This window comes from Erpetoichthys calabaricus, chromosome 6 (genome assembly GCF_900747795.2).
Source record: "Erpetoichthys calabaricus chromosome 6, fErpCal1.3, whole genome shotgun sequence".
NCBI classification, from domain to species: domain Eukaryota; kingdom Metazoa; phylum Chordata; class Cladistia; order Polypteriformes; family Polypteridae; genus Erpetoichthys; species Erpetoichthys calabaricus.
In genome coordinates, this window is record NC_041399.2 from 193,625,937 (window position 1) to 193,727,208 (window position 101,272).

General features: G+C 39.7%; 1 protein-coding gene and 1 long non-coding RNA gene across 2 annotated transcripts; both read right to left on the reverse strand.

The window, feature by feature from the left end:
• Positions 1–3,408: 3,408 nt before the first annotated feature.
• On the reverse strand, positions 3,409–9,093 carry LOC127528423 (uncharacterized). Its single transcript, XR_007935320.1, has 2 exons — positions 8,837–9,093; positions 3,409–4,000 (listed from the first exon to the last, which is right to left on the reverse strand). It is a non-coding gene; the product is annotated as an uncharacterized LOC127528423 (long non-coding RNA).
• Positions 9,094–32,369: 23,276 nt separating this feature from the next.
• On the reverse strand, positions 32,370–93,797 carry LOC114653742 (uncharacterized). Its single transcript, XM_051928798.1, has 9 exons — positions 93,710–93,797; positions 89,509–89,835; positions 77,424–77,732; positions 65,366–65,434; positions 65,181–65,217; positions 58,920–59,026; positions 46,921–46,967; positions 35,860–36,075; positions 32,370–32,429 (listed from the first exon to the last, which is right to left on the reverse strand). The coding sequence occupies exons 1-9, from the start codon at positions 93,759–93,761 to the stop codon at positions 32,370–32,372; spliced, it is 1,224 nt and encodes a 407-aa protein (XP_051784758.1). The 5' UTR covers positions 93,762–93,797.
• Between the last annotated feature and the right edge of the window lie 7,475 nt (positions 93,798–101,272).

Sequence of the window (101,272 nt, forward strand, 5' to 3'; positions counted from 1 at the left end):
AACAACTCTCACTTAATATACAAGTATTGATTTTTCTAATTACTAAATACAGGACTAGTACCCATAAAAACACATTCAGAACAAGATAGAAACTGAACAAACATGAATGGAAATCAATAATATCTGTCCAATTATTAGTTGTAGAACAACGGCCATTTGACAACAATGGAGATTAAAATCACACAAGAGAAGGTCAAAAACAAAGTCAGAGTCCTGGAGACTTTGGCCAAATGGCCACCTACCCACTCCTGGGTTTTCGATAGTGGAGTCTGCGCTGACCGTCCAATCTGATGAGAGAATCTTTCCATCCAAAGACTCCAATGCTCCTTACCCATACACAGAAGAGCAGCCTTGCAGTCGAGGTGCCACATCCAGATACCTGTTTCCTTAAGAGGCATTAGCTCTCTGGAAATGTGTTCTTTTCAATTGCGGCATTTTAATTAACTTGAATTTAAATAATTATAAATAAAAAAAAGGTATTATCCCCCCCCAGCATGCAATATGACGGTTACAAGATTACACAAGAAGTATAAAGGATAATTTAGCTCTTTATGATGGGTTCACGCGGTATTACAGACAGGAAGCTTATGACAGACTCTATCAAGCAATGTGGGGGTCTTGACCTACTCAGTCTGCCATCTTTCGTCGCCACGCTGAATGGATTTTCACCGGACGGAAGACATAATCTTCCACCCGGCAACTTCAAAGTGTGTTGGCCGTAGGTCCATCCTTATATTCTGGTTGCTCCATGTGCAGGCTCTTGCTCTGACTCCAAACAAGGACAGGAAAGGACTCAAATCCCACCTTCAAAAATACAGGAATAGCACAATGCCTACATACAGTTCTCATTCTCCCAACAAGGAAAGAGGATGGTGTGCTGACAGAAGACAGAAATATACTAGTCTGTCTTTAGGCTGACTATTCAATTCTCCAGTTGTCTTTGGCTCTCTCTAGCCCTGTGCTTGGCTCGGCAATTCTAAATGCTGATGCTGTGCCCCTGCGTACCATACTTGGTCTGCCTGTATGAATGAGTCCATAACAGTGGGCACAGAGAACAGTGACATTAAACTTAATAACAAAACATATTATAACAATACCAAGAAGAGAAATAGAGTAAAGGAGTTAGTAGCGGCTTATAAATATCGTATTACTTATATATTTGCACAAATGTCTCTTGGAGAGACAGAGAGAGAGCCATGCTTATCTTATTAAGGATAATAACCTGATGTCTTGAAGCCTTTTAAAAAGTGATAGTAAATTATTGATTGATTGTTTTCAACCTCCATAATTACACTGCTGTTTTTGTGGACTGTTTAATGACTTATTTATTACTTTCTGCACTGCACTTTATTATTTTCCTTTTGTTTTAATACATTTGCACTGTGCACTTTGACTTTTCAGAACTGTCTGTTGTCTCTCACTTGGCACTGTGTCCATCTCTGTTACGATCTACTAGGAGGTCATGTGGGCTGATTTATGATGGGTAAAGCACCTGAACATTGACCCCTTAGATGTGTGCAGACATTTTTAACAAATGTGAACTTACCTAATCAATAATATCTGTCTGTTTTTGCTACTAAGTAGTGAAACACCCAAGTTCACACACCTTTTATGCTCATTCAAACAATGGAATGCTGGGGACTGGCCTGTCTCAGCTGGCTCATTGGATACCCTTTGTTATCATCATCATCATTTGACAAAATACAGCCATACACATTTAAGCATAAATAAAAAAATCACAGCCTCTCAAACACCTGCTGCTCATCGAAATCTGTCAGCTACGGGCTACTGAAATTGAAATGGCAACTGAACAACTCTGAGGTGAAAAAGGACAAGCCACAAAAATGAAGAAAGAATACACAGACAACACACACAGCAGGACTAGAACAGCACGCTACACATTTCGTTGTAGCACTAACTTCCATGTTGTCAGGCGTTTGCTGGTCAGTGTGAGGCCAGAAAACAACTGAAAAAATGATTTTCTACATCCATACTTGTTCTTTGCATATTGGGGTTCTACACCTCTTTGAAACAGGAGCATTATATCGCTAGCTTCTTTTCCACAAATTCATTGAAGCAGCACATGTAGAGATCCTTTGTACCTTTTTTAGCCCAGTCCTCTACAGTGGTGGGAGAATATCAACATGCAGTGTAAAGTCTTGAGAGCAATTCATTCCTGATATTGCTGTTCTTTTATTTTCAAGTTACTGCGACTATCTTTAAATGAACAAATGGTCCTGGAATTTTTCTGCCTCCTCACTGGCGTGTACAGAATTTCTCTGACTTGGAAAAGCTTGAACCAGAATCCCAATAAATAAAAATAGCAACAACAACAAGCAGATGATTTTGCAGATGATGTTGTCCTGTTTGCTTCATCAGGCCGTGATCTTCAGCTCTCTCTGGATCGGTTCGCAGCTGAGTGTGAAGCGGCTGGGATGGGAATCAGCACCTCCAAATCCGAGACCATGGTCCTCAGCCGGAAAAGGGTAGAGTGCCCTCTCAGGGTTGGGAGCGAGATCCTGCCTCAAGTGGAGGAGTTCAAGTATCTTGGGGTCTTGTTCACGAGTGAGGGAAGAATGGAGCGTGAGATCAACAGGCGGATCGGTGCAGCGTCCACAGTGATGCGGGCTCTACATCGGTCTGTCGTGGTGAAAAAGGAGCTGAGCCATAAGGCAAAGCTCTCAATTTACCAATCGATCTATGTTCCTACCCTCACCTATGGTCATGAGCTATGGGTATTGACTGAAAGAACGAGATCGCGAATACAAGCGGCTGAAATGAGTTTCCTCCGCAGGGTGTCTGGGCGCTCCCTTAAAGATAGGATGAGAAGCTCAGTCATCCAGGAGGGGCTCAGAGTAGAGCCGCTACTCCTCAGCATCGAGAGGAGTCAGATGAGGTGGCTCGGGCATCTGATCAGGATGCCTCCTGGACGCCTCCCTGGTGAGGTGTTCCAGGCACGTCCAACTGGGAGGAGGCCCCGGGGAAGACCCAGGACACGCTGGAGGGACTATGTCTCCCGGCTGGCCTGGGAACGCCTCGGGATTCTCCCGGAAGAGCTAGAAGAAGTGGCCGGGGAGAGGGAAGTCTGGGCATCTCTACTCAAGCTGCTGCCCCCGCGACCCGACCTCGGATAAGCGGAAGAGGATGGATGGATGGACAACAACAAGCAATCCTCATTTTTACACAGGCAATGACTTTCAAACCCTAGTCCTAAACTAGAAGGTTCATGGTACACATCTCCGCACACATCCAGGGGTATAGAGAACACTGCAGTGCCAATTGGCACAGCTCCTTATCTGAAAATGACTTTAAGCAACCAGATGATCTCACATAATACAAGAAGCAGTACTTTTCTAATTATATTGAGCATATGATAGGAAATTGAAAAAGTGCTTAAGAAGACAAAGCTGAAGATTGTTATAAACATTTTAATAATACATTAAATTACAGAGGGAAGCATATTGCTCAGGAACTGTCCCCACTGGTCCTTAATGCAGAAATGCTACTCATCACATCAATAAAAGATGGCAGTGTGGTTCAGTACACATCCTAGCATTGGGATACTGTAAATTGAAAAAGTCTCCAAATTGCTCACACTTGATATTGTTTTTTGATTATTGGTCCTGACCCATCTATCTTTCATTTCAGGTATAAGCAATATATTTATGAAAGAAAAAAACATAAAACAAAATATGAGAAATTTCAATATGCTTTTGAATGCCTACAGCACTACTTTGAAATTTTGAAGAGGCTTCTCTTCTATTGTTCGCAAATGGTGTTTCCTTTACATCCATCATAATGATCTTTTAAGTTCTGGTATTTGTAAGGGATGTTTTTTCGGGTAAGGTGATCCATGTGTTGGAATATCCTTTGAAAAACTGTCAGATGGAGGTGGTGCAGAACTTTTAGCACATTTAGGTGGTGACGTTCAAAGTGTTCAAACGTACAACGCCATTGTCAGGAGTTTAAAGATATCATCCCTTGATCTTGATTTCTTTGTCTGAAACAAAGAAGTAAAAACATTTAGACAAATGTAGGAATCATGCACGTCAAGTGCAAATTTAATTATCCGATCTACTGAAAAACACGCATCTGTCTATTGTAATGGAACATATTATTCCCTGTGATGCACGCTAAATTATCTCAAAGTTGTTCTTGCAGTATTCATGCTTTATTGAACTTGCTTAATTCAGTTCAAGGTCTTGAAAGCCACAACCTATCTTGCAGTAACCAAACATGGACATGGTGCCAGTCTGCTCTGTGTCCATACATCCAGTTAAACAAGGTCAATTCAAAATGACCAATTAGACTAACACAGATTTAAATGCCAGGATTCATCGGGCTCAAATTGTGAAAGAGTGGTTCAGGGAACATGAGACATCATTTTCACACATGGATTGGCCACCACAGAGTCCAGACCTTAACCCCATTGAGAATCTTTGGGATGTGCTGGAGATGGCTTTGCACAGCGGTCAGACTCTACCATCATTAATGCATGATCTTGGTGAAAACTTAATACAATACTGGATGGAACTAAATCTTGTGACATTGCAGAAGCTTATCGAAACAATGCCACAGCGAATGCGTGCCGTAATCAAAGCTAAAGGCGGTCCAATGAAATATTAGAGTGTGTGACCTTTGTTTTTGGTGGTGACTTTTTTTTTTGGCCAGGCAGTGTAGCATGTGGGATAAAGACCATAATACCCAAAGAAAAAACTCACACAGACATGGTGAGAATGTGTAGTATCACACATGTACAATTGGGAAACAGGTTACAGGCTCGAATAAGGGCATTTGTCTGCCGGACCACGCTTTTGCACTGTCACTTCATACTTTCTCTCATTCCTCCTCTGCAGACCATCAAATGGAAGTCCTGTCTGATGACATCACTTCTGGTCCTGGCTCTCATAACCTCACTTCCTGTGCCAATCATATATAAACAGCATCATTACTAATCCTATTTAGTTGTGTATTGAGCGCCATCCGAAAAGACATAATTTTGCTTGCTCCAAAAGTTTAATTTTTAAGTATACGGGATGGCTACCTCAAACCTTTTTCTGTGTATTTGTGTTTTCTTGACAGCAGACAGTGACCAGGGCAAGATTCAAATGCTGGTCTTCAAATCTATGACGGAACAATACTATCAACTGCACCACCATGCCACCCCAGTGTACAAACAATCAAAGAAAATTTTCAAAATGGAGTTAATCCAGCACTGGACTACAATCAACCATCACAGAAAAGAACAGAGAGAAGGCTACAATAATGTAATCATAGGAGAGATTACTGGCCAAGAGAGTGAGCCCTCAGGATTCACCTTTTCCAGAGAAACTCTGTGAGATGCTGATTCCTTTCCATAACTCACTCCTCTTTCTACCTGTAATGTACATACAGTAAACACTCCACAGAAAAAGCTTGTGATTCCTCAAACACTTTAAAAACAAGCAGTAGTGTTTTCTTTTTCCTGGCTCCGCCCCTTTTTTCCTGCTAAAGGCCACAAATCGACCTCTCCATCAGTTCTTAACAGAAACACTCTGAGTGTTTCAACGTTTTACACATGAAACAATTAAATGTGCTAAATGCAGTAATGTGATAGACTGTAAATATTTCCAACATATAATTATGGCATTATTTGTAATTATATAACTAATATAATTATATAATGTATAATTAGAATTAGAATTATATAATTATTTATTTAGTGGACACCTTTATCTCCAACTTACAAAAACATTACGTTAGTCCAGCTTTTGCTGCCATTTTCCTGCAACCCAGTCCTTATGTTTTCATGCATAGGTGGGTTGTTTGGCTTTATTTCCACCTTGAAGGACTAGCAGTTTGGTTGCTACTCTTCCATGATGAACACTTCTGATAAGATTTATCTGGACTATAGACAAGTATATCAGGTTCCCAGTGATTTCTGCCAGTTTCATACTGAAAGTGATGCTGGTATCTTCAGATTTTAAAGAGAAGTAAGTGTGATGTATTTCTTGTTTGCTGTTTTCTATGTCCAAAGACATCATTTTCAGTCCTCAAACGTGCTTGTTTGTGCTTCTGCATCTGGAAACAACTGTCTGCTGCAAAATATCTGCTTGGGAGTGACCTCAATGATGCAGGATGACAATCTTGTGTCTTGTTGCTATGCTCACTAGCGCCGTGGTCTAAGATTTACAGGATAAACTGCCACTTCTACCACAACCTCACCTATTGAGTATAGTTGTTCCTTCCTAGTTTTTATTTCCTCTAATCAGCTGTTTCTTTTTCAGTCAATCAACCTACACATGATGTCACCGATCCTTACATTCTGTATGCTAGATTGGCTTAATCAAGCACCTGATATCATGTCAACAAAGACCTCACGATTTGTAACTTAAAAGGGGAGAATTACTTTGTTGGTTACAAATACCTTATTTTATTACTTCAGTTTTTCCCAAAGGAATGTTTAGAACTCTAAAATCTGCTCTTTTCTATTGAAATAAAAGAAATAAAATACAGTAATCATCTATACTTATATTTATATATATATTGTGGCGGATGGCTGGGGATACTACCCAGCCAGGACGCCTAGAAGAACCAGGAGAGGGCCAATACCTTCCCTGGGCCATGAGAGGGCAGCCACCCTAGTCTGCATGGGGAACACGGGATCAGAGCTTGTAAGCTCATCCCTGTTGGGGCCTGTGGCCACCGCCAGGGGGCGCCCAGATGTTTATGGAACCCTGGATGGCAGCATTTCCAATCACACCAGGAAGTGCTGCCGGAAGATCATCACAGAGCACCAGGAGCACATCCGGGTTGTTATAAAAGAGGCCGCCTCCCTGCAGTCGACAAGCCGGAGTTGGGAGGAAGAAGAAGACAGAGCTTGGGAGAAGAGGAGTAAAGGCGGCAGAAGTATTGAGAGATTGAAGAGACTGGTTGATTTAGGCCTTGTGGTGCTGTTTACTATATAAAATAATAAATGTGTGTGTTTTGGGACATTCAGTGTCTGTCTGTCTGTGCCCGTGGGCTGTCTTTCCACTATATATATATATATATATGTATGAAATAGTTTACTGTCAAATAAATGCAAAGAGTACACGACACGTGTTTCGCCCTCATTCTGGGCTCATCAGGTGTACACACTCCACTGCACTCCCTCTCGGGAATCGAACCTCGGACGTCAGCGGCGATGCCCCTAACGTTGCGCCACGGCGTGTGGTTCGTTTATTTGACAGCATGTAGATCGGGGTAACTACATTCACGGCAAACTGAGGGCACCGTGGCGGATGTTAGCAGATTGCTGGCCAACCACAAGCGTTACCTGGTAGGTAACCACCCATACAATCAGATTGTGACACAGACTACGAATGCCGTGAATATATATGTATATATATATACATATACAGCCTGTATATGTATATACTGCATAGCTGTGCTCCCTGTCTAAGATGGGTTCAGATCTAAGCAATCAGTGTAGACCTGATGTTTTGTATTTGATACATGGGTTGTCCATTTGGTCTGATATAATAATAGTGGCCTTTTCGCAGCTTCCTCTTGGCGTTGCTCGCTGAACTGACCATGTTACAGTCAAAGTGCTTTGCTGGAAAAAAGCGCCAATGGTCGCTACCACATTGGCCTGGTTTGGCAGCGCTGTTCTAGTCCTGTCAGGGCTTTAGTTTCTGAACTTGCACAACAATTTATTGTTATTTTGACTCATTCATTGCCCACCACACAAAGTCATCATTCATTAGCATTACAGCTATAAATTTCATTCACATGGCCCAATCGGGTGTGAGTCACTACCACGCTGCTGTTGTTGACATTTAATGTAGGACAAAGAATAGGCCATTAAAACCAATTTTCTTAGTTTTAGACCCTTATTTGGTATTTTTATTATTTTTTTTAATTTTTTTTACCCTCTTTCTAAACATCTGCAGTGCCACTGTGCTGCAAAAGAAATGATTAACAAGATGGCTTTTGATGCAAGTAATTTTATTTAGGAAAAATGAAAATTCAATGACAGTAAGTAGACAACTGTTCACCCTCAAAAGTCTAATGAAGTTGAGTTCAGATTTCTATGATGCTTTCTTTTCTGTTCTTTTTGTTAAACCTGTATGCTTTTTTCATAAAGTAATGGAAAATTCTTAATTGTATCTAGTGATAGTATTATTGTTGCCTTTATTTTTAAAGTGGCAACTATAATAACATATTGCAATATTCATTTTGGTCATATTGTTTAGCACTTTTCTAATGTCTCATACTTTATTAGGAAAAACAGAAAAATCACATTATGTGTCCCAAATAAATAGTCATTTTTACAGTTAGCACAGTAATACACCAAAAATGAAGAATATCACAAAGCTATGAGATACACTATAAAGATATTTAAATATGCAGAAGGAAAAAGTCTCAATGAAATATGTGTGGTAAAAGCTGCCATATGTATACTAAAGGAAAGATGAATTCCTATTACAGTATACCAGAAACTGTTCCTTGTTTAATTATTTTTAACGTTATGCTTTGTGTAGCAGTGAAAAAAACTACCATAAAGGATGCAGGCTGTAACATAAGAGCACACTGCAAATATGGTGCTCATTTTTTGCACCTTGAGTAGTCCTAATGTAGTTCAGCAATTTTCCTCAAAGTGTTCCTACAGAAACCCTACATTTCAGCATTAACCTGAGTTTCAGCACTCTCGTAAGATTTGGTATATATAATAAATAAAATGAAACAATAAATATTAAATAAGTTCAAAAAGCAGGCAGGATCTAATAAACTATCCCCAGTCCATATCTACAGCTCAGCAAAGTGGTTATTTCCTAATTATTTGTGCAGCTTATCAAGCAAGAACTGTACTTACTTTTGAAATGAAGCTTAAGAAGTGTTGTTGCTGTTCTCAGATTTCTTTGAATGCTGAAAGAGAATTTTAACTTATTTTAAAATTATAGAAGCAAGGCAAAAATTGGTCAAATTCTAAACAAAATGGCTAAGAATACATGCAAGATGATACTCCATACTTTGTGCTTAACAATAATCAAACCACAGGAGCCATGCCTTCTTCATTCTAAGGTAATAAAGAATATCTTTGTACACAAAGAGTGCTTCACTAATACCAAATTTGCCAATTGATTGGTTCAGGAATTGCAACTGCCATCTCACAGCTCCAGGAATCTAGAGTCAAATGCCAGTGTAGCCATGATTTTCTTAGGGTATTCGGATTTCTTCCCATTTCCCAAAGGCATATGTATTAGGTTACTTGAAAAACTGATCTGGAATAATGGAGTGTTACTGAGTTCATGAGAGGGCTTCACAATGGACTGATGTACGGTTCCAGGATAGGCTCCATTCCTTGCAATGCTAATCTTCAATTAAGCCCAATTAGAAAAGGAATGGATAAAATTTAGAAATTGGGTCTACAGATGAGTGTATACAGATGGATTCATGAAAAGGACTGCCCATGTTATTTGTGCAACAGTCAGCACCCCGGAATAACAAAGAGAAAAATGTGATTTTAGGAATTATTGTAAATTTATTATAAATAGAAAACTGAAATATCACATTAACACAAATACTGATAAACCTGAGTATCATCTATGAGTTGTCACTAAGTTTTGATAAAAAAATTTCCAAGATAGTAAAGTCCAGTTTTTACCAACTGAGGCAAATCTCAAAACTAAAATCTTTTCTCTCACGGAAGGACTTGGAAACTGTCATTCATGCTTTTATCACATCTTGGCTAGACTATTGTAACTAATTATATGTGGGATTGTCCAAATTTGCACCTTCAGCTGGTTCAAAAAACAGTAGATAGATTTTTAACAAGTACTAGAAAAAAAGGATCATATCTCTCCTATACTGGCCTCTCTCCACTGGCTACTAGTGAGATTTCATATTGATTTTAAAATTTTCTTGTTTGTTTTTAAAGCCTTGCATGGTCTCGCTCCAAAATACATCTGCAATCTCCTTCATCCATACTCGGCACCGAGGACATTGAGGACATCTTGACAACTACTCCTTGTAGATCCAAGATTTTCAATAAAGTCTAGGGGAAAAAGAGCTCAACACCCACTGTTTTAAATGTGCTTTTATCAATAAATCAGAGTTGACATGACATTGTGACTGTTCACTCAGTACTTAGTTAAAACCCCTTTGGCAGTGATATCAGCCAGCAGTCTTTTTAGGGCTGTAATCTTCACACATCTGGGGCCTCATGAATAAACGATGCATATGCACAAGAATGTTGCGTACGCCTGTTTCTACACTCAAATCGTAATATATAAAAACTAAACTTGCCATAAAGCCACACACATTCTTACGACAGCCCAATCTACTGCTTAAACTAGTTTTCGGCTCGGTTTTGCAAACTGAATCATAGCACTACAGCAGCTGGTCGGAAAGAGGATTATTGAGATACAGCATCTAGCAGACACTGCCTCAGCCATGCGCACAGTCTGTGTGAACTTCTTCCATACAGTATGGCAAATGCTTCAAAGCCTTTCCTGTAGGGACCTTGCGGTTTAGAAACAGTATCATCATCATGAGTTCTAAACACACTCAATCATTCCATCAAGTGCTCCTGGTAGAACTCTTTGTACTTACAAGCACAATTAGCTCGCTGTAAAATTGCACTACAGTTGTAATATTTCACAACCTGAACCACTTTATGAACCATTTGCACTATATGTACATGTATAGTGTACTTATGCTTTCATATTGTATATGTTACATTGTTTTTTAATCGTATTATTATTCTTATTATTATTACTGTTATTTTATCATTTTATAGGAAAATAAGTTTATGGAGGATTTGCATATTGAATCTCATTGTACCATACAATAACAATAAAGGAATTCAATTTAATTCAATAGAAGAAAGCACGTACTTACATATGATGACGACTGGCTTCTAATTCGATTTACATTTCCAAGTGCTATCTTCTTGGAGCTCTTGATATCATTTTTAAGATGAAATGCAGTAAAGTGTATATTACATTATACATATAAGTTTTAACTTAATTTAAATAATGTATGCTGTTAATAATTAAAAGTGTGGGCATGGTGACATAGCGGTAGCGATGAGTGGGCGCCCGGTTCAGGGATTGTTCCTGCCTCACGCTGTATGCTTGCTGGGACTGGCGATACCCTGGTTAAAGAGCATGTTGTGATTCACACACATAAGAGTACATAGAACAACTCATAAAATACAAAGCATTTAACATGTTACTTTAGTTACGATGTTATCTGAGAAACTAGTAAATTAAACAATGTTAAGATGAAGTTTATGATGTTCTACTTTAATGACAAAATAATCTACTTGATTAAAGTGGAAATTCCAAGATTAAAGTTGATATTTCAACCTTTTTTTCCCACTGTGTCCCTATTTTTTTTTTCTTTTCTCTGTACTCCAATATGCTTCCATATGAAACTCAGATGGTGGGCTATGACTCGCCTTTTCATGGCGACTTTGATATTTGACCAGTTCTTTTTTATTTCAGGCAGTGTGCAACTTTCTGAACTTGAACTTTTCAGTTTCTCCACCAGTCTATGTCACTCAATCAACTTCCTTTTGTTGTTTATACCACTTCTTAAACCAACAAATACTACCTTTTTCCTTGCCACCACTTGGTATTCGCTGAAATTCTTCTTTTATCCCTGAGCTTTTGCCATTGTCTTTTCACAGAATGCTATTTATATTGATTTGCATATTCAAAGAGGTGTAATTTTGGTCGGAGTCAGGGTGGGGCGGCAGGCCCATGTTGACCGTGATTTATGTAGAGGAAGAATGTGAAAGTGGGCATATGCACAGATTTATGCATCTGTATTTTTTTGTGTGTAGGCACATTTCTATGTTTTAGTCTGAATTCTATGCACGGTGTTATACATGAGGACCCTGGATTTGTGGATTTTTTACCATTCTTCTCTGCATATCCTGTCAAGCTCTGCCAGGCTGGATGGAGATTGTTTGTAGGCAGTTATTTTCAGGTCTCTCCAGAGCTGGTTATTTGGAGTCTGTTCGCTGACTGGGCCACACATGAACTTTGCCAGAGTAGACCCTAAGCCTCTGCTGGATTGTCTTTGCCTTGTGCTAAGGGTCATTGCCCTGTTGGAATAGGAACCTTAGGGCCATTCTGAGTCCCTTAGTGCTCTGGAGCAAGGGTATCTCTATATTTTGTTTTGTTCAGCTTCCTACCAACTCTGACCAGTCACCCAGTCTCTGCTGCTGAAAAACAACTCTATAGCATGATGCTGTCACCACCTTGCTTCACTGTTGGAATGGTATTGTGCAGGTGACAAGCGGTGCCTGGTTTCCTCCAGATGTGATGTTTAGAACTGAGGTTAAACAGTTCAATCTTGGTTAAATCAGATCAGAGTTTCCTGTTTCTCATAGTCTGAGAGTCGGTTAGGTGCCATTTTTGCAAAATCCAAGTGGGCTTTTATGTGTTGTCTGGTCACTCTACCATAAAGCCCAGATTAGCAGAGTGTTGAAGTGGTGGGTTGTCCTTCTGTAAGTTTCTCCCATCTCCACAGAGGTTCTCTGGAGCTCAGCCAGAATGACCCATAAAAATCTTGGTCATCCATTTCACTAAGGGCTTTCTCTCCTGATTACTCCAAGTTGGCAGCTCCAGGAGGAGTCATGGTTGTTCCAAACTTATTTAATTTAAGAATTACGGTGACCACTGTGCTATTGGGAACCTTGAATGCTGCAGAATTTTTTATTAGCCTTCACCAGATCTGTGCTTCGACATCAGCTTCTACCTCATGGTTTTATCTTTTTTTTTTCATTCTGATACACATTGTCAGCTGTGGGACTTTATGTAGACAGGTGTGATCCTTTCCTAATCAGGTGCAATGAATGGACTCCAAATAAGATGTAGAAACATCTCCATGATGATTAATAGAACGGGATGCACCTGGCCCAAATTTCAACTGCCATAAGAAAGGGGCTGAATGCTTGTGTCAATGTGACATTCTGAACTTTTTATTTTGAAAAAATCTGTAAAACTCCTAAAGTACTATTTTTGTTTTGTCATTCTGTGGTACTGAGTGTTGATTGAAAAGTTCAAAAATAATTTGAATGATTTCGGCACAAGACTGCAAGATAGCAAAATCTGAAAAAGTTTCTGAAGACACCGTATAAAATAAAGATTAAGTGAGGCTGACCTGTAGAGCACCCTCACTAAACAGGCACTACATGAAGGTACAATACACTCAGAGGACGTCATTAAATGATTCATGTTTAACTTAACTAAATAGGCACTTTGAACAATAAAGTATAACTGTGGTTTACAAAAGAGCATCTTCAATTAATGGACACTAAATAAAGATTGACTAAAACTAATTGAAGTTCACCTCTACTAATGTCACACGCGTGCACATAGGGGACAGCTGAAGGGCTTAAGTGACTGTAATTCTACTGCCGCTACAGGGCTTGCTGCTGTGTCCTAATGTATGTCCTTCCTCCTTCTGTAGACCGGATGATTGATGGCTATAACTCCATCCACCTGGACTCACCTCTTCGTACTGAAAGGACTGAAAACCGAAAGCTCCATCATCTTTGTCAGTTCTTTTGTGAGCTTGCATCTGAAACGGTGTCTCTGCCATTATTGTGTGTGTTTTTCTTTATTCTGCAAATCAATTGTATGGGGTGACCATGCTACTACTGTTGTCATCTCCTTTCTCTTACACTGATTAGGCACCTTCAGTAAACGGGCATGTAGGACTAACGGAGAAGCACCTTCTCTAAGGTGAAGCTAAATTAATTAAAGTGACTAAAATTCATCATCATTAAGTGGGTGCTAAAAGAAATAAAGATTGTGTAAGCCTAACTTAGATCAGGACAGCTCTCAAGTGTCTATTGTGAAGAAAGGCTGTACTGTACCCGTGTTTTCTTTGTGAACTCCATGGTCACATATTCAGAATCATCCTGAAGGTTTTTGGAGGCCTGCAAAGAGAAAGAGTTTTAATAAGAATTTCATATTGAGATGACTTATAGTTTTTGTGAATATAGAACTGCCAGGCTATTTTTTAACCGTTTTGTGATATTGTTTTTACATCAGAATGAATGCAGAATGTAGAAGTGCAGAATAAGCCCGAAATGTCACTTATAGCCATAGACATAATTGCACAATTCACATCTACTGTATAATTTCCTTTACGTTTACAAATACAAATGGCATGAATTATCAAAAGAAAAATAAAACCTACCAAACCATCCACATGTCAGTTTTACAAAACTAGGTTCGAAACTAATCCACCCCTAAAGTAAAACTTTACTGAGACTGATTAAGGTTCACCTTAACAGAAGAGGCACTACATAAAATAATGGGATTGACTGATTACATTCTTTCTAAAGGGGATTATATACAATAAAGGTCTACCAAAGTGCATCTTTGCCAAATGGGCAATGTATAAAACTGACTAAGAATTCACACAAGAATACTGTACCCTTTTTTTTCTCTTCTCTGAATGTTTCTTCTTGAATATCATGGTCACGTATTCAGACTCATCCCAAAGGTCCTTCGAGGTCTGTAAAGAGAAAGAGAAATTTGCCTCATAATTAGAATCTGATACAGAGGTGCCTCTGGGTTTAATGTAAAAAAGGATTTAAGAAATTGCTGGCTATTTTTTCAGTTTGTAAAATTGCTTTTTTTTATTATTAGACCATGTCACATTAAGCGACTTTTCCAGCGATTTTCAGGCTTAGCCTTCATGTTACATAAACTTAGTGAGTCAGAGGCAGTCGGTGACTCTCTCCCGTGACAGTGGTCGCGTAATGTGTCATACCCTGTGGCCCACTTTAACTGTGACTCGCTCTGCTAATATTAAACAGGTTTAATTTTGTCTTCAGTCATAGGGGTGGGCTCTGTGTGCATGAGAGCTGACAGGCAATGAACACTCATCCAGAAGTAGAGTACATATAATGTAGCAATGAGGAGTAAGGAACACGGGTGTTTGGACCTCACAAACAGAAGAGAGGCTTGTCTGTCTGATGTCTCGTGTTTTATGTACCCTAACACACTTTTGAACCATGCAAATGAGAAGTGCTTCAGTCAGCTATGATATCTTTCTGTCTGTTTTGAGTAATGCATCACTATATGGCATAACAACAGCAAACAAACAGAGTGTAGATAAGCATTGTGGTGTATGTACAGTATACGAGGGGGGACCCAAAAATAACCGGAAATATTTTTAAAACGTGTTTAATTTAATTTTCTGTACAAACTACAATTAGTCTCCTTCAAAGTACTCTCCATTGGCGGAAATACACTTATCTAACTGTTTGTTCCATTGTTCGAAACATTTTTTAAATTCGTCTGAAGTAATGCCCATTAATGCTCTGGTCGTTTCTTGTTTTACCTCTTCGACGTCAGCAAAACACCTTCCTTTCAAGTCTTTTTTCATCCGAGGGAACAAAAAGAAATCACACGGAGCTAAATCCGGTGAGTAGGGTGGGTGGTTCAGGGTTGTCATACCATTTCTTGCCAAAAATTGGCGAATGCTGAGAGCAGTGTGAGATGGAGCGTTGTCATGATAAAAGAAACAATCGCCCGACTCCCACAAATCAGGGCGTTTCCTTCTCACACTGTTGCGCAACCTACTTTTACAAAAAAATTCACTGAACACAAGCACAACCTTCCAGACTGATGGCACTTGGCAGACTGACTTGTGAGGAGTGTAACTAGATCGCCCTAGCGGTCCAACCACGTACTACAAGTACCAACCTAAAAACAACAAAATTCTGGTTATTTTTGGGTCCCCCCTCGTATATTATATATTAAAACCCTTTTCCAATTAGACAGCAGTTTTAGCTCACATTAATTTTTTTTTAAATGTGCTGTCAGAAGGTGAACATAGAGCAGCTGCGTTCATGGTTCTAACATTGTCTTTAGACAAATGTACTGACTGAGTACTGAAATTTGCAGCTCCTGTGTTCTCGTAACTGCAGGACTTTTTACCTTCTTTTGACGAGGTGTGACACACTGTTTGCTTAGAATGCATATTTTGCAATTTATATTTTCTTGAACATAGCTGCCAAATCTTTCAACCTCACATTGACTCCTACACTACTGTCATAACATAACAGAGAGCAGACATAGACGTTGGCTTTGACTGCTAGCCTATTGATGCCAATGTAGAATCTGATTTAACAGAAAGGGTTTTCCCTGGCAACAGGATGTATTTATTTTTAGCATGTGCAATGTTCTCTCTGTACATGCAACACACTTTTATATTTTAATTTTTTTTAGAGACCTTTCAACTGTAAAAAGTTCATTATAGTGAAAAGCTTGCTTTCTGTTAGATCGGGTTGACAACTGCAGCGTCACTTTTTCCCTTTAGAAGTTCCAGCTTTCCTCCATGTGGCACAGGATTGGTTTAGAAATGTGACACTCAGTGTGCTGTCCAATTCTCCCCACTCAATTTTAAGTAAAATTCACTCTAGGTTGTCTCTAGACATATACATTATGTGTCTGGCTCAGCGGGACTCATGGTTTTAGTTACCTTTGGAGCCATTGGCACATATACAGGTTCTTCCTTCAAGTTGGAGTAAATCTTTAACAAAAAGAGAGAAGAAGAGAGAGAGAAAAGAAATTAAACAAAATGCACAAAACATGTTTTGAGAAATTGCTAGATATATTTCTTGTGACAGTAAAAGTTCCTTCAAGGGTCAACAAAGTTTCATTAATGTCTTGGAGTAGCCATAATAGCATATGTCAAAGGTTTTCTGGTGAAGAGGTTCCAACTTCTCCTTGTGGGAAATGACACTTCCTGGTCAGTAGGTGTCAACACTCTTGGCTCATTATCATACTGTAAGCAGTTTCTTATCAGTAGTGACTTCACATCTGGATTGTCCCACCCCCCCTCCCAGCTTCCATGCTGAATTGCTTCTTGCACTGCCCATCTCAGTTAGTGGCTTGGCTTACAGATACTGAAAGTGGTGGGGGAAGAAGATAGGAGAATAAAAATCCATTTTTACTTTTATTCTCCACTCTTGTATTTTGCTTCTAGCAGTGCAAAAGTCTTTACTGAATTTTCCTATTCACCTTCAGATGTAAGTATGTGCCTTCTTGATTTGTGTCTATTTTGCCTCAGGTTTGGTATACTGTCCTGTTCATTGCCTATTTTTTTCAATGAAGACTGTTCATCATGACTCTTCAATCCTCTCCAACCTGGCTGTCTGAACCTTCATCTTGGCTTCTGATTCTGATGAGCTGTTGTTTTTCTCTACATCCTTATTTTGAAATTCACTGTTGGGAGAGCTCTGGGAGACCAGAAACCTTCCATGGAAAGAATGGCAAAACCTCACTTGATCTTAATTTTCAGTAAGCATACAAGCCATAAAAGAGGGCCCTTACGATACTTCTGAGTTTTTTTGATAACTGGCTTGTGGTATTCATAGTGATATTCCCTTTTGATCCTTTGAGGTCTGCTCTTCTGATCATCAAGAAGCAGACATTAACAAGCATTGGATTGTCAGTCAGTCAGTCATTCTCCAACCCGCTATATCCTAGCACAAGGTCATGGGGGTCTGCTGGAGCCAATCCCAGTCAGCACAAGGCACAAAGCAAGAAGCAATCCCAGGCAGGGCGCCAACCCACTGCAGGCATTGGATTGTTCACCCACTAGTAGGGGATGTGTGCTGGGGTCAGAACATTATGACACAAGTTAGTTTTACTCTGCTGATGACGTATTATCACAATAGCAATTCTTCTGTGTACAAGAAGGGCCACATGTTCAGACTTTTGGTGTATGTGCTTTGCTGAGGAGCCAGAGGTGCAAGGTTACCATTTGCGAAACTATGACTGAAGTCAGAATCGTTCCTAAACATAAGAAAAACCTAGCACTGTGGAACATTGATGGGCCAGGGATGGCCAGAGTCACAGAGAGCCGTTTGTGGTGGGGATTGGACTGGCCTGAATGAGCAACCATTCCCTCTTCCTCTTCTGTATCGCAAGTCTGTGGGAAACCCGGTGCTAAATTATGGAGAATCCACTGCATCCACTAAACAGTGTCATCTCCAGACAGAAGAGCAGCTTCAGCAACAGACTGCTGTCACTGTCCTGCTCCACTGATAGACTGAGAAGATCATTCCTCCCCCAAACTATGCGACTCTTCAATTCCACCCGGTGGGGGGGGAGGGGGGGGGTAAACGTTAACATTAAACAAAGTGATTGTCTGTTTTTACCTGCATTATTATCAATCTTTAATTTAATATTGTTTTTTGTATCAGTATGCTGCTGCTGGAGAATGTGAATTTCCCCTTGGGATTAATAAAGTATCTATCTATCTATCTATCTATCTATCTATCTATCTATCTATCTATCTATCTATCTATCTATCTATCTATCTATCTATCTATCTATCTATCTATCTATCTATCTATCTATCTATCTATCTATCTATTATATAGTGCCTTTCATATCTATCTATCAATCTATCTATCTATCTAAATCATCTTCAGATGACCTGATACTGAGCTTATGATTGTCTCTGAATTTGTGGTCAGGTAGTGCATAATTCAGCATCTAACCCTAGAAATGCACTTCCACATGTCTACAAACATCTCCTCACTATGAAGCCACTACCGAGACCCCAGCTACTGTAGGTAATTAAGTTGATATACTTTCCTAATAACCCAACCAAATACAAGTTTTCCATTAATTCTAGAAGGGTCTTCAAAACCCCTTCTCGGAGGTTCATCTGAATAAATGTAATAATACTTCTACAAAAATATAGATTCATTCATTTTTATTCTCTTTTTATTCAATTTATGGTATTACGGCAGGCCAAAGCCAGTTATGGTCCATCACCGAGCACATTCACGCAGACACAGGGCTAGATTAGAGCTGCCATTCAGTCTAACCTGCAAGTCTTTGACATGTGGGTCATGTATCCACAGACAAACCCACACAGCCACGTGCAATATGTGAAAAGTCCACAAAAATGATGACCTGGCTGGGATTTGAGCCCACTTCTCTGGCACTGTGAAGTAGCAAATCTAATCACTGTGCAGCAATGGTACCCCAAAAATGCATTCTTTTTAAACAAAGCATTAATTACAAACTTTTATTTCATTATTAGTTGTGGAAATTCACCTGTTGTGTTTTCTTCTCTGGTATTGACTTGGAACCCTAAAAATACAAAAAAGTAAAAGTTGAATTAAAAAGTATGGCATAACATAACATTCTGAGACCCATACAATCCAGTTCATGTTTTTGGAAGTTCATTGCCAGTTATGGCAGGGCCCAGTGAGACACTGTGGCTTAACCAGTTTTGAGACACCGCCTATCGCGCATGTCCTCAGGTGCTGATGTAAAACTGGAATGGTCAGAAGAAAGACCCATACAAGTACAGGAAGAATGAACAGACCCCATTCACACAGAAAACAGGTATGGGATTCCAATCCAGGACAAAGGCAGCAATGCTAACCACTGCAACACCATGTAATGTATCTACAGCAGAATTACATTAAAAAAATTAAAATACAAAAAAACATGCCTTCAAGGCAGCAATGAGCAGTAATGGCTAATGATGTCTCACAATTTCAAAGTCCTAGAACTTGTTTGCGTATTCTCTCTGTGTCTGTGTGAGTTTTCCTCTCACAACTCCAAAGCTGCATGGTTAGGTTAATAATTGGTAATGCTAACTAAACTGGTCCCAGTGTGCCTGTGTATGCCCTGTGATAACAGGCACCCCATTCAGGACCTGTTCCTGCCTTGCTGCTCAGACAGGCTCCAGCCCTCACAGAATGATGAAGGGGATTTGAGAACATAAGGTAAGCTACTCACTTTTACATTGAGGATTATAATTCAGCAAATATGGGAAACACTTTTGAGGCTAAAGTTTTGTTTCACCCATTCTATTGGCTGAATTTATTTTAAGAAAAAAGGTATTGATATTCCGGGTTCGCTTCCCGGGTCCTCCCTGCGTGGAGTTTGCATGTTCTCCCTGTATTTGTGTGGATTTCTTCCGGGTGCTCCGGTTTCCTCCCACAGTCCAAAGACATGCAGGTTAGGTGCATTGGCGATTCTAAATTGTCCCTAGTGTGTGCTTGGTGTGTGTGTGTGCCCTGCGGTGGGCTGGCGCCCTGCCCAGGGTTTGTTTCCTGCCTTGCGCCCTGTGTTGGCTGGGATTGGCTCCAGCAGACCCCCGTGACCCTGTAGTTAGAATATAGTGGGATGGATAATGGATGGATGGATGGTATTGAAATTCTTATTGTTACAATAACGTATGAGTACTCTCTATATTGATCAGCGTGAAGCGTATATACAGTTCAAATGAACCAGTCATTTGCATTGGTAAGTTTCACTGTTTTGCAATATGTATAACGTTGCTCATCCACCTGAAGCTAAGCATGTTTGGGTCCGGCTGGCACTTTAACTCTTTCAGGGCTGATGTTGACTTTTGTCAAAAGGAGGAGTTGACGATGGTAATCAACTGTAAACTATGACAAAACCCACCGTTACATTTTAGTTGGACTCTTTGTTACTAGAAAGAAAGTTAGATTCATTTGTTTGACCGAGATTCTCTGCACTCTCGTGAGTAGCAAGGCGCACACGACGGCAAAAACGGCACTGACATCTGGCAAGAGATCAAAGCGAATGTGTAAAGCAAAACACTTAGTGGACGACTTTATTGCCTATTATCTCTGAACTGGACTATGACTTGTCGGACTCGAGTTTTTGATACAAGCGATCGAAGATGAATGTGAGGTTCCAGCTTCAGCTGATTGGTTCCCAGCTAGCTGTGGCACTGACAATGTTCGCCAGGGAGGACTGCCAATTAACAATGATTAGAGGTTGAAACCAGATTGCAACGCACTGCGGCCGTGTCCCAGCCACACAAAGACAGCCTGGCAGCAAGCAAGCCGCACATTCTTGGCAAACTGACAGCCACAGCATGCAGCAACAGACGTTTTATGTTGACTTCTGAGTTAAATCATTGCTTTTTGGAAAAAATATTCAGCCCTCAAATAGTTAATGGAAGTCAATCTAGGAATAGCATGGATTTCGTCTGGAAGAGGGGTTGGTGAGGCCAGCAGGGGTCACTTACCCTGTGGTCTGAAAGTGGATCCCAATGCCCCAGTGCAGAGACACTGTGCTATAAAAATGGTGCCATCCTTCAGATGAGATATAAAACCGAGGCCCTGACTCTCTGTTGTCATAAAAGATCCGTGGGCATCCTTCGTAAAGAGCAGGGTGTATGCTGATGTCAAGGCTAAATTGCGTTCCACAGCATATTCATTCTGATCCCCTTTCTCTAATTGTTTCTCTTTCTCTCACCTCTTCACCATCGCTAATGTGTGGTGAACGTACTGGCACAAAAGAGGCCGCTACCACATCATCCAGGTGGGTACTGCACATTAGTGGTGGCTGAAGAGGCTCCACAATCTCTATGAAAAGCACTTTGAGTTTTGAGGAAAGCGCTAAATTAAAATAAATTATTATTATTATTATTTATGCCTGTTGCTACAGACTGCACTGTTTGGCTTGAGCTTCTTGTTCTCATAAATGACTCGACAATGAGGAAAAACAAATGTTTTGATAGCTCACATGAAGAATACATTTTTTTTGTTTATTCTATTAGTGCCACTACCATTGCTTTCATATTCCATGGGACCTTCCACGTAGCTCCACTCTCTCTCTTAGTTGCCTTATCCCTTGCTTGCACATGAATGCTACATCACACTACTCACAAGGAGGAAGAAGCAATACCTTCTGCCTCACATTCCCCAACTCTAACAGCCAAACCATTACAGGATTGTTAAGCAGATTTGCTATAGGCCACACATTCAGGGCAATGGATTTTATCACAGGAGAAGCACCTGCTCTGTGTTGCAATCTGATAATTTGGGTGGCTACCTAACAGGCAACGCTTGTGGTTGGTCGGTCAGTCGGCAAACATCTGCCACACCCTCTCAGTTGAAAGAAGCAGATCATAGATATGTTATACAGTATCTACCAAATTGGATGCAAAAGTGTGTATACCTGACGAGACCCAAAAAGGGGGATACACGTGTTGTGTACTCTTTGTATTATTTGGCACATACTGTAAATTATAGAAAATGTTAAGCATTGTGACAGTTTGTCACGCAATTACTCATGAATCAATAGGGCTACAAACCTCATCTTGGTCTTAATCGAAAGATTAAGATAAGACTGAGACTGGGGAAACACAACATTTGGCTGATGTCAGTCTCTATGAAGTTATTAAGGTTTGAGTCTTTCTTATGGCATACTGATGGAGAATGTGACATGGCAGAAAGAGAACATCTGCTAACCATGGGGCAAATTGCAGAAGGTACTTATATGATAAGAAGGAAATGAAGGCCATGCACTGAGCATAAAGCAAATCGTAGATGAGCAAGGACAGCCACGGCTGCTGTTACACTTGTCATGTGGCTGCTAACAAGCCCCACAAAGTTATCAGGGTTGGTGTTTTTCTTATAGAAAACTGCATAGACAGACTGATCAAGAAGGTGACACAGGTGCTGAGAAAAATAAGAGCAGTAACATCTGCTGAATGTGAAGCAAACTGCTGAAGCCAATTACATGATAGAAAGATAAAGAATGACAGTTCCGACATTCACGAAGCATCACGAATATATGGAGCGGCAATCTGCTGGTACGCATGACCTACCTTGATCTTGGGAGGATCGGCGATTCATGTGTTGCTAGTGTTAAACATTTTTAGAATTCTCCTGTGATTCAATTTTAATTTTCCTTGGGAAATGCTATTTTTAGGAATTTTTGTTGACAGTTCCTATGCCATTGTTCAAGAGAATGTTCAGCAGCAATCATGCAGTGCATGGCATCATTAGAAAGGTCGTCATCATAACTGACCTTGTTGTCCGAGATTGCACATACAATTTGAAATGACTTGTCATTGTGATTTTCCTGTACAGTAATCCCTCCTCCATCGCGGGGGTTGCGTTCCAGAGCCACCCGCAAAATAAGAAAATCCGCGAAGTAGAAACCATATGTTTATATGGTTATTTTTATATTGTCATGCTTGGGTCACAGATTTGCGCAGAAACACAGGAGGTTGTAGAGAGACAGGAACGTTATTCAAACACTGCAAACAAACATTTGCCTTTTTTTCAAAAGTTTAAACTGTGCTCCATGGCAAGACAGAGATGACAGTTCTGTCTCACAATTAAAAGAATGCAAACATATCTTCCTCTTCAAAGGAAACAGAGAGTAAAGCAAACAAATCAATAGGGCTGTTTGGCTCTTAAGTATGCGAAGCACCGCTGGTACAAAGCTGTTGAAGGCGGCAGCTCACACCCCCTCCGTCAGGAGCAGGGAGAGAGAGAGAGCAACAAAGTCAAAAATCAATACGTGCCCTTTGAGCTTTTAAGTATGCGAAGTACCGTGCAGCATACTTAAAAGCTGCACACAGAAGGTAATCTTTCAGCATTTTTAGACGAGCGTCCGTATCGTCTAGGTGTGCGAACAGCCCCCCTGCTCAATCCCCATACGTCAGGATCACAGATAGTCAGCGCAAGAGAGAGAGAAAGAAAAGTAAGTTGGGTAGCTTCTCATCCATCTGCCAATAGCGTCCCTTGTATGAAATCAACTGGGCAAACCAACTGAGGAAGCATGTACCAGAAATTAAAAGACCCATTGTCCGCAGAAATCCGCGAACCAGCAAAAAATCTGCGATATATATTTAAATATGCTTACATATAAAATCCGCGATAGAGTCAAGCCGCGAAAGGCGAAGCGCGATATAGCGAGGGATCACTGTATTTGTTTTTCTGTTTAATGTTTCTCTGCATGAAGACTTTTGGTTTAGTATTTGGGTTTAGACATTATGGTTTATTAATTTTTTCTGTTATTGAAATTAGCCGGGCTTTTGACTGTGTTTCATGTCTCAATCTCTCATTCAAAAAACCAAAATATCTGTCTTTACCTTTGCGTGTCATAACACAGAATGTAAGTTATAAGACCATCTAATACGGCCTTGGCTCTTTTACTTGTAATGTCTGAGTGTTACTTATCCTCTGTTACATCAGCAAACTGAAAACATTTGAGAAATGACCAGCAGAACAGAGTTAACAGAAAAAGGGTCAAAACAGGGAAATCAAAAACATGGAACAATGATAATAAACTGACCGGAACAGCACCTGTTTGTGAAACACATTCAAAATATTAAAGAAAGGAGAAATGATAACAAAATAAACTTCTTGGAAGTAAATGTAAAAGATGGATCTCATTGAGAGCATGATTTTCTTACCTTTTGGGGCATTGTCACATACGCAGGTTCATGCAATGTAACCTGTAAAATTGAAAAGAGAAATCAGAAACACTGGTGAGAGAACTTGTTTTATTATTATCTATAATAGACAGGGCACTCTGGGGTCCTCAAGGGTTGAAAGTGAACCCTTGAACAGAGCACAACAGCTTCTGAACTCGATGCAGAAGAATTGTTACAGAGACCTTTCAAGCCTGGCCACTAGAGGGCAGACACATAATACTACATACCCGAACTTCACATATCACCATGTAATACTACAAACTTCACATAAAATAATATCTCATAAAATAATTCTGTAACCTGCCCAGTACAGTTCAGGGTTTCTCTAGAAATAACCAGCCCTGTTGCGAGCAAACAATCCTCTGAAGGGCCCACTCACACACATTCACATGGGGCTAATTAAGAATTGGCAATTAAATTATAAAGTACGTCTTAGGGATAACAGAAGAAGAAAATTGGAGTAGCTGAAAACAAAATTCTACCAGGATTTGGTCGGGATTCACTTTATGTGCGTTACAGCTTAACTGAGGGTTTCCTGGTTTGTCTAATTATTTGTAGCCTCACTAACTTTCCTGGGTTTTTCAGTTAAACTAATCATCATGACCAAATTAGTGAGGCTAGTGAACAATAAGGAGGTAATGACCATTTTTAGGTTCTCAGAGTGCTCAGACATGTCCCTGCAGTTTGCAATACCACCAGTTAGCTGAAGTCTTGTTAGTTTAGAACCAGTTCTGATTCACTTTGTTAAACTGGGTGCTAAAGGTCCAGCACTATTTGTCAAAATGGAGGTGGAAAGCAAGTGATTTCCAGGATGGATTACATTTTTAATAGTATGTCATTCTAAATGTCTCCTGAACAGAAGGCAGACTGAACTTCAGTAATGCTCTTAAACTTCATCACCCTCTGTAGGGCTCTGCAGTTCTGAACTGAGCAGATGCCATAACAAGATGTTAAGCACTCAGCTCCATTCTTTCTCTGTTCTTTCTTTCTGTTCTTCAAGCCCCTCTCTCATATCAGCTTTCCCTTATACAGTTGTGCTTGAAAGTTTGTGAACCCTTTAGAATTTTCTATATTTCTGCATAAATATGACCTAAAACATCATCAGATTTTCACTCAAGTCCTAAAAGTAGATAAAGAGAAATCAGTTAAACAAATGAGACAAAAATATTATACTTGGTCATTTATTTATTCAAAAAAATGATCGAATATTACATATTTGTGAGTGGCAAAAGTATGTGAACCTCTAGGATTAGCAGTTAGTTTGAAGGTAAAATTCGAGTCAGGTGTTTTCAATCAATGGGATGACAAGCAGGTGTGACTGGGCACCCTGTGTTATTTAAAGAACAGGGATCTATCAAAGTCTGCTCTTCACAACACGTTTGTGGAAGTGTATCATGGCACGAACAAAGGAGATTTCTGAGGACCTCAGAAAAAGAGTTGTTGATGCTCATCAGGCTGGAAAAGGTTACAAAACCATCTCTAAAGAGTTTTGACTCCACCAATCGACAGTCAGACAGATTGTGTATAAATGGAGGAAATTCCAAGACCATTGTTACCCTCCCCAGGAGTGGTCGACCAACAAAGATCACTCCAAGAACAAGGCATGTAATAGTCGGCGAGGTCACAAAAGACCCCAGGGTAACTTCTAAGCAACTGAAGGACTCTCTCACATTGGCTAATGTTCATGTTCATGAGTCCACCATCAGGAGAACACTGAACAACAATGGTGTGCATGGCAGGGTCGCAAGGAGAAAGCCACTGCTCTCCAATAAAAACATCACTGCTCATCTGCAGTTTGCTAAAGATCACGTGGACAAACCAGAAGGCTATTGGAAGAATGTTTTGTGGACGGATGAGACCAAAATAGAACTTTTTTGTTTAAATGAAAAGCGTTATGTTTGGAGAAAGGAAAACACTGCATTCCAGCATAAGAACCTTATCCCATCTGTGAAACGTGGTGGTGGTAGTATCATGGTCTGGGCCTGTTTTGCTATATCTGGTCAGGACAGCATGCCTTCATTGATGGAACAAGGAATTCTGAATTATATCAGAGAATTCTAAAGGAAAATGTCAGGACATCTGTCCATGAACTGAATCTCAAGAGAAGGTGGGTCATGCAGCAAGACAACGACCCTAAGCACACAAGTCGTTCTACCAAAAAATGCTTAAGGAGAATAAAGTTAATGTTTTGGAATGGCCAAGTCAATGTCCTGACCTTAATTCAATTGAAATGTTGTGGAAGGACCTGAAGCGAGCAGTTAATGTGAGGAAACCCACCAACATCCCAGAGTTGAAGCTGTTCTGTACGGAGGAATGGGCTAAAATTCCTCCAAGCCGGTGTGCAGGACTGATCAACAGTTACCGGAAACGTTTAGTTGCAGTTACTGCTGCAAAGGGGGGTCACAACAGATACTGAAAGCAAAGGTTCACATACTTTTGCCACTCACAAATATGTAATATTCGATCATTTTTTTCAATAAATAAATGACCAGGTATAATATTTTTGTCTCATTTATTTAACTGGTTTCTCTTTATCTACTTTTAGGACTTGAGTGAAAATCTGATGATGTTTTAGGTCATATTTATGCAGAAATATTGAAAATTCTAAAGGGTTCACAAACTTTCAAGCACAACTGTATGCCTCCATGAGCATAGCGCATAAGTTGCAAACCGTGAAAAGCCAGTGGAGCAATCAAGACAGATCACACCCTCAAGTGCTGGTGCGCTCCGTCTCAATCACCCCACCAGCTCCAGCAACTGCGTGAGCACACACACCCGTGGAGAAGAAGCCGGCTGTTTAATTATTTATTTATTTTAAAACAGTCCCCTTGCTGCTTAGTCACGGACCCACTATTCCACATAATGGTGTGTATTGGTAAGGGGGATGAGACAGAATACAGACATCAGTTGGAAAAGTTTATTTTTTGGTGCAAAGAGAATTGTCTGCAACTTAACATCAGCAAACTGATTAGCATCTGGGAACTGGTTACTAACTTTCGCATATCTATCTATCTATCTATCTATCTATCTATCTATCTATCTATCTATCTATCTATCTATCTATCTATCTATCTATCTATCTATCTATCTATCTATCTATCTATCTATCTATCTATCTATCTATCTATCTATCTATCTATCTATCTATCTATCTATCGTAAGACGCTAGAGGTCGCTGCTGCCTCTTTCAACCCAACAGACAGACACACTGAACATAGGGTAAAATCACCAAGAAGTTGTTTAATGCCTTTTCTTCTTGTAATAGTGCCCAAAAGCACCTCCGCCACCATACACAGGAAAAGCAATAATAACAATACCACCAATCCACACAAATCTCTCCTCCACTCCTTCCAGCAAGCTCTGTCCGACTACCTCCCAACTCCAGCTCGCTTGCAGGGTCTCCAACAGTCCCTTATATAGTCCTTGACCCGGAAGCACTTCTCCTTCCACTCAGGTGACTTGCTAGCACTTCCGGATCAGACTACGAATTGGATTTTCTTCAGCCCGGAAGTACTTCAGGTCTCGTGGTCTCGTGACCTGGGAGTACTTCCGGGCTACAAATACGACATGAGTCCTTCTGTTCCTTTACAGCTCTCCCTGGAGGGACCCATGGCACCCAACAGGGCTGCGCAATCGAACTCCAAGTTCCGGGATGCCCTGCGGGAATCCAGGGCACCGCCAGATCCCAGGGAAGCTGCCATCTAGAGTGTTGGGGGAAGCAGTGTCATGAAAAAGCTGAGCTGCCTTCCCCCATCCTTCCATTTCAGGGGTGTCCCAGCTGGTATACGCTGCTGGTCGTCCGCCATACTATCTATCTATCTATCTATCTATCTATCTATCTATCTATCTATCTATCTATCTATCTATCTATCTATCTATCTATCTATCTATCTATCTATCTATCTATCTATCTATCTATCTATCTATCTATCTATCTATCTATCTAGTGACAGACGAATTGGTGTCCCAACCAGTATGGACACCACTCCCCTACCTGGCCAGGGTATCTTGATAACAGAAGACCAGAAAGGGAGCAATAATATCTCCTTTCCATGCCAGGAACCACAGGTGGAAGGGTGTTACAACGGCTACATTGCGAATGGCGTCTTAACAACCACCGAGTGGCTTCCGGGATGGATTTAGGAAATGGGAAGGTCAGCACAATGGCTGGCTGCCTGCTTTGGGCTGAGTGTCCACAAGTACATTGGATGGCAGCATCTCATCTGGCAAGCCCCAGTATGGATGCCTGTAGTTGTGATCCCTTGTGCCTGCCCTGTTGGGTTCTGTGGGGGTCACCAGGGGGAGCTTGTGGATAGTAATGATATAAAGCCTGATCTGGAAGAGTTTCCCAGTGGTAACAGATTAAGTACCAGAAGTACTCCTGAGTCTGAAGTTAAAATAGTGCTCTCCTCTTGACTCTGGGAGAGTTGGGTCGGATGAGAAGGAAACAGTGCAGGTGGTATGACTATGAGAGAAAACAAATAAAAAAAAGAAAAACAGTTCTGCTGCATTTTCAACAGAAGAAGCCTGTATGAAAGTAATAAAAGCACTTTAGTTGAACTGGAACTGTTGTGGTACATATCTGATTAATTTACTGTTTCAATTTTTCTTTGAGAAGGGTTTTTTCAATTTGTATATTTTCCTTATTAATATGTCAAATAAGCTCCAGAGGGCAAAACAGAGCCCCAGTAGAAGCTTCTGAAGTTATACTGGGCCACTTCAAGTTACTAATTAACCTAACATATACATTTGTGGGATGTGGGATGCAAACCAAAGACACATAGACATTTGGGAGACTGTGCAATGTCCACGCAGACCCTGACCAGACAGAGGATTCAAACTTAGAACTTTTAAATTATGTGGGAACAAAGCAATAAAAAAGGTATAATAGCAACTTGTTAAAAATAAAAACATTGTTACTTTAAAATACTTAAATAAAATTAAACTTAAATGCTGTCACAAATAGTTTGAGAAACACACCTGTTGTGAAGTTTTGCCAGCTGGGGATGTTAAAGCCTAAAACAATAAAATAAGACATTTATACCAATCTCCCATAAGGACTGTATATAAAAGAACTTTTCTTATCACACTATTTAACATTTATAAATAAAACAACATAGTATGCATGTGTAACATATTTTATAACATGAATTGAAACAAAATAATTTTAATAAAAGTGACAAAATCTAATCCAAAAATTCAATATTGATTCAAAAATAATATGAAAAATTTATCTTCTAATTGTTGTAAAAGCAATAAACAGTCCCGCTGGTGGGTAGCTCAATAGCCAGTGGTCTGTGACCGAGTGAGCTTGTTTTCTTTGCTGGCCCTTTTTCTCTAATATATTGTTCTAAGTCTGGAGGTGGATGGCTGCCCTCTCAGCTGCTCAGAATTGGTATATAACGTTACACTTATCAGCTCCTTCACAGAGGGCAGTGTCATCGGTTATAGCATTTATTTTAACCTCTTTTTGTAAATTGACCACAATGTGTCATATCTGCTTTCTCCATGTCAAACTGATGCTGGCGGTATACTTTGTATTCTGAGTCCTGTGAATACATTACTATCCAATTTCAATTGAGTTTAAGTACTCTTTTTTTAAACAACTGAAATAACTGGAGCACAGATAGTGTATGATCTTTTTATTACATGTTCTGAAAAAACATGAGTCATTATTTATGATATTTTTATTGTGGTTATTATAAAGTTGTCAGGTGGACAGAGACAGTAATTTTTGAGCAGCATACAATATGTGTAAGCATGAATATGATTCAGTATATGCACCAGCATTTCAGTAAAGCTGTACTCGAATGCTTTTCCTAAAAAAGCATCTTATTCATGGCCAAATACCATGTTACATCATTCTTTCCATTTTCATAAAGAAAGCCCACTGTTTATTCTCTCATTTGCTTAAATTGTTTGGTCTGCTGTGTCTGTGAAAATTATATATATACTGTATACTGCTATATCCGAACACAGAGTCACGGGGGTCTGCCGGAGCCAATCCCAGGGCGCTAGGCAGGAACAAATCCCCAGGCAGGGCTCCAGCCCACCACAGAGCACACACACACACACACACACACACACACACACACACACACACACACACACACACACCAGGGACAAATTAGGATCGCCAATGCACCTAACCTGCATGTCTTTGGACTGTGGGAGGAAACTGGAGCATCTGGAGGAAACCCAAACAGACACGGGGAGAACATGCAAACTCCACATAGGGAGGACCCGGGAAGTGAACCCAGGTCTCCTTACTGCGAGGTAGCAGTGCTACCACTGTGCCACCGTGTTGCCCTATATTCATAGATAGATAGATAGATAGATAGATAGATAGATAGATAGATAGATAGATAGATAGATAGATAGATAGATAGATAGATAGATAGATAGATAGATAGATAGATAGATAGATAGATAGGAAAGGTAATGTGTTAATGATGGATAGGCCCAAAAGGCACTATAAAAAGATAAATATGGAGACTGCTATGCAATGGAAAGATAGATAGCCACAAAAGGTACACATAGGCATGAAAAGGCACTATATAACAGGCAGATATGAAAGACACTAGATAGATAGATAGATAGATAGATAGATAGATAGATAGATAGATAGATAGATAGATAGATAGATAGATAGATAGATAGATAGATAGATAGATAGATAGATAGATTTGAAAGGCACTATATAACAGATAGATAGATAGATAGATAGATAGATAGATAGATAGATAGATAGATAGATAGATAGATAGATAGATAGATAGATAGATAGATAGATAGATAGATAGATAGATAGAAACAAAAGACCTGTGTTTACGTGTTTATGGAGCAGTCTGCTCTGCTCACATTCAACCACAGCCAATAGGTGGTGCATGCATGCCCTTTTAAATTTTTTCGGTGCTTGCTGCGAAAGACCTGTGTGCAATAAACGCCGCCGCACAACAACAATGTCGTGCTAATGACATACTGTAGATCAGGGGTGTCGAACTCCAGTCCAATCCTGGAGGGCCTCAGTGGCTGCAGGTTTTCATTCTAACCATATTCTTAATTAGTGACCCATTTTTGCTGCTAATTACTTCTTTTAATTAACTTGACTCAGGCCCTTTAGTTGTTTCTTTTTCCTTAATTAGCAGCCAAACAATAACGAGACACAAAAACAAGCCGGTACATGACCAACTCACCTGTGCCCATTACACAATATCTGAAAATAAAGAAAGGTGATGGCCTCAGTAAGGTTGATCTCCCAACTCACCAAAACATTTTGAATGATATTCTTAGAAAAAACAGAAAAATCAACAGTTTTGGAAATGTCTGCTATGGCAGAACAAGAGCAGCAACAGGCCATGAAATTAAATAACGGGTTTAATTAACAGCAAGCATTAACTTCTCATTAAAAAACTGGTTGGAGTTTGAAGCCCCAGTTTAAGCTGTTCATCTGTTGGCTCGTTTTACATCTCATTTCTGTTTGGCTGCCATTTAATGAGGAAATGAATTAATTCAGAGGACTGAATCCTAAAAAACAGGGCTATGAAAATGAAGGGAAAAAAGTGAATTAGCAGTGAAAACTGGTCACTGATTAGGAAAAGGGTTAGAATGAAAACCTGTAGTCACTGTGGCCACCCAGGCCTGGAGTTCAACACCCGTGACATAGATGAACAGACACTACATCGAAACAAAGCAATCGCCGTGGCTCAACAATGTGCAAGTGAAACACCTCAGTACTGGAAGGCAAAACTTGAAGTATTTTCTCGAGACAAAGATTAATAGGACTCATATGCCAGTGATACGGCTAAGGTATGGTATCTGATGAAAGCCAGTGGGGCAGCAAGCACAGGTGGGTCAATGTTCTCTGCACTAGGCCATTCTTAAGAGTTAGCTGAAGTCTCTCCAAGTTCACAAATACAGTATAATAAAACTGCTAGGGAGTCCTTGTGTTGTTCTTTGTCCTGAAAAAGAGAAACTTAGTAGATCATGTATTGTACACACAAACCATGACGGGACACGGGACTTACAAATCATGTGAAGAGTAAAATAATGTGACTTAGAAACATGTTAAGAATAAAAAATACTGTTACTTTAAAATACTGTAATGCAGCTAAACGTAAATGCCACCATTTCCATTATGAGTAGTTTGGGAAATTCACCTGTTGTGAAGTTTTTTCTGCTCTGGAATTAAGAACCTAAAAGAATAAAATAAGACATTATTACCAGTATCTCATAAGTAGTAATGTATATAAAAAACTTTGCTCATTGCACTATTTAGCATTTACACTATAAATCAGACAACACAAGCATGCATGTGTAACATATCATATATGATAATATGAAACAAAATAATTTTATTGACAGTAACTAAATCAAACTGAAATTGAATATTAAATAAATAATAATATGAAAAGGATATATTGTTATGTTTCTAAAATTAATAAACAGACATTGCTCAGCTGGTGGATAGCTAAATGGCCAGTGCTCTGTAACTTAGAGAGTTTGTTATCTTTGCTGATTCTTTCTCTCTAACATTCTACTTTAAGGTTGGAGGTGGACAGATGATCAGAATCTGGACATAATGTCATATTTATTAGCTGCTTCACAGGTTGAGGTGTCATCAGTGGAGTGTTTCTTATCATATTTGTTCAATTAAACCTATTTTTATGAATTATTTGTTCTGGATAAATGAGCTAATTCTTGATTTTTCGAAGTTATGACAAATGCTTCATGTTTCATGATTGACTAACATTGGTTTCTGTTAACGAAGAATGAAAAAATACATGATGGGGTCACTGGAGCCAAAAGGAGTGTGGATCATAGAATAACACTTTCAATCTCTCTTATCCAACTCTGGGTCACTGTGGAGCTAGAGCATATTCCAGCTACATTAGGCACAAGGCAGAGGACAACTCATGGAATATGTGCAAAGTTACTAAATTACATTGTGCTTATTCTATCACCTGCTAAAATATGTTTTATTAAAGGTTTGTGCTGCATTTCTTTTGGATTCACACCAACACTGCATTTGGCTCATTTGTGGTGTAGAAAAATCAACACTGTTTTACTGTACCTACAGAGCAAAAGACGCAATCCTGCAGTCCTGAAGTCTGGACATAACAGTTTGCTGACTGGAAGTCACATTGCCATGCTGTTCAATAAAACTAATCAGTTTAATAATCCTGTTACACCCTCTATTCTCATATTCCCAATCTGTTGACTAGAGCAGGCATGTCAAACACGCGGCCCCCAGGACGCATACGGCCCACAACAGAAATCTGTGCGGCCCGCATGACAGATCCTAGTTAGCACTAAACTTGTACAAAATAATCACATCGTTTGTGATTGAATCATTCTGCATCTTCGGTGTTACTTATTGACTTTTCTTACTTCTGCCTTCTGACAAAAGCGCGTTTTCCCATGGCATTATGGTACCGGAAACGTCATCTGCTAGTATAGCAACGAGCCTTGTCCAAAGTTAATGAGCCGCGACATCGCAACTAAAGTACTAGGCTGCAGCAGCCTGGCAGCAGGGGCGGCCTTAGGCATGTGCAAACTGTGCACCTGCACAGGGCCGCCACGCCAATATATATTGAATATAAAACAGAAAGAGAAAATAACGACACAGCTGACGGCAATATGGCCGAAAAACATTGTGTTTCTTCTTAATTAGTACGCTGTATTTACTAATATCACTTGAGTCAGAGCAGTAAGTTATATGTAGTATTATAACGTTCTGCCGTAATGAGAATATCATGGGCCGCCACTTGGTTTTCAAGTTATGGACACACGCATATAGAAGTGTGTCATGAGCATAAGGCGGCTATGCAGTGTCCGCAACGGACGGGCGAAGGTACACCGATTCTTTCTCTTCCCAGGGCCGCCACGAGCCTAGAGCCGCTACTGGCTGGGCTGCTGAGACTGGCCACTGGGCAGAACTGATCATCACAAGTAGTAATAGCTCGCATATTTTCACGTTTTTTTTTGCTCTAGTTTTATGTAATTTTGTGCTAGTATTGTAACGAACAGTTAGTGCAGACTACAGCTGAAGATCTGAAGTGGACGCGAGAAGTTGGTGAGTTGTTTATTAACAAATTTTTGTGATTTTGAGTTTGTAAAATTAGTGTAGGTCAGGGGGCTTTTTGCATATCAGCTTATTTTACAATATAAACTTTGAAATAAACTTAGTAAAGTAAAATTAGATTTTTGGAGGATTTGTTTTGGCACGGTGGCGCAGTGGCAGCGCTGCTGCCTCGCAGTTAGGAGACCCGGGTTCGCTTCCCGGGTCCTCCCTGTGTGGAGTTTGCATGTTCTCCCCGTGTCTGCGTGGGTTTCCTCCGGGCGCTCCGGTTTCCTCCCACAGTCCAAAGACATGCAGGTTAGGTGAATTGGCAATTCTAAATTGGCCCTAGTGTGTGCTTGGTGTGTGGGTGTGTTTGTGTGTGTCCTGTGGTGGGTTGGCACCCTGCCCGGGATTGGTTCCTGCCTTGTGCCCTGTGTTGGCTGGGATTGGCTCCAGCAGACCCCCGTGACCCTGTGTTCGGATTCAGCGGGTTGGAAAATGGATGGATGGATGTTTTCCAACTTGAATTACTGAGCAATGAATTCAGTGAGCGTTTTCATGATTTCAGTTCATACGAACAGGACTTTCCGCTGTTTACGTCACCGTACTCTTACAACGTTGAGAATGCGCCTGAGAATATCCAAATGGAATTGACTGAACTGCAGTCAGATTCTATTCTGAAGACAAAATACAACGAAGTTTGTGTGCCAGGCTTGTATGCTTACCTGCCATCCTCGTATGTGTAGATCCTTAAGTTGGTATTGAGAATATTGCCTATGTGTGGAAGCACTTACCTTTATGAGCAATTGTTTTCGTTAATGAAAGCTACCAAAACCCCACATCGCTCAAGACTTACCGTCGAGCACCTTTCATCCCTCATAAATGTTGCAGCTGCACAAGGTTTCAAGCCTGATATTGACGAACTGGTTACTAACAAGAGATGCCAAGTGTCGGGACAAAAGAAATAGATCTCACACTGTAAGGCTCCTATATAAGCAGTCTCCTAGCTAAGAGACTAAGACTCTTAATTGTACGCTGTTGTACGGAGATTGTATGGAAATAAATTGCTTTTCTTTAAACTTTTCAGTATTGGAAAGAAAGCTACAGTAACTTTGTATAATAATATTTGTTGCAGTGCGGCCCGCTGACGCACGTATGGCAGTCGAAGCAGCCCACCAATGGTAGTGAGTTTGACATATCTGTATATATATATATATATATATATATATATATATATATATATATATATATATACTGTATATATATAGTGATATTGGCGCTTGGTTGGCACCGACCCGACACAGACCGACAATGGAGGCACGTGTAAAATAAACAAAAGAACTTTTAGTTTCTTCTTCACCTGTGGGACATGTTTTCCCCATGAACCCCACAGGCGCAACACAGTCCCAAAATACAAAGGAAAATCAACCCAAATCACACTCTTCTTTCCACTCCTCCCAGGGCAGCTTTGTCCACCTCCTCCTGACTCTGGCGCCCTGAGTAGTGGCTGCAGGCTCCTCTTATAGCCCACCCAGAAGTGCTGCAGGTGCTCATTGACCTACTTCTGGCTGCACTTTCAGGTGTGGCTGTGCTCCTGCCCAGACGGGCTCGTTAAGCCGTACAGCTCTATACAGCTCCCCCTGGAGGAGGCCACGGAGACCAACCAAGATGAGCTCCAGTGTTCCACGAAAGTGGTCCCGATGCAATCCAACAACCTCGATGCTGCCAACAAAGGTTCCGAGGGATGTAGTGTGGCTCCCATGGCTGCTACCCCGGATCTACTGACAAAGGGGTGTGTATAGGAGGCAGCGGAAGGGCTTGGAGAATAATGGTAACACATCTGCCCAGGGGGTGTCGGGGTGCACTAACGCTCTTTCTAAGTTCCCTGCAGACCTTTCCCGGGAAATGCCACCAAGAGCCACTGCCTCGACTCGGGACATACCACTTCCGGTCCCGGCCCCGAGGATGACATCACTTCCCCCAAACTTCCTATAAAGCCTCACTCCCTTTCTCTGGAATTCAGTTCTGTTTTGGACTCTGTCTTGTAAACATTACTCGCTACCAAACCTTTTACTTTTGCAGCCAGGAACACATTATACGGGGTGGCTGCCCCAAACATTTACAATGTCTCGGGTCTCTTCTTGTCACAATATATATAAATGATTTGGAAAGGAATATAAGTAACAAGCTAGTTAAGTTTGCAGATGATACCAAGAAAGGTGGATTGGCAGATAATGTGGAATTCATTAAGTCAGAAGGACTTGGAAACCATACAGGTTTGGGCAGATTTGTGGCAGATGAAATTTAATGTCAGTAAATGTAAAGTATTACACATAGGAAGTAAAAATGTTAGGTTTGAATACACAATGGGAGGTCTGAAACTCGAAAGCACACCTTATGAGAAGGATTTAGGACTTGTAGTGGACTCTATGCTATCGACTTCCAGACCGTGTTCAGAAGCCATTAAGAAGGCGAACAGAATGTTAGGTTATATAGCCTGATATGCAGAGTACAAGCCCAAGGAGCTAATGCTCAAGCTTTATAATGCACTGGTGAGGCTTCATCTGGAGTCCTGTGTGCAGTTTTGTCTCCAGGCTACAAAAAAGGACATAGCAGCACTAGAAAGAAGATTAAGAGATGACATGATTTAAGTGTTTAAAGTTATGAAGAGAATTAGTACAGTGGATCATTAAAATGAGTTCATCAAGAACACGGGGACACAGTTGGAAGTTTTTTAAGGGCAAATTTCACACAAACATTAGGAAGTTTTTCTTTACACAGAGAACCATAGACACTTGGAATAAACTACCAAGTAGTGTGTTACACAGTAAGACTTTAGGGACTTTCAAAACTTGACTTGATGTTTTTTTAGAATAATTAAATGGATAAGATTGGTGAGCTTTGTTGGGCTGAATAGCCTGTTCTCATCTAGACTGTTCTAATATTTTAACGTTCTAATGTAGGGCAGGAGATATCAAATTACTATAATTATTCTATTACTGGTAACATGTTTAAAGTCAGGATCAGATGATAATGAACCCTGGCTATGGCACCAGCCCAGCCCAGTACAGGGCACTCACTCACACTCAGCTGGACCACCAGGAACTTAATCTGAAGGTCTTTGATGCATGAGAAGAAAACTGGTTTTAATTCAAACTGAATGATAAAAGTTGAGGGGAAAAAAACCTAGCTTGCTCTAGCATGTTATAATGGAGCCAATGGGTGCCATGGTCCGAATATTAAAAAAAAGCCTTAAAAGTTACCAAATAGGTCCACTTTGAAGTAGCAAAGGGTTTGATTTAAGAACACCTTAGTGAAATGGCTAAATTTCACAGCAAAGTCTTTGCTTTTTCTCCATTTTAAAACAACATTGATCCACTATTTTGCAATATTTGTGTAATTTTAAGACATGGATCAACAAATAATAAAATGTTTGGCTTGAAAAAGACAATAATTATATAAGTTTTAATGCTTTTTTTCATGTTGGGACTACAGGACCCATTGGTTCCATTATACAATGCAACAGCTGGCTAGTTTTTTTTTTTTTAAATTTATGAAACACTAATCACAGTACCTGTTGCAGACAGGTAGCAGAATAATTAAAAACTGTGTGCTAGCTTTTGCCCTATGTGCCAACGTGCACCTTCAGTGCCTTTCTTCTCTCAAGCTTGTTCCTGTAGAGTCTCCTTCTTAGACTCTTTCATTATTTGCAAGGCGCCTTTCTCACCTCCTGTTTTAATACTTGCCATCTCCTCTACATGTCTCACACTTGCACTTCCTGTTTCATCACATCACCAAAGCCAAACTGACCAATCAGATTGCTCCAAGAGACTGGACTCACAGACCTTAGTAGATTCTTTACTTTACAACACAATTTCATGTGGAAAACTAATATCTATCACGATTGTGAAGAAATACCTTTGACATGAAAAATACTAAACTTATCCTTTAATTTTTATTCTATATTAGTGTTGTAGCATCTAAAAAATCCACTTGTAACATCATCTACTATTCTAGATATTAATCAGGTGGCTATGCAACATTGTCTTCTCCTGCAGGCACATATTTGCAGTATGCATGTCTATGCCTTACAATTAAAGCTGAAAAGCATTAAATGATAGATTATGTGTCTCGTGGTGTCTTTAGAGATGTAGTTGTGGGAAATAATAAAGGCACAAATCATGAGAACTGTCAGTCACAGCATGTTTTTCACAAGTCTAAAAATATAGTATGTTTACTTCCTTTATACGTTGTGATATTTCAGAGATATCAGATTAAAGATCTTATGTACATTAAATCTTGTATGAAAAAATCTTTTGACTGTCTATTAAGCAAAACAGGTGTGGAGTCTTTCCAGGACTAAAGGATGACACATAAAAAAGAATCCTTTGTAAAATAACAGTAAATTAGTAAAAAATGCACTTTTGCAGTCATAAATTAAAGCATTACTACGAAAACATTCAGAGACTGGCAGTTCTGTGGGAAAAAATACTTTGTTAATGAGTGAGGTCAGAGGATAATGGTCAGACTCATTCAAGCTAAGAGAAAAGCAACAAACGTTCAAATAACGGCTCTTTACAACAATGGTGTCCAAAAGGATATCTCTGAATGCACATTGTTTTGGACCTTAACAATAATAATAATAACATTTACACAGTGCTTTTCTACTTTTCTACCTACTCAAAGTGCTTTACATAGACAGTGGGGAGCCACCAATGTGCAGCATCCATCTGGACAATGTGACGGCAGCCATTTTTGCACCAGTACACTCTCCACACATTAGCTATTAGGTGCTGATGGAGTAAGACAGGTCTTTAGAAAATATGGGACTGGGGATGATTAGGGGGGGCAGAATGATATTTAGCCAGGATATCAACACTCTACCCATTTAGAAAGATGCCTAAGGACCTTAGATAGATAGATAGTGTCACAAGAATGAGTCAGAGACATCATAAAGAGTTGGGGCAGCCACCCGTATAATATGCTCGGCTGCAAAATTGCTTTTTTTTTTTGTACATGATGTGTATAGATCAGAGTCCAGAACAGAACTGCCTATACTGAGGCAAGATGGCAGTTTTAAATGCCTGGAAAGGAAATAATGTCAACATTGCAGGAACTGGGAGTGGTGTCCTCATGCCCGGAAGAGACGTCATCCTTGGGGCCGGCAAGAGGCGGGATTTCCCGGGAAAGGTCTGCAAGGGACTGAGAGAGATGGTCAGTACACTCCACCACCCCCTGGCCTGGCGTAGAATTACTAGTGTTTAGGCCCTTCAGCTGTTTCCCATGCGCACATGTGTGACATTAGATAGATAGATAGATAGATAGATAGATAGATAGATAGATAGATAGATAGATAGATAGATAGATAGATAGATAGATAGATAGATAGATAGATAGATAGATGTGAAAGTTAGTAACTAGATCCCTGATGCTGATCAGTTTGCTGATTAAGTTGCAGACAATTCTCTTTGTACCAAAAAATAAACTTTTCCAACTGATGTCCGTATTCTGTCTCATCCCCCCTTATCAATACACACCATTCTGTGGAATAGTGGGTCCGCGACTAAGCAGCAAGGGGACTGTTTTTAAATAAATAAATAATTAAACAGTTGGCATCTTCTCCACGGGTGTGTGTGCTCACGCAGTTGCTGGAGGCTGATGGGGTGATTGAGATGGAGCGCAACAGCACGTGAGGGTGTGATCTGTCTTGATTGCTCTACTGGCTTTTCATGGTTTGCGACATAGGCACTACACTCATAGAGGTATATAAAGGAAAGGTGATATGAGAGAGAGGTTTGAAGAACAGAAAGAAAGAACAGAGAAAGAATGGAGACAAGGTTAAAAGGTGGGAGAGAAGCTGGAAGGAATGTGGGAGTGAGTGACAGAGAGAAGGCAGGAAGACAGGAATAGAGCTCTTGGGAGAGCATGCGGCCGATGGTCTGGACTGAAGAGAGTCACTCCCACTGAGTGTTTTGAGATGACTGAACGATCTCTGATGATTCAGCATTGATGAACGTTTCCACCTGACTCCTCTCCTTTGTCTTATCCCCCTTATCAATATGCCCAATAAGTTCAGAATAATCTGACAATTTGTGCAAGTGACAAGACCTGGTGTTATATTTATAGTCTGAGATGTACAGAGTGAAGAGAACATTAGACAGGGCTGTTCCTTGTGGTGCTCTATTGTTGCTCACATCTTTTATACCCAAAGAGTCAGGACCATGGTTTTACCTCTCATCCAAAACAGGACCACAGCATATTTCTAGCAAGTTTATTAAATTCATACCTGAAAGAAGTCAGGCTGATTTGGAGATAACTAGATACATAAGTTTACAAGAATATAAACATTTTGTATGGTTTAACCAGAGAAGCTAAGCAGAACAGCACTTGGCACCTCACCAAAAAAACCAAATGCTTTTGATAAGGTAATCTCTGCCAACACGGCTGCACTGTCTGTTAGCTTAGTCCTGAGGCTCTACATTTTAAGCAGGACTGAAGCTTCTACAAAACCTCCACTCTGTTTAAAAACCATGGATGAAAACATGGTGGCAGAAATTACTTGATCACTGGGCTCTCACATTAAATAAAACATTTAAGAGGCTCACAAATGTATTGTGATTTGCTCCTTTTGCTTATACTCATGATGCAGTCTCTCTTTGCCAGATTTCTGTTTTTCAGGACACTGAAAGCCAGCTGCCAAGAATCCCTGCATGTTGTCATCTGATGACAATGATGTCATTGGGATTTACTGAGCCCTGGCTGCCTGAGTGAAAATGTTACTATCAAGTTTGCTATTTGGAGTGAAAGTGTATTTGGCATTTGTCAACCCTGTGCTAAACTTAAATTAAAACTTGAGATTGTAAGTGTTTAAAGGGTTTTGACTAATGACCCACAGTGGAAGGATATTTCTATAGATATATAGCCAGGCAGCCATCTCTAGGAAGAGTTGTAGTTGTTCTAAACTTTTTTCATTTAAGAATTATGGTGGCCACTGAGAACCGTGCTGTAGAAATGTTTCTGTAGATGTCCTAAGATGTGTGCCTCAACATAATCCTGTCTCTAAGCTCTGCAGGCAATTCATTTGACTTCTTGGCTTGGATTTTGCTCAGCTGTGGGACCTTCTATAGACAGGTGTGTGCTTTTCCTAATCAGCTCCAATCAATTGAATTGATGACATATGGTCTCCAAACAAGGTGTAGAAACATCTCAGCAATGATCAATGGAATGCCATGCACCTGATCCAAACAGCAAATGTCATACCAAAAGGTCTGAATACTTGTTTCAATGTGATATTGCAGTTGTTTATTTTTAATTAATTTATACAGATTTCTAAAATTTCATTTACACTTTGTCATTCTGGTGTTTTGAATGCTGGAGGGCCGCAGTGGCTACAGGTTTTCATTCTAGCCCTTTTCCTAATCACTGACCAGTTTTCACAGCTAATTAACTTGTTTTCCCTTCATTTTCATAGCCCTGTTTTTAAGGATTCAGTCCTCTGAATTGATTTGTTTCTTCGTTAAATGGCAGCCAAACAGAAATGAGATGTGAAACGAGTCAACAGATGACCAGCTAAACTGGGATTTCAAACTCCAATCAATTTCACTCCAAACAGTCTCTTAATGAGAAGCTGATTCTTGCTTTTAATTAAGCCCGTTATTTAGTTCAATGGCTTGTTGCTGCTCTCATTTCAAAATTTGTTGATTTTTCTGTTTTTTCTAAGAACACCGTCAAAATGTTTTGGTGACCTGAGAGATCTACCTTACTGAGACCTTCACCATTCTTTATTTTCAGATATTGTGTGATGGGCACAGGTGAGCTGGTTATATGGTGGCTTGTTTGATGTCTCATTATTGTTAGGCTACTAATTAAGGAAAAAAAGACAATTAAGGGGTCTGAGTCAAGTTAATTAAAACTAAAGCAAAAGAAGTTAATTAGCAGTAAAAACAGCTCACTAATGAAGAAGATGGTTAGAATGAAAACACACAGCCACCGTGGCCCTTGAGGACCGGAGTCTGACACCTGTGATTTAAGCATAAAGCTGCAACATAACAAAATGTTAAAAAGGTGAAACAGTCTAAATACTTTTTGAATCCTTTCCCCTGCGGTGGGTTGGCACCCTGCCCTGGATTGTTTCCTGCCTTGTGCCCTGTGTTGGCTGGGATTGGCTCCAGCAGACCCCCCGTGACCCTGTGTTTGGATTCAGCGGGTTGGAAAATGGATGGATGGATGGAATCCTTTCCCTCTGTCTCTCTCTCTCTATTATATATTATATATATATATATATATTATATATATAATATATATATATATATATATATATATATATATATATATATAATATATATTATATATAAAATCAGATTGTGATTCAGACTACGAATGCCATGAATGTAATTACCCGATCTACATGCTGTCAAATGAACAAACCACATGCCGTGGTGCAACATTAGGGGCTTCGCCTCTAGCACTGATGTTCGAGGTTCGATTCCGCAGAGGGGGTGCAGTGAGTGTGTATGACTGATGAGCCCAGAATTAGGGCGAAACACGTCTCGCATACTCTTTGCATTATTTGACAGTAAAACTATTTTCAACCATTCTATGATCTGCTTCTCGCAACTGAAAGAGGGCACCATGGTGGATGTTAGCCGACTTGCTGGCCAACCACAAGCGTTACCTGGTAGGTAACCACCCATACAATCAGATTGTGATTCAGACTACGAATGCCATGAATATATATACAGTATATATATATATATATATATATATATATATATATATATTGTGGCACGCGGCTGGGCTTGTGCCTTCTCCAGACCATGAGGGGGTGACCGCCCTGGTTGTGTTGGGGACCACGGGTACAGCGCTGGGAAGCTCAACCCTGTTGGGGCCTGTGTTCACCACCAGGGGGCGCCCCGATGCCTTGGGAGCCCTGGACCTCAGCACTTCCGCCACACCCGGAAGTGCTGGGGGGAAGAGGATCGGGGACTCCCGGAGTAAGTCTGGGTACACAGCCGGCACTTCCACCACACAGGGGAGTGTTGGCGGAGGATGTCGGGAAGCACCTGGAGTCCATCTGGGTGTGAATAAAAGGGGCCGCCTCCCTCCATTCGGGAGCAAGAGTCGGGTGGAAGTGGACAGAGCTCAGGAGGAGAAGAAAGAGGCGGCCCAGAAGAAAGGAAAGGCATTGTGTTGGCCAGGACTTGTGCTGCAGCACTGGGTTGTGCTCACTGTTGTTCTGTATATAGTGTAAAATAAACGTGTGTGTGGTGAAACCATCATATCTACCTGTCTGTGTCTGGGCTGTACCCCACAATATATATAAATTAGGGGGCGGCACGGTGGCGCAGTGGTAACGCTGCTGCCTCGCAGTTAGGAGACCTGGTTTCACTTCCTGGGTCATCCCCATGTTTGCGTGGGTTTCCTCCGGGTACTCTGGTTTCCTCCCACAGTCCAAAGACATGCAGGTTTGGTGCATTGGCGGTCCTAAATTGTCCCTAGTGTGTGCTTGGTGTGTGGGTGTGTGTGTGGGTGTCCTGCAGTGGCCTGGCACCCTGCTCGGGATTTGTGCCCTGCCTTGCACCCTGTGTTGGCTGGGATCGGCTCCAGCAGACCCCCGTGACCCTGTAGTTAGGATATAGCGGGTTGGATAATGGATGGATGGATATATATAAATTATGACTGTGTTAAAATAATTAAAAAAACAAAACATTAGAATAAACACAAATAAACATTGTAACAATTGAAACTGTAAAGAATGCCTTGTATTTTACGTTAAAAGCAATTCACTTTGGTATGGTGCTGTGTTCAAGTTGCTAGTCCTGTGGTAAATTCTTCCATTCTACTTGAAGGTTTTTCTACAACTCCTCTTTGACTTAAACAGTTTTTTGCTTTTTTCCCTGTCCTATTGGCTTCACACAGCTTCAGTTCTGTTGAAGCTGGGACTCTGAGGTGGCCAATTGACATTTAGGGTACTTTAAGATTAAATTTTTGGTAATAATTAATTTTGCCAAAAGCGATACATTAAAATTTGTTTGTATTTCTTAGCAATCATCATTCCATCAGTTCTGGCCATATCCCCTACACCAGTGGTCCCCAACCTTTTTGACAGCAAGGACCACTTTATTAGATGCAAATTCTTCCACGGACTGGTCTTAGAGTGGGGGGGGGGCAGTTTTATACACAATTTACATAACATTTCTATTATTATTAAAGTTATTAAGCAGTTCGCATATGTTTGCAACCTGAGATTTTTCTTCTTTTTTTGCATATAACAAAGACATATGCTTTGCATTTGCCATTCCAACAGATTGCACATCACAAACATTAACACTGCTATTTTTTTTTCGTGTCTGCCGTTTCTATAGGAGGGTGACAATGAGTTAAATTCCAATGGATGTTTTTCAAATGTTGACAAGCAATAAGCAAAAGGAATCACTGAAAACCACAGAAAACAAAAACAGCAAAAAAAAAAAAAAACAGTACGAGGAAAGTTCGAAGAAAGAATTTTTTTTACAATGTTTCTGTTTGGGGATCGTTGTGCAAACGTGCACATCTGAGCTGCGACCACAGATCTAACTGCTCTGTGGATGATTCATTCAGGCATTTCAAGGTCACTTCATTGTAATGAAAGCATCTGCTGAATGTACTTTGTAGTAACGCGATTTCTATAGACTCGTGTCATATGGGGAAACTGTCGGAACTGTAACAATACTTTGTTGTAATAGTCTCTCACCTCGGTCTTTCTCCTCTCTGCAAAGCTCCGCCCGCCAAGCGTTCTGAAAAGTCTTGAGTGAGTCTCCGTTGCCGGCAGTTCTCTCGCGGCCCGGCTGTCAGACGGCTGCGGCCCGGTAGTGGGTCGCGAACCGGTGGTTGGGGACTCCTGCCCTACACCACTGGCTGAAATGCATCACCAAACCAGAGAGACCTGTGACCACACTTTAGAGAAGGCTGCAGACAGGCATCAATGAACTTCTCACTCATTCACTCACTCTTCCTCTGACAAGGTAAAGTCTTAGTGCTCAACAAAATTTTAAACTTTGGAGACATCATTCAATAAGGTTTCCTGCCATTGGTTATTGCTCCTGCTTTATGGTTTGTTGCGTACTGTGGTTGCTTCTGCTTGTTGCCTTTCTGGTTTCTTTGCCTTTCTATACTTATTAAAGACTTATTTTACAGTTGAACTGTCTACTTTGGTTCTAGATGACTGTTTGATGCTGAACAAGGAAGTCGAGGAAGTTTTTGTCTGTCCCTTACAGAAGTGAGTTTTAATTTCTGATCATTGGGTACTAAACACCTTTTGAGGCATTTTCTCTCTTCAACTTGACCATGTTTTTCATATTTCTTTATGACACCTTGAATACCACATCTTAAAGACCAGTTTGGAGTGCTACTGCTCACTGATTATAGTTTTGTTCATACAACATTATGATTTTATGTCTGTCAAAGTATGTTAGCATAGTCATAGTATATATGTATTGTGGGATTTGGCCGGCCTATCACCACAGCCAACACCCCCAGGCCGCCAGGTGGTGCTGTCCCTGCGGCATGGAAGTGCCCCGAGTACCAGCAGGGAATCATGGACGATGGAGTTTTCCTTTACAGCCCTGCTGGATACCACAGGGGCCAACAGATGACGCTGCAGGGAGGCCCAGAGAGTTGTTTGTGCCCTATAACCCGGAAGTACATCATAGGCCAGGCAACAAAGGAAATGATGTGCTTCCGGGTTGAAGAAAAGGACTTTTTATCTGACCCGGAAGTGATAAGGAATCACATGGACTGTAGGGTGGAACCACTTCCGGGTCAGGGAATATAAAAGGACAATGGGAAATCCCAGACGTTGAGCTGAGCTGGGTGGAAGGGTGGCAACGCGTCTGGGAGTGAGGAGGATTATTGATTATTGTGGTTTGTTTATTGATTTATGAGTATTGTGGAGAGGAGGGTGCTTTGTGCACATTATTATTATGATAAATTCAATTATTGGACTTTTACCTGGTGTCTGACGTGTAGTCTGAGGGTTCAAGGGGTCACGGAGACCTTAATCTGTCACAGTATGCAGTGGCATGCAAAAGTATTCAATCCCCTTGGAAGTCATCACAATTTTGTACATGACAAAAGATTTGTACACATATTTATGCATTCAGTATTTTTAAAGTGAAATATTATGCTTTAACAATACATTTCCAAAGTCAAAATAAACCATTTTACGTAGAATTTAACAGAAGCAGAAAAACTCAAACATTAGTGTTTGCATAAGTATTTAACCTCTGAGCTTTGGAAGCTCCAGGTTTACACAATGCGCTTAATAATACATACATTGTCTCTCCTTGAGCTCCACTATTGCTGCCCCAACTTCCCTATGCAGGTTCCCTTTTAAACTGTATCTGGGCACGGGTGCTGCAATCGCCTACTCCAAGGTGAGAATGAAGCTCTTGACCAACCCTCTCATGTATTCATATGATTGTATGATCAGCCAAGCACTCCAATCAACCTTGGAGTGGTACTTACACGTTCCCATGTGTTCCTGCGCACATCTGAAGCCTACATGATCCAAATTATTTAATAAAACCCATCTAATGCCACAAAAACTCTCTATCTCTTATAAAAATTAAACAAATTTGTCTCACCTTAAGACTGTTGGTTATCTTATCGTCATCGATGGAAGATGAATTCACTGAATGAAATCAGATAAGAGACAGGTTAAGGACACAATTCTGACATTGTCACTTTCAGAGATTGCTTTTTTTAAATCCATCTATCCCAGCAGCAGGAGTAAGACAGGAGCCATCACTAGGATGCCAGCCCATTGCAGGGCACATTTATATAAACACACTCAAACATTCAGATCATCCTGAATTATCCAGAATTATACAGATCCTTCTACATAAAAAACTGCACAGCTGTCTGGTTAAATACCACACATTTATTATAAACTGAATACACAAAATATTTAAAAAGAACTTACAAAAAAAGATAAACAAGGTTTAAAATGACAGAGCTAAAGTACAAGCCTACCCTGTATCTTGTTACTTGAGTAACTGTTCTGCTTGACCAGCTGACACACATGCTGATTACAGTGGTGCCTTGGTTTGAGAGCGTAATTCGTTCTGGAAACATGCTTGTAATCCAAAGCACTCGTATTTTAAAGCAAATTTCCCCATAAGAAATAATGGAAACTCAAATAATTAATTCCACAACCCAAAAATATTAATATAAAAATGATTAATACAAAAAATATAGTAAAAATACATAAAACAAATTAACCTGCACTTTACCTTTGAAAAGAATTGTGACTGGTGTGAAGGAGACGAGAGAGAGGAGGGTTATTGTGTAGGACGACTTTCACTCTAACTAACAGAATCACTGCTATCTGTTGGCTCACTGGAATCTTCTTCTTTATTTGCGACTTTAACAAGGAACCTATCCAATGGCGGTTGCTTTTGCTGAAAGAGTCACTACACTTGGACACAAAATAAAAAAAAATGCTTTACGCACTGTAAGGTTTCTAAACTCTGTTGGGATTCCACCCAACGGGACGACATGCAGAAGAGCGTCCCGAAGCAACCGCAAGCTCCCAGCACTGTAGCAGTTCACCGCAAAAGCGAATCCGAAAAGATCGCGGACATGCTATAAACACCTGTCGTTGACGGGTGATACAAGAAACATTATAAATGCAGGGCACAGTATTACTTGGCCATTAACCTGGCTCCGACCTTGCCTGACTGCTGTGTCTGTGTATAGGAGAGCTGCAGATCCCGCTACAATAAATAACCATGCTGTTCCTGTTTCAAGCTGAATAAAGCTGGTGTCGCTAAAGTACTGAGGCTCAGCCTCGTATTTTGGGGTGCAAGACAGAAACTCACACGTTACAACACACACACATGGTCACAATGCTATAGTAAACAGTATACACTCGTACGGATGTTGACTATACGAGTGAGGCACGCTGACTGAGACCGAGAATGGGAGACGATTACCCACAATCCTGCAGTGAGAGAGAGAGAGAGAAGAACCATCAGCTCAGTTGTGATCACATGACGCTTAGCAGACAAAGCGTCTGCATACTACTCGTATTGCAAGACCTCGCTTGTTCATCAAGTCAAAATTTATTAAACTTTCTTGCTCGTCTTGCAAAACGCTCGCAGACCAAGTTACTTGCAATCCAAGATTCCACTGTATTTGTCATTGAAGTGCAAGGAGGTAAAGTAAGTTAACACACGAAGCTTCACCAAGCCAAAAGGTGGAAAATAAATCTGCCATCATTCAGGTTGATGACTTGTGTCATTTTTCCACATTGCATGTTATAGAGATGTAACAAAAATAGAAAAATTAACCCTTTTAAGTTTCATAATGTGGAAGAATATACAGTGCATCCAGAAAATATTCACAGCGCATCACTTTTTCCACATTTTGTTATGTTACAGCCTTATTCCAAAATGGATTAAATTCATTTTTTTCCTCAGAATTCTACACACAACACCCCATAATGACAACGTGAAAAAAGTTTACTTGAGGTTTTTGCAAATTTATTAAAAATAAAAAAACTGAGAAATCCCATGTACATAAGTATTCAGAGCCTTTGCTCAATACTTTGTCGATGCACCTTTGGCAGCAATTACAGCCTCATGTCTTTTTGAATATGATGCCACAAGCTTGGCACACCTATCCTTGGCCAGTTTCGCCCGTTCCTCTTTGAAGCACCTCTCAAGCTCCATCAGGTTGGATGGGAAGCGTCGGTGCACAGCCATTTTAAGATCTCTCCAAAGATGTTCAATCGGATTCAAGTCTGGGCTCTGACTGGGCCACTCAAGGACATTCACAGAGTTGTCCTGAAGCCACTCCTTTGATATCTTGGCTGTGTGCTTAGGGTCGTTGTCCTGCTGAAAGATGAACCGTTGCCTCAGTCTGAGGTCAAGAGCGCTCTGGAGCAGGTTTTCATCCAGGATGTCTCTGTACATTGCTGCAGTCATCTTTCCCTTTATCCTGACTAGTCTCCCAGTTCCTGCCGCTGAAAAACATCCCCACAGCATGATGCTGCCACCACCATGCTTCACTGTAGGGATGGTATTGGCCTGGTGATGAGCGGTGCCTGGTTTCCTCCAAATGTGACGCCGGGCATTCACACCAAAGAGTTCAATCTTTGTCTCATCAGACCAGAGAATTTTCTTTCTCATGGTCTGAGAGTCCTTCAGGTGCCTTTTGGCAAACTCCAGGTGGGCTGCCATGTGCCTTTTACTAAGGAGTGGCTTCCGTCTGGCCACTCTACCATACAGGCCTGATTGGTGGATTGCTGCAGAGATGGTTTTCCTTCTGGAAGGTTCTCCTCTCTCCACAGAGGACCTCTGGAGCTCTGACAGAGTGACCATTGGGTTCTTGGTCACCTCCCTGACTAAGGCCCTTCTCGTCCCGATCGCTCAGTTTAGATGGCCGGCCAGCTCTAGGAAGAGTCCTGGTGGTTTCGAACTTCTTCCACTTACGGATGATTTAGGCCACTGTGCTCATTGGGACCTTCAAAGCAGCAGAAATTTTTCTGTAACCTTCCCCAAATTTGTGCTTCGAGACAATTCCTTTGACTTCATGCTTGGTTTGTGCTCTGACATGAACTGTCAACTGTGGGACCTTATATAGACAGGTGTGTGCCTTTCCAAATCATGTCCAGTCAACTGAATTTACCACAGGTGGACTCCAAGTAAGCTGCAGAAACATCTCAAGGATGATCAGGGGAAACAGGATGCACCTGAGCTCAATTTTGAGCTTCATGGCAAAGGCTGTGAATACTTATGTACATGTGCTTTCTCAGTTTTTTTATTTTTAATAAATTTGCAAAAACCTTAAGTAAACTTTTTTCATGTTGTCATTATGGGGTGTTGTGTGTAGAATTCTGAGGAAAAAAATGAATTGAATCCATTTTGGAATAAGGCTGTAACATAACAAAATGTGGAAAAAGTGATGCACTGTGAATACTTTCCTGATGCACTGTATGCTCAATTTGTATGTGTCTATTCAGGGTTTGTATTCTGCTCTGTGAAATTTAAATCCTATCACAAGGAAAATATATGTTGTTGTTTAACAATAAGTAATGAACTGGGTTCATACTAGTTATGTATGTTAAACAGTTTCAAACTAGTTATTTTCTTTAAGATGTAACCAAATCCGTACCTTTATAGGTACTTATTAAGTATATCCTACCTATACAATACTAGCACAGGTGGTCATTAGAGGTATGTGAAGGTAATTATGTTCTGTTTTGTTGAAGGAGTTTCAAGGACAGGCTGTTACTGATAAGACAATTAATAATCTCTGTAAGCAATAAAGAAGATAAATGTTTGCTAACTAAGGGTCACCAGACCTAACCTAGCTTTTATTGGTATTAACTAAGCAGTGTAAGATGGCAAGACGGTTGGGGAAGATTTCCAAGCTATAAAGACTGCAGACAGCTTTAATGGGATTCATTCTGAATTTAATGTAAAGTTCTGGATCAGCATTACTGCTATTAAAGACCTCCTTTTGTAAAATTAAAATATTGTGGCTTATTATCTCCCACAATTATTTCTTTCAAAGCTTACATTTTCATTATTTTCTAATATCTCTTCTTCTGCTACTCTTTTTACTTATTTCTTTACAGAAACATATTTCATTGTAATGTTATAATCAGATATTTTAAGAATGCAGAAATGCACACATTCTGTATGGTTGTGGTCTGAGTTCATCTTGTTTTTTCTCACACTCACAGTTCATGAATATTGGCCAAGAGGAAGAGCTTCTTATATTTATGGCAACCATTAAGGTTACCCACTTATGTGTGAAAAAAACATGCCAAAATGATTCATTGTCGTAGTCAAAGGGCAGGTAAAGTAATTAGTAACAATATTTTTTTTTTTTACTTGTTTTAACATTTTAATCCAAAGTGTGATTAACAGAACAGTTTTTTCAACATTTTTTTTAACAAATGCAGAGCTGAAATGCAAATGGACTTCCTTGGATAGCTATGGAGACTTAATGGGAGAGTCTGAACCTATAAAGGTGTGAAATAGAATTTAACAATTTACTCACATTGCATCCAAACTGCACATCTTTTAAGAGTCACTTCATCGTCTGTGTATGTTTTTCTCTGATGTTCAGATTGCAACAACCATTTCAGATGTCATTGCTGTTTCATCTTTATTGATATATTATACTTTACAGTATACAGTCATATGAAAAAGTTTGGGAACCCCTCTCAGCCTGCATCATAATTGACTCTCCTTTCAACCAGATAGATAACAGTTGTATGTCTTTCATTTCCTATGAACATCTGAGCACTGCGGTGTTTTCCGAACAAAGTTTTTTAGTGAAGCAGTATTTAGTTGTATGAAACTAAATCAAATGTGAAAAACTGGCTGTGCAAAAATGTGGGTCCCCTTGTCATTGTGCTGATTTGAATGCCTGTCACTGCTCAATGCTGATTACTTGCAACACCAAATTGGTTGGATGAGCTCGTTAAGCCTTGAACTTCATAGACAGGTGTGTCCAATCATGAGATATAAAGGTATTTAAGGTGGTCAATTGCAAGTTGTGCTTCCCTTTGACTCTCCTCTGAAGAGTGACAGCATGGGATCCTCAAAGCAACTCTCAAAAGATCTGAAAACAAAGATTGTTGAGTCTCATGGTTTAGGGGAAGGCTACAAAAAGCTATCTCAGAGGTTTAAACTGTCAGTTTCAACTGTAAGGAATGGAATCAGGAAATGGAAGGCCACAGGCACAGTTGCTGTTAAACCCAGCAGGTCTGACAGGCCAAGAAAAATACAGGAGCGGCATATGCGCAGGATTGTGAGAATGGTTACAGACAACCCACAGATCACCTTCAAAGACCTGCAAGAGCATCTTGCTGCAGATGGTGTATCTGTACATCGTTCTACAATTCAGCGCAATCTGCACAAAGAACATCTGTATGGCAGGGTGATGAGAAAGAAGCCCTTTCTGCACTCACGCCACAAACAGAGTCGCTTGTTGTATGCAAATGCTCATTTAGACAAGCCAGATTCATTTTGGAACAAAGTGCTTTGGACTGATGAGATAAAAATTGAGTTATTTGGTCATAACAAAAAGCGTTTTGCATGGTGGAAGAAGAACACCGCATTTCAAGAAAAACACCTGTTGCCTACTGTCAAATTTGGTGGAGGTTCCATCATGTTGTGGGGCTGTGTGGCTAGTTCAGGGACTGGGGCCCTTGTTAAAGTCGAGGGTCGGATGAATTCAACCCAATACCAACAAATTCTTCAGGATAATGTTCAAGCATCAGTCACAAAGTTGAAGTTATGCAGGGGTTGGATATTCCAACAAGACAATGACCCAAAACACAGTTCGAAATCTACAAAGGCATTTGTGAGAGGGAGAAGTACAATGTTCTGGAATGGCCGTCACAGTCCCCTGACTTGAATATCATCGAAAATCTATGGGATGATTTGAAGCAGGCTGTCCATGTTCGGCAGCCATCAAATTGAACTGAACTGGAGAGATTTCGTATGGAAGAATGGTCACAAATACCTCCATCCAGAATCCAGACACTCATCAAAGGCTATAGGAGGCATCCAGAGGCTGTTAGATTTGCAAAAGGAGGCTCAACTAAGTATTGATGTAATATCTTTGTTGGGGTCCCCAAATGTATGCACCTGTCTAATTTTGTTATGATGCATATTGCATATTTTCTGTTAATCCAATAAACTTAATGTCACTGCTGAAATACTACTGTTTCCATAAGGCATGTCAGATATTAAAAGGAAGTTGCTACTTTGAAAGCTCAGCCAATGATAGACAAAAATCCAAAGAATTAAGAGGGGTTCCAAAACTTTTTCATATGACTGTATAACCACTGTTATACATGATGGGTGTCATGGTAGCCCAGCACCTGACAACCAGAGTTTTGGGTTTCAGACTTTTCAGTACCAGATAACTTGGTTCAAATTCTAGGCTGGCCACTGACTGTGTGGACTATGCATGTTCTCCCAGTTTTCACATGGTGTTTTTCTGCAGGTAGTCTGGTTTTTCCACCTATGTACTAAAGACATGTTTGTTGGTGACTTGGCAATTGTTACATTTTTTGAGGGGGCTGTCAAAAAACAGGGCCTGTTAAATTTATTTGAGGCATTCTTTGTGTGATTTTGAGCTATATGAGAAATAAATTGTTGTTGCTGTTAAATTGTTCTGTAGTATTGGCTGAGAACAGTTACAGCATTTTGCATGTTACATAATTATTTTAATTATCAATTAACACATTACAAATAAGATATAAATATAGCTAGGAAGACAATGATACTGAAAATAGTGGTTTCCGCTACTATGATGAAGTGTTAAATGTCCCTAATTAACTGTGTACAGTAAGTTGGCTAAATATTCCACATGCAGCCAGATCACTGCATGTAGCATAATGAAGTTAGATCTGCATCATCAATAAACTGCTGTTTGTCTCCAGGAAATAAAGAGTTTCTTTTATGTCACAAGAACTGTTTCACTCCAAGAAAAGATGAACTCTTTTCTCCCAAGAACACAGCTGATGAAAGTCTTCCACTACTAATCCATAAGGACAGCCACTCAGATTTATGTCTTCGTAGATCATTGAAATTAATTTAAGAATTGCTATACGTAGCACGTGTAGTAATCTCATACTCATTTTTATTCTTAAGTTAATACTAAGGTTATGGTAAATCTTCTGGGGCCATTTTCAGAAGAGCATGTTTCTGTCATAGAATCTCTGAAACACCTCCTTATAAATATGCAAATTAATCAAGCAGATCCCATATATGCTCCTTTCTAGGGGTGAAACTCTGGGCTTTATGATGTGCAAAGTGACAGCCTGTTTCACCCTGTCTTTGTATTTCTTGGTAGCAAATGGAACTGGTGTCAACTCTTTTGAAGATTTTATAATCACACATTGTCTGATTTGGATGAGATTTAATCTCTGACTAACTTTACGTTCTCAGCATATAAAAAGGATAAGTTTGGCTATATATGGGGGAGTAGTTCTCTCTCCAGGAATGCTTATACATACATTTCTGGTATTCTTTATTTGACATTTTTATAACTTTTTTGTATTCAGTTACTGCATAGTCAAATAGTCTTTATTTAATAAAAAGTTGATCATAAAAAAAATAAATAAGTGGTCAATTATTGTACTGAATATTTTCTGGTACCTAATAATAATACTGAAAACGTAGAGTTCTTTTTACTGTGGATACACACTGGAACTTGGCCTCTGAGGTTTGCAGTCTGAATATTCATAATTATTGAGTATTAATAGTTAGGTTTTGAATTAACTGGTTCACACATTAAGTTAGCTGCTTGGCCTCTGTGGTTTTATTCTGAAACACACACTATGATGTGGTGTTTAGCCTATGAGGTGGCATATACATATGAAATATTATTTATATAACACATGCTAAGAAAGTTGCTATTTATCTATAGTTTAATTATAAAGTACACTCAAGTTAAACACTGCTTAACCTGCAACTTTAAATATAAAAACGTGACTTTTAGCTAGGGCGGCACGGTGGCGCAGTGGGTAGCACTGCTGCCTCGCAGTTGGGAGACCTGGGGACCTGGGTTCGCTTCCCAGGTCCTTCCTGCATGGAGTTTGCATGTTCTCCCAGTGTCTACGTGGGTTTCCTCTGGGTACTTCGGTTTCCTCCCACAGTCCAAAGACATGCAGGTTAGGTGGATTGGCGATTCTAAAATGTCCCTAGTGTGTGCTTGGTGTGTTTGTGTGTGTCCTGCGGTGGGTTGGCACCCTGCCCGGGATTGGTTCCTGCCCTGTGTTGGCTGGGATTGGCTCCAGCAGACCCCCGTGACCCTGTAGTTAGGAATATAGTGGGTTGGAAAATGGATGGATGGATGGACTTTTAGCTATAGTCAAATTTCTTTCTCGGGTACAAAACCCAATGAAGAAGGGGCCTGAGTTTCTCTAGTTAGCCAATCAAAGGTGTCAATTTGCTTGACTTCTCTCTACATTAAATATTAGAGTAACATATAGCTAGTTTCTCTCATAAATACTAAATAGGTCTTTTAAACTAAAAATAATAATTTGCAGTTAGATTGATGATCTACGCTTCTATTCTGTCACTGGTTAGAAGAAGTGAGGCTGTAGTGGAACTGGATTAATATTAGGTGGGTGATTCTGTCTAAACGTTCAACCAGATAAAAACGCCTGCACTAATTAGTCCCAGAAAGGCTTTGGCTATTCAAGATGTCATTGAAAAGGGGGCAAGAAATTCTAGCAAAGATGGATTTTCACAAAAGACAATTTGAGAAGATTAACTACAATACCCTTAGAAATATGGCAGTATGTTTTTATACGGATGGAAAAAGTTTAACCTGTGAGAATTGAGCATCTTTTTATTTTTGGTACTAAATATTAGTTTGTTGTTCTTAAAACCATATACATTCATTTTTTAAATTTTATTTCTCTTTGAAATTATTTGTTAAATAAGCACAAACACATAGATAGATAGATAGATAGATAGATAGATAGATAGATAGATAGATAGATAGATAGATAGATAGATAGATAGATAGATAGATAGATAGATAGATAGATAGATAGATAGATAGATAGATAGATAGATAGATAGATAGATAGATATTTTGTTCACATTACAAACTGAAAAAATGTGACTTTTATACCCCTGCATTATATAAAATCATCATCATTTCATTATATATATTGCACGTGTTCATAGAATGGTGGCTAGATGGCAGGCTAGGCTAACCAGACCAATCTATCCCCAGCAACTTCCTCCAGGTCAGATACTCCTGGTCCAGTAAGAGATATAATCCCTTCAGCTTGTCCATGAATTGCTCCTCAGTTTTATACTAACGGACTGTGCCTGCCTGTTACTCCACCTCTGGGTGACTGCAAAAAGGTTTTCTGTTTACATGCTCAGTTCTACTCTGACATCATGGAGAATGAGCCTAGTTGTACTGCACAGAAACTTTAACTGAGCCTCTAGTATTCATAGTCTCATTCTTATGGTCACCAGTTGGAGCCTGTGATCATCGGTGAGGATGGGAACACAGACGGACCAATAAACAAAATAGTTTAATCAAGAAGTTAGCTGTATCCTCACTGCTTCATTACACTCTAGTACAATGTTCAGAAACTGTTGCTGCTATAGCAGTTCATTGGTCAAACCCACCATCATCTTAGCCTTCACTTGTGAACAACACATCAAGATACTTGAACCCCTCTGCTTTGGGCAGTTTCTTACCCCTTTCCTCAAGAGTAAATGCAATTATTTTCTGGGAGAAGGCCATGATGTCAGAATTCTAGGTGGTTATTCTCACTCCAGCCACAACCACACTCAACTTCAAACCATTCCAGAGAATTTGGGACTCATGTCTAAACAGGCCCAAAGGACAAAGTCAGTTAGTTTCCTTCCAGTCCTTGGCTGTGCTTTGAACATCATGTGCATTGAAAGACTTTGATGGACTCCATAGTTCACATTGATATGACTCAACGTAATGCCAACCATTTGAACAAGGCTCTCATGTCACAAATACAGAGAACTGAATAACATGCAGCAGCACCCTCAGACCTCATACATCCAAATCACATTCCATAAAACAACACAGGGCACACAATCATAAGCTTTTTACAAATCCATAAAGCACATACAGATAAGACAGGAACATTCTTCTGAACCCTCAAATATCTATGAAAATACAAAGAGCTGTTGCACTCAACTTTCATGACTTGAACAGAATCTGAATTGCTCCTTAATCTGAGGTTAGTCTGTTAGGCAGAGACTTGCTTGAAGTACTCTAACTTTCCTAGCAAGGCTATGGAGTTTGTTGCCTTGGTAATTGGAACAGACCCTTATGTTCGACTTTTTGAAAATGGGGCCACCATCCAAGTCAGCTTGTTCCTACCTTCCATGCAATATGGAAGAAGTGTGTTAGTTTCAAATCCCCCCACACCATTCAGTTTTTTAGCACATCACGTCAGATTTCATTATCCATACCTGCCTTACCACTATGGAGCTTTTTATTCACCACAACATCAGCTACAGAAGTAGACCCAATTACAACCAGTACTTTTGGAATTGCCTGCCCAAATGAGGGTGTAACCATGGAGTCTAGGAGTTCCTCAAAAAGCACTCTTTCCACCTATCAACAATATTTGTAGTTGAGGTCAACATTTCCACACCCTTGGCTGATAACTGCCTAGGTGACATCATGCCTACCCTTTTAGGGTTATTGACTGGTCTGCTAGTCTCTTCTCTCAAAGTTGTCCAAAAGTCATTATCTGCGGCAACAACAAATTCCACCCAAATCCTGGCTTTCATGGCAGCCTTTTTGGCTTGCTGGTACCTATCAGTAAAATCTGAAAATCCTGCTAATTGTATTGCATAGCTGGCATCTTTCTTCAACTTTGCATTTTCTCTTACCCCCGGTATCGACCAGTGGGTTTGTTGGTTATCACCTTGAAAGCGACCAACTATATTTGGGCCACAGTTCCTTGTTCCTGCCTCTCCAACTGAAATCTTCAACAAAGACCAGTCAGACTCTATGTACCTAACCTCTTTTGAAATTTAAAGGTCTTATGAAAGGTGAACACATTCTGAACAGAACTATCTGCTAGCCATTCCCAGCATACCTTCATTAATTACTTGAGTTTTACAGTTTGTCCATCTGAGTCAGTTCACCACCCACTGGTGATCAGTTAGCAGGACATCGACTCTCTATATTGAACATATGGCCTCAAGTCACATGCCACGACTACAACATCAGTCCTTGCTTTCTGACCTAAGTGCTCTGCTGCCAGGTGAACATTTAAGCAAACTCCTTTTCAGTGTTCATTAGGACAATCAATGACTAGCACAGATACCCAGTAACAATTCCCCACTTATATACTAAATCAGGCAGGCTAGCAGTCAGGTGAATGCTGAAGTCTCCCAGTAGGACTACAGACTCAGTAAATAGTTCGATTTCAAGCACTGAACCAAATTTCTCAGAAAAGGACACATTTTCTGAATAGTTATTTAGGGCATAGCACACACATTTCCTCTCTTCAACTCAACATATTGAGATGACTCCCACTCATTCAATGGAATAAACATCAAGTCTATAGCTGCTGGCTTCCTCACACCTGTCCAAGGAGAACCCAATCAGGAACTGGTTCCAGAGCCAATGTTGAGAGGGTCTGACTATATCTGGTCTGCATTTTTCACACTACCAAGTGTGTTCTGGACCCTTCCCTTGACAGAGATGTTACGTTTCATGCCCCAAATGGTAGGTTACATTGCTGAGGACTCTTATTTTTGGATCCATTCCACTCTTGCTTGTTAACTAACTAGCATTTCACATGACCATCAGGTAGCTTGTAAGTTTTTAATGAATAAACTATTAAGGTTTAAGGTTACAAAACAGGTCAAAATAATGACATATTATTATATTATCACATCAATAATAAAAGAACCACTGTCATTGCTGAGACTCCTCTTCCGGGCAAAGGATCTCAAGACATGATTTAGCTTGCTGGGATGAAGAAGCCCATAGCCAAATAATTTTCAACCTGGATGATGACAGAGTCAGAAGTGCGCTATGGTATTTTTAACATTATCTGCAAAATTGTTGTACAGAAGCAGAGTCCTACCTGTCTGGTTCTTGATGCGTCTCATTTTAAACCAAAGGACCCCCACACTGAAGATCAGCAGAGTGAAAGGCAGGACAAGAATCCGTTTGGAGCGCATGACTGCTGAACTGAGGAAGGGGAAACATCTGTTAACAAAGTTGCATCTGTGCAGACAAGCACAGTATATTGCATTACAGATAGTTGTGGGTGACTAAGTGAGGTGAAAAGGGAACCTTCAAAATTAAGGAGAGTTAAAGATACTTGAAGACTGTAAGTTTATCATAAAGACAAATTCCTTTTAGAGAAAGACACGGATAATAGGCTGGTAGCTTGGAAGTGGTACCATGGAAGACTGTAATATTTGTATTACCTTGCAGTAGATACAGAAAGTATTCAGACCCCTTCATTTTTCTGCACACTGCATTGTAGGTTTAAGTTTAAACTGATTGCCATATTTACTCATCAATCTACACTCAATAAATAGACAGGTTTCAGAAAAGTTTACAAAATTATTAAAAATGAAAAACTGAAATCACTTATTTATTTAAGTATTCAGACTCTTAATTCAGTACTTTACAGAAGCCCTTTTCGGCAGTAATTGCATCTTGGGGTAGTCTTTACAAACTTTACACAACTAGAGTTAGGCGGTTTATCCAATTTTTTTTGTGGCAGACACTCTCAAGTTCCATTAAATTGGATGGAAAGCATCTGTAAACTGCCATCTTCAAGTCTCTCCACAGATGCTCTATGGGTTTAAGTCTGGGCTTTGGCTGAACCACTCTAGGGCAGTCAGAGACTTGTCCTGAAGCTACTCTTGTGTTTTCTTGGCTGTAGTCCTCAGGTCATTGGTTTGCTGAAAGCCGTACTTTCGTCTCAGATGGAGGTCACATGCACTCTGGAGCAGGTTTTCTTCAAGAACCTCTCTGTGTTAATCCTTCTCTCAATTCTGATTAGTCTCCCTGTTACTGCTGCTGAGGAGCACTCCCATTGCATGATGGACCCACAATCATGCTTCTCCATAGGCGATGGTATTAAAAATGTGATTTTCAGTACCTGGTCTCTGTCAGACATAGTGTTTAGAATTCTTCCCAAAGAGTTAAATTATTGTCTCATCAGACCACAGAATCGTTTCTCTCATGCTATCAGAGTCCTTTAAATGACCTTTGGCAAACTCCAAGTGGGTGTTTGCCACTTCATCCTAAACACCAGATTGATGGAATATTGTCGTGATGGTTGTCCTTTTGACAGATTCTCCCATCTCAGCAAATGAATTCTGGAGCTCTGTTAGAAGAACCATTGGGTTCTTGGTCACCTACCTGACCAAGACCCTTCTGGCCTTGTAACTCAGTTTGGCCAGATGTCCAACCCTAGAAACAATACTGGTGGTTCAAGACTCCTTCCATTTCACAATTTCTGAGGCCGCCGTGCTCCTGGGAAACACTTAAAGCTTTAGAAATGGTTTTACACCCCTGCCCTGATCTGTGCCTCACCACAGTTTGATCGCAGATGTCTACAGAGAGTTCCTTGGACTTTATGTCTGGTTTTTGTGATGACCACAATTTAGAGTGCCATAGTGCAGGGTCGGAAGACATTCATGAATGCAAGATTTCAGTTTTTAATTTTTAATAAATTTGAAAACCCTTCAGAAAAAATATTTTACTTTGCCATTATGGACCATTGTGTATATTGTTAGGTAAAATGACAACATTATCCATTGTGATAGTTTGAGGTCTCCGGGACCCCTTGAACCCTCAGACTCGACTCCAGACACCAGGTAAAAGTCCAATAATTATATTTATTTGGACAATACAGTGCACAAAGCACCCTCCTCTCCACAATACTCAATAATCAATCAATACACAATCAATAATCCTCCACACTCCCAGACACTTTGCCACCCTACGTCCCATCTCAGCTCAATGTCTGGGCTTACCCATGAGTCCTTTATACCCCCTAACCCGGAAGTGTTTCTCCCTTCTGTCCATGTGATCATGAACACTTCCGGGTCGGATAAAAAGCTCCTTTCTTCAACCCGGAAGCACGTCGTTTCCTCTTGTCACGTGATAATGACGCACCTCCGGGTTATAGGGCAAGTAAGAGTCCGGCAGTCTCCCTACAGCGACTCCTGGTGGTTCCCAAGGTATCCAGCAGGGCTGTGCATATAAACTACAAAGTCCATGAGGCCCTGCTGGAATTCGGGGAACGTCCACGCTGTTGGGAGAGCTCCATCTGGTGGCCTGGGGGTGAGGGCTGGAATATTTAGCCGGCCACACACCACACCATTTAAAATTAAATCTACAGCACATTAAAGTGTGCAGACGGGCAAGAGGTCTGTATACTTTCTGAATTCATTGTAAATAAAAACGCTGATTTTTTGTCTTTGATCATATTTGACCAAGCACATTTAAAAAATTACAAAGTACCTGTGCACCAATAATTTTATCTCCGTATTACGCTTTTCCTCATTTTACCTTATTACTAACTTAATATTCTTTATACCCATAAAATCTGCTGTTAATTTTGTATTTGGCATTCTGAAGACCCACACTTACTGTATATCAAATTGAAATAATTACTTTTCAATGGCAAAGACAAGCTGAATAAACATTATCTGACTATAACAGAATATACATCTTTACAGTGTTGGATGGTCTCTACTTAGATTTCACATCCTGGTTCTGAATCTCACATCTCGTCATTGTCAGTTTGTAGTATGCACATTCTCTCATTGTCTTTCACAAATCAAACATATCGGTCAGATTAATTGACAATTCCAATAATATTAATTTTCAGGTTAGTTTCCCATCTTGAACCAGGTGCTGCCATTGGCTTTGTGAATGTAGGCATGTGAGTGACTGAATGAATAAGCCCTGTATTGTCAAGAGCTCCCTATTACCTTGTACCCAATGCTGTCTAGTAGTGTTGATCTGTGAAATTCGCAAAAATATTTTTCCCAGCGAATATGTTGTGTTCTCCTTGTGACCTTGTTGGCCAAATATTTTCCTGGAAATTTTTGTGCAGTTGAATTTGGCAGATATTTTCTTAGGAGTCTTACAGTGTGAGATCTATTTCTTTTGTCCAGACACTTGGCATCTCTTGTTAGTAACCAGTTCGTCAATATCAGGCTTGAAATCTTGTGCAGCTGCAACTTTTATGAGGGATGAAAGGTGCTCGACGGTAAGTCTTGAGCGATGTGGGGTTTTGGTAGCTTTCATTAACGAAAACAATTGCTCACAAAGGTAAGTGCTTCCGAACATAGACAGTACTCTCGATGCCAACTTACGGATCTGCACATACGAGGGTGACAGGTAAGCATACAAGCCTGGCACACCAACTTCGTTGTATTTTGTCTTCAGAATAGAATCTGACTGCAGTTCAATCAATTCCATTTGGATATTCTCAGGCGCATTCTCAACGTTGTAAGAGTACGGTGACGTAAACAGCGGAAAGTCCTGTTCGTGTGAACTGAAATCACGAAAATGCTCACTGAATTCACTGCTCAGTAATTCAAGTTGGAAAACAAATCCTCCAGAAATCAAATTTTACTTTACTAAGTTTACTTCAAAGTTTATATTGTAAAATAAGCCGATATGCAAAAAGCCCCCTGACCTACACTAATTTTACAAACTCAAAATCACAAAAAATTGTTAATAAACAACTCATCAACTTCTCGCATCCACTTCAGATCTTCAGCTGTAGTCTGCACTAACTGTTCATTACAATACTAGCACAAAATTACATAAAACTAGAGCAAAAAAACGTGAAAATATGCGAGCTATTACTACTTGTGATGGTCAGTTCTGCCCAGTGGCCAGTCTCAGCAGCCCAGCCAGTAGTGTAGCCTGCCAGGCTGCTGCAGCCTAGCACTTCAGTTGCAACGTTGTGGCTCATTAACTTTGGTCAAGGCTCGTGAGGGGGCGGCAGTGTCATGCCTAGAGTATCAAGGAGCTGATGCCACAACTTCAACTATACTAGTAGATGACATTTCTGGTACCGTAATGCCATGGGAAAACGCGCTTTTGGCAGAAGGCAGAAGTAAGAAAAGTCAATAAGTAACACCGAATATGCAGAATGATTCAATCAAAAACGATAGTAATCATTTTGTACAAGTTTAGTGCTAACTAGGATCTGTCATGCGGGGCCGCATGTTTGACATGCCTGATCTAGAGAACTTCTATGCAGATATGGATAAAACGATTCCACAGTGCAAGAATCAAGAGATTGTGTTTGTTATGGGGGACCTGAACATGAAAATTTGATGGGGACGATCATATGGTAGCAGTGCAGTTGGGCCATATAGCCTTGGTGAATATGGGTTCAGTGATGTGAGCAGAATAATCTTGTTATTACTAACACATTCTTTGAACATCACCCTAGAAGACTGTGGACATGGAGAAGCCCAGACGAAAATACAAAGAACCAGATCTGCAACTTAAGCTGAAAAATTGTTAACAGGCAAGGCAGCAATAATAATAATAATTCATTACATTTATATAGCGCTTTTCTCAGTACTCAAAGCGCTATCCACACAGGGAGGAACCGGAACCGGCAATCAAGACTGGATTTTTCTCAGCTTAAGATAGAAAGTGTGAAAAGGACTTATCAAGAAGAACTAAACCACAGGTTAAGTAAAGAAGAATGAATGATGAATATGAAGGAGCTAAAAATGAATTTGAGAGATTTAGCACAGCAATAACTACAGTTGCTGAGTCTATGTCACCAGTGACTCCTAAGGTGAGAAAGAAAGACAGTATGACCAAAGAAATAATGTCTATTATAGAACAAAGCAGGAAGATGAGTAGAGGGACAACACAATACAAGGAGTTGAACAAGGAGATACATAGACAGGGTCGGAAAGCACAAGAGAACTTCTACATGGAGCAATGTGAAGAACTGGAACTTCTTGAACAAAGGAACCCACAGCATATCCATGACAAGGTACAAAAATAATTGGACAATGGAAACAAGTGACAGTGGGATATATAGAAGCAAAAGACAGTTCAGTCATCACGGAGCAAGAGGATATGCTGCAACAATGGAAAGAATATATTACAGAGCCCTTCGATGGTAATCAAAAAGCAACTAGTTTTTCCTGTAAAACTTTGGTGAAAGGAGAAGTCCTAGAGCATGTGGATCAGTTTATATATCTGGAAAGCATGTTGACAGCGGGGCGGCACGGTGGAGCAGTGGGTAGCGCTGCTGCCTCGCAGTTGGGACACCTGGGGACCTGGGTTCGATTCCCGGGTCCTCCCTGCGTGGAGTTTGCATGTTCTCCCCGTGTCTGTGTGGGTTTCCTCCGGGCGCTCCGGTTTCCTCCCACAGTCCAAAGACATGCAGGTTAGGTGGCTTGGTGATTCTAAATTGGCCCTAGTGTGTGTGCTTGGTGTGTGGGTGTGTTTGTGTGTGTCCTGCAGTGGGTTGGCACCCTGCCCAGGATTGTTTCCTGCCTTGTGCCCTGTGTTAGCTGGGATTGGCTCCAGCAGACCCCCGTGACCCTGTGTTCGGATTCAGCGGGTTGGAAAATGGATGGATGGATGTTGACAGCTGATGCGAGAACAGACCAGGAGATAAAGTGTTGAAATGCCATAGCTAAGAGTGCTTTCAAAAAGATGGAATGGGTTTTGTTATCAAAGTGTGTGTTCCTAACTACTTGTCTTCATATATTGAAATGTTATATTCTGTATGGCTGTGAGAGTTGGACGATTAGCAAAGCTATTGAGGCACGATTAGAAGCAGTGGAAATGTCATTTCTTAGAAGGATGATGAAAATATCATGGACTAAAATGATTACAAATATAGAGGTGATTCACAAAGCTAGAATGACTTGGGAATTGCTAGAGGTGATTGTGAAACGATAAATTCAATTTGTTGGTCATGTGTTGCGAAAAAAAAAATTAGATTAATTAGTACTGACCGGACAGATAGATGTTAAATGGACAAGGGGACATCAATGATTAACATTTCTTGGCTGGCTACAATGAGTTACCAGAATGAAGACATTCAACATGTTGAGGAATCTTAAACACACAAATGAGAAAGAAGCTATAGCTACTGCCCACATCAAGATTCTGGCACTGCACTTCGAATGAATGAATGATAGTAAATCATTAAATATTATGTTTCCAATTATATAGCCCATCGCTCCACATGTTCACACATAGACGCCCATACTCAATAGCACAAGGTCAATTTGGTGATACCAGTTAATCTAACAAACATATGTTGAAATCATTGGTCAGAACAAGTGAAAACATCTAAAAGATGCAATAAGAGAGGACCTACCTTATCACTGATGGGACAGATGTTATGACTTGTAACCCTGAAAAAAATTTGTTGGATATGAAATGTTATTTTCTTTAAAGAAACAGATATTATTGGCAATCTTTATAACAACTTTTTAACTTCTTAAATTTAAAGACCTGTGCTATTAAATAAATAAATCAAAAATACACACTCTGGACACTTACCTGAACTTACATTAATAGGCTGTGTTGAGTCAAATGGTGAGTGCAGGAGTTTAAGAGCTGATATGTACGCTTCATGAATAAAGAAAAAGTTTGGTTGGTGAATGCTTAGAAGTGATTGACAGAATGATACAAAACATTCATTCTCTTGTAGCATCTTAGAACAGTAATAAACACATCTATTATTATTTAGTCTAGTTGTTAGTAATTCATTTATTCCATCTACAGGATTGTTGGAAGGATGGAACCCAGAGTTGCAACACTGGGCCAAAGCTGAAATGGGAAATCAGTCGATCACAAGATAAATTTGTCCACACAGTCACAAAGTTCACAATTGACTGTTCAATGCTGTACTGCCACAGACGGAAAAAGGATGTAAAACAAGAATAAAGAATGCCAGATAGAAAAGACAGCAGTTCAGCTGGATCAAATCATATGCAAAATGTGTAGTAAAAGGAGACTTGCTATAATTCTTAAACTGAAGCTCACCAAACAAGGAAAACACACAGGAAACTACAAAGAAAAATCTCAGATGTCACTGAGCATGCAGTGATGGAATTGTCTGAATCATAAAAAATGTAACGTGTATATATTTAGGAAGAAAGCAAAATACTTTAATGAAATCCACACAAACATGGAATAAGTTGCCAGAATGTTTTTAAAACCCACATTTAACAGAGAGATGGTAAGCTTTAGCAATGAGATGAGATTATCCATGCACTGGTTTTTCATTCCACAGCCATAATGACTTGATGTAAAATCTGTAAAACCAACCATCCACTTTCTGAATCCACATATTTAATTAAAGGATCAATGGGAACTGAAGCCTATCCCAGAAACATCAGACAAAAGGCAAGATCCAACCCTGGCCAGAACATCAATGCACTGAAGCTTTCCTCTTATCTGTGACATGAGAGTTAGAGAATGCACTAGGAGAAAACTGGCTTATTTGAGAGTAATGAGAAAAACAGACTCCATTCATTGCCGGTGCTCTCAACTGCCTAAACCCATTGTACCATTCCCACTCTCTTTCATTACATGCCAAGGGTTGACTGTTGTCATGCACGTGTGCATAGGGAGCCGCGTAAAGACCTGATAAGCAACATAACATATCGTGCCAGGGGACAAAGGCGGGGTACTAACCTTTCTTTCTTTTATTTCCACAGAAATACAGAAACAACACCGCCATAACTTTGCCCGGATTCCCTACACCACACTTCTACCACTTCCGCATTTCATCCCTTTCTCTGGTTCCCTCCTGATGAGGTCATGGCTCCAATACAGCACCTCGGATCCTTCCCAGCATTCCATTCATCAGTTTCCGGTCCCACCCCATAAATGGTCCCATCATCATATGCATGTCTGTCTGTTGTAATGAAAGGAACTCATATCACTGACCACATTTTTTGTTTTTGTTGCAGAATCTGTACAGTATACGGGGCCAGAAACCCCAAACCTTTATACAACTTTGTGTCTTTATTACACTGTGCACACTGTTACTTCTGTTAGGTACTGCTCTCTGCTCCTCTTGTCTTCATAATAGTCAGAGCAGGTCTCTCTTCTCCGGCACTATGGAAAATCCTTGCTATCTGCAGTCCCCCAATCTCTCTCCACCACAATATGCTGCATGATGGACTGACATTCTCTCTACGATTGTCTGCTACCTTGTGCCCATTGCTCCCAGGATAGGCTTCAGATTCCAACTACCCTGAAATGGAACAATTCAGTTCAGATAATGAAATGGTTGAATGTTTTTCAAAACCTTAGAGCCGGAACAGAATTAAAACTCTGTTTCACTCTTCAGTCCAACAGCTGCATTCACAGTTGTAACCTGATATGGAGGCACTCGTGACCCAAACCTGTACCCAGAAAAAGCACTAGAAAGGGGGCTTATTCTAGAAAAGTAAAGGCTAAATAAAGGATGGTATCAAAAGAAACAGCAACACAGGGTATTACAAAAAGAACACAATAAAGTCTAAGCCCTTGGCCCTCACTTTACAGAAGAAGGAAGCCATAACTGGCACCTTCTGTAAACCCCTTGTGTGTCACACACCTATTTCTCACCTTTCTCTAACACTGACCTCCTCTTCCTCCTTATTTACTTTGCAAGTGAGCCATGGCTGCTACTTAACTCCCAACTCCAGACTCATCTATGCCAGGCTGTGAAGGTCATTTCAAAGCTGGACCTGGGACATCTTCATTATGCCATGTCTGCATTTCCAAGTAGAATTTTTAGATCAGTCAGAAACCTACAAGAGACACAAGACTACCTTGCTACAGCTCCATCCAGCAACCATTGTTTTCCCTTCCAGCAGGATTGTTTGTTATACCTACAACTCCTAATCAACCACATAGAGTCTAAATTTTAACAGCGTTATTCAGCTGCTACTTTCCTTTATTACAACATCCTTTCCTGGGAGTGTCTCACCCCATCTCTCAGGTGTGTTTTTACTTCCTCGTATACGAAGTATAGGGAAAGTATTTTAATCGTCCAAAAATTCAGTGTTGAGATTTTAATGAATCTTGACGTTTTAGAACACCCCAAGTCCAAAAATACCATTTTTGGAATTCTGTCTGTGTGTGTGTGTATGCAAACATGATAACTTGAATGCTTTCACTTAGGTCAACCAAATTTTGCATTCAAGTATTAGGTACAAAACGTACATTGCTATCAACTTTTTTGCTATTTCCGCTAACCAGAAGTGGTACTTTACCTTTTATTCATGCAGCTGCTGAGTCCGATTTATTCCACCTTACTTTCATAATAATTGCTCAATAAATTATCAATTTGACTTGATTTGTTGTTGATGGTTCTTTAATGTACATAATATAAAAATATAATCATTTTCTTACTCTTTACTCCTGAAATATCCTTCCCCATATCCGAGTACACGAGAAAGTTTAGGGGAGTCCACTCCTGATTTTTAATATTAGAACATTGTGTGAAACTTGACAAGAATGGGCCATTCAGACCAACAAATTCACTAATCATATTCACCTAATTTCTCTAAAATAGCATCAGGTTGAGATTTGAAGGATCACTTAAGTTCTACTTTCTACCACAGTACTTGGTGATGTATTTCATGTGGCTATGGTTCTTTACGTGAAGAAAAATGTTCCAATGTTTGTGTGAACTGTTTCTCCATGTTCTTGTTGAAATAGTCTGTCCTGTAAGTGTTCAGGACCACTGGATGGGGTGTTCATCCACACCACCTGCTAACCTCTACACATGAAAACAGTTGTTTGTGGTAGGTGAGGTACAAGTTCTTAGGATGATGACTGGTATCTCATGTTTCTTCTTCTTCGTCCTCCTCATCTTTTCTCACTTCTATGAGGTGTCAATGTGCTTGATTAGCCTTCTCCAAACAGCCCAGTCTCACACCTCCTTCTTCTTTTACTTTATCCACTCCCCTCCACTTTGGCCTCCCTCACTATCTCATCCCCTGTACTTCAATTCCCATCACTCTTTTGCCCACTTATTGATCACATGTCCATACCACTTCAACCTATTTTCCTGTACTTTATTAGATATCTCTTCCACTTTGACTGTCTCATTTCTTATTCTGTCCTTTTTGTAACTCCACACATTCATCTCAACATTCTCTTTTCCAGCTCCAGGAATCATTGCTGGTCTTACCACTGTCTTAAAAATCTTACCTTTAACCTTCACCATAATCCTTTGATCACACAATACTCCTGATACCTTCTTCCAAATGTTCCATCTACACTGCATACGATGGGTTTCTCAGGTACCTCATCTTACTGCATATATTTCTATATAAAGGTAAAATATTAAAAAGAAAAACCCTGAATGTTTCATTTGCCTCTTCAATTGGCTATGCAGGTCTGACTTAATTGCAGACCACTAAACTGAACAACTAGTGAGCACCTACTAATAGCACAATGTGCACAGTAACACAAAGGTAACACTTTAGTTTAGGTATTGCAAAAATGCATCTATTACACATATACTCTAATATAACAAGAGCTTAACAAAGGCTTCTTTTGGTCTTAACACTTACAATACTTTAGTCAAAATGATTATTCAGCTTTTAAATGGGGTCTAATAAAATAAGTTCGCTTTGCAATGGTCAGACGTGATTTAAATCAGACATATTTCTCTTGATCTTGTGTACTTTAGTATAACACCTATAAATCCTTCGTATTCACAATTAACTTTAACAAAATGGTTGATTAAACCATCATGCATTTTTTTCCCTGTTGTGGTTAATGGATTTCCATTTGCCATTCTATCACTCATTGGGGTTTGCCAATGAGGAAAACAGCACCAGCATGGCATTGGATGTGGAAGTGGGTGGCATAGACTAAACATAGACGTCAATATAGGCAGTAGGAATGAGTCTGGAAAGGCAGGCACCTTCAAGAGCCACAGAGAGACAGTGGGGTTTGAGATTACTCAAAAGGCCTCCAGGGGGGTATTTTTCGTAAGTGGATTACTCGTTTAGCCGGATGTAATTGTTGACGATTTGGCCTGATCCTGGATCTGTCGGTTTTTCGAAACTCTTGCTGGAAGTGTTGTCATAGCAGCACATCCAAATCCTCAAACCTGCTTGGAGTAAATGTAATGTTCAGTGTAAACAAGGATTAGCTCACACACTTAATCAGTGTCCGTGCATGGAATTCATTCAGTCATGGCTTCATCGTTCATGAATGAGCAACCAATTGATATCGGTGCGCAAATTATAAGATGAGAATTTCATATAGAGAGGGTTTTGCGCGATCGGCAAGACCCTTTTTGCTCCAGGAGGAAATTCTTTTCGAAAGATACCACTTTAGCCAAGGGGGAATATTGTACCTCAAAGATTTATAACCAACTTATATTCGAAGTCAAACTAGGCGAAGTCGGGCTCTCACAACCACACAGACAGTAGGCATTGCTTTGAGGTTTTTTGCAAGCGGCACTTTTTAAATATACTGTAGGCGATGCGGAAAATCTAACTAAAAGTGCAGTTTCCCAGGCAATTCGTAAAGTCTGTTTGGCTCTGAGATATTTCCTTCGGGTTTTCATTGTGTTTCCTGGACACCTGCGAGTGCAGACAAAAGAGGCGTTTCATGCAGGTAGGTAATACACAGGCAAAAACACCCACAGTTCCATGAAGAATCTCACAATCAGCCTAACATTCTCATTACCCAGGGTTTCCAAATGTGATTGGGGCACATGGGACGGATCACAGTGGAGTTTGATCAAACATTATTTGGAAAATGAACCTTTCCTCCTGATGAATAATCAGACACAGTGTCTTCATCAAATATTTGGCCTTTGTCAATATCTCGTTGGTCAGACACAAGTTCTAGGGATATGACATTCCCTGCAACTGACCCAACAACAAAAAAAGAGGGCTATATGGAACATACCTATGGCACACATTGAGGACAAATATATGAAATGACCATCCTTTACCTGAAATGAAGTGACCACTGCATCCTGCCACTGGTTCTGAGGAGGAGCTTCCCCGTGGAATGCCCTCAGAAACAGGGCGATGGGCATTTTGCTGGAGAGCCAACTCTTCTGCAGGGGTTAGGACTGGACCGTGTGGACCTCCACCTGTTTTTGGCTTGTCTGCCTTCTTATTAGCTTTAAAATTAATGTTTTTTATATTATATATGATTATTTATGTCAACAATTCTTTAAATAGTTATATACCAATATTTACCAGTTTGAAGTATATTGTTGTACTGTACTTCACTTTAACCTGTTCCTGTGTTCTCCTTGTGCTCACGTTTGATCTGGAATTATGACATATTAAATAATAATTAATCTGACTCATAGGAAATGAAACACTGCTTTCAGTAAGTACAATGCACACGTGTTTAATTTGTCGGCCACTTTTTGCCAGCCGTCTTTTCTGGTTTGGGCTGCTTTTGCAGTGTTACCCCTTGTGCATATTAAATCTTGAAATTCTTTATGTCCTTCGAATGAAAGGTCTTGCTCTGCTTGTGTGAAAAAAACTGCGCCCATTCTTTTGTCATTTTGTTACAGCTTATCAAAGACTTGCTGATCATGTTTTCTAGACTCAATATATATGGGCTTTTCACTCAGCGTGGGCGCGCGCATTCATCTCGGATGATTAGATCCAGCTCGACTAATCTACTACACGGCTGCGTTTGAAAAACCGACTTATCCCGGATGAGTTTCACCGGCATTAACTCATCCAAGATGAGGCATCTGATCTTGGATGATTTAAGCGACGTACGGAAAATACCCCCCTGGTGTTACTTTTTGTTACTTAATACAGCAAACAGTATCGCTTGTCATATGTGATATGACAAAAACAACAATTTTACTACTGCTAATAATAATAAATAACAAAAAATACTACAACTGCTATTATTACTAATAATAATGAATACTACTGCTACTACTACTATTATTGCTACTACTACTAATAATAAAATAAGATTACTACTACTATTACTACTAATAATAATAATAACAATAATGGTCCAGCGTAACAATGTGGTGTTACTCTTTGTTATTTCAAAGAGCAAACAGTATCACTTGTCACATATGATACAACAAAAACAACAATTTTACTACTACTGTACTCCTGCTAATAATAATAAACAAAAAATACAACTACTGCCACTACTACTACTAATAATAATGAATACTACTGCTAGTACTACTACTACTAATAATAATAAAATACAACTACGACTACTACTATTATTAATAATAATAATTATAATGGTCCACTGTATCAATGTGCTGTTACACTTTGTTACTTAATATAGCCAACAATATCACTTGTGACATGTGATATGACAAAAACAACAATTTTACTACTGCTACTACTAAAAATAATAATAATGAATACTACTGCTACTACTACTTCTAATAATAATAATAAAATATGACTACTACTGCTATTACAAAAACAACAATTTTACTACTAATAATAATATTAATAAACAAAAGATACTACTACTGCTACTACTACTAATCATAAATACTGCACTCCTACTAACAATAATAATAATAATAACCAATAATAATAATTACTACAACTACAATACTTCTAATACTACTACTAATAGTAATAATAATAAAATTCTAATCTTACTACTATTACTACTAATAATAATAAGATAAAAACTACAAATACCATTACTGCATGTGCTTAAATGATGTACTTAATGTAGTCAATACAGGGTCAAACTGAAGCTGGATATTTAGATATTTAAAAAAATGAATATGTGAATGTATCACCTACTGTGCACTTACACATTTATATGAACTTCATGTTGTCCCTCCAATGACAGCAGAAAGCAATAAGGCATTAACAACATCGGTGATGTAAGCTGCCAATAAAATGAACCAACAATTGACGTTAATCTGAGCTGTTTGTTCTTTTTGTACGTCAAAGTCACTTATGTAATGCTTTCCCACAATTCAGCTAATGACTGACTAGAAAACAGGACAGGACAATTTACAAACGTGTCCTCAGTGCAACAACATAATATATCAGCTAAAGTTAGCAGCCTTTAACAGCAGCTTTAGTGTAGTGGCAATTGATGTAGTATTCGCCAGCTTACTGGAAGTTACACACATTTAAATGTTTTAAACACACTTGAAACCAGCGTGGCCCAAGCTGCTTCTTCACAGTTTTATTTATATTTTTTTTTTCTGCGGTTTTGACTTTTTGTTGACTTGAAACCATCTCTCTGCTAGTTTATGGAAAATGCTCACAACAGATGGCTGTCAATGACATTAAATTGACGATTCCTGAAGCAGCAATATTATGGGGGCCTCTAGCCTCTCTCGCCAGTGGTCCTTCATCCGCGGGCCCCACGCGCTGTTAGGGTAGCCAGGTCCTGGCAATATTTCCTTCCCAATGACAGTTAAAATCCCGCGGTTCGGCCCAATGAATGACGCTTTTGATGATTGTTTGGGACGTGGACATAGTTCTGCCGCTGTTGACAATATCCAAGTCACTTCTTGGGATTTCTTTTTGAAAATGACACATCTGGCGTGATGTGCGTAAAGTGAGTAAGCAGCGGCTCTGCCAATGTGAATGTGCCAACGTGTCCTTTTCACGCAATGCGTGGTAGAGCACAAGTTTCAAGTAGTATTTCGGTAAAAAGCGTAGGCCTACTGCTAATAGAGCTAGGTGTGTTTGGGATATACATTAAGTAATTATGGAAAAATGCAGAGGAGCGCAAACACACCGATTGTCGACCTCCAGTGATATTTTTTCCCAGAAAAAAAAGTTTCTGCCCAATGAAATAGGCCTACGTCACATGCATATGATGTTTATTGTTATACTGAGTTCGCTTTGACTGCTTGCAGTGTCAATCACAACCTAACTAACAGGAAACTGGAACAAAGTCATTGATTCAAAACAATTCAAATGGACCAGGAGTGTGAGAATGCTTTTAAAGGGATTTAAGCTTTACCTGGAAGAAAATGTAAGGCAGACTGTTTTGAGTTTTGTGTCATTTAGGGAGAAGGTTCAGCAGCAGAAGGAGATTTGAGAAAGAGAGCGGATTAGAATGTGAAAGGCAAAGCAATTTTAATATGTGTGTGCTACAAAGAAAGAAAGAAAGAAAGAAAGAAAAAAAGAAAGAAAGAAAGAGACCACCAGTGAAGAATTCCCCTGTGGAGATACAGCATTAAATCAATGTTTGATTCAGTTTGATTCAACTTTAAAAGATAAGTTCAGTGTTTTTCAAGTCAATGTTATTTTTTTCACAATTATGGTATATATTAATTTGCTTCATAGAAATGAATTTTAATGTGAAGCATATTTTATCAGTTTAAAAAAAAAATAACTATCCTGCTTTTATGTTTTTGTAATGGAGCTGAACGTAAAAGAAAGCACTGAAACATTCGGAATACTTTACATTCATTTATCAAACTAAAAATACTGTGTGTTGATCTTCGTCTTGGGATTGTACACATACTGTAAATCAGCATGTCCATGTCATTTTAAGAAGGACAAAGAGCAAGACAAGTTTGTGAGATTCAGCCATTTTAAAGAAAGACTGGATGTGTGCTTCACTACCCCACTCATCTTCCTCCGCTGAAGCCTTTCCTCACCATGGGTGTGGATTCATCTTGTTAAGTCATTGCCAAATGCTGTTATCGACATGATTGAATGTTGATGCCCAAATGTGAATTGTAGTCTCTGTTCTGCAGACAACTAGCTAATAATAACTGAAAATATTCATAGGGTCTCTCACATTCTTTCATTATAAGTGATCTTATTTAGTTATTTCACAAAGATATTGCTTGCTACCATAGTATAGTAATGCACACATGTACATCAGTGTTCTAACAAAAGAAACATTGAGCGTGCACATAATGTGCAATCTAGAAACCAAAGCTGAACAGACATTATAAGCAAATATTTAGTTTTAATCAGGTTATAGTTTAGTAAGTTTAGCACTATGTTTAGGACTAGGCAGAGCTATCGTTTCTGCCTCTGAGTGCCAGTTTCTGCATGGAGTCTGCGTTATTCAAACACTGCAAACAAACATTTGTCTCTTTTTCAAAAGTTTAAACTGTGCTCCATGACAAGACAGAGATGACAGTTCCGTCTCACAATTAAAAGAATGCAAACATATTTTCCTCTTCAAAGGAGTGCGCGTCAGGAGCAGAGTCTGTCAGAAAGACAGAGGAAAGCAAACAAATCAATAGGGCTGTTTGCTTTTAAGTATGCGAAGCACCACGGCACAAAGCTGTTGAAGGCGGCAGCTCACACCCCCTCCGTCAGGAGCAGGGAGAGAGAGAGAGAGACAGAGACAGAGTTTGTTTTTCAATCAAAAATCAATACGTGCCCTTCGAGCTTTTAAGTATGCGAAGCACCAGGCAGCATGTCCTTTCAGGAAGCAGCTGCACAAAAGATAGCAACGTGAAGATAATCTTTCAGCATTTTTAGACGAGCGTCCTTATCGTCTAGGTGTGCGAACAGCCCCTCTGCTCAATCCCCCTATGTCAGGATCAGAGAAAGTCAGCGCAAGAGACAGAGAAAAGTAAGCTGGGTAGCTTCTCAGCCATCTGCCAATAGCGTCCCTTGTTTGAAATCAACTGGGCAAACCAACTGAAGAAGCATGTACCAGAAATTAAAAGACCCATTGTCCTCAGAAACCCGCGAAGCAGCGAAAAATCCGCGATATATATTTAAATATGCTTACATATAAAATCCGTGATGGAGTGAAGCCGTGAAAGGCGAAGCGCGATATAGCGAGGGATTACTGTATACAGCAAACTGCTGGAAATGTTCTACCAGTCCATAGTAGCCAGTATGGTGTTTTTCTGCTGCAGTCTCCTGTTGGAAGCAATCTGAGCACAAAAGAAGCACAATGCCTGAACAAACATATCAGGAAACCCTACTCCCAGAGGAGGCTGGGCGGTCTCATGGTCTGGAACCCCTGCAGATTTTATTTTTTCTCCAGCCGTCTGGAGTTTTTTTTTGTTTTTTCTGTCCTCCCTGGCCATCGGACCTTACTCTTATTCTATGTTAATTAGTGTTGTCTTATTTTAATTCTTGCTTTGTCTTTTATTTTTCTTTTCTTCATTATGTAAAGCACTTTGAGCTACATTATTTGTATGAAAATGTGCTATATAAATAAATGTTGTTGTTGTTGTTACTCCATCACAGGGTGAACCACAGACACAATGGAAGCTGTTGTGGAAAAGAGAATGATTGCAAAATTGGATGCCATCATGACAAATGCCCTCCATCCCCTCCAGGAGGTGCTCACTTGGAGCACTCTTAGCCTCTTAGGCTCATTCTACCATGGTGTGCTAAGAAGTGCAACTGGGGGTCTTTTCAGCCCACTGCCATCAGACAATTCAATGCTTCCATCTGATTTACTTGTTAGGTTTATTGATTAATTGGCTGTGTTACCTGTTCTGTAAATCTGCATCTTTGTTTTTTTATGTTTCTGCTGCTGTATGCATCTGAATTTCCCCACTGGATAAAATTTATCTGATCTAATCTGTTTATAGGTTGGAATAAGTGAGCATCTTTATTTACTCACCCAAAAACATAATCTGTTGTTTTATTACCATATCCTTAGTAAGAGTAACTCATCATGTGTTAAAAAATTCAATAATTAGTTTGTGGCGCTTCCATCTATGGCACACTCTGCCTTTTCCATTATCAGAGTACTGTTCATTGTGCGGGCACGTCACACACCGTGGAAAAGTACGTCATGTTCGGGGTTTGGATCTTTCAAATCTAAGGCTTTTATTAGAAATGCAGTGCAGTGTAATCCATTAAGTTCAGATTTACTGTTACATGTACAAAGTTCAGTTGATTTCTTACATGCTCTGTTCACCAGCATGCTGCCACGCAATGTGAATCTCACTCTGTAGGCTATATAAAATAACAATACTGAATGTAAGTGACAAAAAATAGGCAAAAACAGGAAAAACATAATGTTATGATCTGGGAGACAATCTTTCTGTTGTTGTAAGCCACAGCAGAACATAACCACTGAAGAAAGAAAATTGCAGAAAAACAGAAGTAGGATAATAAGCAGAATGCAGCTTGTCGAAGGGGGAGGAGCTTGTCATAACTCTACCCACAATGCCCACTGCAAGCAGACAAACAAGCAAAAAAAATCTCGAGAAAACAATACAGAGAATCTATGATAAAATCTATTAAGTCCAGTTTAATTTTGTTCTTACAGGAATGCCTCAGACATTTGGTATGCACATTTTCTTAAATCATTACCTTTGCTACTTCAAGTGCATTCCGCATGTTTTAAGGCCTTTTTTGGGCCCCTGGTACCTTTTGCCTCCATTATGAAATGTAAGAACAGGATAGTTATTTCTGAAAAATGTATAAAATAGGCATCAGTTCAGAATGTAATTTCATGTGACAAACTGATATATACCATGATTGTGAAGAACTACCTTTGACTTGAAAAATACCGAATGCATGCTTTAAATGCTCAGCATCCTTAATCCCTCCAATTTATTTTTCATTTTTTGTCACACTTTTGAAAGTATTTGGTAACCTTCTGTTTTTCCAGATGTGGGAGGAGGTCACTCTCTAATTACACAACACAATTAAAATGCTCTACTCACTGTCTTCAACAATTATGTAGAATGAAATTCTCTCCGTGTCTTTACTCCCCATGATAATCCAGTACCAGCCACTGTCGGTCTTCTTCAGGTCCTTCAGGGTTACAATAAATTTCCTTTGTAATGGTTTGTCTTCTACATGTACATGGTCGTTGTTGCCATTTTCAATGTTTCGACAATTATAGCTCTCTGTTCCATGGCAGATTCTCTTATTGTTCGTAATGAAAGAAGGATCATAATCACAGATGATACCGAGGTGTTGTCCTTCACTGCCTTTTAACAAATTATTAGTTAAAGACAGGCCAGCATTTCCTAAAAAACAGAAAGTGAATTCAGGATTAATGGATAGTGCTGGTGATTCACACCACTACAGCCATACTCATAGGTCTGTAATACTGCAACAGTTTGCATTTCTCCCAGTGTCTGGGTGTTTTTTCTGGTAATTTATTTTTCCATATCCCAAAGAGGGTGGCACGGTGGCACAGTGGGTAGCACTGCTGCCTCGCAGTTAGGAGACCCGGGTTCGCTTCCCGGGTCCTCCCTACGTGGAGTTTGCATGTTCTCCCCGTGTCTGCGTGGGTTTCCTCCCACAGTCCAAAGACATGCAGGTTAGGTGGATTGGCGATTCTAAATTGGCCCTAGTGTGTGTGTGGGTGTGTTTGTGTGTGTCCTGTGGTGGGTTGGCACCCTGCCCAGGATTGGTTCCTGCCTTGTTCCCAGTGTTGGCTGGGATTGGCTCCAGCAGACCCCCGTGACCCTGTGTTCAGATTCAGAAGGTTGGAAAATGGATGGATGGATGGATATCCCAAAGATGTGCAGATCTGCCAAACTGGGTGCAACCTGCCATGAACTGGTGCTTCTGTCAAAGAGTTTTTTTGGAACGACAAACTTTAGTTATTACCAAATAAAAAGAAAACAGTACATCAGAGCTTACTTAGAAATTATACAATGGTTGGAAATACACTTTATGCTTTTATTACCTTGTTGAAAGTTATGGTACACAAGAAAGCAAAAAATATGGAAAATGGTATGTGAAAGATCCGATATAAAAATCAACAGGTATGCAACACTACTGGTGTAGCCTGTAGGGGATGTCCGAACACAAAGTGAGGGGACCTCCAGACCTAAATAAAGCCAGCCACAAAAATATATTGAATGTCAGAAAACAGAAAAATAACACAATGTGGGCATTTTTAGACTAAACAAAACAACGGGAAACAGGTGTGTAGTGTGAGAGTGTGAAGACTTTTGTGTAAATTAACTAGTGGACAATGAAGAGTCACATTGTGATAAAAAAAAGAATATATCTAAGTGCCACTATGATCAGCGTCAATACAGCCAAGTTAAACCCAGAGTGATTCAATGTTGTATAAAAATAAAATGTGGAAACTTCTAAGGGGGTGAATACTTTTTATAGGCCCTAGATTTTGTACCATGATTATTCATTCATTCCTTTCCCATCGCTTATCTGGGTCTGGGTTGTGGGGGCAACAGTCTTAGCAGTGAGGCCCATATGTTCCTTTCCTCTGTCACAGTTGCCAACTGTAGGATTCCAAGGCATTTCCAGTGCCATCTGGGAGACATAGACCTTTCAGTGAGCCCTGGGTCTTCCCTGGGGTCTCCTCCCAGCCCATAAAAACCTCCAGAGAGGTGTCCAGGAGGCACCTGTATCAGATGTTAAAACCACCTCAATTGGCTCCTCTCTATGCGGAGAGTCAGCAGCTCTACTCTGTGCCTTTGAAGGATGTCGGTGCTTCTCATCCTAAATCATCAGTCTTTTGATCATTGCCCAAAGCTCATGACCACAGGTGAGGGTAGGGACAAAAATCGACTGGTAAATCAAGACCTTTGTCTTCTGGTTCAGCTGCTTCTTCATCACCACATAGCTGCACTCGCTGCCTCATTCCATCTGTGGATCTCAACATCCATTTTCCCTTCACTCGTGAAAAAGACCCTGGGGTACTTAGGCAGATAACTGAGGCAGAAACTCACCTCCCACTTGGAGAGGACAGTCCACCTTTTTCCTAATTTACTACACTGTGGTTATATTTTTCATGAATAGATATAATATTTTTTAAAATAAATGTGTAAGTTTATTTCTTATTACTAATACAGTAATATAATTCTTTTTAGAAGAAAATGTCATCCTTCTGTCTACATCATCATTTGGAGTGAACATTATGTAAATTTTTGATTTTGTTTGCTATACAATAGGAGGAAATACGAGGCCATCAAGAAACCCATGCAAACACACAAAAAACACTCAGGAATGGACACTGACATCGAGGTGTGAACATGCTGCCTCCATTTGGAGAGAGGGACGTGTAATTCTGTGTAATTGTGAAGGTGGAGCATTTTGTGGGCTTAGGTACGAGAATGCATTCTGGGTCCTGTATTCTATGAAAGAATGCTGATCATTTGAAGACAAATTTTGTTTCCATGCCCCTCAATGTGTCATCTTTGAATCTGAACCCTGATGTAATCACATCTTTTATTATTTCCAGCCCTTTTGTGTATTTTTTTTCTCACAGCACATCTGCAGAATAGATTTCTAACTAATATTATTGTGTCTACCACATCTGTTAAGAAGCCAAGCTGGCAGACTGTGAACACAGAATGGCTTTTACTTTCAGTTCTATGTAGATTTAAATCATATAATTCAGACTTGGTAAAAAAAAAGCTTAATGTGAGGGAAATGAAAGCAGTTTCATGTCTTAATATTAACATCACAGCCCAGATAACATAGGAGGTGGCACTGTGAAGAGTATATTTGCTAAGCCACACAGCCTGCCATGTGTGTGTTTCATTTCTCTATTTCAGGTGCATCCATGCACCACAAAGTCAGTCAGCTAAAAATAACTAACAGCAATATTCATGAGAATAGCAAAGAAGAAGAAGCAGAAACATTTTAAATGTGGGGCAAGACAAAATACAAAAAGAAAATATCCTTAACCCCTCCCTAAACTGTGAAATCTGTTAACCAATTTGGCATGCATTGCATAGTAAAAAACAGGAATTGAGGCTTATAATATGATAAAGTACACAAGTCAGGCACCTGTATATAAAGTGTCTGTATCTGGTTTGTGTGTTTTTGCTATTTATTTATTTTTTTTTTGTTTTCCTAACAGTTGCTCATCCAGATGGTTCTGCTGCTATGATGTCCCTGTACAGATTGATGTGCTCACACCCATTGCTTGAACATATGTAGAGTGGCATATGTCACAATCTTTTTCTTTTTTTTAATGAATTCAATAAGATACTTGGGTTTATCAGCCCTAGTGATGCTGTGGTTTGCTCTCTGGGAGCTGGTTTATTGCAGGCAGTCATATTAACAAATAATGCAAAAATATTTACTTTTTCCTTTACTTGAATCACTTATGTATATTATAAGTCACTAGGCAAGATCATAGCTTAGCAGAAAACATAACTACTTTTTTGAGTAGAACTAGGAGATGCAAGCAAAAGGAAAAATAAAACAAAATATAAACAAAGTGACCGAAACCCAGCTGAGAGGCAATAATCACAGTCAAAAATCCAAGAAACTTCAACTGTGGACCTCCTGTGCTCTATACCATTGAGGAGGTTGTCGCTTTATATTATATGTCAGTAATGACATCTGGTTACACTATGGCTAAGATTAGGGTTGGGGAGGGTCATACTATACTTAAAGATAGGGTGAGAAGCTCAGTCATCCGGGAGGGGCTCAGAGTACAGCCGCTGCTCCTCCGCATTGAGAGGAGTCAGATGAGGTGGCTCGGGCATCTGACCAGGATGCCTCCTGGACACCTCCCTGGTGAGGTGTTCCGGGAACGTCCAACCGGGAGGAGGCCCCGGGGAAGACCCAGGACACGCTGGAGGGATTATGTCTCCCAGCTGGCCTGGGAACGCCTTGGGATTCTCCCGGAAGAGCTAGAAAAAGTGGCTGGAGAGAGGGAAGTCTGGGCATCTCTGCTCAAGCTGCTGCCCCCGCGAATCGACCTCGGATAAGCGGAAGAGGATGGATGGATGGATGGATGGGTCATCTGACTCAAGTCTAGTAAACCAAGTGACAAAAACCTGCAATCCAATTGGCTGTTCAGGGGAGTTCCTGAATCACAGAGGTGCACAGGTCTGCAGATAGACCCATCTTCAGAAATAATGCAAGAAGTCAAAACCTGGCAAGACACAAATATCAATAACAAAGAGAGAGTTTCTGTTAGAGTTTAAAGGATTTATCCTCAGATTGGATAAAGCTTGATGCAAACGCTCACTGTTTATCTTCTCATGATGATGAGCCCGAGGTCACGACACCAGAGAAAAGAGTTTCTGAGCTGAATTAGTTTAATTTAGATTCATATATTTTATTATTATTATTATTATTATTATTATTATATTATATATTATGTATTAGTTCAATATATTATTATTATTATATATTATTATTATTAGCATCCCCAATGGCATTAACTGAGCGACTGAGATGGCAGCCACTCCAGCACATTTTAATATGTAACACAGGGGTGCCCAATACGTTGATCGCGATTGACCGGTAGTTTGGAAAGGTAGTGCAGGTAGATCGCGTTAAATGAAAAAAAAACATTTTTAAACGTTAGTCTATCATATATCCTCCCTATGGCATTTGCCACTTGATTGTCATACAGGGCGGCCAGTCTGAGATCTCTTATCTTCTAACACACTGGTCATCCCACACACACGATCAAACGCACGAGCTACTGCAAAACTCCGGCTGTGATCTAGTTAGCCTTCCAATTTATATCGACTAAAGAAGGGATTTAAATAAAAATTTGTTTGGGGAGGGTATGGGCTGGATGTGGAATTGGAAGAGGATTTTTTTTCTCACAATGTCACAATTGAAGTGCGATTGTCTTGATCTGTCAATCTATCATTGCTATTCCAAAGAAGGAAAATGTGGAAAGACACTTTCGAACTGTTCATAAAAACTACGAAACTGACTTCCTTCTGAAAAACGATCTGAGAAAGAAAAAGGAGAGGGAACTAAAATCGCAGTTAATCGGACAGCCGCCATTTTTCACTCAGCTGAATTCAAAAGCAAGGGCAGACACACCGAAGCATCGTTCTGGGTATGTCACTCAATCATTAAGCATAAGAAGTCCTTCCAAGATGGAGAGATGATAAAAAGAGGCCTTTGTTGAGACAGATGGCTAGGGAGAAATTCCTGCTGAGATTTCAAGACCCCTGGCCAGAAGAAAAAGGAGTTTCTCCTTGTCATTAAACATGCAGAATACAAGCAACTTAATAATGATCAATGGCCTCTAGACTTGCCATTTTTTTTCTGATCTGACCAACATGTTGAATGAGCTTAATTTACAGCTGCAAGGAAAAGAGAACTCCATGGTCAATATGATTAGCTCAGTTAATGCTTTTAAACGAAAAATACAACATATGTCCTCAAAGCTGCAGCGCCTTGATTTGGGGAATAACCAAAACCTCGCGTCAGAGCTGGAGACACAATGGAAGGCGTGTGCGCAACTTGACAGCATACGCTACACAAAGTAGATTGAAAATTGCCTGTTAGACTTTGACAGACAGTTTCAAGACTCAGTTTACTTGAGACGATCGCTATATTTAAGTGCTATCCATTTAGGGAAGATTTTGAGGGTGATTCACCCACATCAAAAATTGCAACACTGTTTCACCTAAAACTCCTCTACAGTGGAGGATGAGATTTTGACACTACAGATTGACATTCAGCTGAAGTCTGGGGCTCTTGGACAGTTTTGGAACTTACTCACAGAGAAAAAGTACCCAAACATGAGGAAATGTGCTACCACCTTGACTGCATTATTCGTCTCTACTTATTTATGTGAGTCAGCCTTTTCCCACATGAAGATTATTAAGTCCAAATACCGTAGTGACCATAAATGTATTGAACTGTTATTGTGCCATAAAGGTTATTCAGTTATACAAGGTACGACAACATATATTTTATGTATAAAGTATACTCAGTATTATATTATATTAGCATATAATATAATATATTAGTATATATATAATAATAGTATTATAATTTCTAGGCGCAGCCAGGGTGTTGAGGGGGTCCGGCTTGGTGGACTCAGGATTGGGTCACTGCTTTTTGCAGATGATGTTGTCCTGTTTGCTTCATCAGGCCGTGATCTTCAGTTCTCTCTGGATCGGTTCGCAGCTGAGTGTGAAGCGGCTGGGATGGGAATCAGCACCTCCAAATCCGAGACCATGGTCCTCAGCCGGAAAAGGGTGGAGTGCCCTCTCAGGGTTGGGAGCGAGATCCTGCCCCAAGTGGAGGAGTTCAAGTATCTCGGGGTCTTGTTCACGAGTGAGGGAAGAATGGAGCGTGAGATTGACAGGCGGATTGGTGCGGCGTCCGCAGTGATGCGGGCTCTGCATCGGTCTGTCGTGGTGAAAAAGGAGCTGAGCCGTAAGGCAAAGCTCTCAATTTACCAGTCGATCTATGTTCCTACCCTCACCTATGGTCATGAGCTATGGGTAGTGACCGAAAGAACGAGATCGCGAATACAAGCAGCTGAAATGAGTTTTCTCTGCAGGGTGTCTGGGCTCTCCCTTAAAGATAGGGTGAGAAGCTCAATCATCCGGGAGGGGCTCAGAGTAGAGCCGCTGCTCCTCCGCATCGAGAGGAGTCAGATGAGGTGGCTCGGGCATCTGATCAGGATGCCTCCTGGACGCCTCCCTGGTGAGGTGTTCCGGGCACGTCCAACCGGGAGGAGGCCCCGGGGAAGACCCAGGACACGCTGGAGGGACTATGTCTCTCGACTGGCCTGGGAACGCCTTGGGATTCTCCCAGAAGAGCTAGAAGATGTGGCCAGGGAGAGGGAAGTCTGGGCATCTCTGCTCAAGCTGCTGCCCCCGCGACCCAACCTCAGATAAGCGGAAGAGGATGGATAGATGGATTGATGGATATATATATATATATATATACAGTGGTGTGAAAAACTATTTGCCCCCTTCCTGATTTCTTATTCTTTTGCATGTTTGTCACACAAAATGTTTCTGATCATCAAACACATTTAACCATTAGTCAAATATAACACAAGTAAACACAAAATGCAGTTTGTAAATGGTGGTTTTTATTATTTAGGGAGAAAAAAAAATCCAAACCTACATGGCCCTGTGTGAAAAAGTAATTGCCCCCTGAACCTAATATCTGGTTGGGCCACCCTTAGCAGCAATAACTGCAATCAAGCGTTTGCGATAACTTGCAATGAGTCTTTTACAGCGCTCTGGAGGAATTTTGGCCCACTCATCTTTGCAAAATTGTTGTAATTCAGCTTTATTTGAGGGTTTTCTAGCATGAACCGCCTTTTTAAGGTCATGCCATAGCATCTCAATTGGATTCAGGTCAGGACTTTGACTAGGCCACTCCAAAGTCTTCATTTTGTTTTTCTTCAGCCATTCAGAGGTGGATTTGCTGGTGTGTTTTGGGTATTTGTCCTGTTGCAGCACCCAAGATCGTTTCAGCTTGAGTTGACGAACAGATGGCCGGACATTCTCCTTCAGGATTTTTTGGTAGACAGTAGAATTCATGGTTCCATCTATCACAGCAAGCCTTCCAGGTCCTGAAGCAGCAAAACAACCCCAGACCATCACACTACCACCACCATATTTTACTGTTGGTATGATGTTCTTTTTCTGAAATGCTGTGTTCCTTTTACGCCAGATGTAACGGGACATTTGCCTTCCAAAAAGTTCAACTTTTGACTCATCAGTCCACAAGGTATTTTCCCAAAAGTCTTGGCAATCATTGAGATGTTTCTTAGCAAAATTGAGACGAGCCCTAATGTTCTTTTTGCTTAACAGTGGTTTGCGTCTTGGAAATCTGCCATGCAGGCCGTTTTTGCCCAGTCTCTTTCTTATGATGGAGTCGTGAACACTGACCTTAATTGAGGCAAGTGAGGCCTGCAGTTCTTTAGACGTTGTCCTGGGGTCTTTTGTGACCTCTCGGATGAGTCGTCTCTGCGCTCTTGGGGTAATTTTGGTCGGCCGGCCACTCCTGGGAAGGTTCACCACTGTTCCATGTTTTTGCCATTTGTGGATAATGGCTCTCACTGTGGTTCGCTGGAGTCCCAAAGCTTTAGAAATGGCTTTATAACCTTTACCAGACTGATAGATCTCAATTACTTCTGTTCTCATTTGTTCCTGAATTTCTTTGGATCTTGGCATGATGTCTAGCTTTTGAGGTGCTTTTGGTCTACTTCTCTGTGTCAGGCAGCTCCTATTTAAGTGATTTCTTGATTGAAACAGGTGTGGCAGTAATCAGGCCTGGGGGTGGCTATGGAAATTGAACTCGGGTGTGATACACCACAGTTAGGTTATTTTTTAACAAGGGGGCAATTACTTTTTCACACAGGGCCATGTAGGTTTGGATTTTTTTTCTCCCTAAATAATAAACACCATCATTGAAAAACTGCATTTTGTGTTTACTTGTGTTATATTTGACTAATGGTTAAATGTGTTTGATGATCAGAAACATTTTCTGTGACAAACATGCAAAAGAATAAGAAATCAGGAAGGGGGCAAATAGTTTTTCACACCACTGTATATATATATATATATATATATATATATCCATCCATCCATCCATTTTCCAACCCGCTGAATCCAAACACAGGGTCACGGAGGTCTGCTGGAGCCAATCCCAGCCAACACAGGGCACAAGGCAGGAACCAATCCCGGGCAAGGTGCCAACCCACCGCAGATATATATATATATATATATATATATATATATATATATATATATATATATATATATATATATATATATATATATATATATATATATGTATGTATATATATGTATATATACATATATATATAGCATTTTTAATGTGACCTGGTCATTTTAAAAGTAGCTTGCAAGCCGAAAAAGTGTGGGCACCCCTGATGTAACAACACTTAACCAGGGTTTTATTACACTGTCTTCCATATCCTGCGGTTGTCATTCAATATATGAACTTGATCTGTTGCTCTTTTGTAGGCATTTTGTGAGTATGAATTATCATAATCTTTGATTATGTTTTATTGTTTAACATTAATTATGTTGATGGCACAATTCTAATCTGGTCCTAATATTGTAATTCATGTTTTTTTAACATGATTAATATTTTAGCAACATTTTTTTGAGAATTACAATGTTATCATTCTGTTGGTGACATCATCAAATCACCATTTTGTATTCCCTCCTTGATTTTGGCAGTGATGCTCAATGACAGGCATGTGACTGATGGAGGTGCAAGGTGTGACTTTGTGATAACAAACAATATTTAAGATAGTCTTGTGGTAATGCCAGCATCCAAATTTCTGGATTAAAAACAAATTGCTTCATGATTCTGCGTGTTGTTTAGGGATAGGCTGTTTTAAAAGGACATTGAGCTGCTTGTTTTATGAACTTTGATTTTTTTTTGTAACATGTTGGGCTTTAACTGTCATGATTTTTGATTTTAGGTCAGGACCTTGGCCTGTTCTTTGACTATTCTTTTGCCCCTCGCAGCTTCATTTCCTTGTCTAATTGCTTTATCATGTGCTAGAGAAATTTTTCAGCCTAGTGGATTTGCTCCATTATTCTGGGTTTCTTCCAAATCCTAAAATGTACAGGTTAGTTAAATTTGTCTAGCTTGCACAAGTAAATGAATACTGGCTGTAAGGGACTAACAATCTGCTGCAGGGCTGCTTTCTGCATGGAGTTTTCATGGTCAAGTATTGGATTAAGCAAGAGAGCAAAACAGATTTATTTTGAGTTCTCTAGACCTTAATTGTCCGAAGGCAGAAATGAAAGAGAGGAGACGTTATAGGGGACTTGAACGAAATCAGAGCAGATTCCTCAAGCTGGCAGGTAGCGGTAGAAAGAGAAAGCAAGCAGCCCTGGAGCTGCCTTGGAGGGTAACTAGGGTTTATGGGGGTAATGGCAATGTGGCAGAAAGTGTGATGTATTGGTAAACCAGTTCATTCTCTACATCTGACTAACTTAACCAACCTGTGCTCCATGGTGGATGTAAAACACTGTACTTTATACTTGAAAAGTGCTTTGAGAAGGTGCTCACTATTGAAAAGGGGTTACAAAGTATAAATAGTGTGTTTGCTTTAAGAACCCAGTGAGCACACAGTGGCATACAGCATTGCTATCTGATTTTCAGTGTGGGCTTTCTTCTTTCTTTCTGTCTGTTTCCTAATAAGGTCTATCCCTGTCCTATGTCAGTCTAGTCCCATTTTTTTCCCTTAGCAAAATCCTGCCAGCCAAAATCCCACCATGAACTTTCTTTTTGTATTTACGTATGTTATGTTTATGTTATGTCATCCACCCATCAACATTTGTTCCCTTCAAAAAAAAATCGTCAGAGGTAGTTTCATATCATGGATCGTTCAAGGCAAAAAGTAAATATCAATTTATTAATACCAGAATCAAATATTTTTCTACTTAATTGTTATGAAGGGTCAATACATCCATTTTCTTATCAGTTTTTCCAAGTCAGGATGGCACATTCCCAGAGCCTACCCAAATAGCAACTGTATATAAAAACAATGGATTACAACAAGACAATATGGGGGCATCATTTATTGTGAATTTAAGATAGACAATAGTTGTGGGAAGGAACCCAAACAAACACTGGGAGAATGGACAAATTCCACCACAATGTACACTCATCAGCCACTTTATTAGGTTCACCTGTTTGTTAACGCAAATATCTAATCAGCCAACCACATGGCAGCAACTCAATCAATGCCTTTAGGTATGTCAAGGTAACCTCAAACTGAGCATCAGAATGGGGTAGAAAGGTCATTTAAGTGACTTTGAACGTGGCATGGTTGTTGGTGCCAGACAGGCTGGTCTGAGTATTTCAGAAACTGCTGATCTACTGGGATTTTCACACACAACAATCTCTAGGCTTTACAGAAAATGGTCCAAAAAACGGAAAGTATCAGGTGAGCGGCAGTTGTCTGGGCAAAAATGCCTTGTTGATCCCAGAGGAGAATGGACAGACTGGTTCAAGATGATAGAAAGGCAATAGTAACTCAAATAATGACTCGTTGCAACCAAGTTATACAGAAGGGCATCTCTGAACACACAACATGTTGAACCTTGAAGCAGATGGGTTACAGCAGCAGCAGACCACACTGGATGCCACTCCTGTCAGCTAAGAACAGGCAACTATGGCTACAATTCACACGGACTCACCAAAATTAGACAATGGAAGAATGGAAAAACGTTGCCTGGTCTGATGAGTCTCAATTTCTGCTGCAACATTAGGATGGTAGGGTTAGAATTTGGTGTCAACAACATGAAAGCATGGATCCATCCTGCTTTGTATCAACAGTTCAGGCTGATGGTGGTGGCATAATGGTGTGGGTATATTTTCTTGGCACACTTTGGGCCCCTTAGTACCAATTGAGCATTGTTTAAATGCAGCAGCCTACCTGAGTATTGGTGCTGACCATGTCTATCCCTTTATGACCACAGTGTACCCATCTTCGAATGGTTGTTTCCAGCAGGATAACTCACCATGTCACAAAGCTCAAATTGTGTCAAACTGGTTTCTTCGAACATGACATTGAATTAATTGTCGCCAGATCTCAATCCAATAGAGCACCTTTGGGATGTGGTGGAAAGGGAGATTCGCATCATGGATGTGCAGCCGACAAATCTACAGAAACTGCATAATGCCATCATGTCAATATGGACCAATATCCCTGAGGAATGTTTCCAGCGCCTTGTTGAATCCATGTCATGAAGAATTATGGCAATTCTGAAGGCAAAAGGGGGTCCAACCCGGTACTAGCAAACCGGGTAAACCCAATAAAGTGACCAGTGAGTGTAGTTCAGCCAGGAATCAAACCAGGAACCAAGCGCTGTAAGTCAAGAACACAATTGTTTGTGCCTGAATTGTAATTTCATGCAACTGCTGGCGCCCTGCCCGGGGTTTGTTCCTGCCTTGCGCCGTGTGCTGGCTGGGATTGGTTCCAGCAGACCCCCATGACCTTGTGTTAGGGAATAGCGGGTTAGACAATGACTGACTGACTGTATTGTTTCATTTAAACTTGAACAGATAGTAAATGAGGAAATGAAATAAATAACTTACCATTAGTGACATACAAGTAAAAATAAAACCCTTGGTCGATTCCACCATGTATTTCTATTCCACACCAGTACCATGCCTGATCCCCTTCATTCAAATCTCTTATTGTTATGTAAAAAATTGTTTCATGTTCATGGTCCATAATTTGAACTTTATCTCCCACCTTCTGCTCATGTGTGTTGTATTTCAAAATACTGCAGAAAACAAATTCCCTTCCTTGACAGAGGTACTTCGTAAAAAATGCGTAGGTCGAGCTGTACTGACATGGCACAGTGACGGAGGTTCCCTTCTTGCCTGTTATTTCTCTGGCTGTAGACAGGCAGTAGACACCTGCAGTTACAAGGAAACATAACATAGCATTGCTTATTCCAGATCATGGTCTTGGGCATAAGGCATGGACCAAATCTACAAACGGTAAACAGGTGAAATCATTTTGTTTGTTTGCTCTTAGCTTTCAGCTACTGAAATGTTAATATATGGCACAGTGCACATTTACCTACCAACCTTCCCCTAAGTAAAGTGATTCCAACCAGAGAATTATTTATTGTTAAAAAAAAAAACTGATATTAAGTACAGTTCTTCATCACCTGTGCAAAGGAAGTGAATTACTAGGAAAACAACAAATGAAACTTAAACAGAACTTAAATCTATGGTAAAACTCTGAATACATCAAAACTTCTTATGCATGTAAAGCTCACAGTACATGTCATGTAATTCTTTAACCCACTTAATCCAGACCAGGGTCACGGACCAAAGCCACTTTAGTATCACCAGTTCACCTAATTTGATTGTCTTGAAAGCTGAGCACCTGGGGAAAACGCAAATGAACATGGGGAGGACATGGCAACTCCATGCAGGACGTGAGCTCTGGGATACTTACAGTGAGACAGCAGTGTTACTACTGTGCCACCCTCACACTACAAGTTTGTTTCTAAATATAGAATAAGAGAAGAAAAAAGACCAGCTAATTAAACAGTTTGCCCAATTAGAGATTAAATAACTTGCTAAAGCTGGCTGGAATGAAAACCCGCAGCCACAGGGGAGACCAGCACTGGGATTGTAAGCCTTCCATCCATTCTGTCCTAGTAGCAAACAGCACTAGACAGGAAAGAACCCTGAAATGGACGCTAGCCCATACATATTAACAGAACCAGCTGCATGTCTTTGGGGATTGGTAAGGAACACCAGACCATCAGGATGTGCGTCTTCATACAGTACATGAGGGAGATCATGAAAACTTCACCCAGGCAAACACCAGGCATGACATTCAGACTCAGAACTCTGGATCAGTGATGGAGCAGCACTAACCACTGCTTCAATATGCCATCTATGGTGGTACAGTATAGCCATCCATCCATTGGTCTCTGGCTTGTTACCATACATGTTTGAATGAATTTTTAAACTAATTTTTAAACATGGGGGACTTGGGACTTATGTTGTTTGTTTTTATCATATTTATTTATTTGTTTGTTTGCTTGTTTGTTTATTTGTTTTTTGGGGCTTCTATAAAATGTTTATTTTTCGTTAGGGGCAAGTAAATTATAATCTAATCTATTTTCCAAGTCATGCTAAGCAGAGTCATGTAGAAGCTGGAGAATAAACTAATGAAATGAATGTCAGTTCATCCTGTAATATTACAATATTCATCGAAAAGAATTTCAAGGTCCTCAGCAGACTTGACAATAAACTTTGACTTTAACTTAATGCTGTACTTCTAACAAATATAATCTCTTTTACCCTTTAAGGAATATGAAGATGTTTTTCTTTTGATATACTTTGTTAATCCTCGAGGGGAAATTGTCTTTTCACATGATCTTTGGATTATAATAATTTGTGAAATGTTACCATAGCCTGTGATCACTATTTTTTACAACAGCTTTACAGCATGTCTCATTCGTGATAAGATATTTAGATGGCAAGTTTTTCCATGAGAAGACGCAGTGCTGCATGTTTTATAGTAATATCAAAAATGTGTTGGTATCAAATATTTAATAGACCAAAAGTGTTGATGGTTATTTAAAACTCATAACATTTTGTGTTTTCTTTTCCTGTTAACTGTCCTTTTGTGGCAAAGAATACATAATGTGTTCAAAAGATACTATATTACTTTTTTTATTTAACCACTTCAGAAATTACTTTTGATTTAAATATTTTTAATATTATGGGCCGCAGTAGCTGCAGGGTTTTGTTCCAGCCCAATTACTGAATAAGAAGCACTTATTGCTCAAGTGACACTTCTGCTTCATTTTAGTTGTCTTGATCATTAAGATTTTGAATGCTTATTGCTTTTTTTTTTAGTCTTAAACAGCTGTATTCTCAGGTTTTAATTGCTCCTAATTAGCAATAAGATGCAAATGTCAAAAAAACAGCATTTCTCCATTTAGTTTGTTTCCATTTATACCTGTGTGTATTTATTGTGCACTGTTTGGTTAAATGAAATACTTGGAAGGAAAGTGAAGGGCTAAGAATTACTCATCTGTTTGAGAATTCATATCATTTGGATGATATCCATCATATAGTGCCTTTCATATCTATCTATCTATCTATCTATCTATCTATCTCTCTATCTATCTATCTATCTATCTATCTATCTATCTATCTATCTATCATATAGTGCCTTTCATTATATATCTATCTATTATATAGTGCCTTTCATATCTATCTATCTATCTATCTATCTATCTATCTATCTATCTATCTATCTATCTATCTATCTATCTATCTATCTATCTATCTATCATATAGTGCCTTTCATTATATATCTATCTATTATATAGTGCCTTTCATATCTATCTATCTATCTATCTATCTATCTATCTATCTATCTATCTATCTATCTATCTATCTATCTATCTATCTATCTATCTATCTATCATATAGTGCTTTTCATTATATATCTATCTATTATATAGTGCCTTTCATATCTATCTATCTATCTATCTATCTATCTATCTATCTATCTATCTATCTATCTATCTATCTATCTATCTATCTATCATATAGTGCTTTTCATTATATATCTATCTATTGTATAGTGCCTTTCATATCTATCTATCTATCTATCTATCTATCTATCTATCTATCTATCTATCTATCTATCTATCTATCTATCTATCTATCTATCTATCTATCATATAGTGCCTTTCATTATATATCTATCTATTATATAGTGCCTTTCATATCTATCTATCTATCTATCTATCTATCTATCTATCTATCTATCTATCTATCTATCTATCTATCTATCTATCTATCTATCTATCTATCTAGCACTGCTAACCTCCAAACCCAATCATTTAATCATATGGGTACATTCCCAAACCAGTTCAATCCAGTTCAGGGTAGCAGGGGCCTATTTTGGCAATCCCTGAAATGCTCCCTGTGAGAAACAGCAGCCTATCCAAGGGCCCACTTATAACCACGGTTTGCACTTTGTGACAAACTTGCAGACTTATGGCCAATTGCTTGCGATCTCCTCTCAAAAAACGTGGTTGCTCACAGCTCGTGAGCAGCATGCAGGATTTCCTGGTTTCCTCCAGATGAGCCCCTACTCCTTGACCTGCCTTCCAGCACTTCATCATCTGCAGCTGCTTCCATCTTCCAGGTAGGGCTCCTCATACAGGTTCTTGTTGCTTTCCCACTACTGCTAGAACATCTAGCCACCTGGTAACCTTTGCATTTCTATTTAAATTACCCGCAACCTCTGGAAAGTGTTTTCCAAACAGTTATGGAACAGACAAGAGTCTTTCCTCAGAGTCTTACCTCATCTCAAGAGTTTGCCTTTCCATTCCACTGACTTCTGCAGGTAGACAACACTGTGCTTTGACTTACCATTTCCTACAATATTTTATGTTATTGTGTCTTTATTTGTAATAGTTTATATTGTGTAGACAAGGTTTCTTCCTTTCATAATTTTATAGATACAGTAGATTTGCAAGAAATATAATTATTTTAAACTAAGACCCTTCTTTCTTTTACAGACAGATCTCCATTGTTCATAGATTTGCGAGATTTGCAATTTTAAACTAAGATTATATATAATTGTAGGAGGTTTAAGATAATTTAACATTATTCACAGCAGCAGCTTTTTAGGTGGCATTGTTATCTGCATTAACACAGGAAATTACCAAGAAATTCGTGCACTGTCATAAAGCCTTGAACGTTTCTAAAGTTGTGAATAAGAATTAAATAAATATCACCTTACCTTGGATTCCAGCCAGTAGAAGGAAAACACTCTTCATTGCTGATTTTGTCATGAATGACTTTTCTATACCTTACATGTTTGATTTCCTGTTTAAAGAAGAAAAAAAAAGGATTGTTTTTTTTTCAAGAGCTGTTGTTCGTCACAGGTTCCTCTTTTAAATAAGCACATCATACATGTGTTATTAGAAATCAAACCAGAGAAGGTAGAGGCCAAATTTAAAATAAAACACCTAAGCCTTCCCACCACAATATATGTGGTTTTAAGAGAACTGGTCACACTTTAGTTTAGGTACTGCAAAAATGCATCTCTTACTGATTTACACTTATGCAGCAAGACCGTCACAAAGGCTTCTTTTGACATTTACAAAGCGTCATTAAAGTGGTTATATACAGTATCTCTGCAATGTGGCCTGTTATAATAACTTCACTTTGCAATGATAAGTGTTGGCTTAAATGAGACTGACGTCTCTTGATATCATTAGTATTTGTGATAATGTTTCCACAGTTGAGTGTTTCATTTGCTTACATTCATTCAGTTATTTGGGGTTACCAAGGTGGTACCCCAGATCTATATTGTGGCCCTGTTTTTCCCTTACAATAATAATATACAATCAAATACAATAACTAGCATAATATTCATTATGTACACAAAGAAATGTAGAGTAAAATGAACAGGATATTGTTAACAACTTACTACAAATTATTTTTAAATTGAAACTAAACAGATTGGGTCAAATGAACTAAACAAGCTGCATAGACAGATAGATTGGTACAGGGTGGCTTAATGTGTCCATCCATGTCAACCTTTACACATCTAGGTATGTGTGTGTGTGTGTTTGTGTGTTTGTGTGTGTATTTTTCCCTTCATCATCCAGCATTACCTCTGGTAGAGCAAACACACAGTCAGCTACCATCACACATTCGTTTCTTTGAGTATGTGTGCCTGCATATGAGTGTGTGTTTGAGTGGGCCTCTGTGCGTTCCCCTATATTTAAATAAATTATGTATCTCAAAAATTTCATGTGCAAAAATTTTGTGAATCATCAGGACTAGTCCCATGACACAGTAGACTGTGAAAAATACTTGTTAAATTAAGCAATTTTTACATCATTTATTATTGGACATAGGTCAAACTGTTTTTGAAGGATATGGAACATTGGGTTAGTTAGGTTCTGTATTTAGAAGACTGCCATCTATTGGTCTTATATTAAGTTATGTGTTTAGAATAACGCCACCTGTTGGTACTATGTGGTACTGCAGTTCATTTGAATATCAAACATGATTTTTTTTTTGTCACTATCTGATGATGCAAACAGTAAGCCACTCAAAGCATTGTGCAATGAGGCACTGGCCAGTTGTCCATGGACATTGAAAATGCATTTAGCATACAAAATGGTCACAACACTATATGTATATGTATATATACCAGTAATGGCAGAGCACACAATAACATGCAGTGAATTCACTTGACTTATAGTTTTCATCCTCTTTCTCTGTATGTTTAGCATTCATTTGCTCAGAGGTTGATGTGCTTGCTGCATTGTGAGCAGCTCGTTTTCTCCACCTGAGCTGCCTGCTTCTTCTCTTCTTCCATCTGCATTTTTTCACGGTAAAACTGATTAAGTCAGTGTTTGTGTTGCAATTACTTAGTACGTTTTGCTTAATTTTTCACTTAAGCTGGCACTTAAGTGTTCAATCTGTCTCAAGAATGATTTAAGATGTGAAGAAGTAGGGGAAGTGACAGTGAAGGTAGTAGAGATGAGAACGGCACCCGTACACATGCACCACATGACTGCCCTGCTGGCCGCTGCCGAGAGTTGATTCTACAATAAAATAAAATAAAAATAAAAAGAGTAATAAAAATGATAACCCCAAAAGCGGACAGTAAAGGTCAGGTAGTATATGTGTACCAAATTTCAGGTTAATAGGTCAAACAGTTTCCGAGCTACAGATGATTTAAAATCCTAGACAGACACACAGACAGCCATGGTAGCATATTATATAAGAAGATATATATATATATATATACACCCTATTTACAAACAATTTCTCTGAGACAATTTAACGTCCCATAAGACAAGGAAGTGAGATAAAAGGACAGCTGCTGTGCAGACTTTTAAATGATCGACGCACAGCGCGACATATAGAACATGCAGCTCAGTAGCAGCAGCTGATCCGTCCGCAGCTCCTTAGCGTGTGTTCAGACCCCCCCTTCACAACGCGAGCAGCAGAGACGCGAAGTGGCAAGCATGAAATGCGCCCCCAGGGGGGGTGAGCGAGTGAAGTGAGTAAGGGGCAAAGCCCCTCTAGTATATATATATATATATATATATATATATATATATATATATATATATATACACAGGTGTATAAATTATCCGCCAAATCATGAAAAGAGTACACGACACGTGTTTTGCTCAGATTGGCGATCATCAGGTGTACACACTTTTGCATTCCCTTGTGGGGATCAAACCTTGAACATCAGACTTTGCACTATGGCAGCTGGTTCTCTTACTTCACAGGGTATAGATCAGAGTATTACATGTAGGTAACATGTAGGTCAGGTCAGGTTGGGGAGCATGCTCTGATACAGTGCGTTGCCGCACCCAACACATGACGAAACAGCTTGGGATCCCAGTTGGCAAGGCCCAAGGCAGACATGTGATCCATTCCCAACCCCTTGGAAATGACCATCTATCTGTCGCAGCCAGGTGTTATGTAGGTATCCGCTTGGTGTGGTCCAGCTGCTCTGGTCCTCAACAATGAGGATCCTGTGAGCCGGATCACCCTCTGGGAATTGTGACAAATGACCATAGCACCATGAAAGATTCTCCCTCACAATGCAGGTAATGTGCCTCATTTGGGACTCCATGAGCAATCACTCATTCGACATAAAGTCAATCCAGCAGTACCCAAGGATTCCTCAAAGAGACACAGTACCAAAGGAGTCCAGTCTTTGTCTCAGGTCACTGGATAGTATTCATGTCTCGCAACCATATAGCAAAATAGGAAGCACCAATAATCTAAAGACTTGGATCTGGGTCCTTTTGAAAAATCATCAGGAGTGCCACACACCCCTTTTCAGCAACTTTATGACCCCCCCATGCTTTCCCAATCCATCTATTGACTTCATAGGAAGAATCACCAGAGATATGAGTGTCGCTGCTGAGGTAAGTAACCCTCTTGATGAGGTCGACATTCTCTCTGCAGACAGACACACTGCTGATAGCTGTGCCCAAGAGGTCATTAAAGGCCTGGCTCTTAGTTTTCATCAGGACACTTGCAAGCCCAGACACTCAGACTCATCATTCAGTCTCTTGAGAGCCCCAATCAGAGCCTCCATTGACTTTGTGAAGATCTCAGCATTGTCAATAAGAAGTCAAGATCAGTGAAGCTTTCTTCACCAACAGATGCCCCACAGCCGCTGGATCCCACAACCCTGCCCAATGCCCAGTCCATGCAAGCACTGAACAAAGTAGGAGCAAGAACACACTCCTGATGAACACCAGAATCAACTGGGAAAAACACAGAGGTTCTGTCTCTACCCTGCATGGCACTTACAGTACCATTGCAGAGGCCAGCCATGATATCCAGCAACTTCAGGGTGGGGTCCTGTGAAGTCCCAGGATGTCCCACAGGTTAATTTGGGTCAGATGACAATCCCCACATGTAATCAGTGGACACCTTTAAGTACAGTTTGTGAATGGTTTGGATTCCTTGAAACTATTGAGGTGTTTTTTTAAGAACTAAATTCCCTAAAATTGAAGAAGTGGGAGAAAAATCTTTGAGTCACACTGAATTAATTGACAGTGGGCAATATGATGCCTTACTAAGTATTGCATAGAATGTAGACACTGGTTTGCAACAAGGGGACAGAGTTAGTGAGGATCGGAAGTAATGGCAGAAGTGATTGGAATCATACAATCTTTAAAGGCAGACCAAAGTTGTAAGTAAAAAAGGAAGATGAGGAGATAGAAAATGACAATTTTAGAGGTTGGAATGTTCAAAGGTCTAACTCATTAAATAAATCACCCAATTTGTGAATATCTTTACTAGACCAGGGCTACTCTAATGCACAGGGCTGGGTTCTGAAAAATAGGAGAGTATATGTGCAAGGCTAATCTAAGGCCAAGCATTAATGGCATTGTTTATAAGCTACATCTCAGATCGCCCATTCCTGCAAAAAAACAGTACACCAAATAGAGGGCGTTATATCACTTGCCTCAGAATTTACATTTGGACAAATTTGGCTAATTTTACTTCACAATCATATGCCAACTGTAATGTATATAAGGACTATATAAGGCCGTCAGTTACTTCATTCTGTGCGGTGACATTAATAACGTTAGCATCTGTATCTTTGTTGTGCTTCTTTCTTTAATAAATTATTAATGGTTTTGAAATTTTAGTTTTCAATTTATTGGTTTTGAAATTTTAGCTTTTTGATGTTAAGTTTTTTGAGTTTTGGATTTGGCTTTGGTGAATAGCCATTTTCTTTTTTTTTTTTTTTTTACTTATTTCTTGTCTTACTATGTGCATTCTCCACTAGTTCTTCCGTCTTTATTTTTTATTTATAAATAAATATATAGATAAATAGATAGATATATAGATAGATAAATAGATAGATAGATAGATAGATAGATAGATAGATAGATAGATAGATAGATAGATAGATACTATGTTTCTATTATAGCTATTTTTTGGTTAAACCATCTGTTTCTTTATATGTTTAGTTTTTATCTTATTGTAGATTATTGGAATATTTTTAAATCCTTTACTTAAGTCCAACTTAATAAAAGGATATGTGTCTGTCCAGTTTCTGTGTCTTTGTAATGGCAACAGATTGTACATTACAAAGACTTGTAGTAATAAAATGCAATGCATTTGTCATTCCAACAGATGCCTCATCACAAACTTTAACACTGCTTTTACAAATTCCATTTCAAGAGGCACATGCATTTGCCATTCCAACAGATGACATGTGGTAAACATTTGTAGTTATGTATTTATTAATACAAATATTTGTGATGTACCATCTGTTGGAATGATACCTGCAGTGCATTCTATTATGACATGCATAAAAAACACATTCCAATACTTGGTGCACTGCAAAGATTAATGTAGATAGATAGATAGATAGATAGATAGATAGATAGATAGATAGATAGATAGATAGATAGATAGATAGATAGATAGATTTGAAAAGCACTATTTAACAGATAGATAGATAGATAGATAGATAGATAGATAGATAGATAGATAGATAGATAGATAGATAGATAGATAGATAGATAGATAGATAGATAGATAGATAGATAGATTTGAAAGGCACTATTTAACAGATAGATAGATAGATAGATAGATAGATAGATAGATAGATAGATAGATAGATAGATAGATAGATAGATAGATAGATAGATAGATAGATAGATAGATAGATAGATAGATTTAAAAGGCACTATTTAACAGATAGATAGATAGATAGATAGATAGATAGATAGATAGATAGATAGATAGATAGATAGATAGATAGATAGATAAGAAAAAATCAATATAATAGATAGTAAAGGAACTATATAATAGATACAGTAAATATACTTTATTGAATGTGCAACTGCAGTGTCACATCAGACTATACAGTGCATACTAACCGTAGTAGATATGCAAAGAAAACATTCAAGTATAAAAAGGCAAAAAGGATATGCATAAGTAAATTTAAAATGAACGCATTATTGTTAATTTGTAGCTAAATATTATTTTATATAGCATTTTTTAGTTGGCTATCAGTGTCTATCAGAAAGAAATTTGGTTTTCTACAGAAGATCTTTAAATAAATAAATACATAAATAGATAATTAAATATGTATATAAACACTATGGTCTAAACACATACCAGAATGACTAATAAGAAAAAAAAATTAAAAAGAAAGAAACAAAATATCTGACTTGGCAATCACAGTGCAGATGTATTACTGTTGTTATGATGGAGCCCCCCGTCATGTTTCTTGATACATCTCTGATGAATAATTCATTGGCTGAAAGTCCTCAGTGTTAGTGTGTCAGAAAGAGGATGTGAAGCATTGTTCATAATGGTACTCAGTTTTTTTTAAATCCTCTCTTTCGATACGACCTCCAGGGTGCATCCTATAAGTCAGCCTGCCTTTTAATCAGCTTGTTGATTCAGTGGCCTGTCTTAAAGTGATATTACCAGCACACCACAGTATAGAAGATCGCATTGGCCGTCATAGAGTTGCGAATGATGTCACTTCCCATATTAAAGGAACACAGTCTCCTACGGAAACAGAGCCTGCGCTGCCTTTCCTATATAGTTCCTCTGTGTTCCGAGACTAGTCCAACATGTTATTAATGTTTGGTGCGGTAAAAAACAATAACCAGTTCCTTGGTTTTGCTGACGCTAAGATGCGTTGGAAAGTGCTCCAACTTTCATCCCAGCTCATCAAGTTTACGAATGCACCTAGAAGTTATGCCACATACACATTTTCTTACTTGTTTTATCCAGGACACTCCTTGGTGGGTTTCTTCACTTTGGCTGTGTAACCAGGCAGTTTGTTTTCGGGCCATCAGAATCGGAGCATTTCATTAATATTTGGTGTTTTGTTTCTTCACTAAAAAATAAGTTGTTAAGCATCAGGCTTCTTGTGATTATCTTTTGGTTGATTTAACATAAAATATACAATTTAATCAATTGTAACTTACATATTCAAGTTTATTTCATGGAAGCATTTAGTAGAAAGTAGTAATTGATATCTTTTGGATAATCTTCCACTTCCTGTGCCTTTTTTGTATAAATAGATGTGATGTGGGTGGCGCAGTGGGTAGCGCTGCTGCCTCGCAGTTAGGAGACCTGGGTTCGCTTCCCGGGTCCTCCCTGTGTGGAGTTTGCATGTTCTCCCCATGTCTGCGTGGGTTTCCTCCGAGTATTTCGGTTTCCTCCCACAGTCCAATGTCATGCAAGTTAGGTGCATTGGCGATTCTAAATTGTCCCTGGTGTGTGTGTGTGTGCGCACCCTGCGTTTGGCTGGCACCCTGCCCAGGGTTTGTTTCCTGCCTTGCGCCCAGCAGACCCCCGTGACCCTGTAGTTAGGATATAGCGGGTTGGATAATGGATGGATGGATAGACGTGATGCTTCACATGTTGAAAGAAAAAATATTTGCTATAATTACACAGTGGGAGGCCCGAAACAAGATGCTCATATCACAAGAGCACTGTGTCAAGTACAGGTCAGGATGGTTATATTTGTGAGGTTATATTTTTAAACTAGAAAACATGCCTGTGATGCTTGATTTAGAAAATTGTCAGTAGTTTTGGTCGCCATGTTACAAAAAAAGATATTATAGTGGTAGAGAAAGTGTAGAGAATACCGGCAGTCTGATTTGAGGACTGAAACATGTGTGCTGCAATGAAAGATTCAACAAGTTGAATATTTTATGTTTACACAGAGATTAAGATGTGACATGATAGCAGTGTTAAAAGGGTATCAGTGCAGTGGATGCCAACTCCAACATTAAAGTGACTTCAAGTAGAATATCAGGGGTACAGAAGT

Bases quoted from the DNA above. Each gene is read 5' to 3' on its own strand.
- LOC114653742 (XM_051928798.1), bottom strand. From the start codon at position 93,761: ATGACAAAATCAGCAATGAAGAGTGTTTTCCTTCTACTGGCTGGAATC. The intron at 65,435-77,423 runs GTGAGTAGAGCA...TTATTCATGAAG, and splicing joins CTACATAATTGTTGAAGACA to CGTACATATCAGCTCTTAAA. The intron at 36,076-46,920 runs GTGAGACAAATT...CTTTGTCAGTAG, and splicing joins AGATAACCAACAGTCTTAAG to ATCCGGGGTAGCAGCCATGG.